At 39.6% G+C, this 137,028-nt stretch overlaps 3 protein-coding genes across 3 annotated transcripts; 2 read left to right on the top strand and 1 right to left on the bottom strand.

The window, feature by feature from the left end:
- The first annotated feature begins 17,014 nt into the window (after nt 1–17,014).
- LOC129770730 (protein lethal(2)k10201) lies at nt 17,015–17,981 on the top strand. Its single transcript, XM_055773751.1, has 3 exons — nt 17,015–17,238; nt 17,293–17,494; nt 17,550–17,981. The coding sequence occupies exons 1-3, from the start codon at nt 17,063–17,065 to the stop codon at nt 17,901–17,903; spliced, it is 732 nt and encodes a 243-aa protein (XP_055629726.1). The 5' UTR covers nt 17,015–17,062; the 3' UTR covers nt 17,904–17,981.
- On the bottom strand, nt 17,923–32,926 carry LOC129770729 (delta-like protein 1). Its single transcript, XM_055773750.1, has 4 exons — nt 32,685–32,926; nt 18,869–19,166; nt 18,609–18,800; nt 17,923–18,547 (listed from the first exon to the last, which is right to left on the bottom strand). Exons 1-4 carry the CDS (start codon nt 32,787–32,789, stop codon nt 18,009–18,011), a joined length of 1,134 nt encoding a protein of 377 aa, XP_055629725.1. The 5' UTR covers nt 32,790–32,926; the 3' UTR covers nt 17,923–18,008.
- Nucleotides 32,927–35,398: 2,472 nt separating this feature from the next.
- Nucleotides 35,399–120,080, top strand: LOC129768594 (autophagy protein 5). The gene is made up of 7 exons (XM_055770340.1): nt 35,399–35,772; nt 35,833–35,932; nt 36,011–36,116; nt 36,172–36,296; nt 36,358–36,455; nt 53,626–53,731; nt 119,376–120,080. Exons 1-7 carry the CDS (start codon nt 35,623–35,625, stop codon nt 119,486–119,488), a joined length of 798 nt encoding a protein of 265 aa, XP_055626315.1. The 5' UTR covers nt 35,399–35,622; the 3' UTR covers nt 119,489–120,080.
- The last annotated feature ends 16,948 nt before the right edge of the window (nt 120,081–137,028 follow it).

The following is a 137,028-nucleotide window of genomic DNA, read 5'->3' on the forward strand; positions in this document are numbered from 1 at the left end:
CACCTATCGGTAACGAATTATTATCGAAACCACGATTTTCGCTAAATGCTCCTTTCAGTTCGGCCTGTAAAAAACTTCTCTGTACTCTAATCCATCAAATTTGGAGCCCTGAAAAGGGCTGTTGATTATATGCTAAGCTAATATAGCACGCTCTCCTCGGATACGACGGGCCAGCTGGATGTCCTTGGGCATGATGTGACGCGTTTTGCATGGATAACACACAAATTGGTATCTTCGAATAAGCCTCCTGCAGCGTCATAACTGCGGAACTTTGGAAGCGCAAGTCGGTTTTGAAGACCTGAGCAATTCCACGATCCAAATGCTGCAAAGGTAGCTGCGGATCAGCAATTCGGTCGACTTCTGATAGCGATGAATTTCACGCAAAGTTCCCGGTCGATAGCGATGTGGCTTCTCCACCTATCCTGCTACTGGTGCGCTTATACGAGCTGACTTCGTGTGCCTTACCACCGAATGACTAACGAGCTGTCTGCGAAAGACTAACGAGCTCGAGTCCTCACGGTGCGAGAGTAGAGTAAGAAATGAACGAAAGCAAAGGAAGCGTCTTTTTATAAACCATAAAAGTATAGAATCTAAATCCCACCCTTATTATATTCGTGAGTATACAGTAAGCTTATATAATAAAGAGAGTGGGGTTCACATTCGATTCTTTTATGTTTTATAAAATGACACTTCCCTTGCTTTCGTTCATTTCTTACTCTACTCTCGCACCGTGAGGACTCGTTTCATCGGGACTAAGCAGACAGCTCGTTAGTCCTTCGCTGGTAAGGCACCACGAAAGCAGCTCGGATAAGCGCACCAGTAGCAGGATAGGTGGAGAAGCCACATCGCTATCGACCGGGAACTTTGCGTGAAATTCATCGCTATCAGAAGTCGACCGAATTGCTGATCCGCAGCTACCTTTGCAGCATTTGGATCGTGGAATTGCTCAGGTCTTCAAAACCGACTTGCGCTTCCAAAGTTCCGCGGTTATGACGCTGCAGGAGGCTTATTCGATGATACCAATTTGTGTGCTATCCATGCAAAACGCGTCACATCATGCCCAAGGACATCGAGCTGGCCCATCGTATCCGAGGAGAGCTTGCTATATTAGCTTAGCATATAATCAACAGCCCTTTTCAGGGCTCCAAATTTGATGGATTAGAGTTCAGAAAAGTTTTTTACAGGCCGAACTGAAAGGAGCATTTAGCGAAAATCGTGGTGTCGATGATAATTCGATACCGATAGGTGCCATGGATATGGATTTCATAATGAAGAATATGAAATACATGACATGATGTAGTGAATATATCCCCATATCGAAGAAATCACTTTGATGAAACTGTTTACCGTTTGTCGTTTTTAAGTGTTGGGAAAGGGCATTATTTTTGCTGAGTAAATTCCAAGAAAAAATCCATTCCTTCTTTAAGCGTGATTCATTCTGCTTCGGATCAACGGAACAGTGATAATCATTTCATACAAAAGATAAAATGTCCAAGAGTTATATGATTGCTATTTATTGAGTCGGAAAATTGTATCAATAGCTTAATGATAGCTTCGAAAACAGGTTATAAAATGACGCTTCCTTTGCTTTCGTTCATTTCTTACTCTACTCTCGCACCGTGACGACTCGTTTGTTTGGGACCAAGCAGATAGCAGGTTAGTCTTTCAGTGGTAAGGCACACGAAAGCAGTTCGGATAAGCGCACCAGCCGCAGGATAGGTAGAGAAGCCACATCGCTATCGACCGGGAACTTTGCGTGAAATTCATCGCTATCAGAAGTCGGCCGAATTGCTGATCCGCAAGCTACCTTTGCAGCTTTCGGTTCGTGGAATTGCTCAGGACTTCAAAACCGACTTGCGCTTCCAAAGTTCCGCGGTTATGACGCTGCAGGAGGCTTATTCGAAGATACAAATTTGTGTGCTATCCACGTAAAACGCGTCACATCATGCCCAAGGATATTCAGCTGGCCCGTCGAATCCAAGGAGAGGGTGCTATATTAGCTTAGCATATAATCAACGGCCCTTTTCAGGGCTCCAAATTTGATGGATTAGAGTTCAGAAAAGTTTTTTACAGGCCAAACTGAAACGAGAATTTTCGTTTGGATGCCATACAGCATCGAGAAAATTCCGGAAAGATCTAATCGTTGCTGAAAAATAATCTGCCAGTTCCCTGGGAATTGAAGAATACATCCATGCGAAAGAGTTTATTTTAATGTTTTCTAATTATATGGCGAACACAGCGACCAAATACATTTGATTTCGTAATTTTTCAATCAAGTGTAATTAGCTGGAAAGCTTCTGAAGATTATTCTTTCCCATCAGTAGGATATTTTCGTATCCAATAATGGATGTATAACATGAAAAACGGAAAATGTTTCGTATCGCCAAAATTATATAATTTTCAATCGATTATTGCTCAGTCGCCGAAATTTTCATACTCAGAGAGTTCATTCTCCTCTAGTTTGCCTTCGAAATTGCCATCGTAAACCACACCTTCTCTCGATTCAATCACGCACGAAAAGCATACTGAAATGATATTCTGGTGGTGAAACCCATTCATTTTTCGTGAGGCGTCGTGCACAAATTACGTAACGCGATAAGGGGGGAGGGGTTAGATGTTGCGTTACTTTCTGTTTATTAGAGATAGGAAATTGCGTTACGAAAGGGGGGGGGGAGGTTCAAAATCCGGATTTTTGCGTTACGTAATTTGTGCACGACGCCTGAGGACATCGACAAGACAACATCGTTACTGAACGAGCTGAACGGCGAGGGATCGTGGTATTCATTACCTGGCTTGACCTGACCTGAAATGCAATCAGTTTGTTTTAACTGTGAGGGAGCGCAGAAAAGCCGATCGATCAGAAGGAGAAGAGAAGGTGACCAAGAGAGTATCAGCATCGAAATCCTCGGGAAGACATAGAAGCAGCCGCCACACACACACACATACACGCAACTCTTTTCGTTTGCTGGTTATCGAGAGGAAACCTGGAAAGAAATGATCGTTGCTGAAAAATAATCTGCCAGTTCCCCTTGGAATTGAAAATTACATTCAAGCGAGTTTATTTTAATGTTTTCTATCCATATAATACTGCGACCACATACATTTGGTTTTGTGATTTGTCAATCAAGTGCAGTTAACAGGAAAGCTTCTGAAGATTATTCTTCAGAACAAGGTTTTTTGTATCCAATATTGGATGCATAAAACCTTGAGTCTTCAAAGTAACACTCTCGTTTTTGAAGTCACCCAAATATTTATTTATTCATTCATTCAGGATGGATTTAGATTCAACTTCAAACAAATGATCTCTAAATCAACGATAGTCCTACGTCACCCTTGCGGTTATACCATAGATATAACCCACTTCCTGTTTTTAAAGTAAAGCATTCAAATTGATAGTCAAAATTTAATTAGATCTGTTTTGTATTTACACGATTTTTTTAACTTCACGCCCGCCCTGAGTACTCAGTATTCATCAATAAAAAGACTGGACTGCCTGAGAGTGCTGGTCGGTCAAACATCCATATTTTTTCATATGACTGAACATCTTTCCTGAAATGTATATTTTGAAGGTAACGTACATGAACTAGAATCCATCAATTTATTCCAATCGGTAATAGAGGGCCATTAAATCTGTCAGGATAAAGACAACCAAAAACACAAAGAATGTTGGATTTTTTGTAGTATTAAAAATCGCGACTTAGATGCAGGTTGAATTCGACTTTTGCTCTTGATAACAAAACTGTTTGGTTTTTTTTTTCGAGAACTCTCAAGGATTTCTGAACATTGATACGAACAACAAATTCTTCCATGAGTGTAAGGGCCGTATCTCTGCAGATCTATTTCCTGCAATGATGTTGTTTTTCATTGATGTCTGGTAATTTTTGTAATACGCTTCTTTTGAGTTGTCTGGAAAGTTCATGCTTCTACTGCTGGCAATCAAATCGAGACAATTATTAAGATTAATCCTTGATGCACATGAATTGGCAGATTCGCTACAGATGTCGAAAATCACCGTTCATGAGAATCGAAACATCACGAAAGCTACATATTAATCCATATTACGGAACCCGATCGGATTTGACGTATCGCAATCCGAACGAGATAAAGTTTTGCACTCTGCATTTCAAGGTTGCAACATTTGATAGGATTTGACTCGATCAGATTAAGTGGGATAGAGACACGAATTTCGGACGTTTCTTCGAGCTCCGAAAAAGTAAAACAAAGAATATTTTTACCCTCCATTATATCACTATTTGTTTATCTATCTTTCAACAATAAATCAAGAATTAAACGGAAAAAATATATATGTTCATAATTAGAATCTGATCAAGTGAGGGGGCTCGAAAAAAAAGTTATGCCATGGCGTACACGATTCCAGCCCTTCTGCTTATCTGAAACAAACAAATCGAACAGATTCTGAATCAGTAAAGATGCCACTACCGCATGAACCTCGGACAAGTTAAAAACGTGTTTTTTGACAAAATGGCGGAAATTTAAAGAAAAAAATGCTGTTCAAAACATTTTTTTCGAGTTTCTTGGTTTTTTTTAAATAGTAAAGTTACGAAATTATGATTTTTATAGGTTCATGGGATAGAGAGATGCATACAGATTGTATTCATATAAACGGATAAGTAGAACTTGAGATATCGTGTAAGCCAGTTTGCAAAAACATGTTTCGAGAAAAACGCGTTTGAAGTTAATTGTTATGGCCGTACTAGATAAGATATCGCATCGCTAAAATGGCTATAACTTCGTAAATAATGAGATTTTCGAAAAGTCTCTTCTATGGTATATTTTTAAATGTCTGAATTAAAGAAATATGAAGAAAAAAATTGATTTTTTTCAAAATTCTAGACTAGAATAAAAAAAGATCGCAACATTGCTAATTTCAAATCCGACTGGATTCTGGAATAAGGGTTTATTTTACCGAAAAACACTTGAAGGGACTTATCTCAATCTGCGATTCGTTTCATAAAAGCAACGATAAACATATTTGTAGCGAATTGTGAAGGGCAAATCATTCACAAGAATGTTGAGTGTAAAAAAAAAGTAAAAAACAGGAAGTGGGTTATATCTATGGTATAACCGCAAGGGTGACGTAGGACTATCGTTGATTTAGAGATCATTTGTTTGAAGTTGAATCTAAATCCATCCTGAATGAATGAATAAATAAATATTTGGGTGACTTCAAAAACGAGAGTGTTACTTTGAAGACTCAAGGTTTTATGCATCCAATATTGGATACAAAAAACCTTGTTCTGAAGAATAATCTTCAGAAGCTTTCCTGTTAACTGCACTTGATTGACAAATCACAAAACCAAATGTATGTGGTCGCAGTATTATATGGATAGAAAACATTAAAATAAACTCGCTTGAATGTAATTTTCAATTCCAAGGGGAACTGGCAGATTATTTTTCAGCAACGATCATTTCTTTCCAGGTTTCCTCTCGATAACCAGCAAACGAAAAGAGTTGCGTGTATGTGTGTGTGTGTGGCGGCTGCTTCTATGTCTTCCCGAGGATTTCGATGCTGATACTCTCTTGGTCACCTTCTCTTCTCCTTCTGATCGATCGGCTTTTCTGCGCTCCCTCACAGTTAAAACAAACTGATTGCATTTCAGGTCAGGTCAAGCCAGGTAATGAATACCACGATCCCTCGCCGTTCAGCTCGTTCAGTAACGATGTTGTCTTGTCGATGTCCTCAGGCGTCGTGCACAAATTACGTAACGCAAAAATCCGGATTTTGAACCTCCCCCCCCCTTTCGTAACGCAATTTCCTATCTCTAATAAACAGAAAGTAACGCAACATCTAACCCCTCCCCCCTTATCGCGTTACGTAATTTGTGCACGACGCCTCACGAAAAATGAATGGGTTTCACCACCAGAATATCATTTCAGTATGCTTTTCGTGCGTGATTGAATCGAGAGAAGGTGTGGTTTACGATGGCAATTTCGAAGGCAAACTAGAGGAGAATGAACTCTCTGAGTATGAAAATTTCGGCGACTGAGCAATAATCGATTGAAAATTATATAATTTTGGCGATACGAAACATTTTCCGTTTTTCATGTTATACATCCATTATTGGATACGAAAATATCCTACTGATGGGAAAGAATAATCTTCAGAAGCTTTCCAGCTAATTACACTTGATTGAAAAATTACGAAATCAAATGTATTTGGTCGCTGTGTTCGCCATATAATTAGAAAACATTAAAATAAACTCTTTCGCATGGATGTATTCTTCAATTCCCAGGGAACTGGCAGATTATTTTTCAGCAACGATTAGATCTTTCCGGAATTTTCTCGATGCTGTATGGCATCCAAACGAAAATTCTCGTTTCAGTTTGGCCTGTAAAAAACTTTTCTGAACTCTAATCCATCAAATTTGGAGCCCTGAAAAGGGCCGTTGATTATATGCTAAGCTAATATAGCACCCTCTCCTTGGATTCGACGGGCCAGCTGAATATCCTTGGGCATGATGTGACGCGTTTTACGTGGATAGCACACAAATTTGTATCTTCGAATAAGCCTCCTGCAGCGTCATAACCGCGGAACTTTGGAAGCGCAAGTCGGTTTTGAAGTCCTGAGCAATTCCACGAACCGAAAGCTGCAAAGGTAGCTTGCGGATCAGCAATTCGGCCGACTTCCGATAGCGATGAATTTCACGCAAAGTTCCCGGTCGATAGCGATGTGGCTTCTCTACCTATCCTGCGGCTGGTGCGCTTATCCGAACTGCTTTCGTGTGCCTTACCACTGAAAGACTAACCTGCTATCTGCTTGGTCCCAAACAAACGAGTCGTCACGGTGCGAGAGTAGAGTAAGAAATGAACGAAAGCAAAGGAAGCGTCATTTTATAACCTGTTTTCGAAGCTATCATTAAGCTATTGATACAATTTTCCGACTCAATAAATAGCAATCATATAACTCTTGGACATTTTATCTTTTGTATGAAATGATTATCACTGTTCCGTTGATCCGAAGCAGAATGAATCACGCTTAAAGAAGGAATGGATTTTTTCTTGGAATTTACTCAGCAAAAATAATGCCCTTTCCCAACACTTAAAAACGACAAACGGTAAACAGTTTCATCAAAGTGATTTCTTCGATATGGGGATATATTCACTACATCATGTCATGTATTTCATATTCTTCATTATGAAATCCATATCCATGGCACCTATCGGTATCGAATTATCATCGACACCACGATTTTCGCTAAATGCTCCTTTCAGTTCGGCCTGTAAAAAACTTTTCTGAACTCTAATCCATCAAATTTGGAGCCCTGAAAAGGGCTGTTGATTATATGCTAAGCTAATATAGCAAGCTCTCCTCGGATACGATGGGCCAGCTCGATGTCCTTGGGCATGATGTGACGCGTTTTGCATGGATAGCACACAAATTGGTATCATCGAATAAGCCTCCTGCAGCGTCATAACCGCGGAACTTTGGAAGCGCAAGTCGGTTTTGAAGACCTGAGCAATTCCACGATCCAAATGCTGCAAAGGTAGCTGCGGATCAGCAATTCGGTCGACTTCTGATAGCGATGAATTTCACGCAAAGTTCCCGGTCGATAGCGATGTGGCTTCTCCACCTATCCTGCTACTGGTGCGCTTATCCGAGCTGCTTTCGTGGTGCCTTACCAGCGAAGGACTAACGAGCTGTCTGCTTAGTCCCGATGAAACGAGTCCTCACGGTGCGAGAGTAGAGTAAGAAATGAACGAAAGCAAGGGAAGTGTCATTTTATAAAACATAAAAGAATCGAATGTGAACCCCACTCTCTTTATTATATAAGCTTACTGTATACTCACGAATATAATAAGGGTGGGATTTAGATTCTATACTTTTATGGTTTATAAAAAGACGCTTCCTTTGCTTTCGTTCATTTCTTACTCTACTCTCGCACCGTGAGGACTCGAGCTCGTTAGTCTTTCGCAGACAGCTCGTTAGTCATTCGGTGGTAAGGCACACGAAGTCAGCTCGTATAAGCGCACCAGTAGCAGGATAGGTGGAGAAGCCACATCGCTATCGACCGGGAACTTTGCGTGAAATTCATCGCTATCAGAAGTCGACCGAATTGCTGATCCGCAGCTACCTTTGCAGCATTTGGATCGTGGAATTGCTCAGGTCTTCAAAACCGACTTGCGCTTCCAAAGTTCCGCAGTTATGACGCTGCAGGAGGCTTATTCGAAGATACCAATTTGTGTGTTATCCATGCAAAACGCGTCACATCATGCCCAAGGACATCCAGCTGGCCCGTCGTATCCGAGGAGAGCGTGCTATATTAGCTTAGCATATAATCAACAGCCCTTTTCAGGGCTCCAAATTTGATGGATTAGAGTACAGAGAAGTTTTTTACAGGCCGAACTGAAAGGAGCATTTAGCGAAAATCGTGGTTTCGATAATAATTCGTTACCGATAGGTGCCATGGATATGGATTTCTTAATGAAGAATATGAAATACATGACATGATGTAGTGAATATATCCGAAAAAATCACTTTGGTGAAACTGCATTATGAAATTATTTGTGTACGAATGCCGCAATCGATAGTCGACTCTAATTTGCGCTGGGTTATTTCCTCGGAGGACTCGATTCCTCCTTTGAACATTAATAATCTTTTTCTGGCAAAACGATGTGGTATGAATCACATTATTTGAATGATAGAATGAAGAAGTTTTCTGCTAATTTCCTTCAACCTCCAAACGTATCTTTCTCCCGTTTGTCGTTTTCGCGTTCGCTTATCCTTTCTCACAACACCCATTTCTCGTTTGAGAAATTGTTGAGTAAACATTGTTTGCCAGTGCGCGTAGAGCGGGAATTCCTAAAGATTCATTGCACCTCTAATAAATTGCCGAAAGACGTGGTCTTACGTTGATCGCACTTGATTGAAAAAATCCAAAACGAAATGTATTTGGTCGCAACATTATATGAGTAGAAAGCAAATAATCGCTCGAAAATGACTTGATTTTCGCGATGTGAAACATTTTCCGTTTTTCATGTTATGCATCCAATATTGGATACGAAAATTTCCACTGATGGGGAAAAAAATATTCAGAAGCTTTCCTGTTAATTGCGATTGATTGAAAAATAACAAAACCAAATGTATTTGGTTGCAGTGTTATATGGATAGAAAACATTAAAATAAACTCTTTCGCATGAATGTATTTTTCAATTCCCAGGGAAACTGGCAGATTATTTTTCAGCAACGATGATAGCAACGAGAATTCCGCGCACGTGTGTGTGTGTGTGTGTGTGTGTGTGTGTGGCGGCTGCTCCGATGTTTCAAACGGAACCGTGGCATCACTCTCCTCCTGATGGATTCCCTTTTGACCTTAGGTACACAAACAGGCTCTTGGTGACACCGTTCATCAGCGTTTTCATGATAAACGAAATTAGCTTCACAACAACAGCGACAACATGCTCCAATCGCTGTTCAATCATAACTGAGTGGGTTTACGAGCGGCGCTCGCTTATATACCGATTGGTGATTTCAATAGCCTGTTTTGAAAGCAATTTTAAGACTATTGAAACAAGTTTTTGGATCAAAAAGTAACAAGTATATGACGCGTAGACATTTTATCTTTCAAATGAAGTGTTTATCATACCATTTCGTTCAGTTGTTTAAGAGCTATTAACGCTCAAAATCTCGGTCTCCAGCGTAACGCTTTCGTTCTCGAAACTTTGGTTTTACACCCCGGTATAGAAATGAAAGACGTAGTCCTACGTCAAAAAAGTGAATGGAACCCCGAAGCAGGTTTACGCTTGAAAAAAGTCATGACTGAGTCTGGCAGGGCTGGAAGGAAATCTGTATCATGTGCCTTTACCAAGCAACTAGTTTCGATGAATTGCAACAAGTACTGCTAGCAGCTGAACGTATTAAAATCAACAATCCAGAACGCTTCTTGGGCACTTCTAAAACTCCACCTGTTCTACTAACTCTACTCTTCAGGTTATTAACTGTTAAGATTCTTGTAAGAACTTCAACTTACTGCATAGCATAAGTTCTGAGAGGATGGAATTCTCATGTTACATGAAGGATGCTGAAATATTCAGGAAAAAACGGTGCATCTATGATCGAAAAGATGTATGTTTACAAAAATATGATTCTGGTTTTTTCCTTAGAATCGGCACGAATTTTTCAGGACAATTTTTAACATGATTTATCAATTAAGGGTTGTAGGTCAACGGAATCATCGATCACGATGATACTGCAGATGTTTTGTTTTTACTAGGTTCATTGTTGCCATCAGGCACTACCGAACCTGTAAAAGTGAAAGTCATTGATGTTTAGACGAGAAAATTATGTTTTCAAACAAAGTGCTTAATTTCATTGTGTGATTTTTTGAAAACTCAAAACGCCAGTCAGCTTTAATAAAAATACTCGAGAGTAAGTTCACAATCGATATTTTGATATGGATATGGAGCTAAAGTAAATGGAATTCGGAAAAAAATAATGAGCTCCCGGACAATGTTGAAAAAAATTGAAGATTTCATGACAAATCGTTACCATTGGTAAGGCTATAATTTTTATCAATCAAAATATGGAATAGAAAATAGAAACAAACTTGAAATGAAATTTAAGCGAAAAAAATTGAATTTCTTAATTTTTTCCTCAAAGCCGGAGGAATGTCCACGTGGACAACAGGGGAGGGGTATAAGGAATGTCCACGCTTGTCCACGGAGGGGGAGGGGGGTGTCGAAAATCATGCTTTTTCTTTCCACGTGGTATGTGGACAGCCCCTTACTGGGTTCATGCTGATAGAATCAAATTGGTTGCCAAAAAGAATCCAATAGAAATGTCAAAAGAGATCCAATAATCAGGAGAAGAAGTGGAAGGAAGTGTTACTTTTCTTATAATAATCCACTACATAGAAATAATTGGCAGGAACTGAAAGTTCAATGTTATTAAGATGTTCTAAACTTAATTAAAATTAAATTTTACTTCTCGCCGAATGTTAGGTTTTTTATTGTTCTGAGCGCTAAAATTATATTATTCGAACTTTTTTCTTTCATTGAAACAACTAAAAATACGAACTATTGACGAATTTATGCAAAGCTAAATCAGCTCATGCGACATCTACATTAGAGCTCCGAACCACAAAAGTGATGGTGTTTGTTTATTTGACGCACTGAAAAGCAAGATTCGGTCGTGATTATTCATTTTATTTCTATTTAGATTCATTTCAACCATTCAATGTCATCGGTATATGGTAAGAAAGTTAGGGCTTTGTATATTCACGATGGTTCCAACACGCGATTGTCATTGTGTGATTGATAATCTTCGAAAAATTTGAGTTTGATAACGCATACAGGTTATGCATACTGTGAGTAATGGTTGTGCTCCCGTGGCCGAGTGGTTAGCGTCAAACCTAACATGCCGGGGGTTCGGGTTCGATTCCCGTTCTGGTCGGGGAAATTTTTCTTCAAAAGAAATTTCCTCTGACTTGCACTGTATTCTAGAGCTTGCCACTCAGAATGCATTCAAGGCGTGTTATTTGGCATAGAAATCTCAAATAAGTACTAATAAAAATGACGCAAGTAATAGTACGTTGAGACGGCGGAGTTCCTCTAGGAACGTTAGTGCCATATAAGAAGAAGAAGAAGAAGAAGAGTAATGGTGATGAAATCGATATCATATTAAGTTAGATGATATCATTGATAATGTAAGGGTCGATACGCGAAGGATTTGCAGTATTGTTAGCGCAACACATGCTACTCATGGTTTATCCAGTTGAGAAAAAATAAAAGTTACATCACTTATACCAAGCAATTCTTCGAAATACGCATACCACATTGTGAAATGGCGATTTTCTAACCTTTTCAGTGTAGAAAGAATACGTGCAACCGGAAAATTAGAAGATAAATTCTGATTTTTCTCGAAAATTTGAACGAATTTCATACCAGAAAAACAAAACACCATCATTTTACTCGCTGCGCCATCTGGTAGTAAATGCAACGTAAAATTCGTCAATTAACGACCTAACGTACAAATTTACACCAAGGCGGCGCTGCGGTGAAAGTGATGATGTTTTTGAAATTTGCAATGTGAGCTTATGGAAGGTTTGTAGTTCTTTTTATAAATTACAATATTATAATCATAAACGATTATTTGATTGCGATGAGTTTGTACGAAATTTAATTCTGCGCAATTTCATATATAACATGTTATTTGCTTACCTTTTTCATTTTTCATTTTCTATATAAATATTGACACTGGTTGAATCAAAAAAGCAAATTCGAGAGCACAATCAAAAAGAAGTTGAAAAATGCATGATTCCTGCATGTGAGAACTACCTTGGAAAGCCCGGAAGTAAAATATACGTGATTTGTTTTTGTGTTTTGGGTTACATTATCATCATTTTCTTAGTTCAAAAACAAAATCCAGATGTCTCACCGATCGTTTACGTTTTGCGTTAGATCGCCAATACAAACTACAACGATGACTGATGAATTCTTCTAGTTAATGATTATTCTAACTGACGTGACTAATGAATACAAATATGCCTCTTCATTCAACTGACTTCAATCCACACATCTTCTTACCTTAATTGGCGATCTAACGTACAAATCTACACCTAGGCGGCGCTGCGGTGAAAGTGATGATGGTTTTAAATTTTGCTATGTGAGATTATGAAAGGTTTGTAGTTCTTTCCATAAATTACAATGTTATAATAATAAAAGATTATTTGATTGCGATGAATTTTTAAGAAATTTAACTCTGCGCAATTTTATATATAACATGTTATTTCATTACCTCTTTCAGTAGTGAACATTGTATAAATGTTGACAATGATTGAATCAAAAAAGGAAATTCGAGAGCACAATCAAAACAAGTTGAAAAATGCATGGTTCCTGCATGTGAGAACTACCTTGGAAATACCGGAAGTAAAATATACGTGATTTGTTTTTGAGTTTTAGGTTACCTTATAATCATTTTCTTAGTTCAAAAACTAAATCCAGATGTCTCACCGATCGTTTACGTTTTGCGTTAGATCGCCAATTGACGAATTTACGTTGGATTTACAACCAGATGGCGCAGCGAGTAGAATGAGGATGTTTTGTTTTTTTGGTATGAAATTCGTTCAAATTTTCTAGAAAAATCAGAATTTATCTTCAAATTTCCCGGTTTCATGTATTCTTGCCACGCTGAAAAGGTTAGAGAATCATCATTTTACAATGTGCTAACTTTATTTTTTTTCAACTAAGTAATCGATGAATAGGATGTTTTGCGCTAAAAACAGGAAGTGGGTTATATCTATGGTATAACCGCAAGGGTGACGTAGGACTATCGTTGATTTAGAGATCATTTGTTTGAAGTTGAATCTAAATCCATTCTGAATGAATGAATAAATGAATATTTGGGGGACTTCGTAAACGAGAGCGTTACGTTGGAGGCACAAGGTTTTATGCATCCAATATAGGATACGAAAAACCTTGTTCTGAAGAATAATCTTCAGAAGCTTTCCTGCTAACTGTACTTGATTGACAAATCACAAACCCAAATGTATTATATGGATATTTTATGGATAGAAAACATTAAAATAAACTCTTTCGCTTGAATGTAATTTTCAATTCCAAGGGGAACTGGCAGATTATTTTCAGTAACGATTAGATATTTCCACATTTTCCTCGATACTGGAAGCCCACCAGTGGTTAATGCTAATTCGATAACCATCTGTTAATAGCACTTGATTGAAACATATTTGGTCACAGTGTTACATGGATAGAAAGCATTCAAATAAACTCTTTCACATGAATGTATTTTTAAATTCCCAGAGGAACTGGCAGATTATTTTCCAGCAATGATTAGATCTTTCCGGAACTTTCTCGATGCTGAATGGCATCCAAACGGAAAGAATTCTGCGCGTGTATGTGTCGATCCTTCGCCGTCCACCTCCTCCAGCACGTTAGGCAACGATGTTGTCTTGTCGATGTCCTCACGAAAAATAAATGTGTCTCACCACCAGAATATCGCTTAAGTATGCTTTTTGTGTGTGATTGAATCGAGAGAAGGTGTGGTTTACGATGGCAATTTGGAAGGCATACTAGAGGGGAATGAACTCTCTGAGCTCGAAACTTTCGGCGACTAAGCAATAATCGATTGCTTACGCATACAATATTGGATACGGAATTATCCTACTGATGGAAAGAATAATCTTCGGAAGCATTCCTGCTAATTACACTTGGTTGAAAAATTACAAAATCAAACGTATTTGATCGCTGTGTTATATGGTTAGAAAACATAAAAATAAACTCTTTCACATGAATGTATTTTTAAATTCCCAGAGGAACTGGCAGATTATTTTCCAGAAATGATTAGATCTTTCCGGAACTTTCTCGATGCTGAATGGAAAGCCAAACGGAAAGAATTCCGCGCGTGTATGTGTGTGTAGCGATGTCTTCCCGGGGAACCGTTTGTGGCATCACTCTCCTCCTGATGGATTCCCTTCTGGCCTAGGGTGCACAAACAGGTGACACCATTCATCCGCGCTTTCATGATAAACGAAGAGCTTCACCACAACAGCGACAACATGCTCCCATCGCAGTTCAATTAGAACTGAGTAGATTTCCGAGCGGCGCTCGCTTATATACCGATTGGTGATTTCAATAGCTTGTTTTGAAAGCAATTTTAAGACTATTGAAACAAGTTTTTGGATCAAAAAGTAACAAGTATAGAACGCGTAGACATTTTATCTTTCGAATGAAATGTTTATCATACCATTTCGTTCAGTTGTTTAAGAGCTATTAACGCTCAAAATCTCGGTCTCCGGCGTAACGCTTTCGTTTTCGAAACTTTGATTTTACACCCCGGTATAGAAATGAAAGACGTAGTCCTACGTCAAAATACTGCAAATCCTTCTAGTATCGGTCCCTACAAAACCAATGATATCAGCCAATTTGATATGATATCGATTTCATCGCAGTTATCCATAGTATCAATAACCGGTATGCATTATTAAAATTTTCGAAGATTATCTATGACTTTGGTCAAATCGCGTGTTGAAACCATCGTAAAAATACAAAGCCCTAACTTTCTTACCATATACTGACGACATTCAATGGCTAAAATGATTTTAAATTGAAATAAAATGAATAATCACCACCGAATCTTGCTTTTCAGTGCGTAAAATAAACAAAAACCCTCACTTTTGTGGTTCTGTGTTCTAATGTAGATGTCGCATGAGCTGATTCAGCTTTGCGTAAATTCGTCAATTGACGAATTTACGTTGGATTTACAACCAGATGGCGCAGCGAGTAAAATGAGGATGTTTTGTTTTTTTTTTGTGTGAAATTCGTTCAAATTTTCTAGACAAATCAGAATTTATCTTCAAATTTCCCGGTTTCATGTATTCTTTCCATGCTGAAAAGGTTATAAAATCATCATTTTACAATGTGCTATGTGTATTACGAGGGATGGCTTGTTATAAGTATTGTAACTTTATTTTTTTTCAACTAAGTAATCGATGAATAGGATGTTTTGCGCGAAAAATACTGCAAATCCTTCTCGTATCGGTCCCTACATAACCAATGATATCAGCTAATTTGATATGATATCGATTTCATCGCAGTTATCCATAGTATCAATAACCGGTATGCATTATCAAACTTAACATTTTCGAAGATTATCTATGACTTTGGTCAAATCGCGTTTTGAAACCATCGTAAAAATACAAAGCCCTAACTTTCTTACCATATACTGACGACATTCAATCGCTAAAATGATTTTAAATTGAAATAAAATGAATAATCACCACCGAATCTTGCTTTTCAGTGCGTAAAATAAACAAACACCCTCACTTTTGTGGTTCTGAGTTCTAATGTATATGTCGCATGAGCTGATTCAGCTTTGCGTAAATTCGTCAATAGCGAATTCGTTTTTAAAACTGAGTCAGTGCCGAACTGACTCTGTAATAAAAAAAACGTTTTCAGTTTCACGAATGCGGTGGTTTGTTGGTGTGCGTTATATAGTCTGATTTGTTTATATTTGCGACGACAAATGTACAGTGTCGACGTCTGGTGGCGATATTAGTACTTGGGAGGTAAATTATTCTCTATCAGATCAGAAGTGCCAAGTGCAGTGTAAAAATATAAAAGTTTGAATGAAAATTTTTACTTCATATTGTTTGATTACCTAACACATGTAGTTCTGACACTCACTTAACCATTTGTCGATGCATTTCCTGTTTGTTCCACAAATAATTACTATTATAATATGAAATCATCATTAAACACAGTTTTCGTTCAATATGTTTCTGCGATATCGGAAAAAAACCTTTTATTTCATCACATAGAATAAATATGTCGCGTAGTAAAATGTACCAATCATTGGTAGGGATGTGTATTGCATCTGACATTCATTTAACATACGGTTAGTAATTCGTAATGGCTGACCTGGATGCAGGTAAAAGTGATTTGATTCGAGAAAAATAATTTTCGTTCATAATTTTTATTTTAAAAGTGTGTTCATTCCTTCTACAAACTGCCGACTCCCCCAACTTGTAATACGTAGCTCAATGTCGTCAACACACGCGATGAACTCCAATTAATCACTTCCAATTGCATTGCATCGCACCGCATCGCATTTACTATGTCCTCGGCCTAAGAAATGTCCACGCTTGTCCACGGAGGAGAAAAAGTACGTTTGAATCGTGCTTTTTCTGTCCGCGTGGTATGTGGATGGCCCGATGATTTTTTAACTCATTCGTTTTTATTCGGCTCAGGACTCTAACCTAGAGATGGGCGAGCGCTCACGAGCCGCTCATTTGAGCCGGTTCATCATAACGAGCGTACGATCCACGGTTCTTTATAAATGATCCACGGTTCAAAAAAGAGCCGCGGTTCAAAAGAGTCTTGGCTCAAAAAAGATTCGCGGTTTAAATAAGAGCCGCTCAAATGAGCCGGCTCGGCTCACTGAAATGAACCGTTTTGCCCATATCTACTCTATCCATTATATCGACGATACATTACATTTTCAGTGGCGGGATATTCGATTCAATCAAAACATTCGATGCATCCAAAACAAAAGCACCACTGAAAGGCTACACCATACAATTAGTTTAACATGTCCAATTTCACATCTCCCGAGATTGTTCTTAAGTTGTTAGACAAATATGGTACCGGTTTCCGCGAACAAAACGATGAATTTTTCACCGATGGTAATTTCTACATCAAAAAGTTCGTCAAATTAGGAGTTCTAAGCGACATCGAAAAATGCGCTCCCAAACAGCCAGAAGAAACGTGAGTTAACGTTTTATTTGTTCGAATTTATTCTCATCTAAACTTGGATTCCAGCGTAATTACCTGTAACGTTCCGGAATGCCGGTACAGCAGCAGCTCAGTGCAAGACTACGAGTGTCACTACAATTCGTTGCACAGATACTCATGCGGTGAGTGCAAAAAGACACTTCCAAATGCCCATCTGCTCGATCTTCACCTGTTGGAAACGCATGATTCCTATTTTGCCGCACAGGTTCAAACCGGGAAGCGACCAATGGTGAGTATGCGATTAGAGCTCATTGATTTTAAAATGAATATGTTTATATCAACAGTACTCGTGTTATCTCGATGGGTGTGATCACAAAAGCCGAGATCCCGCTGAGCGACGAGACCACTGCATCAAGGAACACAAGTTTCCTCACAATTTCCGGTTTGATAAACAAGTCACGCCAGCACAGAAACAGCCCAAAGTTGGCTCCTCTCCAAACTCGAAATCGGCTTCAGCCGAGATGGAGGTGGAACCCGTTGAACCCAATCAAGCTGCTGCGGCTCCGAAATGCTTCAATTTCAACTTTGGTCACTCAAAAACAAAATCGTTCAAATCCAGCAAAGCTTCGAAAAAGACAGATGTGTTCGAGAGCAATAAAATGGTTGTGGATTTACTGGAAAGCCTTCCCGAAGTGTGATAATACGAAATGTTAGATATTTGTTGAATAATTTATTGTATAATAAATACGTAAAATAAATATTATAAAATATATAAATGCTCTTGGGAAGTCGCGTAAATTATATTAGGCTTCATTGTCTAAATCCTCAGCGCTGAACTCTTCGCTGAGATAGTCTTCCCCTGGGTATTGTGTAGTGACATTCTCAATCTGTAGCCTTAAATTCGACATCTGATCCTGTTCTTGCTCTTGCGTTTGCTCTTCACTATCCACTGAAGTCGATTCCGTCGTGGTGCTCGTCGTTGTTGCAGCTGTTGTCGTAGTAGTTGTCATCGATGGTGGAAGAATCTCACAATTCCTTCCCTTGTAACCGGAAGGACACTCGCATTTGTAGAAGCCATCGTCCTTGATTAGTGAAGTGCACTTTCCTCCATTTTTACACGTGTCCGGATTCTTCTCGCAGTGGTTCAACTCTTCGTCACACAGCAAACCTCCCCAACCTGGTTTGCAGTTACATTCCCAAGGTTTACGGCAGTCTCCATTTTTGCATCCCGGATATGGATGACACTTATTGCACTCCGCGCCCATCCATCCGACCCGACAGCGACACTCTCCGGGTCTCTTGCAATAACCATGCTGACGACTGCAGTTCGTGGCACAAATCGCTACAAGACAAGATATTGCATGCAAAAGGTGTTTCAACGTTTAAAACTTACGAATACTTACGATTTTGGCACAGAATTCCGGTCCAGCCGGGAAGACATTTGCACTCCAAGGGTTTGGTGCACGTACCGTGGACGCATCCGGGCAACACCTGACAATCTCTGCAGGATGGGCCTGCCCAACCAAGACGACAGCGGCATTCACCAGGCGCTTCGCAATAACCACGCGATGGATGACAGTCTGCCCGACAGATTGCTGGAACAACAAAATATTACGTTGAGCATCACTCTCCCATAATCTTCGAATCCGCATGTGAATCTTACGTTCCGAGCAGAAGATCCCATCCCAGCCCTTGTGGCAGACGCACTCGAACGACACCTGGCAGCCTCCATGCTGGCAACCGGGCAGCGGAATACAACGGTTGCAGTTTTCCCCATAGAAACCCAGCTTACAGCGGCACTCGTTCGGTCGCTTGCAGTACCCATTCAGAGGGTCGCATCCTTTCTTGCAGATCGGGACGTCGCACAGATCACCGGTCCACCCGGGGAGGCATTTCACGTCACCGTTATCGTTGCAAACGTAGTGCGAGTATTCGTTCTGCGAGGATGGGATTTCACAGGCCTTGAAGATTGAGGAAGGAAATTTGGATCATTAGTAGCTCCAATCGATAGTATAGTATAGTATAGTAGACAGCAGGGCTCGGCAAAGTCATTTTCAACTGAAGATAGTCAGTGGACTATGAAGACATTGGCCTTCACATTCAAATGGAAATTATTTTTTTTGCTTCTTCCAGCAGTTTTTTTGTCGCAAATTGTGGATGAGCTCACGGTGGGTGAACAATGGAGTCATCCTTTAAGAGGACAGTACACTATTAACATCATATAAAATATGTGATTTCGTGATTTTGTTCAATGAAAAAATGAATTACTATGATCAATCTGATAACACAGTTTTATTAAGTATATATTATTTAACAAACAAAAAATATATTAGGCTGTCAAAAAAGTCCTGCGGTATTTTTTTTGAATTTTCATTTGTTCATAAAATTAGTTACAATCATCTGTTTTAAGTCAAATATGCGCCGTTTTGTTCGATGACTTGTTCCCAACGAGATGCCAACTTCATAATACCCATGTTATAGAAGCTCGCTTCCTTATTGGCAAAAAACTCGGATAGCCAATTTTCACAAGCCTCTTTTGTGGCTAACTTCTGACTACCTAGCTCGTTCGCCATGGACAAACACAGGTGGTAGTCACTTGGTGCAAGGTCCGGACTATACGGCGGATGCAAAAGAACCTCCCATCCGAGCTCCCGGAGCTTCTGGCGCGTCACCAAAGTGTGGCCTGGCGTTGTCCTGATGGAAGACAATGCGGCCTCTGTTTATCAAAGATGACCTCTTCTTCATGAGTGCTACCTTCAAGCGGTCCAGTTGTTGGCAGTACAGGTCCGAATTGAGCGTTTGGCCATAAGGAAGCAGCTCATAATAGATTATTCCTTGACAATCCCAACAAACACACAGCAGAACCTTCCTGGCCGTTAATGAGGGCTTGGCCACCGTCTGAGCCGCTTCAACGAGCTTCGACCACGACCGTTTGCGCTTCACGTTGTCGTAAGTGACCCACTTTTCATCGCCAGTCACCATCCGCTTCAGAAACGGGTCGATTTTGTTGCGATTCAGCAGCGATTCACATGCGTCGATACGGTCAAAGATGTTTTTTGCGTCAACGTGTGTGGCACCCATACATCGAGCTTCTTTGTGAATCCAAGCTTCTTCAAATGGTTAATAACGGTTTGATGACTTATCCCCAGCTCTTGGCCGATGCTACTATGCCGGTCTTTCTCGGCTAATTCAGCGATTTTGTCGCAATTTGCGACGACAGGCCTTCCGGAGCGTGGCGCATCTTCGACGACCTCTACACCAGAACGAAAACGTTGAAACCATCGTTGTGCGGTGGAAATGGAAACTGTATCGGGTCCATAAACTGCACAAATTTGATTGGCAGCTTGAGATGCATTTTTGCCTTTGTCATAGTAGTACTGTAAAATATGTCGGATTTTCTCTTTATTTTGCTCCATATTTGCGACACTATAACTCACGAACGACTTAACCAAATAAAACACTGTCAAGGACTACATTATAGCGCGCAAAAATACCTTTCCAACAAGCTATAGTATGACTCGATACACTGAATACAACTAGAACTACGCGCTTACAACGACACCTCGCGGAAATACCGCAGGACTTTTTTAACAGCCTAATATTAGTGTCAATTGGAATGTTCCCTGAATAGCCGCAATCGGTTTGTTGAACCCTTGCAGCCAAAACCTTGTAAGCTGGTGGGAGTTCTACGAGTTTTTCTAGTGGATAACCAATGATTTTTTTCACGTAATCTTGGATATATTTCCTGTCATCGTTTTTTATTTATTTACTATGACTTTACATCCCATTGAGATTACATCTGATTCACTACTTTTCTCCAATAAACCTGATCCATGGCTGCAGTTCTCCAACTCCAGGCTGCACCGATTCTTGCCAAATCTTGCTTCACCTAGTCCAACTACCTTGCTCGCTGGGTTCCTCTCCTTCTTGTTCCTACCGGATTCGATGCGAACACCATATTCGCAGGGCTGCTGTCCGGCATTCTTGCAACATGCCCTGCCCATCGCACTCGTCCAGTCTTGCCAACTATCTGGATTCTGGGTTCACCGTAGAGTTGCGCCAGTTCGTGGTTCATTCTCCTTCTCCATACTCCGTTTTCCTGCACACCACCGTATATTGTTCTGAACACTCGGCGTTCGAAAACACCAAGCGCTTGTGAGTCTTCATCAAGCATCGTCCATGCTTCGTGCCCATAGAGAACAACCGGTCGAATTAGGGATTTGTACATGGTACACTTCGTACGGGGTCGGAGTTTGTTGGACCTCAAAGATTTGCGGAGCCCGTAGTAGGCACGACTACCATTGACTATGCGTCTTCGAATTTCACGGCTATTGTTGTCAGTTGTTATCAACGAGCCAAGGTAGACAAATTCCTCTACCACCTCGAGCTCGTCGCCGTCGATGTTAGCATGTATTTAGTCTTAGACGCATTGATCCCAAGCCCAATCAGCCTTGCTTCGTGTTTCAGTCGGGTATACAAGTCGGCTACCGTCGCATGTGTTCTTTCGATTGTGTCCACGCCGTCAGCGAAGCAGATAAACTGACTAGACTTGTTGAAAATCGTGCCCCGTATGTTGGAGTCCACTCTCCACATAACACCTTCCAGCGCCACGTTAAAGAGCGTACAGGAGAGTCCATCGCCTTGTCGGAGACCCTTGTGAGTCTCAAGTGATTCCGACAGCACACCTGAGATCCGCACACCGTTCATCATTGCATGAATCAGTCTTGTCAGCTTTCGGGGAAAGCCGTGTTCGTCCATGATTCTCCATAGCTGTCGTCGGTCGATTGTATCATATGCGGCCTTGAAGTCAACGAAGATGTAGTGTGTAGACCATGTCGCTCGCCTCACTTTTGGAGGATCTGCCGCAGTGTAAAAATCTGGTCCGTCGTCGAGCAACCGGCATGAATCCGGCCTGATAACTTCCCGCAAATCTACTTACTATTGGTAATATACGACGGAAGAGGATCTGAGACAGAATTTTGTAGGCACCATTCAGGATTGTAATGGCACGATAGTTCCCACAATCCAGCTTGTCAACTTTTTTTATAGATGGGGCAGATTATCCCGTCCTTCCACTCCTCCAATGCAGTTCTGCAGCTCAGATCCTGACTATCAACCGACGCGTATACTCTACAAGTTTTCTCGGACCTCCCTTGAAGAGCTCCGCTCCGAGGCCATCCTTACCAGCTGCTTTGTGGTTCTTGAGCTGATTAATGGTCTCCTTAACTTCACCCATCGTCGGGGGTGGTACGTCGTCGTTGTTCACTGCACCGGTGTAGTCCTCCTCAACGCAGTCTTGGTCTCTTGTCTGTTCAGGTGTTCATCGTAGTGCTGCCTCCACCTTTCGCGATCACCTCGCGTTCGTTCGTCAAGATGTGTTCTTCTTTGTTTCAGCACATTTCGGCCCGCGGCACAAAGCCTTTGTGCGAGGTGTTTAGTTCCTTGAAGAACTTTCGCGATTCTCGAGAACGATAAAGCAGCTCCATCTCCTCACACTCTTTCTCTTCCAGGCGGCGCTTTTTTTCCCGAAAGAGATGTGTTTGGTGCCTTCGCTTCAGTCTGTATCGTTTCACGTTTTGTCGAGTCGCTCGTTGAAGCATGGCTGCGTGTGCTACATCCTTCTAGTTCAGGAGCGCTCGGCACTCGTCGTTAAACCATCCGTTCCGTTGTTCTCGTTGTTCATACCCGATGACGGTCTCTGCAGTGCTGCTAATTGCTGCTTTCAATGTGTTCCAGCATTCATCGAGGAGAGTAGCATCCAATTCGTCTACCCCCGGTAATGCAGCCTCAAGACGCTGCGAGTATATTGCAGCAACATTCGGCTCTTGCAGTCGTCGTAGGTGGTACCGTGGTGAGCGCTGGTGTCTTATGTTATTGACGACTGACAGTTTAGAACGCAGTTTGACCATTACCAGGTAGTGGTCTGAATCGATGTTAGCGCCACGATAGGTTCTGACGTCGATGATATCCGAGAAGTGCCGACCATCGATTAAAACGTGGTCAATTTGTGTTTATGTTTGCTGTGGTGATCTCCAGGTATAACGGTATAGGAGGCTGTACTCGAAGAAAGTGCTACGTATGGCCATGTTCTTGGAGGCACCGAAGTCGATAAGTCTTAGGCCGTTTTTGTAAGTTCGTTGATGGGCGCTGAACCTACATGTTACCGGTCTGAACTCCTCCTCTTGGCCGACCTGAGCGTTCAAATCACCGATGACGATCTTGATGTCGTGTTTCGGACAGCGATCATATTCACGCTCTAGCTGCGCGTAGAATTCTTCTTTATCGTCATCGGTGCTAGCTAGATGGGAGCTGTGGACGTTGATAACGCTGATATTGAAGAAGTGGCCTCGCATCCCCAATCTGTACATTCTTTCATTGATCGGCCACCAGCCAATCACCCGTTTTTGCATCTCCCCCATCACGATGAAAGCTTTACCCAGCCCGTGTATGTTGCCGCAGCTCTGGTAGATGGTATACCCACCTTGGAACGATCGCACCATCGAACCTTTCCAGCACATCTCCTGCAGCGCTACGATGTTCAAATTGCGGGCTCTCAATATTTCCCTGACATGGGGATCAGACGCTGTTTTGAGCCGCACCTCCATGGTGAACAGATGCTCGGATAGGCCCTCTTCCCTGTCAGCATACGACCAAGATCCCACCGGGGTTGGTTACCCGATCTTTTCTATGGTTACTCGTACCACAGCCGGCACCACGGGGAGGTAGGGATAGGAGATACTAGACAAGAAGCTAAGGACGACGAATGGGGTCTATTTTATGCCTGCAGATACGCGAAGTACCGATGGTACGCTTAGTCCAATCATTTACCATCCATCGTATCCTGTCATCGTACGTAGGATTTTTTCAAAATATTGATTTACGAAATGGTGAAATTTTTTGTAAAAAAATTGTGTTTGTGCCTCAAAAATCGAGACAAAAGCGTTTACCAAAATTTTATTTTTCAAAATATCAAACAAAACCTACATACGATGACAGGAAATTTAGTGGAGAGTCTGGAGCAAACTATTTCATCAAAATCGGAGGGACCGTTCCGGAGGTAGAACTCCCACCAGTTTGCAAAACTTAGTTTATAGAAAAAAGCGTTTTAAATTTTGAATCTAAAGGGTGTGTCACATCAAATTGTATCACGGAAAAAACGCTGTAGAAATTTAATTTTTAGGAATTATATCTTCAGCTTTCGCTTATAATCAGACAAGAGTGTATAGATCACGTTGGCCATGCTTCACTGTCAATTTTTCGTAAATTTGGAAAAATGTCGTCGAACGAAAAAGAGCGTCGTGAATTAATCCTGTGCACTCATTTCGAGAATCCGGAGTTGTCACATCGGGACATCGGTAAGATGCTGGGAATCGTCCAATCCTCGGTCAGCAGAGTACTAAAACGATACTTCGAGAACCTAACCTTCCGGTCGATGGTTGAAGAACGGCAAAAATGGTGAAGAACGGCAAAAATGGATGCTCCGTCAGTGAAAAAGATCACAAGCGCGTAGTTAAGCAGTTTAGACGTGATCCGAGAAGTTCGGTCCAGGATGTCGCCAATAAGCTGAATTTGTCAAGTTCATTCGTCCAGCGGACCAAGCAGCGGGAGAGCCTGCGTACATACAAGGTTCAGAAGGCTCCTAACCGCAACGAAAGGCAAAACATGGTGGGGAAGACGCGAGCCTGGAAGCTGTACACCGAAATGCTGACGAAGCCGCATTGCCTGGTAATGGACGACGAAACCTACGTCAAAGCGGACTTTCGTCAGCTGCCGGGCCTGTTGTTCTTCTCCGCAGAGGACAAATTCAGCGTTCCGGAGGAGATTCGCAAGCAGAAACTATCCAAGTTTGCCAAAAAGTACATGGTGTGGCAAGCGATCTGCTCTTGCGGAAAGCGGAGCGCCCCCTTCGTGATGACCGGCACGGTAAACGGGCAGGTTTACCTTAAGGAGTGCCTACAGAAGCGCTTACTACCACTATTGAAGCAGCTCGAGGGCCCGACCATCTTCTGGCCTGATCTCGCTTCGTGCCACTTTTCAAAGGACGTGTTGGTACGAAGCCAACGGGGTCACCTTCGTGCCAAAGGAAATGAACCCGCCCAACGCGCCGGAGCTTCGCCCAATAGAGAAATATTGGGCGATTATGAAGCAGGCCCTCCGGAAGAACCCAAAAGTTGTCAAATCGGAGGCGGACTTCAAGAGAAAATGGATTTCTGTTCAAAAAAAACTACAACCTGACGTTGTACAGAACCTTATGGACGGGGTAAAGAGGAAGGTGCGAGCATACGGGCTTGGGCTCGAAGTATGAACAAAAAGAAAATGCCAAAAGTTGTTTAATAGTTTCTATTTTACTGTCTAAAATTTTCAAAAGGATCGGTCTACTGGGCGAATTTCTACAGCGTTTTTTCCGTGATGCAATTTGATGTGACACACCCTTTACACTTCTTACGCGAAGACTTAGGTCCAATAATTGGCTTGTAACTTTGAAACGGAGCAGCGGACAAACCTGGAACAAAAACTGCAGTAAAGTATACATCATCAGTAAAGTATAAAGAGAACATTCTAGGCCAGAAATTTGTTGACGTAGGACTACGTCTTTGATTTCTATATAGGGGGTCACTCTACGAAAAATGTAACGTTTATTAAGAGTTTTCAAATACATATGACGCAGAATCGTTCTTACGATATATGTTATAATATATAGACGGCAAATTTATCCAGATTTTTTTTCGCCTGAGACATCAACAGTGGAAATAATAAAACAAGTGAGCAATTTAACAAATAAAAGAGGTATGTTTTGCGAGCGGATACGAAGGTAAATAATTTATTATGCATTCTTTCTGCCAACTTCGTTCCCATGAATGTTTCATGTAACACAAAATTGCGTGCAATAATTCTTTCTATCTAACAAATGAATAAGATGTTAAAGTAATCAAATGCAAGATTTCATGCATCACTCAAACTTTATGCAAGATTTCATCAAAGCAACGAGGAAAGTGTCACCTATACAGTGATCGTTCATTAATTAGAAGGAGGCAGCGATTATCATGCAAACACTTATTGAGATCGGCATTACATCGCATCACAAAAATGAAATATTAATATTCTTCATGACTCATATTCATAATTCTCAATTACTCAATTCCTTCTATGATAGATTGAGCAGTAGAACCAATACGACTTGAATGTGATAGTCTGCAAACGAACATTATTTCACCGAAAAAGCTACAGCTTCCGATGCTTAATAATAAGAATAAGACAAAAGACAATTGTGAGTATTTTCAACTTGTTTTTTTCGTTTCTTCCCCATAAATTTCATATTCAATGTAATCAGAAGCCAGAAGCTTATTGTCTTTCTTTGTTCGTTACAAACCGTTTGAAGGTGATGTGTACATACTACAAACGGCCCCATACAACAAACGGCCTTTTTAGAGTTGAAAAGAGTTAAACTAACAGATTTCTGAACAATGAAAAGAATTACATTTTAAATAACCAAGTGTTCTGAACAATCACAGTCCTACATCAAACTTCCGTCCGTGCCCCTAGGCTCAGACCCTTGTACTTTTTTTAATTTTTTTCTAATTTCCATAGTGTACTACGCCCTTAATGGTGTAACTGCTTTTTGCATCAGAAATCAAGTGTTCGTTAAGTTGGATTAACACTTTATGTGGACGTTAAAGTTGGATTGCCCATATACGCAAATTTTCCATACAGTGAATGAACGCATCTCCAATTAACGTCTTTACAACATGGCCTGATTCACAATGGTTCTCCAATTAACTCGGTCCTTGGCTATCTCTCACCAATTCATCCGCACCCCGTGCTTTTCAAATCCTGTTCCACTTGGTCTAATAACTCGCTGCGCTCCTCGTCGTCTCGTATCAGCCGAATTCCCAATGAACACCATTTTTGCAGGATGGTTTTCCGGCATTTTTGTAACATGCCCTGGCCAACGTATCCTACCAACTGTTAAAGTTAATGGTGTAACTGCTCTTAATGGTTAAAGTTAATGGTCAACACTCTATGGATATTAGGTTCATGCCGTCCTTCTTCATACCGTCGAAGATGGTTCTTACGACACGTCGTTCAAAGACATTTCATGCCCATAGAGGACAATCGGTATTCTGAGTGTTTCGTACAGGAAACATTTCGCGCAATAGCTATATCTTTTTGATGTCAAGTGTTCGTGGAGACCATGACAGGCACGACTCTTATGGATAATGCGTCTCTGAATCTCGCGTCTGGTATCATTGTCAGCCGTTATCATTGAGCCCATGTAGTTAAATTGGTCCACCAACGTAATCGTTTCCATCGTTCTCTTGGTTCTCTGCCTATACGCTCTTCATCGGATCAACGAATTCATAGAAGCGCTGCCTTCACTTTTCGGTCACTTTACGATCGTTTGTCAGGATACTCCCATCCTTCCTCCGACACTTTTCTGCAGACTTCCTGTGCGTGTCTTTTATTTTCGAGAGACGAGTATCGATTTTGTCTTCCTCACAACCCTTCCATGTGCAAGCGATGAGACCGGGATTTAGCACACGAACCTGGGTTCAGCTCCTTCTCTTCTCTTTCGTAAAATATTGAGATGCGCTCAAGAATATCTCGTTGCACCTAGTGATCCTCGATTTTTGAAATTGATCGTTCATCAGCTAATCGAATACTTTTCATCAGTATGTTATTCGATACGATTAATCGACCCAAATAATCGATTAGTCGTCACACTGAGAGAAATAATTAGTTAGACAAATATTTCTCATTTGCTAGAAAGCATTTTGGAATCAAAAAAAAAGGTTACCTAAACTTATAAACAAAGTTCAATTCGCGTTGACGGCATTGGGCTTCATTTACCAGTTTAGAGGAGCGTCAAAGATAATCACCTCTATTCCGGTTCACGATCTACGATTGGATAAAATGGTAAATTTTTTCGATGGGATTGTAAACTGTGCCACCATTGCTAACGGAATTGGTAATGCTTCCAAAACGATCGGACTCAAAGTACTGGAGGTACTAACGTGGAGGCAGCTCTGAAAATATTGAAGGAATCAGGGCTCAATTGACTCCGCTCAGGACTTTGACGAGGCAAAAGGATGTCAAAGCGCTATGCTAAATTAGTACTTTTAAAGAAATTGCTTTCGATTAATATGTAAAAAACGAATTTTCAAATAAAACTTCAGTTTTTCGTACCAACCCGATTGATTTGAATATAAAGAAAGAAATTTTGAGCCTCTCCATTTTGGTTATTACCTATAAAAGAAGGACAACACGCAGCTTCGATCAGATTCAGCTTTAATGGTATTCATCTTGAAAGTAAATAAAGAACATTTGTATCTCTCGACAACTTTTTGTTGGTGCTGAGTGTGTGTATTTTTCTTATAGTTTATTGGTGTTTGCTCAGTACATTTGTGGTTTGACTATGCGCTGCTGTGCAATGAATTTCTGTATTTCATCGATACATTCGTCACTGTTTGCACTCCTCTTAGAATGGTTCCAGAGTACGCAAGTCCGGCCAATGCTAGGAAAATTATAAGAAATAGTTAAGTTAGGGTGAGAAATACATGTTCAAAGTATTTGAATAACACCAAGCGATAATTTTCATTTATATTTCAGCAATTTCAACCAGCATTCTGGCATCTTATATGGAGTGAATCGCTTCACGAATGCGAATTATTTTGACGTTTGTTCCGCGTCAAGACAATGTTGCCACTTTTGCATATGTCGATTGGGTTTGAATCTTGGATGGATTTTAAAATGCACAAGTCGATCTCGTTCGGGTTACAGAATGCAACATTGTGCTAATTTCAAACCGGATCGTGAACCGAAATAAGGGTAAATGATTGATTTTCGGGATAAAACTGTAGCGGCCTTACGTTTTTTTTCTCTGGGTTTGTATCGATTAATCGACGTAAATTATTCGTTCGCTTCGATTATTCGTTGCGCAGTATTCGTTCGATTAATAATCGATTTCTGTAGGAAGTATTCGATTAATCGATTAATCGAACGATTATCGGGGATTACTAGTTGAACCTCAACATGGGCGATGCACATGTGTTGTATGCATGTATGAGAAACTCGCGCATTAATGCTCACGAGACTTTCTCGTGTACCTGCCTCAAAGTGACATTTGGTGATGTCGGAAAAAGTTATGCTTCTGGTGGTAAATTTTAATTTTCGTAATATGGCACGTAGAACAATTAGAACTGTTTCACATAAATATCGCTGCTATGGATAACTTTAGCAGCGATATTTATGTGAAAAATCAATTCATTGATTTATTGCACACAGCTCGCAATGATTGTGTGAGATACGAGGCTGAATAGGGCAAAGCACATTGTCTCTTCTACGTTCTATGCGAGATCTCAAAACGCCTAACCAAATGTCACTTTGAGGCAGTTACACGAGAAAGTCTCGCGAGCACTAATGCACGAGCATCTCTTCGTGTACACAACACATGTGCACATGTGAATCTGGACCGTTCATAATGCCAGAAACCCTCATCGACTATCTGGAAAAGGATAAAACTATTGTAGGTGTATATGATTCATCGTTATTGGATCGTTTGAAAACCGAGCAGCAAGAGAAATGCCCACGATTGGCCCACGAAATGTCCTTTTCCATCACGACAGCCCACCAGCTCACGCCTCAAAGCAAAAAGTGTTTCAACACGTTTCAAATTTCTCCTATTCTTTAGACTTGGCTCCCTCGGATTACTTTTTGTTCTCTAGTTTGAAGAGATGACTGGTAGCTCACCAAAATAATTCTTTTTAGGACTTCTAAACGTGCACCCGTGGCGGAGTGGTTAGCGTCTCAGATTATCATGCCGTGTGTTCAGGTTCGATTCCCATTCTGGCCGGGAGATTTTTCGTCAAAGAAATTTCCTCCGACTTGCACTGTGGTCACGCGTATTCTAGAGCTTGCCCCTCGGAATGCATTCAAGGCGTGTTATTTCGCTTAATAAATCTCAACTAGGTATTGTTAATGCACACGTTGAGATGGCAAAAGTTCCACAGGGAACGTTCAAGTCAATCAAGAAGAAGAAGAAAAGTGCATTCACCTAAGGATATTAATTATAATTAGAAAATCCTTCAGCTCCGAAGCTTTTTTTTCATTTGAATCAAACTTTAGTTTATGATCTAGTTTATGAATAGTTAAATTGTTGATCTACAGTGTTGAAAAACAGAGAAAAAAAAATGAGTGGGTTATATCTATGATATAACCGCAAGGTTCACGTGGAACTACCTTAGCTTAGCAATCATTCGTTTGTATTGATTAAATTCTTGATTGAATGAAACAGTTTCCAAATTCAATTGAGTTCAATATATTTGCTCTGTGAGTGAAAAAAATGAACAAATGCCGTGTAAAGTCAATTCATTTATTGTGATTGATTGTTCTTCGTTACAAGTAAATTTAATGACGGACCTTTTACGTTTGGTATGATGACTAGAACAAAATATATGTACGGAAGAATTATCAAACGTTTGATGAACCAGCCTAAGGCTGAAAATCTTTCCAATAAAGACAAAAAAAATTATCAAACGATTATTTTATTTTACATTTCCCTCTGAAGTTTACATCCCAAAAGTGTACATACTTCTTGAATCTCGAATTTGCTTGAAACTGGGAAGTTCATTCGCTTCTAGTGGCTGCACGATTTTCCCAGGTTCCTAAGTTTAGAAGATCATGTTGGGACAGACATATTCCACTCTGCACAAAGGCAAGCGAGGACAAAAGTACTCGCAGTTTGCATTTATTTGCAGAGCCGATTTCCCCAGAAACCTTGGTTTTGAAGTCTGTGTTAGGGAAACACATTTCAATCGGAACAAAAATACCCCCGATTTGTATGAATTCGCAATGCCGATTTCCCCACGCTTCATGGATTTGAAGTCTGTGTTAGGGAAACACATTCCAGTCGGAACAAAAATACCCCCGACTTGCATGAATTTGAAATACCGATTTCTCCAGGCACCTTGGTTTAGAAATCTCTATTAGAGAACACATTTCGGTAGGAACAAAAGCTCGCCCTACTTTCGTGTGTTCTTTTTCTTCTTTTTGGCTTCAAGAGGGTTTAAACTTTTCAGTTCACTCGCCTCTAGGCTCTTTCGTGTGTTTGCAATGCCGATTTCACTGCTTGGTTTTAAAGTCTGTGTTAGGGAACATTTTTCGATGAGAACAAAAGTCCCCCTACTTTCAAGTATTTGCAATGCCGATTTCCCCAAGGCTGCTTGGTTTTGATGGCTGTGTTAGGGAAACCGTAAATCGGGCCAATCAAAACGATGCAGTTAGGGCGTTTAGATAACGCCTAATATTTTACAGTTATTCAATTGTTTATCTAATGAAAAACAACATTTTGTTAGTTGCGATAGATGCGTAGAAATATTCCCTATCAAGTGATGCAAACATCTCTCCTATCCAGTACGAAATGTTCGAGCTATAAGCATTCGAAATCTTTCATTTTTTCCTGCATGTTCTGTGTTTAGGTTTTCATTTTACCCTCCATATATTCCGGTTAGACGTAGTCCCACGTCAAAACATAAACAAACATTGAATAACCTCATATGGCTTCGTGGAAAGCAATGATGGTTTACATCAAAAGAAAGCGAAAATCAACAACAATACCTGTTATGTATGATCATAAACATACACCTGTAGCACTAATCGTTATCGATACAAGGAAAAGAAAATCGTAAAAGCGAAAGAGAAATGAATGTTGGTGACAGCGTCGAACAATTAAAATTCATAGTGTCGCGCCGTTGCTTCGAATAACAATCGGATACGAAAATACTCACAATTGTTAAAATAAAGAATCCAGAAGCGCTAAACTTTCTGTTGAGTCATATGGTGTAAAAAAAATAGACCTTTTCAACCGTTGATTGTGAAATAAATAAAAAGAACAAATATAAAGTATTGAAAATTAGCAGCCTTCCGAGACAGTTCAACAAACGAAGGAGACCCAGATAGATATGGACAGGGAAGCTAACAGTACTTTCGGTAGTTAGTCTCCGTCAGCATCACTCTCGCATACACGCTTCTCGTTCCGAGATTCACTCTGGCCTGGCATTTATCCGGCATTCAAGACGAGTTATCGATCCTAAACGCGTCCACCAGTGTTCTGCTTTTTTTTTATTGCCCTTAAAGTCTGAACCTTCCTCCTCATGGTCCTACTTATTTATTCCAGAGTAGTGGATGATGGGAAGGAACATAACGGTTTCCGTATTTTCTCGTATCATTAGCTCTAGTTTCTTGCGTCTATATTTAAGTCACTTTAGTTCATGGGTGGGAGAATAATCATTTGCTTTCAGCGCATCTCTTTCCGGGTCACAGGTAAAATTACTATCCCCGGCAGGTTTCTCTCGAATCACAGCGGTAGTCAAACTAGGCCGGCAATTATTGCCGGCGCGCACTTGGGAAGCTTAACCTTGCGCAAGTGATAATTTCAATAACCGCACAATGAAGATAGAGAAAATGCAAGACTTTCTTCCAACCTGTTTCTTCCATTTTGGTACGTATCGCACAGCCTCCGCTGTAGGCCACAGGAATTCGCTAAACGCCACAACAAGAATGATTTGATAGAAGCAGTTATTGCTCATTATCACACCACATCGAACAAGGAAACGCGCCGACGAAAATTTAAAATCTCCAACTTTTGTAACTGTAAATCACAAGCGATCGCGCCTTAACCAAAAAAATACCGCGTATGATACCGACGAAACCTGAAGCAAGACTGATCGGCCAAGGCCAGGTCGGGCTGGTGATGAGTCCCCCGAGCAATTTTATGCTCTTCAAATTTCACTTATGACAAATAATGTTGATCGATATTAGCTTTTCTCCTGCTGTGTTTCTTTCTCTTGCTACGCGAGCGTGCGAGCACATCATGTTTTGGATGCGTTGCGCTTCGATCTGCAGCAGCGGATCTGGAGAAAGAGCATGAGCATCTTACCGTTACATGGGGAGTCGCTAAAATGAGTGGCTTACACAACATTTTAGACCAATTCAGACCATAAGCCTCGACAGCTAATATATCAATTTAATACTAATATTTACCTTAATCAATATTTTGAATCTCACACGATCAACATTCCTATCAATATTTTTGAGCAGTACTTGTGTCAATACAGAGTAGGTTTCAGCACCTACCATTGAAAAACAAAAACAGGAAGTGGGTTATATCTATGGTATAACCGCAAGGGTGACGTAGGACTATCGTTGATTTAGAGATCATTTGTTTGAAGTTGAATCTGAATTCATTCTGAATGAATGAATATTTGGAGAACTTCGAAAACGAGAGCGTTACGTTGGAGGCACAAGGTTTTATGCATCCAATATTGGATACGGAAATATCCTACTGATGGGGAAGAATAATCTTCAGAAGCTATCCTGTTAATTGCGATTGATTGAAAAATCACAAAACCAAATGTATTTGGTCACAGTGTTACATGGATAGAAAACATTAAAATAAACTCTTTCACATGAATTAAATTTTAAATTCCCAGAGGAACTGGCAGATTATTTTCAGTAACGATTAGATATTTCCACATTTTCCTCGATACTGGAAGCCCACCAGTGGTTAATGCTAACTCGATAACCATCTGTTAATAGCACTTGATTGAAACATATTTGGTCACAGTGTTACATGGATAGAAAACATTCAAATAAACTCTTTCACATGAATGTATTTTTAAATTCCTAGAGGAACTGGCAGATTATTTTCCGGATCTTTCTCGATGCTGAACGGCATCCAAACGGAAAGAATTCCGTTCGTGTATGTATGTGTGCAGCGGCTGCTTCGATGGTCACCTTCTCTTCTCCTGAAGGTTCGGCTTCTCTGTGCTCTCTCACAGTTTCAAACAAACTGCTTGCGTTTCAGGGCAGATCTCGATCCTTCGCCGTCCAGCGCCCTCAGCAACGATGTTGTCTTATCGATATCCTCACGAAAAATGAATGCGTCTCACCACCAGAATATCGCTTAAGTATGCTTTTTGTGCGTGATTGAATCGAGAGAAGGCGTGGTTTACGATGGCAATTTGGAAGGCAAACTAGAGGGGAATGAACTCTCTGAGCTCGGAACTTTCGGCGACTGAGCAATAATCGATTGCGGGCGCATACAATATTGGATACGGAAATATCCTACTGATGGAAAAGAATTATTTTCAGAAGTTATCCTGTTAATTGCGATTATTGAAAATTGAAATGATTGAAAAATCACAAAACCAAATGTATTTGATCACAGTGTTACATGGATAGAAAACATTCAAATAAACTCTTTCACATGAATGTATTTTTAAATTCCCAGAGGAACTGGCAGATTATTTTCCGGATCTTTCTCGATGCTGAATGGCATCCAAACGGAAAGAATTCCGCGCGTGTATGTGTGTGTGTGTAGCGGCTGCTTCGAGATCTTCCCGGGGAACCGTTTGTGGCATCACTCTCCTCCTGATGGATTCCCTTCTGGCCTAAGGTGCACAAACAGACTCTTGGTGACACCGTTCATCCGCGCTTTCATGATAAATGAAGAGTTTCACCACAACAGCGACAACATGCTCCAATCGCTTTTCAATTAGAACTGAGTGGATTTCCAAGCGGCGCTCGCTTATATACCGATTGGTGATTTCAATAGCCTGTTTTGAAAGCAATTAAAGACTATTGAAACAAGTTTTTGGATCAAAAAGTAACAAGTATATAACGCGTAGACATTTTATCTTTCGAATGAAGTGTTTATCATACCATTTCGTTCAGTTGTTTAGGAGCTATTAACGCTCAAAATCTCGGTCTCCGGCGTAACGCTTTCGTTTTCGAAACTTTGATTTTACACCCCGGTATAGAAATGAAAGACGTAGTCCTACGTCAAAAGTAACAAGCATATAACGCGTAGACATTTTATCTTTCGAATGAAGTGTTTATCATATCATTTCGTTCAGTTGTTTGGGAGCTATTAACGTTCAAAATCTCGTTCTCTGGCGTAACGCTTTTGTTTTCGAAACTTTGAACTTACACCCCGGTATAGAAATGAAAGACGTAGTTCTACGTCAAAATATTAAAACTTTCAAAACTTGAAGCTTTGAAACCTTTGAAACGTTTGAAACACGCTCATTGTCCCATTGCACTGATTGCGCTAGACCCCAAGCAGGGGCAGCACTGCGCCCTTTAGCCGCTCATTTCGATACATTTGACAGTTTGCGCATTTGCGTTCTCGCCGCTGGATAAAGGGCGAAGACAAAACAACAACAAATCGCCTTCTGAGATTTACAGCAGAAAATTAACAAGTGTTTCACGGCGAGTTCCACGGTCCCGTGTACGGGAGAATTTTGATTCTACTGAATGACAATTCGCACCCCGCTTTGAGCATCGCCATAGAGTTGGTTCCATCCGTGTTAGGGTAGCAGAGAGCAGCTAGTACCGCGCCTGTCGGCAAGCCTGGTTGAAATGGCTAACGATCGTGAAATTCTGCGTGAGATCTGGGAGGGCAAAATTCCGGTCCACTTCCAGCTCTCGTCAGACGAGACGGACGTCGAGCCGGAGGAGTTCTTTCTCTTGATACCAAGACTCAGCTACTTTCCACTAGTCACTGATAAGGTGAGATTGGTCAGATAGCGAGCAAACGTTTATTGGTGATTCTTTTGTTCATTTTATTAGGTTCGAAAGCATTTTCTCCGATTCCTATCGAACGAGCTGCAGGATGGGGAGATGTGGTTGGATAGCAACGGGACTCCGCTCAAGTGGCACTATCCTATCGGTATGAGTCATCCATCGTGTTTTGGAACTTTTTTTTCCTCTTTGTTATATTGTGGGTGTGCATCTTCATTCATTTCAGGGGTGCTGTTCGATCTTCTAGTCAGCAGCGATGCCATTCTTCCCTGGCACATCACAGTCCATTTCTCTAAATTCCCAGAGGAGATTTTATTTAGATGCCCAAACAAGTATATTTCTCGCCCTTTAATTGGATGTAATAATATAAATATGTTTTCTCGTCAGGGATATTGTTGAAGCACATTTCATGTCTAGTCTGAAGGAAGCCGATGTGCTGAAGCACCGTGGTCAGGTGGTATCCGCAATGCAGAAGAAGGATCACAATCAGTTATGGCTAGGCTTAGTTAATGGTACTGGTCATAAGTGCACTTTCACTGAACTTTCGATAATTCTTTCATTGAATTATTGCAGATAAGTTTGATCAATTTTGGGCTGTCAATCGCAGACTAATGGAACCTATTCCAGACCAGGATGGTTTCAAGCACATTCCAATAAGATGTTACGCAGAGGTAAGTAGCTACTATCATCCTATAACAGTACAATAATAAATAATGCATGAAAGAACTGTCGGTCGATTAAAATGAAGGATTATGCAATTGATCGAGTTCGTCTAGAAGAGATTTATTATTGAACATTTTGTTATAAATGTCTATGTCAACGGATAAATCCGCATGTTGAGAAAATTAATAAACTAGCCTGTGAAGACATTTGATTTTCTGAAGACATTTTTTAAAGACATTATGAAATATGTGAAGACATTTCAGTATGAACGAACGTGGGTTTTTGAGAGATATTATTTCCATGAAATTATAACTATTGGCCGAAAGTATCATCAAAAGAAGTAGGGCTCTCAGTGTCATTCGGTTTCTTTTTTTATCAGTGTCACTTGTTTACTTTTGTTCTTAGCAATCAACGGAAACTTTTGTCTCGGGGTCATTCACTTGCTTTTTTTCGAACACAAGCAGATAGAATGAATTCAACAACAAAGCGACTTTCACTTCAAATTCTGGAGAACTCCAAGCGGTCTGAATACGTATTGTCTCTAGAAGACATTCGTTCATTTGCGTTCGAGAATTCGAATGATTGTGACATTGTATTTCTGTTATTTTAGGCCTATACTATATAATAGATCAACCTAGACCTTTCGAACGACCACTTCACAAATCACAGTTCCGTTTTTTCTGGAAGAACTGGGGATATATTCCCTCAATCAACGGTTTATCAAACCAATTATCATTTATAAACGCTTAAATTTACAGTTGCGCAATATATTATTTGTTCACATTTATTGGAGTGAACTTAAAAACCTTCAAACCTCAAGCGCTATATAACAATACGAATTAAAATAAACTTTGAATAAGCTATCAAACTTTGTTCAAAAGTAACTTATGAATTTTAGTTTCCTCCGATATGGTGGTGAAGATATTTGAAGACATTTTTTCGAACCATTTGAAGACATTTGAAAAATCACCTGGCATCCCTGCTCAGGAATCCTCATTCCAAGGATTGCAGTATCGTTTTATATCGTTTGTCACTCATTGGAGAAACGGTACAAAAATCTAATTTGATTGCATACCATTAGGCGAATTCATAACTTGGAACTGAAACAACTGAAGCATGATGTTCTTATTGCAGCTGTCGTTAACACCAAGGCGCCTAGAAGTATATACTAAGGTGGGCCAACTTGCTAAAACCACTCTTCAGCCATCTTGGAAGTCTACTGTGTTTTGTTTGTAAACAAAACACAATACGCTATTGCCGAAGCTCGCTCGTGATCAGTCTGTCTCTTTCACGCTACAAGCAAATAATTCCCCTTCTACTTTCTTCCGTGCTGTTTTCATATACCGCTCCCCTAACCAACTTAGTGACGAAACGGCCTCACCTAGTACCATAGACCCGTCTTGGTTAACACAATACTAAAACTCTTCCGCCATCATTGGGAGAATTTTCAGAGGACGCGCTCCATTCCATATTTCGGCCAACACTTTTCCAGCGTATTGGAGACATGGTTTAGTTCCAAATCCCTATCGAACGTTCTGCATTGAACTTTCCACCCGTTCCAGCAACCAGGATGTATCTGCGATGACAAGTATACAGTGTCGACGTCTGGTGGCGGTATTTGAGTTTGGGCTTCAAACTTTTCTCTATCAGATTAGAAGACCCGAAGGCAGATTAAAATTGCTAAAATTCGAAAAAAAATATTTCTCTGTTGTTATGTAACTACTTGGAGCACGTAGCGCAGACTCTAACTTCATCTATTTTTTATATAAATTTTTCACTCAAACTCATCGTTATGGGCCCTATTCCAGAAAACGTGACGAGCAAATCGTCTCGTCTCGTCTCGGCCTCAGTCACTGTCCTATTCCTATCCTATTCCAGTACACGAGATTCATTGAAATGTTTTATTCACTCTTAGGGCATCCATATACTAATACACAGCGGGCCTGATCACGAACGTCGCTTCACGGTGAAAACGGAGTGAATTGTATACAACGTTATTACGGCTGCCACCGTGTGTGTAGAATCCGGAAGAGTTCATCCGTCGTGACAACTTTGATGAACTCGGTGTTATTATGAATACCACTATACTGTCACGTCACGGGGAAAAACAAGTATACAGTGATAGACATTCGTTTAGCCGCACTTGAAAAAAAACTTGAAACACTTACGAAACAACCAGGAGTGTTATTTTTATCGGGATACTTATTTGCTGTAGTGGAAGTATATTTAAGTCAATTTTATTGAAAGGACGTGCGTCACAATCACACACACACACACACACACACAAGGCGGCATTGGTGGATATAAACATTCAAACGTCGTTTTTTCCCGAGACATACGTTTAGCCGCAGGGCATAAAAATCGAGTTTTCGCATAATCACCAAGCCTGTATCTGTGTTTTTTGAAAAAATACTTGGGAATGTTCAATTTACAAGATAAATAAGATGTGCAACGTAAGAAGTTGGTCAGATTAGTGATTTACGTAGAATTTGAAGGAATGGCGAAAGGTATTTTATTGACGGAAGAGGGGCGAAAAATAATTAAGATATTCAGTGAACAAAATTTTTCTAATCGCTCGATCGTAACAAAAATTGGTCAATCTGAGAAAGTGGTACGGAATTTCTTTAAATAGTGCCAGAAATATCGGATATATCGACCAACAAATGGGAACACCAAAGTTACTTTGCGTCTTAAAGGTCGAATAAGACACGAAGCAACCAGGAAACGATGTCCTGCTCATACATTATGAGAGAATCGGTTGTTCCAGTAACGAAGAGGCATATTGCGCACATCTTGAATGAATCATCAAACATCATGTGGAAGAAACCTCAAGGGAAGCCGAAAGTGATCGCCACCCATAAGCAGAACCATCTTATTTTCGCCCGGCAATACATGGAATGGAAACTAGAATGGATAAATGTTGTATTTTCCGGCGAAAAAAGTTCAATTTGGATGGTCCGGACTGTTACAGTTGTTATTGGTACAATTTAAGTCAACGGCATGTCGTGAGATCGAAGCGAAATTTTGGGGGCGGAAATTTGACAGTGTGGGGAGCCGTTTCCTATCACAGCAAGCTTCTCATTTGTTTCATTTGCACCCGAATGAACTCCGAAAAGTATCTTCAATTACTGGAGGGCGTTTTGATTGGCCATATTGAGAATAACGCTACTGAAGATGTCGTTTTTTCAGCAGGATAATGCATAGATCCACGTTTCCAAGCAATAGAAGGCATGGTTTGCCGAGAAGGACATTCCGCTTCTTGAATGACCTGCTTGCAGTCGATTGCAATCCCATAGAGAACCTATGGAGAATCTTGGCCGAGATGGTCTATGCAAAAGGGTGACAATTTGACAACATTTCCAGTCTCAAGGCAGTAATTCAGAAGTGTTGAGCTATAATCAATATGGCAACACTTTAAAAGCTGTCTGACTCGATGCCAAACCGAGTTTTCAAAGTGATCCGAAATGGAGGTGAACATACTAAATATTAGTTACCGATTGGACTCGAAATTTGCCGCACAAAATTTCTTTTATTGAAATTTTAGGTTGCGGCTGAACGAATGTCCACCCTGATTCCACATATTTGAATTACTTAGAAAACAAAAAGTGAATTTATACTTTTTTTAGAATGAATTCGATGAAAATAAACAATAATAGTCTTCTATGAACAAAACTGTACTAAGAATTGACTTATTTTAAAAAATACTGAGGAAAAATAGGGTGCGGCTAAATGAATGTACCACTGTATTTGTCACTTGTGTTTTAGATGGTGAAAGCTAGTCACGCGGAATGGAGTAAGTTGATTTTCGGATTTATTTAACTTTTTTCGCTAACATTTTGAATCTTGTTTTGCTTTTTAAGAAAGAAAAGATAAACAAACAGCAAATTAACCCGCTTGGTGGCATTTTGAGAACGACATCCTGACGTATCTAGAGGACGTAAATTTGTTTATTGGGATTCGATAAATGCGCTATGGGATGTAAAAATGAATTTCTGTCTGTCTGTCTGGTTCTTATGGACTCGGAAATTACTGAACCGATCGACGTGAAAATTGGTATGTACAGGTTTTTGGGGCCGGGGAAGGTTTTCATGATAGATTAAGACCACTCCCCCCTCTCTAAGGGGGGCTGCCATACAAATGAAAAACAAATTTCTGCATAACTCGAAAGCTAATCAAGCAAATGGAACCAAATTTGACATGTGAAGATTTTAGAGGGCACGAAACGTTTCTATGGTGAATAGACACTCCTCCGTCCTCTCTAAGGGGAGAAGAGAGGAGGGGTCTGTCTTAATTCTATCATATTTTCTGTTTCAAACATTTATTCCATGTAACGGAGAAACATGTTATTTGCAAGTGGTTGAAAAATCTTGAACGAGAATTGTGTCTGAAAATAATCTGATATTATAATGATGAGTTTTGGTAGAAGGACTAGGAATTTTATAGTTAAAGGTAATTTTAAAGGTGGATGAGAAGATCAATCAATGAATAATTCTGCGATTGGACCCATGAACAGCACTTAGTAAGAAAACGTGAATGTTTGAAGGTATTAATAACAAAAAACAAATTTTGGGCGGGACGAAATGTGCCGGGTCAGCTAGTTGAGGATTAAAAATGTAGCTCTCGTAGACCGATTGAAACATGGAGAAAGGTCTAATTTCGATTGTCCTGAAGGGTACATGGTAGCAACCAAGTATTCCTCCTCATCTTTGAACCAGCGTTTGATTCAGCAAATTAACGCACCAAGTAAATGAGTCATGGGATGAGTCCGAATAGTTGGCATTGAAATACCTAATCATCGAGGTATAATCGCAAACTTGTCATTCTAAAATATACGTTCATTTAAATGGAATACTATCTCATTCTTCTTCTTCTTGGATGGCACTAACGTTCCCAGTGGAACTTTTGCCTTCTCAACATAGGTATTACTTGCGTCATTTTTGGTTATTAGTACCTAATTGAGATTTCTATGCTGGATAACACGCCTTGAATGTATTCTGGAGTGGCAAGCTCTAGAATACGCGTGATCACAGTGCAAGTCGGAAGAAATTTTTTTGACGAAAAATCCCCCGGCCGGAACGGGAATCGAACCCTAACCCCCGGCATGATAGTGTGGGACGCTAACCACTCGACCACGGGAGCACCTATAACTCGGCCACGGGAGCACTATCTCATACACGTATTAATTTTGCCTACCTACCTTGCTTTTGCCTTGCCTACGTTCAGACGCCCGAAATTATGTAACTGACATGTCTCTTATAAACTGGAATGAACTCTTTCACTTCACGGAGTGTTTTTTACACGCAACTGTATTTTACATTTCCCTTTGAAATCATTGCATTATCTCATGTTTACGTAGTTCCGCGAAAGTTCATTCACCTCTAGTATCTGAAATGATGATTTTCCAGGCTTCTCAGTACAAAGCGAGTACAAAAGTACTCAACACCAAAAATTACCCGACTTGCATGTAGAGACGTCGGTTAATCGTTCGATTAATTCCAATAATCGAATATCTGAAATTATAATCGATTAATTTTGTATCGAATAATTTTAAATCAAAATATAAATACATCGAATAATTGTCACTGTAATCGCGATTAATTAAAGAAGGAATCTTTCTCAAGGTACATGCATTTTTAGGTGAAGAATTAAGCTATATATTTTTTATATCCAACATTTTTTTATCCAACCATTCAACATCGACAACCCGATAGCCCACGCGACCAAAATGTCAACGTGATACGTGATTACTTCAAGAAATAAATATTCGTTCGATTAATCGAATATTGAAAGACAATTATTCGAATGAAACGAATATTGAAAAATGTCCCAAAGAATAATCGATAATCGAATAAATGAAAAAAATAGACATCACTACTTGCATGTATATTTGCAAAGCGGATTCCGAAGTCCGTGTTAGGGAAACACAGCTCATTGGGGAAAAATACCTCCGACTTGCATGTTTTGACGAAGCGGATTCCCCCGGGTACATTGATTTTGAATTCCGTGTTAGGGAAACACAGCTCGGTGGGAACAAAAATACCTCCAACTTGCATATTTATTTGCAAAACGGATTTCCACCGGTAAATCGATTTAGAAGTCTGTGTTGGGGAAACCATAAATAGGGCCAATCAAAACTTGGCAGTTAGGGTGTTTAGATAACGCTTGACATTTTACAGTTGTTCAATTGTTCATCTCATGAAAAATTACATTTTATTCATTGTGATAGACGCGCAGAAATATTTCCTATCACTTTACAAACATCTTTTCAATCTGTTAAGAAATCGGCAGAACATATGTATGGGAAAAAGGAAGTTCTTCCAGTTTCAAGTTTTCAGTTTCCGTTTCATTCTTCCAGTTTCAACGGTTTTTTAAACCGTTTAGAGATTAGCGAATTGTAATGTATAGCATATCAAACAAATCTTAGAGAATTTCCGATTCGATTGGTATGCAAATCATGAGAATTCGTTCACAGGGAAGATAGGCATTAACGTTAACTTTATTTCATAAAAACGTGACCTGTTTTCTGATTTGGCACCCTTCCTGAAAGACGTAGTTCTACGTCAAAAATAATGAATGGAAATTTACTTTTCTGTATCGAATATGTATTCTATGCTTACTGCGAGGATATTTGATTTTGAGAAGACATTTTGAAGATATTGGGCCTGGTCACGAACGTTACTTCACGGTGAAAACGAATTGAATTGTATACAACGTTATTACGGCTGCCACCGTGTGTGTAGAATCCGGAAGAGTTCATCCGTCGTGACAACTTTGATGAACTCGGTGTTATTATGAATACCACGATACTGTCATGTCACGGAGAAAATCAAACATATTTGTCACTTATGTTTAGGTGGTGAAAGCTAGTCACGCGGAATGGAGTAAGTTTAATTTCGTATTTATTTAGCTTTTTTGCTAACATTTTGTATCTTGTCTTGCTTTTGAGGAAAGAAAAGATAAACAAACAGCAATTTATCTGTCTGGTTGCATTTTTGGATCGAAATTCTGACGTTTCCAAAGGACATAAATTTGTTTATTTGTATTCGGTAAATGCGCTATGGCATGTAATTAAGGACTAAAAACAGGAAGTGGGTTATATCTATGGTATATCCGCAAGGGTGACGTAGGACTATCGTTGATTTAGAGATCATTTGTTTGAAGTTGAATCTAAATCCATTCTGAATGAATGAATAAATGAATATTTGGGAGACTTCGAAAATGAGAGCGTTACGTTGGAGGCACAAGGTTTTATGCATTCAATATAGGATACGAAAAACCTTGTTCTGAAGAATAATCTTCAGAAGCTAACCTGCTAACTGTACTTGATTGACAAATCACAAACCCAAATGTATTATATGGATATTTTATGGATAGAAAACATTAAAATAAACTCTTTCGCTTGAATGTAATTTTCAATTCCAAGGGGAACTGGTAGATTATTTTCCAGCAACGATTAGATATTTCCACATTTTTCTCGATACTGGGAGCCCACCAGTGGTTAATGCTAATTCGATAACCACCTGTTAATAGCACTTGATTGAAACATATTTGGTCACAGTGTTACATGGATAGAAAACATTCAAATAAACTCTTTCACATGAATTTATTTTTAAATTCCCAGAGGAACTGGCAGATTGTTTTCCAGCAATGATTCGATCTTTCCGGAACTTTCTCGATGCTGAATGGTACCAAACGGAAAGAATTCTGCGCGTATATGTGTCGATCCTTCGCCGTCCACCTCCTCCAGCACGTTAGGCAACGATGTTGTCTTGTCGATGTCCTCACGAAAAATGAATGTGTCTCACCACCAGAATATCGCTTAAGTATGCTTTTTGTGTGTGATTGAATCGAGAGAAGGTGTGGTTTACGATGGCAATTTGGAAGGCAAACTAGAGGGGAATGAACTCTCTGAGCTCGGAACTTTCGGCGACAGAGCAAGAATCGATTGCTGGCGCATACAATATTGGATACGGAAATATCCTACTGATGGGGAAGAATAATCTTCAGAAGCTATCCTGTTAATTGCGATTGATTGAAAAATCACAAAACCAAATGTATTTATAAACTCTTTCACATGAATGTATTTTTAAATTCCCAGAGGTACTGGCAGATTATTTTCAGTAACGATTAGATATTTCCACATTTTCCTCGTTACTGGAAGCCCACCAGTGGTTAATACTAATTCGATAACCACCTGTTAATAGCACTTGATTGAAACATATTTGGTCACAGTGTTACATGAATAGAAAACATTCAAATAAACTCTTTAACATGAATGTATTTTTAAATTCCCAGAGGAACTGGCAGATTATTTTCCAGAAATGATTAGATCTTTCTGGAACTTTCTCGATGCTGAATGGCATCCAAACGGAAAGAATTCCGCGTGTGTATGTGTGTGTAGCGATGTCTTCCCAGGGAACCGTTTGTGGCATCACTCTCCTCCTGATAGATTCCCTTCTGGCCTAGGGTGCACAAACAGGCTCTTGGTGACACCGTTCATCCGCGCTTTCATGATAAATAAAGAGCTTCACCGCAACAGCGACAACATGCTCTAATCGCTGTTCAATTTGAACTGAGTGGATTTCCGAGCGCCGCTCGCTTATATACCGATTGGTGATTTCAATAGCCTGTTTTGAAAGCAATTTTAAGACTATTGAAACAAGTTTTTGGATCAAAAAGTAACAAGTATATAACGCGTAGACATTTTATCTTTCGAATGAAGTGTTTATCATACCATTTTGTTCAGTTGTTTAGGAGCTATTAACGCTCAAAATCTCGGTCTCCGGCGTAACGCTTTCGTTTTCGAAACTTTGATTTTACACCCCGGTATAGAAATGAAAGACGTAGTCCTACGTCAAAATTATGCTCCCGTAGGTCCATTGAAGCATGGCGAGAGGTCTACTTCCGATTGTCTTGAATGAATAGATTTTTTTTTGTTTCGATTCTTAGGATTAGCCTAACAGTAGGTTGCAACACCATAAAATGGCAATGGAGGCCACTTAATAATCTCTTATTAGAAAGAATGATCATTACTCAATCAATCGATTCATTATTATGATTATGTATAATATTAATTTGTTGATATTTTAAGTATACAATCATAACTGTAAAGTTTTTACAACATTGCAGAACAGGTTTTTGTAATTCAAACAATCGCAATTGGTGGACAAGACCCGAATCAGTAGTTGTAACGAATAAGGCCATAGTTTTTTATTTCTTTTTACGTAATAGATATTTTCAACGATATTGTTTTGAAGACATTCTTTGAATGAAAGAGGATCAAAAAAGTGATGATAAGTTTCAAGGAAAAAATGGAAAAAAGGAAAAAATGAGTCTTGTTTGAACCAGCGTTTGATTCAGCATACTAACGCACCAAACAAATGAATCATGGGATGAGCACGAATAGAGATGGCATTGAAATACCGAATCATCGAGGTATAATTACAAACTTGTCAATCTAAAACATACGCTTAATTAAATGGAATATTAAATCATACACTGTATTAATTTGACCTACATAACGTTCAAACGTCCGAAATTATGCAACCGACATGTCTCTTATAAAGGCGAATGAACTCTTTCACTTCACGGAGTTTATTTTTACACGCAACTGTCCGTGACAATGATGATAGACACAAAAAGATTAAGTGAAGTGTAAGTGACGTGAAAGCGTGTGTGGGAGTGATGTTCGTGATCAGGCCCATTATAAAATATAGGGTTGGGGAAAAAGAAATGTCGTATTTCTGATCGAAATTTGACGCTTTATTTAACATACTTGAAATTATCCAATTTAAGTCACCGTTTTGTTCGCAAACTTGTTGCCATTTAGAGGGCAACTTCATTATTGGTAAGTGTTTCGCAGTTGACTATAAAATATAATCAAGTGTAATGTAATTTTCGTCCAAAAATTACAAAATAAAGTGTTTGAATTCAATCTGTCCGAAATTTGATTTAGTGTCCGAAGTTTGATTCTTATTCGCTTCATTTGAAAAGCATTTTATTCGATGTTTTTTTTATGTTTTTAATAAAATAGGTACCAAAATAGAAAGCTTAAAAGCATATTGAACTAATTTATTGAAAATATCAACCAAATAATAGCTGTGCATAAAATTTAGATCTGTTTTCTGCATCATATGCCTTAAGCGTCCGAAATATGATTCAGAACGGTATATACAGGATTCGATTATATACAATAAAAAAAATCCTGGACTGTATATAATCGAGTCCGCGCTATATCTTATGAAATCTTTCGTCATCCTTCTCGCAACTTGAAAATTCCATAATCGCTTTTCATGATATCCAATGAATCTAAATTCTTGTCCTTTAATTTTCTTTTCCACCGATCCGAACAAATGATAATTTGAAGATGCAATATCTGAAACAAAGAAAGGCTTTCTCCTGGTGGAGACAGGCTTCGAGGATAGCTAACGGAGGTCATTTGGTTAGCTCAAAGATTTGTTTTTCACTCAATATCGTTATGAATGCTTAGATTTTGCATTACCAGTCACGATTTCAAAACTGTGAGTTTGGAAATACGAGATGACGGAAATACGATACATTAAATGTTTTCTGCTGAAATATTTTTATGTCGTGTTTGCACCTTATCCGCGATTTTGCGTTATTCGCGGTGACCTTGCCAGACTATTTCACGGATAATCGAGGATCTACTGTATTTGTAATAAAGCTGCTAATTCATGTGTCGTGTACTGAGGATTATTCTTGATCAGCGTCTCGATTTGATTATCATTAGCAGGGCCTTACAATTCCACAATAGTGTTATTCTCTCTTCACGAGAATATCACTTCAGCTTCGTACAGTCTCGTTTCATCATACTGAAGCGACATTACCAAATCGTCAGATGAAAATGAAAGGTACCGTATGAAAATGTCTTATTTCGAATGAAAATATAATTGGAGCTCGAATCGTATTTACTAAAAGTAATGAAAATGACTATATGATAGAATATGCAGTATGCCAGCAGGCGTAATCATTCATCCGATCTGGTTGTAAGACTAATGTAACCTCATATGCCCCTGAAGCTGAAAGAGACACATAGCCCATTCAAATGATAATAAATAGGGCAGTTTCAATAGTCGTGTAAAAGCGTCTACTACAAAGGAAAAGACAGCAAAACTAAACCGAAACAAAAGCATCGATGTTTCAGTGTGCGTAGTGAATATACACAATCGAAATTGAAATTGGCTGAAGAGAAAGGAAGAAGTAAAAAATCGTTTTCATCTTTTAGTTTCGATATTGTCGAGCCCTGATCATTAGCGACGGCATGAACTTTCTGGGCAGAGCAATAGAAGCGTATTCCAGAACGAAGTAGAGCATCACTGCTAACAACACTTCTCGAGAGATACATTACGTGTATCCATGAAAGAATTTCTTGTTTGTATTCCATTTTCGCGAAGCCTTGGCAGTTTTCCAAAAATGAAAGCGAAACGGTTTTTTCATCAAGAGCGGAAGTTGAACCGAAAGCCCCATTTAGGAAAGCAATGTTTTGTATTTTCAATATTACAACATTCTAACATGCTTTTACGGTGTCTTCATCCTGTCGTTTCGTCGTTATCCTTTTAAACAAATGAAAATAAATCGGTCGCTCTCGGTTGATGTACGTTACTATCAGAATACACATATTAACAAAGAAGTTCAACGATATGAAAAAAATATGGATTTTCGAACCGGAAGCACTATCAGACAGCTCAACCTTGATAAATACCGTTAAGTTTCTCGGAAATTCAGAATAAATTTTATTTATTGTTAAATACAGATGTGATATTTTTTACAAATTATGTATTTAACGTGTCCACGAGGACATTATCCCTACCCCCTCCCCCCTCACCATGGACAAATGTGGATATTTTCGTAATCCCTACTTCGTTTCGATAGATGCGCTTCGTTTACCTGTTCGATTGTTTGTACCCCGGGTAATGAGTTGCAACAACTGCAAGCAACTTGGTCACACGGCCGTCTACTGTTGCAACAAAAAGCGTTGCGCAGATTGTGGAGAGAGTCATGATGGGACTTCTTGCGCAAAAGAGCGCAAGTGTCTTCATTGCGACGGGGCCCCCCATGATCTTTCTCAATGCCCGGTGTACATAAAAAGAGAGGAAAAAATCAAGCGTTCCTTAAAGGAATTTTCAAAACGGACTTATGCAGAAATGCTTAAGAATTCCGTGCCAACGACGCAGGACAATCCTTACTCCCTCCTGCAGAACGACGAGCCTGTCGCTGACGCTCCCAACGCGGGAAGTTCTGGTACATCGCAGGGTGCCATCAGGAAAAGGAAAATTACTACATTTCCATCACTCCCCAGTAAGAAGTCCGAAATTTCCCAAGTTGGATTGAAACTTCGAACCGAACGTGCTGAAAATAGACCGAAGCAAGTACCTCCTTCCTGGTTTACACGGTTCTTCTACTAACCAGGGGCCCTCAGCACGTTCCGGAACAACACCCAATACGTCTGTTCCTTTTTCGCGGTCAAAGCAACAGTCACAACCTGGCTTGTTTGCGCTTTCTGACCTGGTGGACAACATTTTGAATGCTTTGAATATTAATGACTCTCTTAAAAGCATAGTATTATGTTTGCTTCCGGTAGTGGGAACATTCTTGAAAGAAAAATGTGCCTTTTTAGCAGCGTTCATTTCCCTCGATGCCTGATTCAGTGCAAGAGGTCAAGGAATTGACCACTGTAATACAATGGAATTGCAGAAGCATCATCCCTAAACTAGATCAATTTAAATTTTTAGTTCATAACTCTAACTGTGATGTATTTTCCCTCTGTGAAACATGGCTTTCTTCAGCCGATGAGCTGAATTTCCACGATTTCAACATTATTCGCCTCGATCGAAATGACTCGTTTGGTGGCGTACTATTGGGGATTAAAAAATGTCACTCCTTCTATAGAGTCACTCTCCCATCGATGACAGGCATTGGAGTTGTTGCTTGCCAGACACAAATCATTGGCAAAGACCTCTGCATTGCTTCGATATATATCCCTCCCAGAACTACGGTAGGCCGCCATCAGTTCTTTGATACTATCGAGGCAATGCCGGTGCCGCGGTTAATCTTAGGTGATTTCAACTCCCATGGAACAGCATGGGGATCACTCTACGATGACAACCGTGCCACTTTGATTTATGATCTGTGCGACAACTTCAAATTGACAGTTTTGAATACTGGAGAAACAACCAGAATAGCCAATCCTCCTGCACGGGCAAGCATGCTAGACATATCTCTATGCTCTTCTTCGTTATCCCTGGATTGCATGTGGAAGGTAATCCAAGATCCCCACGGTAGTGATCACCTACCAATAATTTTATCGATCGCTAATGAATCAAGCTCTCGTGAGTCAGTCAATATTTCGTATGACCTCACGAAGAATATTGACTGGAGAACATTTGCGGAAATAATATCTGAAGCAATTGTTTCAATGCATGAACTTCCTCCACTCGAAGAGTATAACTTCATATCGAGTTTGATTTACGAAAGCGCACTTCAAGCTCAAAAGAAACGTGTACCGGCTACCACTTTCCGACGTCGTCCTCCATCACTTTGGTGGGACAAGGAATGTTCAAAGGTCTACCTTGAAAAATCATCCGCTTTCAAAAAATTCAGGAAAACTGGATTAGTGGAATGGTTTCTAAAGTACCAAGCTCTAGAAGCCAAACTAAAAGGTTTGATTAAAGCAAAAAAGCGTGGATATTGGCGGAAGTTCGTCAATGGTTTGTCAAGGGAGACCGCTATGAGCACTCTTTCGAATACGGCTAGGAAAATGCGTGGCTGGAACCATACAAACGAAAGTGAGGAATACTCTGACCGTTGGATTTCCTGCACAAAACGTCGTACGCGACATTCCACTTCAAAGCGATTATGAGAATTTTTCGATGGTGGAATTCTCAATTGCCCTTCTCTCATGTAACAATTCAGCTCCGGGGTCGGACAAGATTAAATTCAACTTGTTGAAGAATCTTCCCGACTTGGCAAAACAGCGTTTGCTGAACTTGCTGAATATTGTCCCGCATGGCTGGAGACAAGTGAGAGTGATAGCCATACGGAAACCCAACAAGCCGGCTTGCGATCACAACTCGTATAGGCCGATTGCAATGTTATCCTGTATTCGTAAATTGTTAGAGAAAATGATTCTACTTCGTTTGGACAAGTGGGTCGAAACGAACAATTTGCTGTCAAATACGCAGTTTGGCTTCCGCCGAGGTAAAGGGACAAATGATTGTCTCGCGCTGCTATCTTCTGAAATCCAAATCGCATTTGCTCGCAAAGAACAAATGGCTTCCGTTTTTCTCAATATCAAAGAGGCATTTGATTCAGTTTCCATGGAAATTCTCTCAGAGAAGCTTCATAATCGTGGACTTTCACCAATTCTCAACAATTTCCTGTACAATTTACTGTCAGAAAAGCACATGATTTTCTCTCATGGCAGCTCGAAATCTTCTCGTTACAGTTTTATGGGCCTACCACAAGGCTCCTGCCTAAGCCCCCTCTTGTACAGTTTTTACGTCAATGATATGGATGATTGTCTAACTAGAGACTGCACGCTGAGACAACTTGCAGACGATGGAGTTATTTCCATCACGGGTACTAATTCCGTCGTTCTGCAAAAGTCGTTGCAAGATACCCTGAACAATCTGTTCACGTGGGCCCTCAAGCTGGGTATTGAATTCTCTACGGAGAAAAATGAAATGGTCGTTTTTTCTAGGAAGCACGAACCCGCCCAATTCCAGCTTCACCTATCCGGCAAAACGATCCAACACTCTATGTTTTTCAAATACCTGGGTGTATATTTTGATTCTAAGTGTACCTGGGGGAGACACATTGCGTATTTGAAACAGAAATGCCAGCAAAGAATCAATTTTCTCCAAACAATTACCGGAACATGGTGGGGTGCCCATCCAGGAGACCTCATTCAGTTATACAAAACAACGATATTATCAGAGTTAGAATATGGCAGTTTTTGCTTCCGATCAGCTGCCAGGATTCATATTCTCACGCGAATACAATATCGTTGCCTGCGTATACCCATGGGGTGTTTGCATTCGAAACATACGATGAGTCTCGAAGTTTCGGCAGGAGTACCCCCGCTTACTCTTCGGTTCACAGAATTATCCTACAGATTTCTCATCCGTTGCAAGATCATGAATCCATTGGTGATTGATAACTTCGAAAATCTACTCCAACTGACTCCTCAGTCAAGTTTTATGTCTTTATACCATGAGTACCTTACCCACGACGTGCACCCTTCACCAGGCATCTCCAACCAAGTTTGCTTCCCATACTTTTGCAATTCCTCTGTCATTTTTGATCTGTCCATGCGACAAAAAATCCATGGAATCCCAGATCATCTACGCTCAGATTCTATTCCGCCGATATTTTCGGCAGAATATGGGGGCATAGTTAGATCTGATAAAATGTTCTTTACTGACGGTTCATTCATAAACGGGTCCACTGGCTTTGGCATCTTCAATGAAAATTCCAGTGCCTCTTTCAAACTCAAAGATCCTTGTTCCGTGTATGTCGCAGAAATGGGTGCGATATACTATGCTCTAGGGATCATTGAAACACTGCCCATCGACCATTATTGTATTTTTTCAGACAGTCTTAGCTCGATAGAGGCAATCCGCTCAATGAAAGTTGATAAACGCTCATCTTATTTCCTAACAAGAATAAGACAACTATTAAGTGTTTTGGTCAAAACATTATTCAAGATTACCTTAGCATGGGTTCCCTCTCATTGCTCGATTCCGGGGAATGAGAAAGCGGACTAGCTAAGGTGGGCGCTTCAGAAGGCACACTTTTTGAAAGGCAAATTGCCTATAATGAATTTTTTCACATTCCTCGTCAGGACACACTCGTTAGTTGGCAGCGTATGTGGAGTGAAGATGAGTTCGGTCGTTGGTTACACACGATTATCCCTAAGGTCTCGACGAGTGCATGGTTCAAGGGATTGAATGTAGGTCGTGATTTCATTCGCGTCATATCTCGGCTTATGTCCAATCACTACAACCTAAACGCGCATCTCTATCGCATTGGGCTCGCAGCAAACAATCTTTGTGATTGTGGCGATGGCTACCACGACATCGAGCAGATTGTCTGGTCGTGTATCCGGTTCCATGCTGCTCGCTCTCAGCTCTCTAGAGCACTGAGAGCACAAGGCAGACAATCGGATATCCCCGTCCGGGATATCTTAGGTAGCCGGGATCCTGATCTTCTGCTTCATCTATACCTGTTCCTCAGAAACGCCGATGTCAACGTTTAATGATGTTTCCTTCGTTGTGTCCCCGTTTCATATCCCTCCTATCCGATCGATAAACTTTTACTTAGTCGCGGTAATACATACACACACTCTTTATAGATGCACGGGCCGAAGGTTGTGCAGTCCACTGATCATTCAACAAGAGCCAAAGGTTTTACCGCTCATAACAACTCTACACGAGCTGATGATTGCGCCGGCTAGTGACCATTCTATCCTGGATTCCTCGAGTCGAGAAAGACGCACCACGCTAGATATGGGGTACAGACTAGGGGGGCGTTGCTGATTAATGGTCAGCTGCATCCCAATAGGAAGTATCCCGTGTCGGGCACACGTACAGAGCATTGGAGACAGCAACATCCCAATTACGAGAACACTTGTATTACTAACCTCGAGCCGACCGCGAGTAATCGGTTACATATTACTAACATAGTTGTAAGACAAAAATTGTCAAAATATTGGACTCCCGGCCCCGTCAGGCTAACGCCACATGTGCCCTTATAAAATATATATTTTGGGGGAAAAAAAAAGAAGTTGTTCAATTGCGAATTACAGAATATTTGAAAGATAACCATGAACATATGGAACACAATTGAAATTTGATCGGCTCCGAGTTTGCGATGTTTCGATAAGGATTGTGGAGAGTCATTTGGATTTGATGTGACTGCGTCTTGTTTATTCTCAACTCGCTGACCCGGCGAACCACAATTGATATTTTGATTTAAATCATTTCGAACACTGAAGTTCCCACAGAAATTATTTTTATGTAAGTGATCTATACTCGTGGTATATAATTTCTTTTTAACATATAAACCTGATGCCGATAATATATAGATTTTCTATGATGTTCTGTAATTTTGGAATTACACAATGCGATTGATATAAGTTTGAATTCACTTTTCTTCCAGGACGGTTCCTATCAGCAAAAACTAGTCGCACCGAGCACCGAAACAGGCCAGAAACGCACCCTCCAGGATCTGCTAGAAGACTTCTCGACACCTGTCCGAAAAGCAGGTAAGCTTTTCGCTTTTATTACTCTTGACACCTTCCTATTTGTTGATCGCAAGTATGCGCACAAGTTTTACTTTATTCCATTCCGAAAAATCATTGACAAAATAATAGGCGATAGGGAACTGGAAACCCCTGAGAGAGGGGAAGGAAATAAACGTTCAGTTTCATTTTTGTTATTTTTTCATCCCTCGTTTTTGTTTTAAACAGCAAAAGCGAAAACTCGAAAATTTGCTCTTCGGTGAAATTTTGTTTCTCAAGCAAAAACAAAAGCGGCGGCTTCGAGACCTTTTCGGTGGTGGTGGTGGTGGTGGGAACGAACAAATTTGTTTGCAATGGTCCTTGTCTTCGTCCTGAGCGGGGGTATCCCGCCGCCGTGTGAACGACGATTTGTCCTTGTTTACTTTCTTTTAGTGTTCCCTGCCGCTTTTGACGCTTCTTGTTGTATCCCGATCGCACCGATCTTTCACACCTCAACAACACCATCTGGAATTTTAGAGGATGGTTCATTGCATTGCATTAATGTGCATTCGCTGAAGAACGGATCATAAATGCAAGGTGAGATTCCTGGAAGGTGCCTGGTATACATCAGGTGGCCAAGTCGAGGATGCGGAGTATGCAAATCAATATGGACTTGTTTGTTTGGTTGTTCTCGAGAAACACATTGGTCGGTGTTTTTACAGAGTTCCTGCTGCAATGGAGGATTTTGAAATTAACTATATTGGACGTTATATTGAAACGTGCGTTCCCTCGAACTTTCTTTGAATACAAATGAAAATTTGAAATATTTTTCGGTTTAAGAAAATGAGTTGCTGTTTGACATTGTTTCAACATGATGGATATAGCTCCGCGACTGTTTGACTTTCTTGTTTCTGGCATTCGATAAAATGATTTGAAGAACAGAAGTGAACTACTAGATAAACTATGTTACTATGTCGCTAAGTGAGCAAAATTTGTCATATATAGTATCTACTTTCATTTCACGGCCCGATATTAAATTCCGTTATTCTGATAACTTGCACTTTTTTCTATCTAATAAATCTAAGAGAATTTCGGTTAATATAACATCAGTATGTTGAGGAAAAAGATTGTACAGTCCCCTTTATTCCGCGCGACGAGTGAGGTGAGATGGCAAAGTTTCTCGCTTTATTCTGGAAGTCGCCTTAATTTTCAGCTCCTATTCAATACCAGAGTCGATAGCATATGAGGATACGACTTCAAATCTCACCTAGTGACAAACTATAGTCAATGGGGCGCCTTCGGGAGCACCGTGATCTGAGCCATCTCACGTCATTCGCCGCGTAGTATAGGGTGGAGTGTCTATACAGGGGAACTTCGATATAACGTCACTCGGTATAACGTACACATTTTATAAGTGTATAGGAATAATTTTTTTGAAAATTATCTGTCTTTTGATACTAAAGCATGTTTTGTACCTTTAACCAATCCCGAAAAACAACTGGTTTCGTGATTCCGGATTCTAAATGAATCAAGCTTTGATTAACAGTACGAAGGGATACATCATGGGTCTTCTAGTTGAATTTATTCGTTAACCTTACCCAAACAACAACATAATAAAGTAATATAAGCTAGGTTTTTGATATAACTAGGTTTTTAAGCTAGGTTTTTGATATAATTTCGATATAACGTACAATTTTGAAAGTGAAATGTACGTTATACCAAAGTTACCCTGTACTAAGATTCGCGAAATAATCATGCACACATGTAGTTATCAATTCTTAAACAGAAAAAAAAATATTGGTGGCCATCGTGATTACATTGAAAAGTAATGCATGAATTACTTTTCGATGTAATAACCATGACTAACATATTTTATATTTTTTCATTGTTTGAGTCGACAGCTGTCTTAACCTAATCGCCTGAGGTGTAGGGATTACCTTACTTAAAATAAAATTGAAGAGAGCAAAATGAGGAAATTATCGAACTCTTTCTAGAAAACAGGGTAATCTATGTACTTATACATTTTTGATAAGGATTTAAAATTCGAAAGGGCATGATTCTAAAGTAATTTGATCAAATATTCGGCCAAATCCCGTTTGTTCTATGAAGATGTCGACGGACACTCTTGTGACGTTCTTGGTTACATATTTTTAGTTCTTTTTTGTTAATGTGCAATTTCTATATTTGGTATTCCTACCAACATAATTAATGACAATTTCAAACATTTGTTCAAATTTTACAAATTGACTTCTTAAGTACATCTTCTTCGGTGTCCATTTGGTCATTTGGTCACGGTTTAAGGTGAAAGAAATTTAATATATAATTAGTAGTACAGGTAGGACTCGATTATCCGGAATATAGATTTTTTTTTCACTCAGGATAATCGAATCCTCCGAATAATCGAATCATAACAAATAAAATGAAAAAAAAATTAAAAAAAGGAAAATAACTACGATTTGCGCTGATTGTTTGTGTATATTGCAGGGTCGTAGCCAGAAATTGTCCGGCGCGTCCTGGGGGAAAAAGTTATGTTTTGAAAATCGAAAAAAAAAATTCATCGCCTTGTTACAAACCATGGATCAAAATATAATTGAAATGGTCAAGTCCAGCTACAAGCAAAAGTTCTTGCGTGAGCTTTTTGGATGCCAAGGAGAGTTACATGACATGGTTGAGTGAATCTTGGAAATATTTCCTGTCATCGTACGTAGGATCTTTTCGAAATATTTATTTTTGACGAAATGGCGACATTTTTTGTAAAAAAAATTGCGGTTTTGCGGTCGAGACAAAAACATTCACCAAAAAATTTTTATCCCATTTATTTATTTCTTAGGCTCATTAGCATTTTATCTGTAACAGAGCCGGGTTTTTATCGTATACATGTACATATGATTATGTTTCTATAAATTGTAAATTACACAGTAGTAGTAGTAGCCATTTAGGCGTTAGGTTTTTCTGTTCCATTACATTATGGTAAACTACACTGTAGTAGCCATTTAGGCGTAAGGGTATTCTATCTGTTCTTCCATTGTTCAGCAGACCGGACACAGCGGAGACAGTTGATATTGATCATTGTTGAGTTATTTATAGAACAGCAGCCCGATGTTTCTTGCAGAGCAGAGCAGTTGTATGGATGAATCGATCTTATTTCGACCGTGGATCGTTCTCCATCGCTGATGATGGTTGCGTGGACGTAGTTATTCTATAACAACACAAAGATGGTCAATTGTGGGCCCTGAGTTTGAACTCACGATCGATCGCTTAGTAAGCGAACGCGTAACCAAATGGCTACGAAGACCCCCGAAAATTTTATTTTTCAAAATATAAAAAAAAACCTACGTACGATGACAGGAAATTTAGTGGAGAGTCTGGGAAAAACTATTTAATCAAAATCGGATGGACCGTTCCGGAGGTAGAACTCGTACCAATTTGCAAAACTTAGTTTCGAGAAAAACGCGTTTTAAATTTTGGATCCGCGCTTCTTACACAAAGACATAGGTCCACTGATAGGTTTGTAACTTTGAAACGGAGCATCGGACTAACCTGGGACAAAAACTACAGTAAAGTAGATATCCCAGAGAACATTTTAGGCCAGATTTTCTTTTCTAAATTTTTTCAAGTTTCCATAGTGTACTTCCCTCTTAAAAGCTTCTACACAGAAACTGTGTTTACCTTTAACTATCTTAAACCCGAAAATAATTTCTCGAAAGAAGACTTTTTCGTCAATGCCACGTCAATGGACGCAAGTGAAGATATGATACCTAGTTAAGGAGGGATAGAATGGTTAGAGAGCAGGATTATGCGCTGGCAAAAGTTCGTTCGTGAGAACGGTAGCAGTAAGAAAAAAAAATAGAGAGAGAGAAAGGAAACGAAAGGAAGAGAGAGGAAGAGAAAGAGAGAGAGAGAGAAAGGGAGAGAAAGAGAGAGGAAGGAAGAGAAAGAGAGAAAGGAAGAGAGGGAGAAAGAAAGTGAAAGAGAGAGAAAGAAAGAAAGAAAGAGAGAGAGAAAAAGAGAGTTTGAGAAAGAAAGAAAGAAAGAGAGAGAGAAAGAGAGAGAAAAAAAGAGAGAAAGAAAGAGAGAGAGAAAGAGAGAGAAAAAAGAGAGAAAAAGAGGGAGAGGGAAAGAGAAAGAAAGAGAGAAGGAAGAAAAATCAGAGAGTAAGTGAGAGAGAGAGAAAGAGAGAGAGAACGAGAGGAAGAGAGAAAGAGAGAGAGGAAAAAAGAGAAAAAAAGAGAGAAAAAGAGAGAAAGAGAGCGAGAAAGAGAGAGAGAGAGAGAAAGAGAGAAAGTGAGAGAGAGAGAAAGAGAGAAAGTGAGAGAGAGAGAAAGAGAGAAAGAGAGAGAGAGAAAAAGAGAGAGAGAAAGAGAGAAAGTGAGAGAGAGATATAGAGAGAAAAAGAGAGAAAGAGAGAGAGAAAGAGAGAAGGAGAGAGAGAGAGAGCGAGAGAGAGAGAGAAAAAAAGAGAGAAAGAGAGAGAGAGAAAGAGAGAAAGAGGGTAAACAGAGAGAGGGAAAGAGAGAGAGAGAGTGAGGGAAAGAGAGAAAGATAGGGAGAGAGAGAGAAAGAGACAGAGAGAGAGAGAAAAAGAGAGAAAGAAAAAAGAGAGAGACTCCATATTTACGATTCTGCTCCAATTCTTACTTCCTCCAATTTCACTGATTCAGCTATTTTGGCAATTTTGTGAACGATCATTACGCGCATTTCTTCCGACTTGTACTATGCTACGCGTATTCTAGAGCTTGCCTCTCAGTATATATTTAAGGCGTGTGCCAAAAGAAACCGTTTTTCCTTCAGTGCACGGCTCAAACGCATCAATTGTCGTCGGTAGAGGTTCCCTGTAATGGTTTCATTCGCTTTTAGCAGCTCATAGTACACCACACCCTGCAGGTCCCACAGCGTAACAGCATAACCTTCTGGCCGTGAATATTCCGCGCGGCCGTCGATGTTGATGCATGGCCGGGGTATCTATACGTTGCCCGACGTTTAGGATTGTTGTAATGGACCCACTTTTCATCGCCAGTAACGATTCGATGCAAAAAACTCTTTCTTTTATGCCGTTGGAGCAGTTGTTCGCACGTAAAAAAACGGCGTTCGACGTCTCGTGGCATCAATTCATACGGCACCCAATGTCCTCATTCTCATTGCTTTTAAACGATCGGATATGGTTTGCTGAGCTACTGCATGTGTATCTGCAAGTTCTTGTTGTGTTTGTGACGTATCTTGATCGAGTAAAGCCCTTTAATACTTCATCTTCAAACTTTGTTGGTGGTCCGAACGTTCTTCGTTTTCCAAGTCAAAATTACCACTTTTTAACTGTGCAAACCTTGTCTGACACGTTCGCTCAGTTGGAGCATGGTTACCATAAAATTCCACCAAAATGCGATGACTTTCCGCAGCTTTTTTCTTCATATTGAAGTAATGAAGTAACACCCCCGCAAAAACACTCTAGGTGGTACGAAATTCGACATATTCGAAGTGGTAAAAAACGAAGTTGTTTACGCTTCAACTTTTTGACATATACTGAAAGGACGCGTAATGACAGTAGCTTTCCAACGAATGTCTGGAAATTTGATTCACTGGAATAATAATCAAGTTACGCCATCTGTTGTGAAACCGAAAAAAAAACTTACCGGTACAACAAATAGAACAAATAAGATCATTACATGCAGAGCCCTTGGTGATAGCGACATTACGTGTATCACTCCTGAATCACAGATCAGAGTCGATATGGTACCATTATTAAAGATAACAAATTATCTGGTCAGCACAGATGAGTCACTCTTGGAATAATTGATGGCATAGCGTGCTGAAGTTTCATGTGTGAAGAAGAAGTGTAGAAGTGTAGTGTGAAGGTATTGACGAACAATCGATCACTTCTAAAATTCATATTAACATACATATGAAGTACATATCTCATTTTAAGGAGACAAACCGTAGTCTTTTGCGTTCTGCCACCAATTCAAAACAAATCCAACGTCGCGAAATTAAGACGAAGATCGACTCCACATCCTGTTTTCAGGAGACATTTCGTCAAATTTATGTGAGGAATCTATATGCCATGTGTGGATCATGATGGACATCGAATCCATGCACTGCATCTCAAATGAGGGTATTAACCATCAGCAGCTACAAGGCGCGCTAATTGGCGAAACGTGAGTTAACTTGCAAAATGAGGAACACCCCAAAAAACCATTAACACAATTTCCATCCGGATCATCATTACCACCACTTTCGGGATAACTCAAGCCAGCCCCCCTTCGCATCGACCCGAAGACGATAAAAAAAATCGTAATTTTCATTCGCTTCCAATCCGCGATGCGCTCCGCCCAAAATATATCAGCGTGCGAAGAGTTTTTTGCACGCTCTTCTATTTACATATTTCGTCGGTTTGGCCAGCCAATCGCGCGAATTTGTTTATCCTCCCCACACTTTTTGGCCCATCGATGTGCGCTCTGCTGTCTGTGGTTTTCATCCATCTTCTTTAATCCGATTTTTTTCGGCGGTAAATCACCTCACGTAAAGCTACTCATTAATTAATGACCCCTCCGCGGCCCCTCTCCATCCCTCTCCCTCCATCCGTCATCTTCCGGGGGGAGTCGCGATCGTCATTGACGAATTTATAATGCCGTCATGAGTTTACCTCGACTCGTAACAATGTTCATCGATGGCCTGTTAAACAACCAAATTAATTAGTCTGTTGAATTGTTTTTTTTTTCGTTTGTTTGTTTTTGGGTTTCATCGAGCAACAAATCGCGCCACATTTGGTGTGTTTGGTGTGCTCGTGTTTGGAATGCAGCGCAGGTTGCGGCGCGGTGTGCGACGCTATCGACGGTATCGCTAAAAATAAGCGCGTTTCTTCGAGAGGAGGAATTAACGACACCTCACCCAAGTCACATTGTCTGGTTGGTTCTCGGCGGTTCGGACGGCTCAAGTCGTTGAACGTTGCGCTCAGCTGGTGGTGCGGCGGTGTCGATGGCGGCAACTGCAGCAGAAAACCCAAAAGGGACAGTTTTGTATTGCAATCTGATCTCCTGAGATATGTCCCCCGCCAAGGGCTTTCGTGTTTGGAGGACCGTGTCTGGGGGCACGTCTTTCCGAATGGGCCCGGTCGGAAATAGCAACTAGGCAGGTGGCTTATGACGGTCGTTGTTATATATTTAGAAACATATCTGTTGTCATGGGTTTAAAAGATAGTTAATGAACGTCCACAGGGATTCTGATGCAAATCGTAACGAGAACGAATCTTGAATTTGAACTAATTTACGAGATCCTTGGAGGCGAATGAACTGCAAAGTTTAAAGCCTCTTAAAAACAAAGAAACAAACAAACGAGATCCTGAAGGTAGAACTTCAAGTTTTTGTAGCGTTTTAGAAAATTATGGATTTACCGTCGTCAACAATGAGCCAACACACTTTTATTCGAGTGGAAGTTCATTAATTGATTTATTGATAACAAATGACACTGATTTTGTACTAAATTTCAATCAAGTTGCTGCTCCTGGTTTCTCTCAACACGATATTATTTTCTCATCCCTCAACATAATTCGTAGTGATGAAGGACATCAGAAGTTTTTTAGAGATTATAATCGCATTGATTATTCTTTGTTACAAACCACGCTGGTAAATTTTGATTGGTCCCGACTATATAGTATTACTGATTCCGACTTAGCTCTTGACTTTTTTAATACGAATATGGTAAGTTTCTTTGATTTTTTTGTCCCTCTACGACCAGTGAGGATCAACTCAAGAGCAAAGTGGTTTAATAATGACATATTGAATGCAATGATTGAGAGAGATGTTGCGTACAGACTTTGGGTCACTTCAAAAAATGAACAATCGTGTAACTCATTTGATAAACAAGGCTAAACGTAACTACTTAAGTACTTTCATGGAATCTGCTAACTCTAGCGAAGAGATGTGGAAAAAAGTAAAGCATTTGAATGTTGTTAGTAGCTCTAATTACAGCATAAAGTTTAACAATTCTCCCGATGAAGTAAATACTTTTTTTGGGGAAAACTTCACTATAGACTGCAAATTACCAGCGATACCATATGAGAACGCTGATGGTTTCAATTTTTCTCCTTTTAGTAACTCGGAAATTGTGGCGGCTATCTCATCTATAACTTCCAATGCAATTGGCTTAGATGGAATTCCCTTAAAATTTATTAAGCTAATCCTGCCCTTCGTTATAGCTCCAATTTCCTAATTTGATTATATCAAGTGGTAAATTTCCTCGGGCGTGGAAGATCGCGAAAGTAATTCCAATTAGGAAAAAAGCAACAGGCACAAATTTGAATAATCTTCGTCCCATTAGCATCCTTTGCTCTTTGTCTAAGGCTTTCGAAAAGATCCTTAAAAACCAGGTTCAAGAGTATATAAATCGATTTGACCTGCTCAGTCCCTACCAATCAGGTTTCCGATCAGGGCACAGTACAACTTCTTCATTGCTCAAAGTTCACGATGATATACACAAATTTATTGATAGAAGGGGAGTTGCCTTCTTAATAATTATTGACTTTGCCAAAGCATTTGACAGGGTTTCTCACGTCAAACTACTGGAAAAATTATCCCACCAGTTCGGATTCTCTCGTAAGGCTGTATATTTGGTTAAATCTTATTTAAGTGCTCGTTCTCAGGTGGTTGATATAGATGGTAAACTCTCTGCACCCATCAGTATACTATCAGGTGTTCCTCAAGGATCAGTGTTGGGTCCAATTTTATTTTCTCTATTCATCAATGACCTTCCCTCAGTGCTACAAACCTGCAGGATTCACATGTTTGCAGATGATGTTCAATTATATCATTGCTCAATTGATGCATCTGTCGACGAAATGATCTGTTCAATCAACAATGATTTGAGAAATGTTTCGCTATGGTCATTAAGGAATCTTCTTCCAATAAATTTTTTTTTTTTTAACCCATTTATTTATTCAAGGCTCATTAGCATTTTAGCTGTAACAGAGCCGAATTTTAATCGTGTACATGTCACATGGTTATCATATATCTATAATTAGCACATTACACAGTTGCCATTCGCCAGTATTCCTTCTATACCATTACATTTGGTACACATTTACACAGTAGCCATTTAGGCGTAAGAGAATTCTTTCTGTTCTTCCATTATCCAGTTAGACCACCGGACAGCGGAGACAGTTGATTGATCATTGTTGAGTTATTTATAGAACAGCAGCCCGATGTGTCTTGCAGAGCAGAGCAGTTGTATGGATGAATCGATCTTAATTTCGACCGTGGATCGATCTCCATCGCTGATAATCGTTGCGTGGACGTAGTTATCCTGTAATAACACAAAGATGGTCAATGAGGGCCCTGAGTTTTGAACTCACGATCGATCGCTTACTAAGCGAACGCGCAACCAATGTGGCTACGGAGACCCCCTCCAATAAATTCATCCAAAACGAAAGCCATGTTCATTCCCAGACGGCATCTACGTATTGAATTACCAAGCCTAGTAATTAATAATGATATTATTGAATTTGTTAATAAAGTTTCTAATCTCGGTATAATTTTTCAGCGTGATTTAGAATGGGATTCCCAAGTTAACTCCCAATGCGCGAAAATCTATGCCGGATTGAGACATTTAAGGCTTACGGCTCGTATGTTATCCATTTCAACAAACGTGAAGTTTTTCAGTTCCCTTTTTGAGGCCACACTTTTTTTACGGATTAGAGTTGATTTTGAATGCCTCTGCTAGTGCTCTAAATCGTTTAAGAGTTGCCTTGAATCATTGCGTGCGTTGGGTTTTTAACTTATCAATATATGACAGTGTAAGCCACCTACAACAGCAGCTTCTGGACTGTTCATTTTTTGATTTCATTAAAGTTAGAAGTTGTGTTACCTTACTCAAAATTATCCATCAAGGTCCAAACTACCTCTCTGAATAGTTGCAACCATTCAGAAGCTCTCGAGTAAGACACTACATCGTACCGCAACATAACTCCTCTCACTACAGTAGTACCTTCTTCGTTCGTGCAATTACTTTGTGGAATCAGCTTCCAACCCACATTAAAACTATACAATCAGCTGCAAAATTCTATCGTGAATGTATGGAATGGATAGGCAGAAGGAATTAGGCAGAATGGAACGGGCATATATGATATATTTAGTTGTTTAATTGTTTATATGTATATTTAATTGTAATCAGTTAAGAGTTTTTTTTTTTTATTTGAAATAATGTGGTTAGAACACCATAGACACCGATTGTAGAAATTTACAAGATAAAAAATCTTACTCTACAAGTATAGCAATGACATTCCTCGCTAACAACTTGATGGAGCTGGATGTGCTATTCATCACTCCTCAATCATTGTTCTCGAAGTTTTTTTTTCTCTTCTCCCCAACGAGTTGGTTTTTTTTTTTCTCGTGTGTTCTGTGGTGAATTAGTGCCCAAAGTGCCCAAAGCAGCCAGAACCGAGGAAGCAGCGCCTCTGCAGTGGTCTGGATCGGCGTCTGTAGTGGATCAATAACCATAACGGCATCGTCAACACGTGGTTGACGCTCAGTTGAGTACAACAATAACTTCTGCTATTGTGTTGTCTCCGTAGCGCGTGACTTTTGTGTCTCCCTTAATAGGGTAACAGAGCGCATATCGGAACAACAAATTTATGTGATTAATTTTATTTTATTTAAGTTTTTTTTTTTTACAAGTGAGATAAAAAAATTGTAAAGATAATAATCGTTCGTTCTAAGAATGGAGGAGGGTGGGGGTCTAGACATGGACATTTCAGACTCCCCCTCGCTTGCTCAAGCAGGGTGTAGTAAGTCCCTTAAACGGACTCCTATGCCCGAAGATTCTTCTTCTGGGGACGAGTCAACTCACACTACCAAGCCCCCCTCCAAAAAAAAGATTGCAAACCTTTCCCCTGATTCCTCCAATACTTCCACCCAATCATCGACATCCCTTCCCCCCTCTGATGTTACTGTCCCCACTCAAACCTTGTCCTCGAATTCCTCTCCTATTGTTTCCGCTCCCCGTGTCAGGGTTTATCCGGACGATGCGCCTGACGCTGGTCCTTGGGTTGTTTTTTTCCGGCCCAAACCTAATGGTAAAGCCTTGAGGGTCGTACAGATTATGACAGATCTGAAAAGATACACCTCTGTTTCGGAAATTTGCAAAGTAAGACCGAACAAACTGCGAGTTGTCGTGACTAACCGAAAGGACGCGAACGATATTGTTGCTGATAAGCATTTCATCCTCGAATATCGAGTTTTTATTCCCTCCCATAACGTAGAAATTGGGGGCGTTATATCTGAAACGGGTCTGACGTGCAAAACTATAGAAAGTATGGGAGTTGGCAGGTTCAAGAGGCTTCCTTCGATGGAAGTCAAAATCTTGGAATGTCGCCAACTTGGAAAAGTTACCCAGGAAGGAGTAGAAAAGAAATTTACGCCGTACGACTCGTTTCGAGTCACTTTTGCTGGTGCCGCCCTCCCTGACTACGTTATGGTGGACAAATTGAGGCTGCCGGTGCGACTCTTCGTGCCAAAGCCCATGACTTGCAACAAATGCAAGTCAGTTGGTCATACAGCAGCTTATTGCGCCAACAAGGAGCGCTGTGCCACATGCGGAGAGCAACATGAGGGGAAATCCTGCAGTGCGACTGAGCATAAGTGTCCATATTGCGGGGGATCCCCACACGTGCTCTCAGCTTGTGAAACTTACAAGAGTCGCTGGGATAAACAAAAGCGCTCTTTGAAGGAACGCTCGAAACGCACTTTCGAGGATATCTTAAAGGGCGCTTCCCCACTGGCTCAACAACAACCATTACCAACAAACAATGTCTTTGCTTCACTGCCAGTTGACGAATTGGAAGCGGATACAGCTAACGAGGGCACACCGTTTATTTTCAAAGGGAATTCCCGGCGTAAAAATGTGTCCACTCCCAAAGTTCAACGACAAGTCCCATCGGTGGTACCCCATGTTAGCTTGCCTAAAATATCGAGTGCAGCGGACAAGCAAAATCAGGTTCCTCCTGGCTTCCGTGGGAATAGTTCACCTTCGAACGACCCAGCACTCGAGGGGACATCAAAAACCCCAACTGTCCCTTTTTTTGCGTCCAGCTCAACTTCCCAATCGGGATTTATAAAGTTGACTGACCTTGTGGATCAAATCTTCACGTGTTTTAATGTTTCCGATTCCATCAGAACCATTGTCATCTCAATGCTTCCAGTACTAAAGACAATTTTGCAACAATTGATGCAAACATGGCCCCTCCTTGCAATGATTATCTCTCTTGATGTCTAATTTGAATAGAGAGGTCGGAGATATCACTGTTTTACAGTGGAATTGTCGTAGTCTTATCCCTAAATTGGATGCATTCAAATTTTTAATTCATAAGTTCAATTGTGATGTTTTTGCTCTGTCCGAAACTTGGCTTTCTTCGCGAGATGATCTCTCTTTCCACGATTTTAATATTATACGCTTGGACCGTGATGACAGATACGGAGGGGTGCTATTGGGGATCAATAAGTGCCACTCATTTTTCCGAATTGACCTTCCACCTATTGGAGGGATCGAAGCTGTTGCTTGTCATGCAAACATTAAAGGCAAAGACCTCTGTATTGTCAGCTTGTATTGGCCTCCGAGAGCTGCGGTTAGCCGCAAACAACTTGTTGACATGTGCTCACTCCTTCCTGAGCCACGATTGATCTTGGGAGACTTCAACTCTCACGGAACTGCCTGGGGGGAACAGTACGACGACAATCGTTCATTGTTGATATATGACCTTTGTAACAGCTTCAATATGACCGTTTTGAACACTGGGGAAACAACACGTGTGCCTAAACCTCCTGCTAACCCAAGTGCTCTTGACCTCTCGCTTTGCTCGAATTCACTATCGTTAGATTGCAAGTGGAATGTAATCCAGGATCCCAACGGTAGTGATCACTTGCCAATCAAAATTTCCATCACCATTGGGTCGAATTCTTCTGAATCTATAAACATGGCATATGACCTCACAAGACACATTGACTGGAAAAAATATGCGGACGCGATTACTCTAGCCATCAATTCCAGAGATGGTTTACCTCCATTGGAGGAGTATAACTTCCTTTCTCGTTTGATCCATGACAGCGCGGTTCGCGCTCAAACGAAACCCATCCCAGGTTCCACCATTCACCGAAGGCCTCCCAATCCATGGTGGGATAGTCAATGTTCAAAGCTTTATGTAGAAAAATCGAATGCATTTAAAGCTTTTCGGAAACGAGGAACCATTGACAATTTTCAAACGTATTTAGACCTTGAAAATCAATTTAAAAACTTGATCAAAGGTAAAAAACGTGCTTATTGGCGAAATTTCGTGGGAGGTTTGTCACGAGAAACGTCAATGAAAAAATTATGGAAAGTGGCTCGAAACATGAGAAATCGCTCTTCATCGAATGAAAGCGAAGAATATTCACATCGATGGATTTTTAATTTTGCACGCAAGGTTTGTCCCGATTCCGTTCCTGTGCAAAAAATTGTTCGAGATATACCACAAGATAGGTGCGATCTTGATTCCGAGTTTTCGATGGTAGAATTCTCTCTTGCTCTCCTTTCAAGTAACAATTCGGCTCCAGGATCGGATAGAATTAAGTTCAACTTGTTAAAAAACCTCCCCGATGTGGCCAAACATCGCTTGTTGAATTTATTCAATAAGTTTCTGGAGCATAATGTTGTTCCGGATGATTGGAGACAAGTACGAGTTATAGCTATTCAAAAACCCGGAAAACCCGCGTCCGACTTCAATTCGTACCGCCCAATAGCAATGCTGTCTTGTATACGGAAATTGTTGGAGAAAATGATCTTGTTTCGCCTTGATCGTTGGGTTGAAACGAATGCCTTACTCTCAGATACACAATATGGGTTCCGCAGGGGCAAGGGGACGAATGATTGTCTTGCGTTGCTTTCTTCAGAAATTCAAATGGCTTACGCCGAAAAAAAACAAATGGCTTCAGTATTCTTGGACATAAAGGGGGCCTTTGATTCTGTTTCAATAGAGGTTTTGTCAGACAAATTACACTATCGGGGTCTACCGCCTCTATTGAATAATATGTTATATAACTTGCTTTGTGAGAAACATTTGAATTTTTCTCACGGAGATTCGGCAGTGAGTCGGGTCTCTTACATGGGCCTCCCTCAGGGCTCTTGTTTAAGCCCCCTTTTGTACAACTTCTATGTAAGCGACATCGACAATTGCCTTACACAAAATTGCAGCCTAAGACAACTTGCAGATGATGGAGTGGTGTCTGTCGTAGGATCAAACGAATCCGACCTGCAAGGACCCTTACAAGATACTTTGAACAATTTTTCAACCTGGGCCATTGGGCTAGGGATCGAATTCTCCACGGAGAAAACAGAGATGGTGGTTTTTTCTAAGAAGCATAGACCAGCAAAACCAAAGCTTCAACTTTTGGGTAAACCGATCACTCATGCTATGTCATTCAAGTATCTTGGGGTCTGGTTCGACTCCAAATGTACTTGGGGGGTCCATATTAGGTATCTGAGTAAAAAATGTCAACAAAGAATAAACTTTCTCCGTACAATTACCGGCACCTGGTGGGGAGCCCATCCCGAAGATCTTATAATGTTGTATCGAACAACTATTCTCTCAGTGATGGAGTATGGCAGTTTCTGTTTTCAATCAGCTGCCAAAACACACCTCATTAAACTCGAGCGAATTCAGTATCTTTGTCTCCGTATTGCGTTGGGATGTATGCCCTCAACGCATACCATGAGTCTCGAGGTTTTGGCAGGCCTACTCCCACTAAAAGATCGCTTCAATTTATTATCTCTTCGGTTCCTCATCCGGTGTAAGGTTATGAACCCATTGGTGATCGGGAATTTTGAGCAGCTGATCGAGCTAAATTTTCACTCCGGATTCATGAGTTCATATCATGAATTCATCTCCATGCAGGTTGATCCTTCTTCGTATATTCCCAACCGTGTTTGTTTTCCTGACTACATCAATTCCTCTGTGCATTTTGATCTGTCCATGAAACAGGATATCCATGGATATTCAGATTATCAACGATCGAGGATCGCTCCAACGATCTTCGATTCAAAGTATGGGGGTATCAATTGTGATAATATGTACTTTACTGATGGGTCCTCTATGAATGAGTCCACAGGATTTGGAGTGTTCAACGAAATTTTTAGCACCTCCCACAGTCTTCAGAATCCTTGCTCAGTGTATATTGCTGAATTGGCAGCGATATACTGGGCGCTGGACAGCGTCGCCTCACGACCTGTTGAACACTATTACATTGTAACGGATAGTCTTAGCTCTGTCGAAGCTATCCGTTCAGTGAGGCCGGAAAAGCACTCGCCGTACTTCCTTGAGAGAATACGAGAAATTTTGAGTGCTTTATCCAGACGCTGTTATGTCATTACCTTTGTCTGGGTCCCTTCACATTGCTCAATTCCGGGTAATGAGAGGGCTGACTCATTAGCAAAGGTAGGTGCGATTGAAGGCGACATTTACCAGCGTCAAATCGCCTTCAATGAATTTTTTTCTTTAGTCCGTAAAAATACCATCGCTAACTGGCAACGCAAATGGAACGAAGATGAATTGGGCCGGTGGTTTCACTCGATTATCCCTAAGGTTAGCCTCAAACCGTGGTTCAAAAGTCTGGACTTGAGTCGGGACTTTATTCGCACCTTCTCCCGACTCATGTCCAATCACTGTTCGTTAGATGCGCTTCTCTTTCGTTTCAATCTTTCCAGCAACAATCTCTGCGTCTGTGGTCAAGGTTATCACGACATCGAGCATGTTGTTTGGTCGTGCGAGATGTATCTTGTCGCCAGATCGAATTTAGAAAACTCCCTTCGGGCCCGAGGAAGACAGCCCAATGTGCCGGTGAGAGATGTGTTGGCTCGGTTAGACCTTGATTACATGACCCAAATATATGTTTTCCTTAAAGCTATCGATCTTCGTGTGTGATTGTACCTATGTCCTTATACCCTCCTTTTCATCCATTGCGAGCGATTGGCCCCCATGGTATAAACAGTAAAATAAGTTGAAATGTAAATATACAATAGATTTAAGAATCGAGTGTGATCATCAACATTGTAACAATTCCCTTATATCCCATCCCTTTCCTGAAAGATGTCACCCTCTAAACTCGAGTAAACCGCGAGTAATCGGTTTTCCACCTTACTAACCATAGTGTTAGGAAAATTATTTATGTATAGTTTTAAAACATATACTTAAGAATTCGGCTCCTTTAAACTAATGTAACTGAGCCTGTAAAAATAAACGATTTATATTAAAAAATTAAATTACAAGTATAGCAATGAATAAATGAATAAATGAGTTTCAAGCATAGCGCGGTGACACATGCAAACAAAAATACATTGTGTCAGCTGACGACAGCGCCTGAAAAAATCGCACCTAATTTAAGTGACGTTGGTAATTGTTAACATCACCAATTGGAGCAGCCCGCAAATTCGCCCGGTCGCCCTCCCGCTTGAGCGATTGACAGCTGTCAATGCACGAGAGATGATACGCGCGCTGCTGAATGATGCGGAACATGTTTGCTCCACATAAATGTCACAGCGTATGATTTCTATTTCGCAATGCTCTTCGCACGGCCCAGATATGTGATTCGACCACTTCATATTTATGAGCAATTAGCCAGAAAAGTGCGGTTCGTCGGTTCGGTTCGCCATTAGGGCAGTGAACAAAGCCGCAGCGCAGCGCGCGAACATGCGAGGAAGTAATGACCTTCGCAAAAAGGCGACCCCAAAATATCCACGAAATGCTCACGTAACAGTTTTCCTCCCCCACGTGCCAGGCGGCGAATGTCAATCATGTTAATGGTTGTCATTTATTCACGCACAAAACCTGACTTCAAACAAATGAAGATGCGAAAGATTTAAGAAGCCAACAAACAAATCGCAAAACGAATGATGTTTCCGCTTGTCCCGCTCGCATTTACTGTTTGCAGCTTTAATCGAAAGAGATGTTAGCTGTCATCATAAAAGTAACGGCTATTTTTTTCGCCAAAATTGGTTTGATGAGTGTGTAACGTTGTAAAATAAGATGAAATTTTTTTTTGAGAAAAGAGCCATACTGTTCACGACACCATGCTGTGATATAAACTACTCAATGTTTCAATGAGAGTCAAATTGCTTCCTTTCTGCGCTTCAACGGATGGCTTTTGGATTGCAGGCAGCACGCATCATTATCAAACATAATGTTGTACTCAAAGGGTTGAGTCATTCGTGACCTTCTCTAGGTTGCTCTATCGAGATTTTGGTCATCAGTCATTTACGGTGAATAAAGCGTGAATACATTTTTCAGAGATCCAAATATTGAATATATTCGGCAATACTCAACTTTAGTCAAATTCAACTGGTTGATCTTTGATGCCCTCGAGTACTCATATCATTGGTGGTCACCACGATTATCACCGGTTTCGAATCAAGTCAATCAGGTAATCCCTGAAAGTCTATGTAATAATCAATATACATTTTATTCAAGGTAAAATTGTCCCATTTAATGAAGCGATTCGTTGATATTTTTTTTCAAGCTTAGAAATACAGGGGAACTTCGATATAATGTACACATTTCCAATGTGTAGAAAATATTTTCGGAATAGGTACTGAGAGATTCATGTCAATCTCACAGGTTCAACAAAGATCATTTGGAAAGTTCCCGAATTTTGATCAGACCATTGGAAATTCCATAAGAACAAATGAACTGTGTATTGTGCATTCTGAATAAGCCATAGCTCATAACCAGAACTTCCACAAGAAATTTGCATTTCTGCATGCTCTTACATGCTCATACATGCTCTGCAGTATGGCTGGAATACTTGTGCTGAAGAATAAAGGTGCAAGTTAGAATCCGTTCATTTTATACCAGCGGTAGTAGTAGGCGTATCCCAATTTTTTTTTTCTTTCGTCGGTGAATATTTCATGTTGATCCGTTTCGTTTTGAAAAAGATATGCAGGATGAATGCCGAGAAGAAATTTGATTTTGGACACCCGCATTGGCTAAATCGACAATGTATAATGTACTGAAACGTTTTCGTGGACATGCAAGTATTGATCAGAGGACTCGTCTTAGCGGAACATACGATTGAAAGCCAAGATGTGACCAAAGTTTTCGTCACAAACAAGACAATGAACTCGAAAATGTATGAGGGAGAGTGCCTGCAGAAACGTCCAGTGAAGTTTTGGCCAGATTTGGTAAGGGGCCACTTCAGTCGAGGGGTGCTTCAGTGGTTCCCCGTGACAATGGGATTGATTTCATTGAAAAAGACCTCAATCCCCCAATTCAGTCCAATCGAAAAATGTTGGGCAATTGTGAAGCGGAATTGCGGAATTTGTGGCAAATTGACTCGGGATACTGCAGACATGAAAAGATCGTGGAATAAAATGGACGCTGGGATGGACTAAGAGTAAGTCCAAACTTTGATGGACTGTATTCGAAGAAAAATAAGAAAATTCATCTAAACTGTAAAGGAATAATTTTCACATTACATCCATACCTCGCTATACGGCCGCTCTTGATACGGTATTTCGCTATAACGGCCCTCTTTATTGAAGGCACATTTTTGATTTACGGCCTAAAATGATCCGCTATAACGGCAAAATAAACACTTTTTTCAACGTTGATATACAGCCATCCCATGCCTAACCGATGTAGAGGTTCTCAGATTTTCGTGAAAAGAGTGAGTTTTGTTCCTTGTCACAAAATATTAGACTCGTATGTTTAGTTTTTTTTTATTTTTTTTAAAAGTCATTTTTTGAAAAAAGGAGAAAATGTTGATTTTTTGGACCATCCAAAAATGGAAATACACCCTAATGAAAAAATAAAAAAAATTTGACTCTAATATCAAACAAAACTACCAACGAAAATTTGAGAACCACTTTATCGGTTTGGCATTTAATGGCTGTATACTAGGGTGCCAATGAAAATGGTCATCTCTAATTTAAAAAAGTTACCGCATAAAAAATGTTCACCACCTCGGAAAAACACCCTATGCCAAATATTAGCTCAATCGGACTTAAGGGCGCAAGGTGCAAAGCGGTCAAAGTTTGGGTTTCTTGAAAATCGAAAAATCACCCAAGGGGTTTTCGAATTTTTTTAAAGCTATACAGAGCAAGTCAGGAAAATATAAATTACCGAAAAGGCAACAGAAAGGAAACATCAAGAGAAAGAACAAACAAATGAAATATAAATGCATCCGAGAAGTGAAAAGCCAAAGTCTGTAGAGAATTGTTTAAAAAGAAAAGCAACGCAAAGGAGCAAAGTGCGACATCGAAACTTTTAAGTGATTTTTGAAACGCTGAAACTTCGTGATGTGTTAACGCATGTAGATGCTTTGTAACTTACATCGTATACGGGTATTAAATTAAAGGGCTTGACTAGTAGAATGCAGTTTTTTATGAAAAATGTAAATCCAAGATGCCGGCCACTACGAATGAAAGGGCTTGACTAGTAGAACACAGTTATTTATGAAAAACGCAAATCCAAAATGGCCGCCACCACAAGATGGCGCCATATATATTTGTTCACAACGCCATCAATATGGGTATCAAATCAAAGGGCTTGACTAGTATAATACAGTTATTCATGAAAAATGCAAATCCAAGATGCCGGCCACTACAAAATGGCGGATTACATATTTTCTCTGAACCCCATCAATATGGATATCAAATGAAAAGGATTGACTACTAGAACATAGTTATTTATGAAAAATGTAAATCCAAAATGGCCGCCACCACAAGAAGGTGCCATCTTGGATTTGGAAATTTCATGACCTGCTATGTTCTACTAGTCGAGCACTTTCATTTGATACCCATATTGATGTGGTTTTGAAAAAAAAATATATATATGGCGCCATTACATAATCCGCCATTTTGTACCGGCCACCATCTTGGATTTTCAAGATCATGGAATACTCAGTTTTATTATTACATCAGAGATATAGATGTGTTCCAAATTTCAGATCAAACGGTCAACAGGAAGGGGATTAAATTTCTATTGATGTGGTACAGCGCTACAGACAAAGTTACAAAGTCACAAACATACAAAAACGAGTCCAAGCTGGATAGAACCGTTCAATAAACAAATGCAAATCATAATTATATTAGGTTTACCGAGAGAAAATTCGTATTTTTATGATTCGATTATGCGGAAGATTCGATTATCCGGAGTGAAATAAAAAATCAATACTCCGGATAATCGAGTCCGACCTGTATTTGGCACTTCCGCTTTTGATTTTTTTTAAAGCAGATTATTTCTTAATGTATCCCTTCGTGCACTTTTTGTCATACCAAAATGGTTGGTCGGAAATTACTGGTAGGTGATCATTACTGGTAGGAGGTGCATCCCCAATATTTAAAGCTGTCATGTTAAAGTGGTCGCACAGATCATATATTAGGTTGGGGAGAAAGTTATCCATTATTTTCTCGGTAGCTGGCTTCGATATATCGATCATAATTTCAAGTTTAGGCTCGTTGTAAAGGTGACATTTCAAACTAAAAAAAAAATCTTTTGCTGTTTTTTGTTTGTTCCATTCAGTTGTGAGTTACAGGGTGTTAACAATGAAGGTTAACAGAGAGAAAATTCGGTACTTTTACACTTTTTTCTGTTATAAATGCGAAAATGGCCACACAACTCCGAGAGCTTTATTGGGATGTTTTAATCCATCCACCATATAGTCCGGACCTGGCACCAAGCGATTACCATCTTTTTGTCGCATTGCGAAATTTCCAGAGTGATAAGAAGAGAAGATTGTAAAAATCTATTGCTAAAGTTTTTCGTCTATAAGGAACAAGATCTCTATGATAGAGACATTATGAAGCTACCTTTAGAATGGCAACAAATTTTACAACAAAACGGTGCATATTTGAACCAAATCGGACAATCCGAAGCATATTAAAAAATATTTTGAATTTCACCCAAAAATAATGGATTACTTTTTCCACAACCTAATATTAACATGGCGCGATTGTCATCGTAAAGCTAACCCCAATCCGTTCCGTGTGAATTGAAGTCACTCAAGATTAACCAAGGCTCTGGTTAGGCCTCGATTATATCAATTAACTATTGGCGGTCTATCATAGTTCAGGAAGGCACATAAATCGAGGACCCACAGCGGTTTTTGCCGTTCATTTGTATCCGACAATCCGTGCTCCCTTGGCCGAGTGGTTAGCGTCATAACTAACATGCCGGGTGTTCGGGTTCGATTCCCGTTCTGGTCGGGGGAATTTTTCGTCAAATAAATTTCCTCCGACTTGCACTGTGATCACGCGTATTCTAGAGCTTGCCACTCAGAATGCATTCAAGGCGTGTTATTTGGCATAGAAATCTCAACTAAGTACTAATAAAAATGACGCAAGTAATACTACGTTGAGACGGCGAAGTTCCTCTAGGAACGTTAGTGCCATTGAAAAAAAAAAAAAAAAATTGTATCCGACAAAGCGACTACTTCCATACCTATTATCGAAGGAAGTGTGACTCTATAGAAGGAGTGACACTTTCCGATTCCAAAAAAGAGAAAATTAGAAATTTGAATTGTTCTAGTTAGGGAACGATTCTTCTGCAATTCCAACAGCGGTCAAATCCTTGGCCTCCTGTTGGCATCGAGGGAAATGGTCAAAACTAGGTCAAAAAGCACAAAAGCGATGCCCCGAAGCGTCAGTAACAGGCTCATCGTTCTGCTTGATAAAGTAGAGATTGTCTTGTGTAGTTTACGTAGAATTTTTAAGAATTTCTCCACAAGTCCGTTTAGAACGTTCTTTCAAGAAATGCTTGATCATCATGATTTCATATAATAAGTAAATTATTGTTTTTTTAAAGTTTTTTTTATTTTATCTCAAGACTTTGATGATGATGGCATTGGTTCATTTTGTTTTTATTTCATTTTAGTTCTTCAATTAATTAAAACAGTAAAATAATTGTGAAGTCTGCAATAGTTTGAGCACACGCGCGCTTTGACAGACATAAAAAGACTTTAGATCGAACATAAGAAAAAGCAGTTTTTGGCGAAAAATATAAAAGCATAGGGGTTTAATGTGGAAACCAGAGTAAAGCTAGGGATAGCTCAACCGGAATACTCGTAAATTTATCTTCTCAACAGATAATTATAACGAGATTTGTCTATGTCGTGGCAGATCTCATTGCGAATTCAGATTGATACGTTTATACTCCAGGTTGAATGTAGGGCCTGAAGTATTGGCTGGATTTGGGTTTAGGTTTGCTCAGCTGTCTGGTCTCGACCGCATTTGCAGTTGTTGGGTATCTACAGGGTGGGCCATTTAAAGTGGAAGCATCCCCATAACTTTTGACAGAGATGTCAGATTAACAAATGTCATACCGCGTTGGAAGCGTCATTTCAGTACAATTTTTCAATTTTTAACCATGGAACAATACACACCTAAACAGCGCGCTGAAATTGTTCAGCTGTACATTCAAAATAACTTCTCAATTGTGTTAACTAAACGTGCGTGGAAAAATAAAAATAAAGTTAAAACATCGCCTGGAGACAACACTATACGTCGATTATATGCCAAATTTATATCGTCTGGTAGTGTTGGTAATGCCAGTCATCTGTCCAGACAACGACCAAGACGTTTCGACGAGAATATTGATGCCGTTCGAGCCAGTGTTGCAGAGACTCCATCGACATCAGGTCGCCATCGTTCGCAAGAGTTAGGCATCGCTCGAACCACTCTCCGACGCATAATTCGTGTTGATTTGAAAATGTTTCCGTATAAAATTCAAATGGCTCAACAACTTAACCCATCTGACTTACCACGTCGACTTGATTTTGCGAAATGGACCATCGAAATGGCCAAAAATGAACGATTATGACTGGCCACCGAGATCACCTGATTTGACGCCTCCTGACTTTTTTTTATGGGGATATTTAAAGTCCAAGGTATACACTGGTAAACCAAGGACCCTGGATGCGCTGAAAGACAATATCCGACAAGAAATTGCTGCCATATCGGCCGAAAAAAGGGCACATTTTGCGGTCAAGGCCAGAGGCGGTCATTTACGAGATATCATAATCAAAAAGTAGTTAGAACAAATCTCCTTGGACCAAAATAAATGAATTTGAAAAAAAAAATTTTTAAATTCCACTTCTTTACTTTGCTATTGCAAAAACAAATCCTTCCACTTTAAATGGCCCACCCTGTAGTAAAACGGGAATTCCTTCGTAAATTCGAGGCTAATGCTGACATAGGTATTGGGTTATATTCCTGATCGGTCAAGGGTTTTTTCGGGTTGGAAACTTTCTTGACATGCCTTGGAATAAGTAACGGATCTGAAGTATCGACTAGAATTAGCCTCTTGAACTCGGAAACACCCACATATGTGTTTATTTGTTTAATTCGTAAAATTCAACTGACAATTGGTATCGCAATGAATAAATATTTAAACTATTCTTTGTTGGCCAGCAGTGCGGAATAGATCATGGAGCCGTTGTCGGAAATTGCTGACAGAAACATTGAAGTCGAAGAGACCGAAATTGTCGCTGAAGAGCTGGCAGATTGAACGAAAGGCTCATGTAATCCATAAGTTCTGCTTCGTGGTCCCAACAGCAAAAAATCACGTTGGCGAAGTGGTCTTTCAGGTACATACAAATTCAGTTGAGCCAGCAATGGAGGGCAGCCAATTTCACCTGCAATTCTGAATATGAAGCCCAATTGGCGATTGGCTCTAGCAACAATATCGTGGTAATGAATTGGATAGGGTAGTCCAGGATAACTCCGAGATCCTTGAAGTATTGTGTTCGGGTTAGACGGCAACCAGACATGGTGTAGTCATAGATGATCGGCTGATTTTCGCGGTGATAAGAGATTACGTTACATTTCTCAACGCTAAGACTCAGCATGTTTCTGGAACACCAAGCTGCAAAGGTACAAATCGAAGTTTGCAGTTCGTAGCAGTCCGAAGGGCATTTTATCACTTTAAAATTTTTTGCGTCGTCAGCAAAAAAGAGACGGCATTCCGAAGGTAACAGCAACGAAACATCATTTATAAATAATGAGAATAATAGTGGGCCGAGGTTACTGCCTTGCGAGACTCCAGAACTGTTAGAAAATGTCTCCGATTCTGAGATGCCAATTTTGACCTGAACAGTGCGATCTAATAAGTAGGATCTGAACCAATAAACACTCTTTGACGATACACCAAGTTTATCCAATTTAGAGAGGAGAATTTTGTGGTTAACTGAATCAAAAGCAGCTTTCAAGTCCATGTATGCAACATCAACTTGCCATATAATATTTGCATCAAGTAAACAGGGATTCATTAACAACAATCTCGAACAGTTCAGAACATGCGCACAATGACGTGATGCCACGGTAATTAACAACATCGCGTTTGTCGCCGTTTTTGTGCACCGGAAACATGTAAGAAAATTTCCAACGGGTGAGAAACTCGCTTTGCTGAATCGAGAGATTCATTAACGTTGTTAGCGGAGAGCGAAAAGCATCGGCACAAAGCTTCAGGACTGCTGAGGGTATTCCCTCGGGACCAGCGTCGTTCGAAAGCGTTAATTTACGCATAGCTGTCTTCATCATCCCTTCTGTAATATGAGGAATGTCGAAATTGAATTCATCACAAGGCAGCCCGCTTGTAGCTTCTGCGACATGCATAGCGGAAGTTGAGAAATTGTTGAAAACTCGTTTAAAATGACGCGCAAACAAACTGCATTTCTCACGATCATTATTAGCCATGCTATTTTCCAAAAACATAGAACAAGGCAGTCCAGCATTTTTTCGTTTGGTACTCACAAATGCCCAAAATCCACGAGGGTTTGTGCGCAGATTCGCCCCCGTGAATTATCGTTTGAGGTCAGGTGACCGGCAGTTACTGTAATTTCGTTTTCGCTCTAGCTCGCGTGAGCGATGATTGGACCAAGGAGGATTTTGTGGTGGTTATCGAGCAGAAACAACACGATAAATTGCATCCACTACTGCTGTACAGAAGTACTCCACTGCAACATTGACACTACCGGTGGATTCTATGAAATTCCAGTCAATATTGGCGAGTTGATCACTTAATAAAGCGTAGTTGGCCCGGCGGAAATGTAGAGAGATGTGTGTTGAGTTGCGAAAAACCGTGTAGGTTGAATCCGTCCAGGAGAGCGCTGCAGGTCACGGGTATATGCGATGTCAAGGGATCGATCAATGGCGTACCACTTTCAGAGAAACTCCACTGCAAACCATCTTGATTATAGTCACCGAACAGGAGAGTGGACTTTCAGACGAGTTGAAACAGAACCAATGGATTCCACATGCTCGTCAATTACCGTGTCATCGTTTTTCCTGTTAGGTGAAAGATAAATAACGCCAATACTGATAGTGTTGTGATGAACTTCCACCAAAACCCACAGTTGCTCAAGTAGAAGAGAAATAGGGGCAGGATCTAGATATCTGGTTAGTCGCCTTGTGACCTCCCTCTCGAGATTTTTGACTGTTTAGAAGACTTCTATCGATACGGTAAACGGCATACGAAAATCCTAAAAGCTGCGTTGAAAAAATACGATCGTCCAGCCATGTTTCCGTCAGGACAATCAAGTCAAACTCTTCTTCTGAAACCGACAAGAAGTAAGTATCTATTTTGGTCCTTAGTCCACGCACATTTTGGTAATAAATCCGGAGGTTCGAGAAATAGCGATCACTGGAGCTGGAAATCGAATGAATTATAAGTATATTCGCCTGAACTACGATCGCATTGTGGCCGGGGATCTGACAGAGCGAGATTTCCTTCGTAAATTCTTGGTTGATACTGACATAGGTAGTGGGTTCGATCTAGAGTCTTCCTGGGTTGTAAATTCTCTCGACTTGTCATGGAATAAATACGTTCAGATTATGGCTTAAATTGTTCTTTCGATTAATAACCTATGTCTGCGAGATTAACCAGTTCGTTTTATTTTCAATTTAATTATCTTACTGGTTAGTTGATGAAGAAAATATAGGGTTGGGACCATCATCATTCATTAATTTATTCTGATATCAAATGATAAATTGGCACTACTTATTTTCGCCAGAAGAATCTCTGTTCAATAAGTATCGTGACTTTTGATTTCCGTAAGTTTCGTATGTTCGATTTTTTATTTTTTGTAGCGTTATGTCGGTTGAGTACCATCGAAAATTGTCCGATGAATTTATACCACAATTACCCAATTTCGATCAAAAACAGCATTGCATTAACATTACTAAGGAGCCGTAGAACTCTGTTCGTGACGACCCAATTTTGCTCCAGAGGTTTATTACTCAACGAATCATGGGTTAAGGGTTATGACGTGGAAACCAAAACTCAATCATACCATTGGAAGCTGCTGAATTGGAATAGGTCAAAATCGAAGGCAAGCCAAAACACGTGTACGCAAAGAAGCTGTCAAAAATTAACAGAACATTCAAAATTATTGAGCTTGTCAGCATAAGTGAGAGACATGAGTACCAAAGTTACCCGCGGAAACTCAATACTTTTTGAACAGATCCCATTATGATCAGCAAAGAACAGGCTCGTGAGTCAACGTTCACTACGTAATATGTAGAGATTAAAAACCACCACCGGACTTTCTCATATGATTGCGATTCTGGAAGCGATCTTTCGGAACTCAACCAGAACCACTTCAATCGGAGTGACATTCAAACACAAACATTGTTCGTTCGTTCATTCGAATGCCCCATCCGTTGCGGCGGTAAAACCCGTGCTAAAACTGAAGCCGCCCGTCACTTGTTGCAGCAACCGCCTTCATCCGGTTCTGTCAGATGATGAAGATTAATCGATACGATCGAAAACGGGCATTTCGTGTCTATTTTGAGAGAACTGCCGAACCGAAGGTGGCGGCAAAACATCCAAACATCGCCGAGATCGAGAAACACCCTTCGATCGTCATTGGGCGCTTGGCGAGCCTCTCTATTTTTTTTTGTTTTTAGCCTTTTGACTTCCCCGTGGGGTTGAGGTTCGGACAAATGTGCAAGGTCGCACACGGTAGCGCAGTTTTAATGGGGATCGTGAAGTAAAGGGTGGCTCCTTGCTCCTTCACTCCACCTTGGGGCAGAAGGTGTCACGTCAAACGAGCTGTCGTTAATAATCCGTTCCGCTTGTCCATCAGAGACAAGGCGTGAGAAAATGATATTGGGTTAGGCGTTACCTTCCGTGGAATGATAAAACGCGTTGAAGTGTTTAGGGCGGACACAAAAACACACAGCAGTCAAAGAGGGTTCACTCGAAAAATCTCGAAAATCGCTACACTTAGCAGGGATCCATCATCCGCGAGCATTTAGTCAAAATCAATCATTCTAGAAGCGCGTTCCCGAAAGCGACGGTGCAAGTCATAATCTTGCCACAAAACGCACCCGAGAGGTCGTTAACTTGTCCGATTTTCTCTTTTTTTTTCCTCCGGCCAACATGTCTCGGATCGCCCGAAGCAGACTGCGTGGCAACAGAGGCGAACATCACAACGCTTTCGCGCGAGGATCGGACGTCTGTCAGTTCTTTGCCTGCTCCCATTTCCATCTCCTCTTCGGACACCTTCACCTGTTTCCTCCCCCAGTGCACCATCATCGTGAGCGCAAGTGAAAAATAATTTTTCATAATTTCACGTTCGAAAAGCACCGGTGGTACCGTTTAGTCTCAAACTCCGAACACTTCATTTTTAAATGTTAATTTACTGAACTTTCATGTTTTTAACATTTTTTTTTATTAATTCGTTTCTTTTTACAGGCTCAGTTACATAGGTTTAAAGGAGCCAAACTCTTAACTATATTTTTACTATTAACATGTTTTCTTAATTCTACGGTTAATAAAATAGGAAACCGATTACTCGCGTTTAGAAGGGTGACACATTTTCCTCAGAAAATTGGAGATTGGAGATTGTAACAACTTTTTTAAAATTTCCGCAACTGTGCGCTTCGACCTTTCCTTTAAAGAGCGCTTCTGTTTCTCCCAGCGACTCTTGCAAGTTTCACAAGCTGAGAGCACATGTGGAGTTCCCCCGCAATATGGACCCTTATGTTCAGTCGCACTGCAGGATTCCCCCACATGTTGCTCTCCGCAAGTTGCACAGCGCTCGTTGTTGGCACAATAATCTGAAGTGTGACCAACTGACTTGCATTTTTTGGCAAGTCATGGTCTTTAGCACAAAGAGTCGCACCGGCAGTCTCAATTTGTCCACCATAACGTAGTCATGGAGAGCGGAACCAGCGACTTCCCACCTTCCGTAGATGTGGAGGGGTAGACAGTGGATTCAATCTCCATGTCAACGGGTTTTCATTCTGCCATATAAACTGGCAGATGTACAATTTTTAGTAATTTATATTTTTTTTTTTCTAATTACCTCTTTAACTAATAACCTTAATCTAATAAAAAATATACTTATACCGCACACCCGTGCGGTTGAATTGGAACGGTTCCCAGCGAACCGCGTGTCGATCGTACAGCACAGCTGCAACGGTGTATGGCTCCACAGTGCGATGATGAGTTCGATGACGATGATATTGCGATAAACACACCAGCACACAGCGCCTGCGGTGAAGGCCTTCTTCCTTCCGCTTTGTTTGTTCCACTCTCTTGCAGGTGATTGATATGAAATTTCACAAAGCAACCAGCATTAAAGTTCCAAATTTAAATTTTATTTCCTAGAATTAATCGTATCACTCACCTCACTAGTAATATTGTATATGACTTGCATATGTTTTCAATGCCGATTTCCCCCGAGCACCTTGGTTTTGATGCCTCTGTAAGGGAGCACATTTCGGTGGGAACAGAAACTCCCCCTACTTTAATGTATTTGCAATGTCGATTTTCCGCTGGCAGCTTGGTTTTGATGTCTCTGTTAGGGAACCGCCGCATGTGTCATCAATTTCAACCAATCAGAAGTGGGTATTTCCTTTAGGATAGGGGTTGAGATTTTTTCAATTGTTCGATGGTTAGTTTCATGACATATATTATTTTATTCAATATAAAAAATTGTTATGGAGTGCCGAAATCGATTGACGCAAAAATTTCATCAATCCATCATGGAATAACTGAGCAATAAGCGTTTGAAATTAGACAATTTTCACGATGTTCTCGATTTTCGGTTTTTAATTTGTACCCCAATATGTTCCCGAAAGAAGTAATCCTACGTCAAAAATATCTTTGATGCAGAATTCTTCATTCAAATTAGCATTCAGGTAGTGTTCGGAATTTGGATCAAGTTTCGACGCATGATTCAAATTCCGAACAGCAGATGTTTAAACATACTATTTTCAGGCTAATACAGCAATAGTTCACAAATTGGGGTACAAGGACAATCTTATTCTGGACAAACAATATGAAAAAACCATTTGTTAACAAATGTTTGTGAGTTCTTTTCTAGCAAAACATAGGTCGCAAGCGCAAACCAACGAGAATAAAATTGATTTTCTAAGTCAGGTTTTGTGTGGAATGACGTATGAAGTCGTCAGCGGTTCCCAAATACGGCGGACATGGACGTCGCCTTATAAAGAGCGCTTGGGTCGAGTGACCAAGGCCTTAACCCGCACCCTCTTAAACTGTCCCCTGGTATATGTAGACAGTCCTTTTCTGGACCTTAACTTCCAAAGATACTAAGAACATAGCTTTTTTGCTGTTCGGAAATTGAGACAAAAGTGTTCGGAATTCGAGTCAGTGACATATTTTTGGTATTTTTGTGGTAAAATGAAAAAATAGGCTCTATTGTATTAAAAAATATATTGTAAAAAAAAATAATTTCGCGAAAGAGTACCATTTTGGGTAACGAGACACTGTTTAACCCTTTGCGGTCGGAGATAATTTTCCTTGGAAGCAATCCTCTTATCTTTCCACGCCAATAATATTTTCTTTACACCCAGTACAGTTATCTATTATCCATAGAAACTGCGTAGTAATTCGTGAACAAGTTTACTAGACATTAAAATTTGCTTTAAAAAAGTTTTAACCATTACATATGATTGGATGAAGCATTTAGTAGGATTCCTCGCTGTGGTGGCTGAGGGCAAACATACGACCGCAAAGAGTTAATGACCAACGAAGCTTGAGTGTTCGGAATTTGTGACAAAACGGTACATGGTTTTCTTGTAAGCTGAGGCTTTGTAACATCAAATCTGCAAAAACCAGAGATGCGATTTTCATCATTTTATGAATTATGATTTTTAAAATTTAACCGTTGATCTGAAGAAAATATTTTCCCCATTTTTTCCAAAAATGCCTTTTTTTTAATTCATATCTTTTGAACTACTGGACCTATTCAATTCTTCGAAAAAAATATTAAACGCGCAGAAAAAAATTGGATTTCCCATGTTCGTATCTCTGTCCAATAAGCTACCGCAACCAAAACATCTCAACTTTGGAAAATCATAACTCAAAAATGAAAAAAAAAACATTTTTTAAATAATCTCTGATTTTAGCATATGTTTTGTGAAAGAAAATCAGCTTTAAAGTCAAAATATAAAAAAATAGCGCCCGCGGTCCCTAAACCATGTAAACTATGAAATACAAATACAATAAAAAATTACGAAAACAAAATCCTTTTTTTGCAAGTACAGCGCAGACTCGATTATATACAGTTTTTGATTTCTTTTCACTGTATATAATCGAGTCAAAAATTTTTTTTTTATTTGTTTTTTTTTGCATGTATTTTTTGTTTTTTGAGAATAAAAGAAGAACTTGATTTTTGAGGAGGAGCGAGCAGTCATGGAGTGTGGACGCTTTGTTCGATCGCTCCGTGTTTCTATTCATTTCGTTTGAAGTGGCCATGATGTGATGGAAAGTGATTTTATTTAGCAAAATTTCGTGAAGTGAAGTTGTTGTGACTGTTGTAATCATAATTTATTTTCTTTCAAGTAGAAAGCGTGCGTATCTAATGAAAATGCTTTCGCTACTTTTGGACGCGTTTCAATTTCGTTGAATTCATTGTACGTGAAACAGTTGGTCTGTGATTTGCGAGCGCCCCCGCTTCTTTGGCTTAGTATCCACGATGTTTCATTTAATTTTTTTTTTAAAACGCGATAAATGTGTTTTGATACGTTTGCCTGCAATTTGTTTGCGCATAAGTAAAATGTCAGTCGCCATTAATTTAGATTTTCTCATAAGAGAGATAGAAACAGGAGAAAAAAGAAAATTAAGTAATATTAGTGCAGTGCTAGAAGAGTGTTTAAAGATGGTAGCGAGAGGAATTGCCGTAGTGAGAATGGTGTATCTTGGGTTGTGAAGGTTTTTTTTCCGATAGCTATTTTAGTGAGAGCGAGTCGGGGTTGTAAGGTTGTGCGGAAGGAGAGAATTAGGATGTGAAATATATCTCTCCGCTCAAATATTTGCGCTCTGGTCTGGCCACAACATCGCTCTCTGAGAGGCCATATAAATCTTATGAGCCAATAAAAAGTTTCTAGGGTTGCTCATGTTTATCCGCCACATATTGCAAATCATTTTGAATTTGTCTTTCTGTAACAACAGAAGTTTAGCAAGTTTAGAAGAAGAAGAAACACTATTAATAACGCAACAAAGGAAGCCTCATATCAACAGTCCCGCTGTGAACAGCCCAACTGTGAACATTCGAACAATAGCAATATTCTTACGCCGAAAAAGGCGACATGTGTTGTGCATCGACAGAATAGGAATTTTCGTTTCGCCTAAACGGGTACTGTGTTATAGATAAAACAAATGTTTATCGATAGATAGCGATACTCTTACGCCTCAAAATGGTAACAGTGTAATATACAACAAAAGTTATCTTAAGATAAAAAATGTACACAAATGAATTCGGCTCTGTTACAGCTGAATTGCCAAATTAGCCTAATAAAATAAAACTGTTGGGATAAAAAAAACAGAAGTTTAGATGTAAGACCGCTTCACAAGCCCCTGTGAGATTGTATTGAGATTTGATATACATATGAAGGTAGTGATACTTTTAAAGGCTTGAGATTCTGTTCCTGTGGTATATTATGTTATTATAATTCGCGTACAACTGTTTAGTTTAATTTTTAATGAATTTGAGATCTATCATAGATTTGTTGATTTCAGCTGGAGTGTATACATGTGACGTTATTACAATTACGTTGTGATTTTTGACGTCATCATGCAATTGTCATACATCAACATTATTTTTCCTATATGTTTTGCTCGTAAACTTAAATGTTTGAGTTTTCAAACTAAAATTTCTCTTGGTTACTCAGGTTCTCAGGTTTTATAAATGTAACACTCCACCGTCGCGATTTGAATTCAATAAATGGTATATCTTTAGAGTATAACGAATAGCTTTAGAGAAGTTCTCGTGGTTACCTTTTCAGGTTTCCGAAAGATATCTCTCCACCGTCGCGAATGTATTACGATACGAAGTACACACGATAAATTATATATGAAAACGAAGCCAATTCAATCAACTTTGTAGGGTTTCCTTCTCAGGACACCTGAAGATAATCTCTGCCACGTGTTGTAACACATGCGATTTTCGGATTTTTGTTTTGTCGAGAGGTCAATTGTTCGCATTTACATAATCACATCCATCACTTATCGCAGTGAATCCTGATGTTTCTTAACCATTCCCACTAACAACTATCCCTTCCATGATAAACGCTAGGGAACCACGCTACAGAGGCGACCCTTCTGGCCTTCGGGCGGCGAATATCATACTAATATTCTTTCCCTTCCCCTGGTGACTGTAAGGACGTGGCCGGCGTCGTTATTAACCATTTAAAGCTCGAATCACCGAAAATTGCACAACGAGAATGATTTGCTAGTCCCAAGCGTCATTCTGTGTGTTCTTTGTGCAATTTGGTTGATTCAGGTCAATCACGGAGAGCAACTAAAAATTGTACAGTCTACCCAAGCTCAAGCTCAATAAAAGAGGAATTTGATTTTTGATTCATCCTCTTAAAGAATCAACTTTCTCACATGAAAAACAGGAAGTGGGTTATATCTATGGTATAACCGCAAGGGTGACGTAGGACCACGGTTGATTTAGAGATCATTTGTTTGAAGTTGAATCTGAATTCATTCTGAATGAATGAATATTTGGAGAACTTCGAAAACGAGAGCGTTACGTTTGGAGGCACAAGGTTTTATGCATCCAATATTGGATACGGAAATATCCTACTGATGGGGAAGAATAATCTTCAGAAGCTATCCTGTTAATTGCGATTGATTGAAAAATCACAAAACCAAATGTATTTGGTCACAGTGTTACATGGATAGAAAACATTAAAATAAACTCTTTCACATGAATTGAATTTTAAATTCCCAGAGGAACTGGCAGATTATTTTCAGTAACGATTAGATATTTCCACATTTTCCTCGATACTGGAAGCCCACCAGTGGTTAATACTAACTCGATAACCATCTGTTAATAGCACTTGATTGAAACATATTTGGTCACAGTGTTACATGGATAGAAAACATTCAAATAAACTTTTTCACATGAATGTATTTTTAAATTCCTAGAGGAACTGGCAGATTATTTTCCGGATCTTTCTCGATGAACGGCATCCAAACGGAAAGAATTCCGTTCGTGTATGTATGTGTGCAGCGGCTGCTTCGATGGTCACCTTCTCTTCTCCTGAAGGATCGGCTTCTCTGTGCTCCCTCACAGTTTCAAACAAACTGCTTGCGTTTCAGGGCAGATCTCAATCCTTCGCCGTCCAGCGCCCTCAGCAACAATGTTGTCTTATCGATATCCTCACGAAAAATGAATGCGTCTCACCACCAGAATATCGCTTAAGTATGCTTTTTGTGCGTGATTGAATCGAGAGGAGGCGTGGTTTACGATGGCAATTTGGAAGGCAAACTAGAGGGGAATGAACTCTCTGAGCTCGGAACTTTCGGCGACTGAGCAATAATCGATTGCGGGCGCATACAGTATTGGATACGGAAATATCTTACTGATGGAAAAGAATTATCTTCAGAAGTTATCCTGTTAATTGCGATTATTGAAAATTGAACTGATTGAAAAATCACAAAACCAAATGTATTTGATCACAGTGTTACATGGATAGAAAACATTCAAATAAACTCTTTCACATGAATGTATTTTTAAATTCCCAGAGGAACTGGCAGATTATTTTCCGGATCTTTCTCGATGCTGAATGGCATCCAAACGGAAAGAATTCCGCGCGTGTATGTGTGTGTGTGTAGCGGCTGCTTCGAGATCTTCCCGGGGAACCGTTTGTGGCATCACTCTCCTCCTGATGGATTCCCTTCTGGCCTAAGGTGCACAAACAGACTCTTGGTGACACCGTTCATCCGCGCTTTCATGATAAATGAAGAGCTTCACCACAACAGCGACAACATGCTCCAATCGCTTTTCAATTAGAACTGAGTGGATTTCCGAGCGGCGCTCGCTTATATACCGATTGGTGATTTCAATAGCCTGTTTTGCAAGCAAATTTAATACTATTGAAACAAGCTTTGGGATCAGAAAGTAACAAGTATAGAACGCGTAGACATTTTATGTTTCGAATGAAGTGTTTTTCATACCATTTCGGTCAGTTGTTTAGGAGCTATTAACGCTCAAAATCTCGGTCTCCGGCGTAACGCTTTCGTTTTCGAAACTTTGATTTTACACCCCGGTATAGAAATGAAAGACGTAGTCCTACGTCAAAAAATAAATTTATCCAGATTCTCTCAGGAAGTGATAGACGATCATATTTGATGAAAAAATCCTCCTACGCATATGTTCGAATTTCAACAATGACAGAGTTATAGAACTTTTTTTTTTGTTCCGGACTCTGTTGCCTCAAACTGGTTCTACATCAAAAAGTACGCTACGGAAGTCGATTCTGATGCTTTCATTTGAAAGATTACATAATATATATAGGATATAGTAGAGGAACAACTAAATTAGTGGATTTTAATAACATTTTGGAAGTGAAAAACTTAAAAATTAATAATTTTTAATGTGTTATTATTAATTTCATCCTAAAAAGTTATATTAAACTAGACTGTTTTTATCAATTAAATCGAAGCTCTTCAACCGCTCTACAATTTGTTCTTTGACGCCCAACTTCTATCTTTCTTGATTTGGCAGCAATATCGATATAAACAATTCCTGGTGAAAATTCAAGCAAAATCTTCAAAAATTACGATTTTTACTCCGCCACTTGACTTCACCATAACGTTGAAAGGTAACATTTCTTCTTGAAATAAGTCATATTTGAAATATAAAAAAAAAATTTACAAACTGAATATAATCGAGTCCAAAATTGTATATAATCGAATCACATATAATCGATCCGTATATCACCGAGTCCGACCTGTATAAAATTTTTCAAAAAAAAAATTGGCTTAATTTGATATATCGATCATCGGTCCAGTAGTATTAAAAAATTGCATTTGAGCTGCTCGGAATTTGAGACAGAAGTGTTAGGAATTTGAGTCAGTGACAAAAATGGTGTTCGGAATATGAGACAAATGTGATTAAACATATTTTGAGTTGTAAGTGACGAACCAGCCAAAAGTGTTGAAAGTCACTATAATACAGATATAAAAAATATATATATATATATATTTTGAGTTTTTCACCATGAATATGTATTTGTAAATCAATTTTCTTGTAGTCAAATGAAAAAGAAGGCTCTATTGTATCCAAAAATCAAATTAATTTTGCGGAAAAGTACCATTTTGAGTAATGAGACACTGTTTAATGACCATCAAAGCTTAAGTGTTCGGAATATGAGACAAAACGGTAATTGAATAATGAAAGCTCTGACATTTTTTGTTGTATAGGCTTTATTTTAACATCATTCACAGGTATCGATACTGGCTATAACTTATAATACTAAGCATTTGCAAAAAAGTGACTCCAAAACCAACGATAAAATGTTTGCGTTAGCAAATTTGGAAATTGAATCAAGTTTCGAAGCACAAAATCCAAATTTTCGGGAGTATAGTATTTTTCCAAACAATAATAGCTAGGATAAACTATCATGATTTGTCCGATTTCGGGTGTTCTCACGCAACTAGTAAATGCAAATCGATTTTTCTTCATGGAAATCACATATAATCAATACGAGTTTGGGTTTGTTGAAAAGCCCCCAGTTTCTAGTTGCTAATACTACCATAAGGCTTTGAATTTACTCAAATGTTTATGTTTTTTAACGATTTTCCTCAAAGGGAAATTATGATCATTGTTTGACCACCTTTGATCATGGTTTGTCCGGTTTTAGAAATCACCATTTTTGAACGCAAAAGTTCGAATTTTCAAGTAGATTTTTCATTGCTAGAGTTTACTGTCATCATATTGATCCATTCATAATTTAGGCTGTATCAGAATATTGCCTTTTCTTGGACATTTAAAAAGTGTTCACCTCAACACACTCAACACAGAGCAACTTTATTTCTGCTATGCGCTAAGAACACAATAAACAAATCGCAGCGCGCCAAGCGGTTGCCATAGAAATCATGTGGACAAAACAACATAATCAGAATCGAGTGTTCAAGCATGATGTTTACAATATTTGTAAGTGTAATAATCCAGAAAAGTTCTCAATACGTGCCAAATAATCATCTAGGGATTGATTAAAAGTTGGCTCAAATGAGAGGCGCTTTGACACCAATAGAAGGTTGATTTTATAATCTTTTGAAACATGTGAATCCATAAAAATATACTATAAAACTAATGTAAATCATGAAAAAGACTATTTTATTTATATGTTTTGAAACATTCGAATAACTGATTTGACACAGGTGCGCTGAATTAGAGTATTCAAAAAAGTGGACAAACCATGATCATATTTTCTGTTTCTCCTTTCGACTGGACAAACCAAAATCATTTACCTTAATTGGCTACAATTTGATATAACGATCATCTGAATCGGTCTAGTAGCTCAAAAATTATGATTTTTTTAAAATTGCATTCTTGGTGGAATTTGAGACAAATGTAATCAATCATATTTTTAGTTTTTCACCATGAATATGTATTTGTATATCTATTTGATGGTGGACAAATGAAAGAAAAGGCTCTATTGTATCCAAAAACCACATTAATTTCGCGTAAAAGTACCATTTTGAGTAATGAGACACTGTTCAATGACCAACAAAGCTTAAGTGTTCGGAATTTGAGACGAAACGGTAAGTCGACAGCAGCGGACAGATCTTCTTTTTCCGACGATGATGGCAGTGGTGACGCTCGCACAGAACTGGCTTCTCAGAATCGCCGCCTTTCGCCTCTGCTACTACTACCCCGGATGATTGAATTTTGTCGACTTGACGGTTGTGTGCTTCGTCGGATATTTTCAGACATTGAGTCACCAAGCTCTTCACACGAAAACACGTTCACGGATCGGCGCAGGATGAACGATGGGTTTTCATCTGTCAACTGGGCGCGCAAACAACGCGGGTGCGGCGGCTTGCGGTGTCAATTGCCAAAAAAATACGACCACAATTCTCTTGGGTGGGTTGGTTGTCTAGGATCGGTATTTTTCTGTTGCTTGTTTGTGCATTTTATATTATTATCTGTGGCGGTTATTAACCGCATATTTTTGCTGTAACTCTCCGAACACGCCTTGGCGCGGTGCAGTCCTGAAAGTGATACCGCTGTGTTTGGATTGGCAGCTCGAATGCAATGAACCGGTGAAAATCGGTCCCTTCCGCTCTTCTTGCCCAAGAATTCACCCGCAGCTTTCATTTGTAACGAATTCCTAGGCCTTCAATCGAAGCAGTCGTCGTCCAATTTCTATTTGCAGCCGAAATCGAAATGCTTCATTGTGGCCTACTTTAGCGCCTCTTGTTCAAAGCCAACGCGGATGCTTCTCGCGCCGGAAAGTGCAAACCGATGCGTAACCAACCGCGATGCAAGCGATTCGAACTAATTTAACGCTTAGCTTGAGTGTCAAGTGCGAGTGATGATTGATATGGGGAGGCGCCAATTGACGTGTGCAGCAGCCTGCGCTGCCCCGGTCACAAAAATGCGTCAATTTGTTACGTTTGGATGGATGCGTCTGATAACTGGTTTTCTTCTGTTTCGCAAAAATTGCGCATCGCTCGATAAGCGCCGCTTGAAGACGATTGTGACCTAACACACTAAAGTTGTTGTGTAAAAAATACAACACAGTGATAAGCGCATGGAGCCATTCTATTTTCGGCCCTCGGTTACGGCTCAAATCAAGGTTGATGCAATAGTCGCGAAATTTTTAAAGATGATCTAACACGCCTGTTTACTTCACATCACAGTACTCACTGGCACTGGTCGGGTTTGAGCCAATTTCTCTGTCTCTCACCCTGGCTTCGTTTCATTGCACATTGTAAACGGCTACGGTATGGGCGGGTGCGGGTGCGGCGGCAGGACAAAGTGGCGGAGACACAGTGGCGACAAAAAGTCACCTTGCGGTGTGATTGGGTATACTTTTTTTTCGTTCGCACAACCTCAACTGCACCCAAAATCGCTTGGATATCGAAGAGTATGTTGGCAAACGGTAGGTTGAAACTAATTGATTAGGTGGCCTTGCAACGGCTGCATTCACGATCCAAATGTTAAAAAGAACTTTCCACTTGTTGTTGAACTAATCCACTATTATACTGCAGAAATTATCGGGTTGAATGAACAATTCTATCTGATTAGCTCAGCCCTGTTCTCATTTGAATTTAGACAAGAGAACTATTTTGCAATACTAGTAACATCGAAATCTAGTGGAAAGTAGACATTCTAACTAAGAAAGGTTCAAAATTTCTGGACTGTAGCAGGTACTGTACCTGAACTATCGAGAAATGAAGATGAAAAATGTCCAAAAAATGCATTTGAGGGGCTTAGAATGCAAGGGGTGTAAGTGACTTGATCGATTTCTTCAGTTAATAATTCAACTGCAAAAACGTTCCAATTTGAGTTTGCTATAGAATCCGATAGATGAGGCTCTGACCTGTCTTCCGCATTGTCAAATACAGCTGGGAATGTATTTGCAGCTAAGTTATGACCAAAAGAGAGAGTCGATGTAGAGAAATTGATGAAATCACTTACACCCCTTTCATTCTAAGCCCCTCATTTATTTTCGAAAAAAAAATTTTTTTTTGATCGTAATAACTCAAAATAAGTGTGGTCCCCATGGCCTAGTGGTAAGCGTTGCGCTTGCCAAGATGGGGGCTTCGGGTTTGATTCCCGTTCGGGTCAGAAATTCTATCGTCATAGATCGTTTTTCCTGCTTGCACTGGTAAAGGGGAACTGTCTAGGGTGTGGTGAGATGAGCATTGGGCATTGCCAGTCTCCAAGAAAAGCCACAAAAATCCGGAAACAGCTCCTCTAGGCGAATTGACGCTGCTATAAGCGCCTTTGCCCAGTCCTGGTGGTACTCGGGACGTGAAGCAGCAGTATCACGATGGTCCTCCTGCAAGATAGTGGGGTTGGCCGCAGGCCTTGCAAGCCTCACCACTAAAACACCAAGCAACGAACGATACACAAGAAGATTTGAACCGGACTAATCAACACAGACCCAGGCGACGAAAACGGTACAGCTTTCATCATGATGGGCAATATGCAGAAGCGAGTGATTGGTTGGTGGCCAATCAACCCTAGAATGTGCAGATTGAGGATTAAGGGCCGATTCACTTAACCATCACTAGGACTCGGACCACTACCTGGTGATGGTTAAGATACGCCCAAAACTCTCCGTTGTGAACAACATTCGGTACCGATGCCCGCGACGGTACAATCTTACGCGATTGAAACAAGCAGATGTCGCCGAAAACTATGCACATTCGCTGGAAGCTGCGCAGCCGGAAGAGGAACAATTTAACGAAGCTCCTCTTGAGGACTGTTGGAGCATGATTAAAACCGCCATAAACAGCGTAGCGGAAAACATCCTAGGACAAGTGGAACGAAGACGACGGTACGAGTGGTTCGATGATGAGTGTCAGCAAGTGTTACAGGAGAAAAACGTTGCGCGGGAGCTCATGCTGCGTCAAGCTACCCGTCAAAACGTGGAACGATATAGACAAAAGCGGAGACAGCAAACCCAACTCTTCCGGGAAAAGAAGCGCCGCCAGGAAGAGGTGAAGTGTGAAGAACTCGAACAGCTGCACCGATCTCATGAGACGCGAAAGTTCTACCAGAAACTCAATGCATCCCGAAAAGGCTTCGTGTCGCAAGCAAAAATGTGTCGGAATAAGGATGGGAGTATACTGACGAACGAACATGATGTGACCGAAAAGTGGAGGAACCACTTCGATGAACACCTAAATGGCGTACAGGCAGAGGACCAAAATGACGATGGAAGCGATTACGTTGGTGCAGTAAATAATGGAGATGTACCATCCCCAACGATATGTGAAGTAAGGAATACTATTAAACAGTTGAAGAACAACAAATCAACTGGCAAAGATGGCATCGGAGCGGAACTTATCAAGATGGGCCCGGAAAATTGGTTAGTTATCTGCATCGCCTGATTGTCAGAATTTGGGAAACAGAACAACTACCGCAGGAGTGGAAAGATGGAAAGGGGACAAACTAGACTGTGAAAACTTTCGTGCAATCACCGTCCTGAATGCCGCCTACAAAGTGCGGCAGAGAGAATTGGACTGAAAATCAATGCGTCTAAAACCAAATACATGCTGGCTTTCGGATCCGAGCACGACAGGACCCGATTAGGTAGTAGTGTAATGATCGACGGCGATGAGTTCGAGGTAGTGGACCAATTTGTCTACCTTGGCTCAATGGTAATGTCTGACAATGATACCAGCCGCGAGATCCGGAGACGCATCATCAATGGGAGTCGTACGTACTATAGGCTCCACAAACACCTAAGGTCAAACAGACTTAGCAGTCGTGCGAAATGTTCCCTGTACAAAACGCTCATAAGACCGGTTGTCTTCTACGGACACGAGACGTGGACAATACTCGAAGAGGACCTGCGAGCACTCGGAGTCTTTGAATGGCGGGTGTTAAGAACCATCTTCGGTGGTGTATAGGAGGACGGCGAATGGAGGCGAAGGATGAACCACGAGCTCACGCGACTCACCGGCTAACCCAGTATCTAGAAAGTGATCAAAGCTGGAAGGATACGCTGGGCAGGACATGTTGCAAGAATGTCGGACAACTATCATGCAAAAATGGTGTTCATCGGGAATCCGGCTGGTACGAGACGACGAGGAGCATAACGAGCAAGGTGGTTAGACCAAGTGAAGCATGACATGGTGAGCACGGGGTGTCCGCGGAATTGGAGGGAGATAGCCACGAACCGAGTTAATTGGAGAAAAATTGTGAAGGACATGTTGTTGTAAAGACGTTAAGCCAAAATAAATAAATAAATAAATAAAACTCAAAATAAGCAAGGCTGTGGAGTTGGAGAAAAAATTCCCGACTCCGACTCCTGCTTATAAAAAATGAAGTAATTCGAAATGAGGATTCCATTAGATCGTTGAATTTCCGATTCTCTCTGGTCAGACAATAAAAATAAACATCAGACTTCTGAATTCCTTTCCCTAAAGAACATATGTCACCCTTCTAAACTCGAGTCGAATGCGAGTAATCGACAAGGTTACCGTATCTACAGAGTAATCTGTATTTATACAGACTTTCCAGACATTTTAAAACCAAGAATCTGTAGTTACAGATTACGGATTTTTTGGACATCATACAGAATATACAGATTGTTTTTAAATAACGTTCCAATATTATTAACGGCTTGATGTTAATAATTTTTACGCCACCTCACCTATTTCATGAAATGAATCTCTTTTTAACATTAATATGTAGCGTGATGTCTTGTTTTCTCGTGTTCAACATAAGATGTAAAAATGTAAAAGGCTATGACGAACATAAATCATTAGCGTGTAATAAAATAAAAATAAAATGAGAACATACTTAGTTGATAGTGAATGCGAAAACTAACCATGCGGTAATACTGTCGTTAAATTCTATTTTGCTAAACACTTGTTGTATTGATTGAGAATATCTGAAAGAACCATAGATACGTTTTGGAATACGTTTTGGAGTACAAATTGAAAAACTGAACATTTATCGCTTGATGAAAATTGTCCATTTTGAGCGCTTATTTCACTAATAAACTTGTTGGCAACACTTGCCTGAACGCGCCTTCCTATCCCATGCTACTTTGGCCAACACATATACACAGTGACAGGACCGACATGTCATTGGATGGGTAAAAATAAACAAACAATAACAAAGAAATCAATGGTATTCAACGTTTCGGCAATATCCATGGTAAAATTACAAATTTATTGAATTACAAACTACTTCAAATCTATTGAAATTTAGTTTAATTAATAGCTTTAAATTAATTAAACTAAATTAAATTAACTGAAGCGCCCAGTACCGGTAAGAGAAATACACATAAAAAAACTAGAACTTAAACTACCTAAACTACGACTAGGACTTATAGATAATTAAAACTACTACTACGGACTACGATTGGGGTAAATTTTTGTCTGCAGCAAATAAGGTTCTCATTGTTATCGAGTATTTTTTGGAAAAATTCGCTACGTGAGTGTTTTACCATCACTTTTCTTCCAATTTATCGAATGAGCGGTGAGTTTTCTCATTTTTACTTCAGAAATATTGATGAAAAAAATACTAATCAAGTCGGGTAAGACGGACACCTCATCGAATTGGGTTTCGAACTGATGGAAAAAAACGGACTGAAGTTGAAGTGATTAGTTCAATAAACCAACTCAGATGGTTAGCTTAGTTACTCCGGTTAATCCGAATTTGTCATTCCAGAAGTCGGAAGCTGTTCTGGACTTTGAAAAATGAGAAAAATTACAAGGTCCTTCTAGGTGATTTTAGTCAAGCCTTTTTGTTCAATCATTATCAAGGTCTATTTGAAGTCCTTTACTTATTGAGTACATCAACTTGAATTTCAAAATATAACTTTTCAGTTAGTGTCCATCTTTTTTTCCAAGGCGACTCTTTCAGCCCGCTTTGGTTTTGTCTGGCACTGAACCCCCTCAGTAGGACGCTCAATAGGAACGGTCATGGCTATAAGATAAGGTATGGGGACGGCGCCAACGAAGAAGTGACCCATACCTTCTACATGGACGATCTCAAGGTCTACGCCATCTGCTGAAAGGACAACTCACCGAATCCGGAGGCTACGAGGTCTATGACGGAGAGTTGATAAGAGACATGGTTTGTGGCGAATCCTATAAATATCTTGGATTCCGACAGCTCACCGGGATTCGCCACTCCGATATCAAGACGGAGCTGCGAGACAAGTTCTTGAGTCGAGTGAACTGTGTCCTGAGGACTTTCCTCAACGCGGGGAACAAGGTACGCGCGATCAACACATTCGCGGTTCCCCTGCTGACCTTCAGTTTTGGTGTAGTCAAATGGACAAAACTGACCTAGAGGACCTTGAGAGGAGGATGAGGAAAGCATTCAAAGAGGCCGGAATGTACCATCCTCAATCGGCACTGGAGAGAGTTTCACTACCACGCAAAGAAGGGGGACTTGGAATCGTCGACATTTCTGCACTGTGTGTTGCCCAGGTACGACAACTGCGCGAGTACTTCGCTGAACGCGCCAACCAAAACGCGCTATACCGGACTGTCTGCGCCGCCGACAGAGGATACAGCGCTCTGCACTTGGCGCAAACGGAGTACCAACTCAACTGCAATCTGCAGACAGTGGAGGAGAAGATTGCAGCAGAAGGCAGTGCATGGGGCCCACCCCCATCAACTGGACCGGCCACACGGTCGACAAGGCCGCATCAAATTTGTGGCTAACGCGTGGTGAACTCTCTTCAGTAGTAGAAGCCGACATAATAGCCATCCAGGACAGGATAATGCCGACGAGGAACTGCAGGCGGTACGTCTGACATCAATACGTTGATGACATTTGCCGGATGTGTCATCAACCAGGTGAAAACATAGAGCACATCATGGGAGGCTGTCCCGTTTTGGCCAACGCAGCCTACACCGAGCGCCACAACAACGTGGCCCGTATTGTTTATCGACAACCGGCGCTCCAATGTGCTCTACTGGAAGACAACGTACCAAACTACCGGTACCTGTCTGCACCTATCCTGGAAAATGACCGTTTCAAGCTGTACTGGGATCGCACTGTTCTGACCGACCTCTCGATCCACCACAACCGCCCAGATATAATGGTTTACGACAAGAGCGACCGCAAAGTCACCATCATCGATGTCGCTATTCCACTGAACCAGAATCTGGAGGAGACCCACGGTCGCAAAATCTGCAAGTACCGACCATTGGCCATGGAGCTCAAGGAACTGTAGGGGCTAAGGGAGGTCCCAAGAATTGTTCCAGTTGTTCTCTCTGGAACTGGAATTATCCCGAAGACACTTCTGGAAGCGTTAAAGGTGTTGAACATCGAGAAGGAATTGGCCGGCATCCAAAAGTCGGTCATCCTTAGCACCTGCGCGATTGTCCGACAATTCCTCGGTTAGGACTAAAACAGCACGAGCATGCAGATACGTGCATTCCGCAGAGCCTAGTCCCCCTTTGGCATTCAGAAGCCCGGGGGTAGGTGAAAATTCTGGCTAGGTTCGCCTAGTTAAGAAGTGAGATAAGTCTGCCAAAAAAAATTTGAGCAATAAATTAAGTTGCACCTATTTTACTCTTGCAGTATCGATACCGTACACACCAATCGCAATTTCAACGGCCTTCCTTGCATTTTCGCATTTATAAAAGCAAAAGTGTAAAATGTACCGAATTTTCTCTTTGTTGACCTCCATTGTTATCACCCTGTAACTCACAACTGAATAGAACAAACAAAAAACAGTAAAAGATTTTTTTTTAGTTTGAAATGTACCCTTTACAACGAGCCTATGCCTGAAATTTTGTGATCAATATTACGCGAGATATTAATCACTAAAGCCAGCTATCGAGAAAATAATGGATAACTTTTTCCCCAACCTAATATAATGACGGTATTTACGTTGTGCAATGTTAACAAGCATACACTGGTAACTGAATAAACTTTCATTACACATTCATAGCACTGTATTTTTACTACAGTGTATATGCTTTATGGCATTACGTGGATACCATCAACATCGTGTAACTAATAATAACTGTGCCAATCAATGATAATAAAGTTGAACTTATGCTTCAAAATTGGCCTTATAAAGTCAATACAGATTTTGTTACAAAGTTTTTGAGGAAAAACTAAGATAAAAAGATTTTTTCAGACTAAAACCACAGATTTAATTATGGCTACCCTGTTCACAGTATCAAAATAAAACATCAGTGATGGTTTGAGGAGCAATATTTGAAAAAGGGAAAGTTTTCCTCGTGCTTTAATCGATAAAGGTGTGAAAATCAAGTTTATTACAAGTTTTCCTAGTGCTTTAATCGATAAAGGTGTGAAAATGCAGTTTATTACCTCTACATAGTCTCGGAGCAAAACGTATTTCCTCGCTCAAGAAAGTTATTCGGGAATAAACATTATTGTTGTCAACATATATTGTTATTCATAGGAAACATGAAAAAGTTGATGTTAGGAAAACTCTTTTCCTGAAAATGTGCTATTTTTTCGATGTATGAGTTACTTGCTGGCAATTGTATGGGCTTTTCATAGTTTTTTTGTTCAGAATTTTTGTAAAACATGTTTTTGAGAAAAAAGAATTTTTATTTTTTTTTCATTCATTTTTTTAATTCGTTCGATATGTTTCGATTAAAACATTAGCAATTTCCTACATTTCATTCTCTGACTAAAACTTTATAGGTCCTATAGTTTTTCGGTTAGAATTTTTCTGAAATTTACATTTTTTTTGCAAAGAATTGACAGTTTTGTAGTCTATTTTTTTTAGATTTCAAGTATGCAAAGGTCTAATTTCTTTATACCTATAACGTTTCATTACAATCTGAGATGATGCTGCCAATTCCTATGACGAGTTGACATCAAATTAGTCTATTGCAGCCGTGCAAAGCATGCATCTTGCAGTTTCTAGCTTGGAGACCATAGTCCATGATTTTGAATCCTGTCGTTTACTAAGTAGCTCGCAAGGGGCACACCATCTATCTGTCTTTCGTATTGCCAATCTCCAGCAGCTTGTTGGCTGTCGTCTTTGGTAATCCTATGGCTGTTGTGTTTGTGTCGTCGAATGCTTTCTTCATCCGAACTATCAGGAATTCTCCCAACTATGTAGTGATCTCGTCCAGATTTCTGTATTCGACCACTATCTCTCACTTTAGTCGTTTCTTTAACGATTTATCGACAAGTTATTTATAGGCAGTGCACTTAATCGTTGGGTCTTTTCCACTATCGCTATCACCTTTTTAATTTTTTTTCAGAGTTCCTCACATGCTCTCTTGGCTTCGCAGAATTTAAACTTACAATAAAAAAAATTGGGCTGCTCATCGATACAATGATCGCCTTTTCTGGTCCACCTCTTCGATTAGGGTCTCCGCACGGAATGTGTAGTCGCATTAGTGATTTCATGATTATCTGTACAAGCAGGGAGGCCAAATGGAGATTGTGACGGTCCTCTATGGGGTACGGTGCTCAGAGCCAGATCAGCGTTAGTCAAGAATCTTCTGAGACTACACTATCAACGAGCTTTGAACCTAAGGATTGCCAGAGTTTAACTGGAACGGTGACAGTCGCACTATTAACACTCTACCAAGGCAGCGCAATAGCATGCCTACCATTCATATAACCTCTGCCACACTGACTTCTTGTTGATATAACTTTGGAAATAAATGTAATTTTGAAATGGCTCCATGCTCCATGTATGTTCCTAACAGCATAATCAAATAATAACTTTTTGGAAATCTAAAGGTGGTATAACCCCTTAAGTTAATGATTATCATTGATGAGAATCTTTTAGATTTATTACCGAAGAATTAATTGCAACCACTCGCTTGGCCCAGAATAAGTTACTAAAATGTATGATCATTAACAAAAATATTGGGTAATTAGAACTATAAAAAAACAGCATTTCTCCAAGACGAATGCATGTTCCGATCACATGCTGGAAAGATTACGTTTCATGGCAATAAAACCAAATTACCCTTAACAGCACCATCAATGAAAGCGCACGGAATCCTCAACCAGTTATTTACATCACAGAAAAATTCCATCCATCATACCTGCAGCTAGCTGCCGAACCTGGTCCCGTACACCATTCCCACACTTTGAATAAAATCGAAACACATGTTCCGGGTATCATAATTTATGCAAATATGGTATGATCTCCAGAAAGGAGGCGGAGGAGAAACAAAAGCGCACCTCAAGGTGCGCTTTGCACCCCCCGAAGACTTTACTCATCCGAAGCTTGCAGGTACGCGCAGATCTAAGATAATCGCCGGATTTGCATTTTTTACACATCAATCCACCTTCCCAAAACCCGCACCTGCATGTGTGTCCAACAGGCGACGATTGCCTATGGCAATAGTTAAGCACCAGCGGTGCGTACCTTTTCCCAAATAACCTGCACAAACAGTTGTTCTTCTTCTTCGTCAGGTTCAGCAATGACCCCAAATAGCAATTACAGATTAACACCTCCTGCCGGCCGGCCCCTCTGGTGCCGGAGAAAGTAACAAAAAAAAATCTGGAAATTGCTCTATTCAAGTCGTACAAATCCTCTCTTCACCACTAATTTCTCGGCCCGGTAATTTATTCCTTTATGAGGGTAATAAAATATTCACACCTTTTTGAATAGACTAGCGAGTGAGGAAGAGAACCGTATGCAAAAAAAAAATCAAAGGGACAACAAGATACGAGACCGATTGGTCGGCTTTCCGCTTTTGTTTTTATTTGTCTACTGCACCGTCATCAGGATATCAGCGCGAGCAGGCATGGATCAAAAGGATGTCTCAAGACGCGTCCACATTACGCCAATCGGCTTTGGCCGCCCGGTAAAGCCGGCTAAATGTGGACGTACCGCCCGGGCTTGCCGACGTGCCGAAAACCGACTCGAATCAAACCGAACCCAACCCGAAACAAGTGGGTCCGAGAAAGTCGAGAAAGTCGAACCATAACAAAACGAAGTAAATTAGCGTTGACGACATAGTGCTTCGTGTGTTCGTGACGGCTTCGTGCATCCGATGGGACTTCGGCTTCGTGCACCCGATGGGTCGTCCAAATTACATAACGAACCGAATATGCCGCCTGGTACAGGCCGATCGGCATCATTCGGCATAATGTGGACGCGCCTTCAGATTTAATGTTTGGCATTGTATAGCAGAGAGATTTGCTTAGCGCACCTTCTGTTGACACAACGCAAAGAGGTGAATATACGTGTCAAAACAGTATTTGATAGAGCATCCAATCTATATATATAAAAATGGAGTGATGTCTGTCTGTCTGTCTGATTCTTATAGACTCGGAAAATACTGAACCGATCGACATGAAAATTGGTATGTAGGGGTTTTTGGGGCCGGGGAAGGTTTTCGTGATATTTTGAGACCCCTCCCCCCTCTCTAAGGAGGGGCTGCCATACAAATGAAAGACAAATTTCTGCATTACTCGAGAATTAATCAAGCAAATGAAACCAAATTAGGCACCTGAAGGTTTAAGGGTGCAATAAATGTTTCTATGGTGGTTAGACTCTCCACCCCCCCTTTATAAAGGGGGGGCTGCCATACAAATGAAACACAAATTTCTGCATTACTCGAGAATTAATCAAGCAAATGAAACCAAATTAGGCACCTGAAGGTTTAAGGGTGCAATAAATGTTTCTATGGTGTTTAGACTCTCCGCCCCCCTCTCTAAGGGGGAGCTGCCATACAAATGAAACACAAATTTCTGCATTACTCGAGAATTAATCAAGCAAATGAAACCAAATTAGGCATCTGAAGGTTTTAGGGTGTAATAAATGTTTCTATGGTGGTTAGACTCTCCACCCCCCTTTATAAATGGGGGCTGCCATACAAATGAAACTCAAATTTCTGCATTACTCGAGAAAAATTCAAGCAAATGAAACCAAATTAGGCATCTGAAGGTTTAAGGGTGCAATAAATGTTTCTATGGTGGTTAGACTCTCCACCCCCCTTTCTAAAGGAGGGCTGCCATACAAATGAAACACAAATTTCTGCATTACTCGAGAAATATTCAAGCGAATGAAACCAAATGCATACATACATACAACTGCCATACAAATGAAGCATACATTTCTGAATAATTCAAGAACTAATCAAGCAAACTGAACCACATTTGGCATGTGGAGGTTTTAGAGAGCAAGAAATATTTCTAAGGTGGTTCAACACTCCTCCTACCTTTCTGAAAAGGGGAGGGGGGAGGTCTGCCATAGAAATGGAACAGTTTTGTCAGAAATACTAGGAATTTTATAGTAAAAGGTAAATTCAACGGGGTCAATTAGAAGATCAATCATTGAACAGTTCTGCGATTGGACCCATGAACTTACTCATAGTAAGAAAACGTGAATGTTTGAAGGTATTGATAACAAAATACAAGTTGTGGGCGGGACGAAGTTTGCCGGGTCAGCTAGTATTACATATATTCGGAGGACTTCTCTTATTCCGCATTTATTTAAAGGTGTTAAATGTTACTGATATTGTCGTTTTGATGGTGAAGCCACCCTTAACACAACTCCATAATCGTTCATAAAACGAATTTGTCCAGACGCTTTCCGATGGGTAGTTTTTTATTACTTTGAGTATTGTAGTCATTTACAGTTTTTATTTGTCAATTTTAACTCGGTTTAGGAAATCGTGATGCACATCAAATTTGTTTTAAAGAAATTTTGATTCGGTTGGTATACAAAGCATCAAAATCTGTTCATAACAAAAAAATATCATTGTTAAAACTATTGCATAAACCGTGACTTGTTCTTTTGTTTGATATTAATAATCCTGTTAAAGTCAGAAAACACCTTTCTCACATAAAAACTATCTTTTGCTTCTTCAATACAAACTGTACATAATCGAATCATATACAATCGAGTCTATATATAACCGAATTCGATAGTATTAAATTATGGAGGTTTTGTACTTTTGTAGTTCATTCCAAAAAGGGATTGAAACTAAGGTCGGCTGGGTTGTAAGGCTGTTTTAAACGACCACGCTATCCATATAACCACTAGCGTTATTAGACAAATGTGTGATAATGTTTCACCACATTATAACATAAAGTTGGATATTTAAAGAATACCTGAAAAGAATCTATGTATATATATATATATATATATATATATATATATATATATATATATATATATATATATATATAAATGCATTTCTGTCTGTCTGTCTGATTCTTATGGACTCGGAAACTACTGAACCGATCATCATGAAAATTGGTATGTTGGGGTTTTAGGAGCCGGGGAAGGTTTTCGTGATAGTTTGAGACCCCTCCCCCCTCTCTAAGGGGGGGGGGGGGCTGCCATACAAATGAAAGACAAATTTCTGCATTACTCGAATATTAATCAAGCAAATAAAACCAAATTAGACATAATGAGGTTTTAGGATGCAATAAATGTTTCTATGGTGTGCTATCCGGAGTACGAAATACAGGCGCGACGATTGACGTCCCAACGAACGATTTTTGAGGCGATTCGATGGGAGATGCGACGTGGTTTAAGAATTCAATATAACTGCTTTATTGTTTGCGTATAGAAAGTTCAGCGATAATTTTAATAATAAAGACACTTTTATAGCACTTGATCGATTGGTGATGGATCGTCCATGAATTTTGCACCACCATGGTGGTTAGATCGTCCATGAATTTTGCACCACCATGGTGGAAACACAAATTTCTGCATTACTCGAGAATTATTCAAGCAAATCAAACCAAATTTGGCATGTGAAGGTCTTAGAGTACAATAAATGTTTCTATGGTGGTTAGACACTCCACCCCCCTCTCTAAGTGGGGGCTGCCATACAAATGAAACACAAATTTCTGCATTACTCGAGAATTAATCAAGCAAATGAAACCAAATTAGGCATGTGGAGGTTTTAGGGTGCAATAAATATTTTTACGGTGATTAGAAACTCCACCCCCCTCTCTAAGAGGGAGCTGCCATACAAATGAAAGACAAATTTCTGCATAATTCGAAAACTAATCAAGCAAATGGAACCAAATTTGGCACGTGATGGTTTTAGGGTCTAATAAATGATTCTTCGGTGGGTAGCTACTCCTACCCCCCTCTTATAGATGGGGTTGCCATACAAATAAAACACAAATTTCTGCATAACTCGAGAATCAATCAAGAAAATGAAACCAAATTTGGCATGTGGAAGTTTTAGGGTGCAATAAATGTTTTTATGGTGGTTAGAGACTCCACCTCCCTCTCTAAGCACCCCTTACAAAATTGAACGGGGTCGATTAGAAGATCAATCAATGAACAGTTCTGCGATTGGACCCATGAACTTGCTCATAGTAAGAAAACGTTAATGTTTGAAGGTATTGTTAACAAAAAACAAATTTTGGGCGGGACGAAGTTTGCCGGGTCAGCTAGTACAAGAATACAAGAGTAAGAAGGAAAGCAGAAACAGCGTGAACCTGATTTTTTTTCACGACGGGGGCCGCGTATGTGCCGAGGCATGCGGAAAGGGTTAATGCGTGCTTATTCGCAATGCGTCTCTTGTTTTGCTCTCTTATTATACACAAACTCGCCTCTCGCTTGAGTAAATACTTGATCAGTATGGGAGGGTAGTACATTTTTTGTTATTTTTAAGCTCATTAAATGTTATAAATGTGGGTGTCAAAAGATGTACTAGAAACTAAAATTGGGTGTAGCTTTGAGAAAGGCAAATTCGGAAAACTAAAATTTTCACTCTCGCGTTGGGAAAGGCCAACGCCGGTAACCCTCCGGATATAAAAACGCCCGCCGCTGGATTATCCGGATTGTCAGCCGATTTTGTCTGGCTGCCCGATTTTTCTGCGCTTTTTTTAACGCTGTTTAAATAAATTAACTATTATAATAAAAAAAAATGTTTTCTGTTTTGCAAAAGATTGATAGAAGGTGTCCAAATCGATTGTTGCAAGCAATTTCGTAAATCCTTCAAGAAATGACTACGAAGTGAAATTGGACAATTTTAGTGACGCGAAAGCCTCTTAGTTTCTCAATTTGTTTCCTCATTATGACATAAAATTATATCTCAATACAGGAATTCATTCCATGCTGATTTTTCTATTTGTTATGTGAAAAAGTTTCATCTTCTCAAAAAACTTATAAAAAGCCTCTTTACTAACAAACCTCAAATACTTGTTACTTGTATACTTGTTAGCAAACCTTTTAAAGCTTAACGATATTTTAAAAGTTTTCGCCCAAAAATGGAATTCGATATTAAGTTTTCCTAGAAAGTTCATTTTAGTATCTTTCATTTGTTGTGGAAAAAAAAAATCAAAAATCGGTCAAGTGGTTCAAAACTTTTTTGTTTCTATATTCATCCAAATCATTTAAAAAATGAAAAAAAACGATATATTTCGAAAACGTTCCTTGATGTCTCGGATTACCAAATTTACCTCGAAAACCTTAAAAAAAACTGGAAATTCAAGAGATTTCGCCTATAAATAGACATTTGAGGAAAAATATACAAAAGCCACGTCAAAAAATCTTTACGAATCATTACGAGCACGAATATGATTTATAACCACTCAGTTGTGAAGCCTTTGTCATCCGTCATCTTTCTTATGTATGTATTTATTCATTTTTTGACGATTTGCTCCACTCAATACTGTCAATATATCAGAAAAAGATAGAAGGAAACAGTGAAAGGAAATGTGTATCAAAAAGAAACAATAGGAAATGAGAGTAAGGAATAAGAATTCAAAACATGAGAAAACTGAAACTGTTAACTGTGTTAAAACCCCCCAAATTTGTCTATTTATTCAGAGAACGTATATAAGAAGGAAGAAATGAAAACGAGAAAAACAAAAAAAAAGTAAAAAGCTATCAAGAAAATGAATGGAAAAATTCATTTGTTATCTATTTAATTAGAGAACATGAAATAACAAAAATGATCAGATAGAGATTGAGAGAAAGAGAGAGAGAGAGAGAGAGATAGAGAGAGAGAGAGATAGAAAGAGAGAGTAGAAAATGAGAGTAAGAGAGAAAAACTCAAAAGCTGACATAGGCCAAAAATGGTGAAAGAGAAAAAGAGAGAGATAGAGAGATAGAGAGAGAGATAGAAAGAGATAGAAAGAGATAGAGAGAGATAGAGAGAGATAGAAAGAGATAGAAAGAGATAGAAAGAGATAGAGAGAGATAGAGAGAGATAGAAAGATATAGAAAGAGATATAGAGATATAGAGAGAGATAGAGAGAGAAAGAGAGTGAGTGGAAAATTTGACTATGAAGGAAAAACTAAAAACTGGTGAAATCCGAAAAGTGAGAGCTAACAAAATTGTTTATTGAGAAAACCTTTCTATCTATTTATCTATTTATTTTTTTTATTTTGATACATAAGAAACTGTGTCAAACAGATTGAGAGTACAAAATAAGAGTAAAACGTAACAATTCAAAACAAAAGAGCCATAAAATAGGTTACCAAGAATAAATTGGAAAATTATATTATTAATTTTTTTATTTACATATGCTATATAAATATAATGAAAAGATAGAGTCAAAGAAAGAGACAAAGGAAAACAAGAAGTGGGAACTCAAAAAAAAAAGAGGTAATACGAAATTTGAATGGAAAAAATGAGATAACTCAATGAATTAGATACAAATAGATACAAAAAAGTACAGGGTCTTTCAGATTAAACGCTCACGCAACAAATGTTAATACCTTATTTTAGGACATTTTCGATTCGACCCCTTTTTTCGATAACTACTGAACCGATTGTCGTGAAAATTTATTTGTTGGGTTTTTTGGGGGTCAATGAATGTTTTTATGATAGTTTGAGACTCCTCCCCATCTCTAAGGGGAGGGAAGGGGGTCCTCTCATACAAATGAAACACAAATTTCTGCATAATTCAAGAACTAATTAAGCAAATGGAACCAAATTTGGCATGTGAAGGTTTCAGGGGGCAAGAAATGTTTTTATGGTGGTTCTACACTCCTCCTCCCTCTCCGTCGAGTTTGATAAAGTATACGCTCGTTGATTAACGGAAATATTTCCGGTCTCAATGATTTTAAATGAGTGCTCTCGGTTACCTTTTCAGGTTTCCAAAAAAAACTTCGCCGCCGCTATAGGAGTCCCATAAAAAGTATGCCATCGCGAAGGGATTCGAGAAAGAGTACGCTCGAAGCTTGTGAAATTGTGATCAATTTATCCGGATTGTCGCCCATGTTTTCTTTCTCAGGATACCTAAAATTAATCTCTTCTCTTCTTCTTAATCTAGCTCGCGTTTACATAATCACATCACTTACCCCAGTAAATCATGATTCTTCCCACTAACAACTATTCCTTCCATGATAATCACTAGGGAACCTCGCTATAGAGGCGACCTTTCTGCCCTTCGGGCGACGAATATCATACTAACATGGTCGGTGTCGTTATTGACTATGAATCACCGAAACTTGCACAATAAGATTGGTTTGCTACTCCTAAGTCCTAAGCGCAGCCATTGATCCTTTTACTGAAAAAATCGCTTTCGTTCGTGCAAATATGATCTTATAGAAATCATTTCCCCCAGTGGCATTCTTTTGTTGTTACGTGTTGCATTCACGACACAAAAGAGAACGAGACAACTCTACTTTGGTTCGCACTTCATGATACACCAGCGCGCAAGCAAAACAGTCATGTACGCTTTCGATGTAGAAAGTTTATTCCTCGCATAACTTTTGAAAAGGTCCTAAGTAACAAATGTAAACAAATCGAGTTAATGGATGCACACAATTAGTCCTCAATCATTGAATGCATTGCGAAAACAATCGTTCAAGTATCTATCCTTTTCAGCTTTTTATCACCGACACAAAAAATGTCCAATGTACAGATTCGGAATTTAAGCACTCGATTGTTACTTCGGACGCCACTTTCCTCTGACGCTCGATACGTCCGAAGTGACAAAGTAATCAAAATCCATTTGGAACAATTCGCGGACCAATGTTCCGGTCTTCAACATCATTTTTCTCGAGTTGATGTGAATGTTACATAGGACCTTTTCAAAAATTACGCGAGATTTTATTCTCTAACATATACATGTCAAACCTCTCCATGCATCATGAAACAGCAGGATTATACAGACTACGCAAAGCGAATGATTCATATTCAACTAATGTATCAGATCCTGATTCATAAGTCCCAGAGAGTACAAACTATATGATTATTTAGCGAGATAGAGGCACAGGGAAAATATATGAAATATATATATATTCATATGACCGCAAATCCTTACTAGCAACACCGCTCAAGTGAGAAACAAAAACTCTCTCGTTTTAGCTCTTTCCTCATTCGCTGCTCTCCGCGAATGGTGACCGTATGATTACGTAATTTGTCTTGTATCACTTCTCGCTCTGCACTTATTTGTGCGGTGGTGTTCGCTATAGTTGAACGAGACGATAAATGCGATCCAAACTTGTATGCAGGCTTCGAAAATGGTGTGCGATGTTTGGTACAGTTCGGATATGCAATCAACAGTCTTCGTTCCTCTCTTGGTTTAATCATTTAGTGTAACACAAGTGATTACTGTCATTCATACAAGTATCCTAATGATCCACTCATGTTTGGTTATATGTTCGTGAGAGGTTACGTGCATGACACATTGTGTATCATTCGATATTAATCGATATCCGAACACTGCCTATGCGTCATTCAGTGTGTTTTTTGGGCAATTTCGCTGGTTCAGGTCAATCCCGGAGTGCAACTACGAAGTGAACAGTCTACCCAAGCCCAAGCTCAAACTCAAACTCGTTCTTCTCGCCATCTCTTCTATCTCTCTCTGAAATATTTGCTCTATGTTTTGCCCAATTTTCTTATTTTTTTTAAGTTGTCGCATGTATCATGGACATTTTCAGCTGTAAAATTAACGTCGGCTAGAGTACTAAATTTTCCGTAAGAAATGGCTCCAATTACGTAAACAGTTTCGATTGCGTATTTCGGGAACATATGGATGGTACAAATTGTCAAACTAAATATCGATCGCGTCACGAAAATTGTGCAGTATAGAGTGTTCAGTCTTTCCCTGATGCATTTACATTGGGAATCTCGGCACTAATAGATTCGGACACTTTCAAACAATCTAATGCAATATAGATGATACTTATTTTTTTCAATAGTTGAAATGAGAGCTATTAACGCGCTTCTAATTTCCCACACATTTGTGTAGACCGCAAGACGTTTCCTAACATGTGGTCGACTGCGATATTTCTTGTTCAAAGATCCTGAAGATCAGCATGTATCGAACATCGCTATGTGATCCTATATAACCTATTCGGTCAGGTCGCGGATATAACCTTTCAATTATTTTTTATCAGTGGGAAGAACGCTTAGCCGGGTATGACAAACATAGTGGAGAACCGTCTATATCGAAAACCCGCGAAAATACCGACTTATTTACATAACCGTAAATAACCGTAAATTAACGATTAAGACAGGGTCTCATGGATCTGATGAAGCCATGTAGATAATGTAGTTAAGGAGAAAAGGAGAAAAGAAAAAGAGGAGAAAAGGAGAAAAGAAGAAAAGGAGAAAAGGAGAAAAGAAGAAAAGGATAAAAGAAGGAAAGGAGAAAAGGAGAAAATAAGTAAAGGAGAAAAAGAGAAAAGGAGAAGAGGAAAAAATAGAAAAAGAGAAAAGGAGATTTTATGAAATATATCGAAAATTACAAATCAAATAATCATCTTCATCTTCATCATCTTCCCCCCATTCAGTTTTAAAGCCCTTCGATACAAATATCACTCTGAACAGAATAAACTCAAGACGTTTGTGTCCGGACCTAACTTCGCAATTGACGGTTGCTGGAATTCAGGAATAAAAACAAAATGTTGATAGCAAAAATCATTTCAGAAGCATAATTCAAAGTTGAAATAATATAATTTGTAATTTGTAGCAAGAAATATAAGAAGAAAAAATCAGAAACAAAAGTTTAGAACAAAATCTCAAAAAATTAATTTGGGAATACAATTCGAAATTTCATTTCAAAATGAGAATAAGAGAAAAACATCAAAATCACAAAGCTGAAAAAATTTCAGAACTCAGGATAAATTTATGGATCAGAATGGAACAAAAATTAAGATGAAAAATTAAATAAGAATCCTATTAAGAAAAAACAATGTATTAAAAAAAGACGTTTAGCAAAAAAAAAAAATATCAAAAAAGTAATTCAAAACAGGACTTAAGCGAATAAATTCAGAATATAAATATCAAAAGAAACAGAACAAAGGTAATTCAAGAAAAAGATCTTTAAATCACAATATGGTGTTGTTTAGAATTCAGAGTTTGAAATTCAGAATTCGATTCCAGAATAAGTCGATAAGACAGAAAAAAATCAAAATAATAATTAATTAATAAGAGAGAATAATTGAAAAAGTTGAATTCATGCATTAAACAAGAAGATGATCAGATATATTCTTTTTTGAATCAGAATTGTAACCATATGGTAATCAAACACAAATATTTAAGCATCACAGGATAACAACATAATTCAAGAATTCAGGATAAGCTAAAAAAATGAACGAAATTTGATTTCGTAAAAAGAGGTGATATAAGGTATTTAAAATGTCCATAAAGACAAATCAGTATAACGATTCAAAAAGGTAAATTCAGTATATAAAATTAGAAATATATTTATGAGTGAGAACGTGGATTTACAATCGTGGAAAATGATCGCAAAATCACATTGTAGAATAAATATTTTGTATTCAGGATCATAATAGATTTAAATCATAAAACAGATAAAAATCTACATTAGAGGGTCGAAATAATAAAAAAAATATTAGAATTAAAAATCTAAAAATCTACAAATCTAAAAATCTGAAAATCTAAAGATCTAAAAATCTAAAAATCTAAAAACCTAAAAAAATCTAAGATTTTTAGATTTTTAGATTTAAAAACCTAAAAATCTAAAAATCTAAAAATCTGAAAATCTAAAAATCTAAGAATCTAAAAATTTAAAAATCTAAAAATCTAAACATTTAAAAATCTAAAAATCTAAAAATCTAAAAATCATAGATTTTTGTTAGATTTTTAGATTTTTAGATTTTTAGATTTTTAGATTTTTAGATTTTTAGATTTTTAGATTTTTAGATTTTCAGATTTTTAGATTTTTAGATTTTCAGATTTTTAGATTTTTAAATTTCTAGATTTTTAGATTTTTAGATTTTTAGATTTTTAGATTTTTAGATTTTTAGATTTTTAAATTTTTAGATCTTTAGATTTTCAGATTTTCTGACTTTCTGGTTTTCTGATTTTCTAATTTTTCAATATCTGATTTTCTGATCCCATGATTTTCTTTTTTGATTTTTTGAAGTTCTAATTTTCTGATTTTCCTATTTCTGATTCTCTGATTAACTCATTCTTTAATTTTCAGAATTTCAGATTTTTAATTTCTTTTCACTTTCTTTTTTTAAATTTCTGAATATTCCGACTTTTTAATTTTTTATTATTCCTAGTTTCTTCATTTTTTTCTTCAAATTTTTCTTAGTTTTATGTTTTTATATATATTTACAAACATTCAATATTTCTTAGTGCTAGTTTTTTTTACACATTGAACCACGAATTTTTTAGCTTCGCTATCCATTCAATCCGCATCAATAGCGTTTGCACAATATCAGTGTCGGTCTCAGGTTCCAAAGAGACTTATTGTATAACTACAAAATAGTTAGAAGTTCGACAAGAAAGTAGACACATTTTGTAAAACATCCGGAAACAAACCGTATATATTAATTTTGTAGCTGTCAGTCCCAGTCAGTAGCGTTCCTACCAAAAAGCTCAACATCGGACCCTTGAGACCGACGCGAGGCTCAACGTGTTAAATAGAATACTATAGGTATATATCAAGAAACATTTACGAACAAAAACACATCAATTGTTTTTAATTTTCGATATTTTCTTTAATTTTTTTTCATTCATTATGTTGAATTTTTCGAGTTTTTCGTTTTTTATATCCCATGTTTTTCTTTCACTTTTTAAAATATTTTTTTTTTAGTTTTGTATAATTATTCTATTTTTCGATTTTTTTTTTATTTTTTGGTATTTGCAGTTTTGTTGTTTCTACTTTTATTTGTTTATACACGAGTGCTCACATATTATTCAGTATACAACTTCTGTTTTCTTTTTAGTACATTAATTGCGTTCGTTTCCAGACAATCGGGATGCTTGGTATCTGTTGCAATTGTTTAGTTTCTTTGTTCATGACATAAAAAAAAACAGTTTTTGAACCAGTCTAATCTTAACACTAGATTGCCCAAGCAAGTCATTTTGACTGCTTTTCAATTTCAATTGAAAAAAATAATGACGACGCATATGACACAATTTCTTAAAAAGTTGTGACTTTTTGTACAACTTATTAATAAACGTATTAATGACTACGTTTGAAAGTCGAAAACAAGCTTTCGAAACATTCTATTTAGATCATTTGAATATACACTTCATTTTAAAGCATAAACCTTCAGCTTTTGGAATATTTAACGAACATATTGTTGTCTTGGTTTTTGTAGATGTAGTGGACAAAGATATCGAAAAGAAATAAAAAAATCGATTTCTTTTGCTAATCAGCTTAATAGCAAATTTGATTAACCTTACCAACCAGTAGGGGAGAGTTTGGGTTGAGTAGCGTACTGGAGTGGACGTGTGTTTTTTTGCGCCCCGTGCGTTGACCTTGATATGCTTCCGATTCCTGCCGTTTGAAAATGTCATGACCAGTGAAACTGATGAGCATTGTTCTAGTGGAATGAAAACCAGTGAAATTCGGTTGAATTCCATTTTTTTATAGTGAAACAAAAATAACAAGTGACTCAACAAATCGAAAGATTTTTTTCGGCTCGTATTTGTTTGTTTGTTAGAATTTTCTCTAACGTTGTGCTTCTAATTGTCGGCACTCTCGCAATGTGCTCTTGTTCGTCGCACTCTCGGTTTCGTGGCTCTCTCAGTTCTCGCGCTCTCAATTGCGTGTTGTGTTTTTATCGTCGCGTAATCGGTTTCGTGAAGACTGTTTACAAATATATGTTATGGGAAAATTTATGCTTAGCTTGATGTGATTGATATGGAGTAGTGAACGTATCACATCGAAAGGAAGCACTGACATCGCTGGACTGAGGATAAGTTTTATTTTTCATTCCTATCTCATACATATTATAAACATTACATTTAATTTATGTGGGTTCCTGTGGGTGTGTTTTTTTAATTCGGATTCCGGTGACTGTTAACGGTTTCAGGTTTAAATACAATCGTAAGCAAAACAGGAGTTCCCGCTGCAGTCAATAACTCGAAGAAGTAGAAATGACGGGCGGATATGTGTGTATGTAGCATGTTTCTGAGAGAGTGGCGGATTGATTCGAAGAGTGAGATTCACTTACAGGCTTATAGGTCTCTGATGTTCGGTTTCACTGTTGATAGGTTTAAGTTGTTTCGTTTGTATTGCAGTACAGCAGAGTAATCGTTCACTAACTGGGTGTTCTTCAACTGGGTTGGTCTCAGATTGGGTGAGCGTTAACTGGGCTGCAGCAGTTTCTACAATGTAAGCTGCCATGCGAATTCATCTTGAAATGACTGACTCCGAACTCCAGGATGTGCCTCACATTATGAAGTTGTCAGAATTCACTATATGTTGCGTATCTAAAGTAGTTTGTGTAGATTGTGATTAGCTTGTATTGTTGCCCAAAAATTATTATTCTCTGCATACAGAATGACTTGGAAAATGGAGGAGACTATTTTTGCCGCGAACGGATTTTGACGATTTACATACTAAACGAATCGGAAATTCCGTAAGATTTGTTTAATATGCTATACATTAGAATCCCTTGGTTACAAGGTTAAAATTTATGAAAACTTAAAGCGTTTCCATTTTTCCATACATTTGTTCTGTCCATTTGTGTGCTTTCCCGAACAGAGTTGTCAATAACGAGCAACTTATCGACGACCAACGGAGGGAAAACGTATTTAAAGTCTCCATGAACAAAGGAAAAGTAGAAGAATGAAGGGGAATACTTGCCTAGAGTATAAACAGTGGATCTCGCTGAGGCAAACTTTCATTCGGCATCGGACTGTGGAGCAATCCAGTTCACTCTGCTTTCGCTGCGCTTCGATCTAAAATTGGACCCCACCAGTGGTAATCCAACTTGGAAATCGTCGTTTGGTTTTTCTGTTCGTTTTTCGCGTTATTCGTATCGTATGTTTTTCTTTTCGCGTCATAAATTGGACGCTTCGTGTAGTGTGTGATGAGCAAGAAGAAGAGGAAGGCAGGCTCGAGCCGTGCAAAAAACGAACGCATTGCCAAGGATAATAAAATTTCGAAGCAAGCGTCATCTAATGATGCACGCGATGTTGGTGCAGTGAAAAGCGCTCGCACTGAACCGAGCCTCCGCGAGTGTGACATCGCATCGAACAACAGCAAAGTGGGCAATTTCGGCGCGTCGATTGAAAATGTAAACGCCGTTACCCAGGCAGCAACCTAAATCAAGCTCCCCCCGCTGGTGGTGAAGGCGGTCGCTCTTGACAAACTCATCAGCGAATTCGCATCGATGGGTGTTACAGCAGAGTACAAGCTGTGTGGCATAATTCAGTCTGTTTCCAAGCAGTTAACATTGTTTGTTTTCCGTCATCATAACGGCTTCGTTGGTGCCTTCGAGAATGCATCAATGCATTAAACTGACGTTATGGCGAAGCAGGCGTCAAAAAATTATTTGAGGAATACCAAGTATCTTGAATGTCTTACTGGAATGTTATATGTTATTTGTGTTCGCGTGCCAGTCGCAAAACAGCCTTCAACTAGTATTGCATTTGCGCTAATATTGATCATAATGAAGCATTGCTACTGTTTTCGAGGTTGTTATTAACAAAAAGAGTTTATTTCACCAAGAAACCAAGAAAGTAAATGTGCTGGAATTTTGTATATGATTAGGTTTCGCTTGCCAGTAGCAAAACTTCCTCCACTAAGGATGACAGCTGCGCTTATCTCGAGCATGAGAAAGTAATGCAACTTTATCCGTGACCAGTAATATTAACAGAAGCGTTTCGTTTGAGAATAGCGCAAAATGATGAGAAGTGTTTGTACTCCTAGTAGTTTCAAACCACCAATGTATGGTTCTGTATGCATGCTCTGGCGAACGCTTGTTTGGCGCTTGATTTACGTTGTACGAACGATGCCTAAAGGTGCGATTCCTTTGAGGCAATACTAAATTACATGTAGTATGACATTTGATACTTGCAAGTTTTGTCATTGTTGTTGTTTCCATGGGGTACCAAAGATATATTGATGTAGTCATGAGATGTGGAATAATGGTGCTGGTGCAACATGTATATAATCGACTATAACCGAGTCTATGTCAATTGCGAAAAAGGCCACCGGAATAGCGTTCGAGGTACATTTTTAATGCATTGACATGAAATAAATTGCGACATACGATCAGCTAGTGTATTGTTTTGCGAGAGCAAGAATGAATCATCAATCAATTATCGTCAACTGATTCTACAATGAAAAACCCATTTCAGAGATTATTCTACTAAGCAGTTTCGAAAATTTCACAGCATTATAGAATAATATCCGAAGGTATAAACAAGCGACTTATATAAAATAACAGCGTAGTTTTACGTCAACAATGCGGTCGTATCTTGGACACAACCTCCTATAATTTTTTTCGAGTTTCAGCTGTACTATAAACTTTGTTGTTTTTTTTTTAAATTCTGGATTCCAGATATGGTGTTCGCAGAATTATAATTTCGAATGTCTTTCCCCATCGATTCTATGTTGAGCCTTTTTTTCAAAGGGTCGAGGAACTCGGATTTTAAAATCAGATTCAGTGTTCACACACACCCTCACGTGTACTGTGATGGTGAATGCGACTGTGTGCGAGAGTGTGGCCGTACGAGACGTGCATTGAATGATATTGGTGTGGGTGCATTGCTTTCCCTCGCTTTGTTCCTACTCGCTGCTTCGAGCGGGCAGAGTGTTGTTGGGTTTCCGTAGGGCTATCACTCTCACTTGTCTCCAGTCATGCGGGACAATATTCAGCTCCAGAAACTCGTTGAACAAGTTCAGTAAACGCTGTTTTGCCAAGTCGGGAAGATTCTTCAACAAGTTGAATTTAATCTTGTCCGACCCCGGAGCTGAATTGTTACATGAGAGAAGGGCAATTGAGAATTCCACCATCGAAAAATTCTCATAATCGCTTTGAAGTGGAATGTCGCGTACGACGTATTGTGCAGGAGCGGTGTCGGGGCAAACCTTCCTTGCAAAGTTAAAAATCCAACGGTCAGAGTATTCCTCACTTTCGTTTGTATGGTTCCAGCCTCGCATTTTCCTAGCCGTATTCCATAGAGTGCTCATAGCGGTCTCCCTTGACAAACCATTGAAGAACTTCCGCCAATATTCACGCTTTTTTTGCTTTAATCAAACCTTTTAGTTTGGCTTCTAGAGCTTGGTACTTTAGAAACCATTCCACTAATCCAGTTTTCCTGAATTTTTTGAAAGCGGATGATTTTTCAAGGTAGACCTTTGAACATTCCTTGTCCCACCAAAGTGATGGAGGACGACGTCGGAAAGTGGTAGCCGGTACACGTTTCTTTTGAGCTTGAAGTGCGCTTTCGTAAATCAAACTCGATATGAAGTTATACTCTTCGAGTGGAGGAAGTTCATGCATTGAAACAATTGCTTCAGATATTATTTCCGCAAATGTTCTCCAGTCAATATTCTTCGTGAGGTCATACGAAATATTGACTGACTCACGAGAGCTTGATTCATTAGCGATCGATAAAATTATTGGTAGGTGATCACTACCGTGGGGATCTTGGATTACCTTCCACATGCAATCCAGGGATAACGAAGAAGAGCAAAGTGATATGTCTAGCATCATTGCCCGTGCAGGAGGGTTGGCTATTCTGGTTGCTTCCCCAGTATTCAAAACTGTCAATTTGAAGTTGTCGCACAGATCATAAATCAAAGTGGCACGGTTGTCATCGTAGAGTGATCCCCATGCTGTTCCATGGGAGTTGAAATCACCTAAGATTAACCGCGGCTCCGGCATTGCCTCGATAGTATCAAAGAACTGATGGCGGCCTACCGTAGTTCTGGGAGGGATATATATCGAAGCAATGCAGAGGTCTTTGCCATTGATTTGTGTCTGGCAAGCAACAACTTCAATGCCTGTCATCGATGGGAGAGTGACTCTATAGAAGGAGTGACATTTTTTAATCCCCAATAGTACGCCATCAAACGAGTCATTTCGATCGAGGCGAATAATGTTGAAATCGTGGAAATTCAGCTCATCGGCTGAAGAAAGCCATGTTTCACAGAGAGAAAATACATCACAGCTAGAGCTGTGAACAGCGGGCAGAGTGGTTTGTTTTTTTTTTTTCGTCTGTTGTGCAATCAATTTTTTATGTGAACTCAGATCCACTGTCAACGTAGCCTTGAGTGCATGTTGAATCCGAGTACATATGAAGGTTTGATTGTACGATAGCTGAGGTAGGGAGACGGGCTATTTTGTTCACTTGGTGAGGCCGATTTCGGGTGGCGCGAGGGGACACTGACAGCCGCACCGGTGCAATTCTGTGTAGCTGTTTACTTCTCGCGATTGCATACGATTCGAGTGACCCCATTTTCGCACAGAAGCTCATCAAATCTAACCAAAATATGGAACTAGTATAAACATAGTAGTTTTAGTCTGTTAATTTATATTATAATGGAGGGCGATTGTTTCTAGATGAGTTCTCTCGGTTATCTTCTCAGGTTTCCCCACAGATAAAACTTCGCGGTTGCGATTGGATTTCGATAACAAATATGCGGGAAATTGAAAATCTAATTAATGTTACAAGTTTTCCTTCTCAGGATACCTGAAGTTCTCTGCCGCGTGTTGAGATATGAGATTTTCAAAATTTAGTTTTGTTGAATGGTCGTTTTACATAATCACATCACTTACCACAGTGAATCCTGATTCTTGCCACTTCCCACTAACAATTATCCCTTCCTTGAAAAACGCTAGGGAACCACGCTATAGAGGCGACCCTCCTGGCCTTCGGGCGGAGAATATCATACTAACATTCCTTCCCTTCCCCTGGTGACTGTAAGGACGTGGCCGGCGTCGTTATTGACCATTTAAAGCTCGAATCACCGAAAATTGAACAACGAGAATGATTTGCTAGTCCCAAGCGTCGTTCTGTGTGTTCTTTGTGCAATTTGGTTGATTCATGTCAATCACGGAGAGCAACTACAAATTGTACAGTCTACCCAAGCTCATTAATAAACGTATTAATAACTGGTCATAACACGTGCAATTGCATGAAATGGAAAATAAATATAAAAATAAGTCTGCCCTAATCTTTAGCCGTACAACATCCCATCCCACCCTACTCAAGAACGAAAAGAGTGAAAGAATTCACACACACTGACAAACAATCCCCAATGAACCCAAAAAACTAATTAAAATATTCTCAGAACTCATCTCCCTTTATTCCTGATTACGATCCACACAAAAATCTTCAAATCTATTCCTTCGCGCACGTTGGCGCAGCTTACGGCGGCAGCGAGATAACGCCGCGCATAATTAAAAGAAAAACAACATCAAAACGCACGACGGGCAAATTCCGGACCCATCCCCGAAGGTCTGAACTTGTGAAGGTTAGGCGCTCGTGTGATGACGGGGATGACGATGATGATCGTTTCCTTGGAAATTCCACTCCCATCGCATTCCTTCTTCGAAGAAGGGAATTTCAGTTAAATTAGAAATGAAAAAAAAAAACGAACTAGTTTATCTCATCTCCGATGATGATGCATCCATTGTTGATCTGTTTTTTCGGTTTTACTTTCAGTGGAAGCCCGAACCCATGGCGTCAGTGTACCGGAAAGCACTCCACTGCAGTGGCTCTCGGAGCATCTGAGCTATCCGGACAATTTTCTCCACCTCTGTCTGGTGTACGCTTAGGACCGTCAAGCCAGACCGACGATCCGGGCTGTGAACTGAGTGAATGAGAAGCCAAGACACGCCGGAAAGAATCTGCAATGAACCATGTTATATTCCATACTAGGACGAGCCATCGATCTATATATACAAACACACTCAAAAAAAAAAAAAAAAAGAAAAACAACAAATGAAGAGGGCGTAAGTGTACCGTATGAATAAGTTTTTTTCCTCTCTCAGTTATATTTTTTTAAAACGAAACACAAATGACACATACAAACAGACACAAAAACACACGACACAACACAACACATATATTTAATATTTAAGCTTAATTAATATTATAATGCGTAGCGTATTGTCATATAAATTGCCGCTTTTACCTCGTTGTCACTATAATATTGTATTATCTTCTGGTTTTCACCGACGCGATCAAAACTTGGTTCTGAACCGTGGTAAGTCAAGCGGGGTGAAGGGGCGAAGCGAATCGTAGGAGCAGTGAAGATAGAAAAGTAGAAGGAAAACAACACAAAACAACAAAAAATCAGTGAAGAATGAAACACGGTGATGATGATAATAAAGATCAACTGAAACTGATTTGAGCTGCGAGAGCGCGCGCGAGTGTGGGATGGATTGAGATTTGAACGAAAAGAAAAGTCCTCGCGTCGTGACACGCATAGATGTTCGGTGGTGATTAAGGGTATCTCATCGCCTCGGGACCACCCATGACGGTTGGATTTATTTGTTGGGTGGAGATCGGGCATATCACCGGAATGCGGTTGCCTAGATTGATATATTGTATCATACACTCGACATATTGTGGGGTAATCATGACAGCATGACAGCTTTTATAGCCAAAACCACACATGAGTTGCATATTGATGTTGTACGATGTTCCCGTGATTCATCTAAACCAGCAGAACTGTAAGAAGAACACACTGGCGCTTGGGAGTAGAAACTTTCAATTGCCATTCAGTATTTGGCTACGAATATCACCTATTTTTTTCTTATGAACGGAACTTCTGAAAGCATAGGGTATCAAAGCCACACGTGGAGTGTAATAAATTTTTATTAGAACTTCACCACGTAAAGATTCAATCTTCAACCGTCACAGTGCTAAAAACATGCATAGACATCATTCCCATCGATCGTCAACAGAAATCGCTGGGAATGAACGGCGATTGTGTGATTTATGAAGTAGCGTTACTATTTTGTGTTTCGAACAACTCTATTCACAGAGTTATTCACATAATGTGATCATGATGGATCTGTCGCAGAGATGCCAACCATATTTTTGAAAAAGGTGGAAGAATTTTTTTTTTATTTTTGCTCAATTTTGTTTGTACAGGTTGGACTCGATTATCCGGAGTATTTTATTTTTGATTTTCGGAAATTTTGAATAATTTGTATAATAATTCCATATTGAATCAATATAATTGTATCAAATTAAAGGGCTTGACTAGTAGATCAGTTGAGTGCTCCCGTGGCCGAGTGGTTAGCGTCAAAACCTAACATGCCGGGGGTTCGGGTTCGATTCCCGTTCTGGTCGGGGGAATTTTTCGTCAAAGAAATTTCCTCCGACTTGCACTGTGATCACGCGTATTCTAGAGCTTGCCACTCAGAATGCATTGCAAGGCGTGTCATTTGGCATAGAAATCTCTACTAAGTACTAATAAAAATGACGCAAGTAATACTACGTTGAGACGGCGAAGTTCCTCTAGGAACGTTAGTGCCATTGAAGAAGAAGAAGACTAGTAGATCACAGTTTTTTTATGAACCATGTAAATCCAAGATGGTGGCCACTACAAAATGGCGGATTTCATATTTTCTCAGAACCCCATCAATATGGGTATCAAATGAAAGGGCTTGACTAGAGGAACACAGTTATTTATGAAAAATGTAAACCCAAAATGGGCGCCACCACAAGATGGCGCCATATATATATTTTCACAACCCCATCAATATGGGTATCAAATGAAAGGGCTTGACTAGTAGAACAATTATTTATGAAAAATTTAAACCCAAAATGGCCGCCACCACAAGATGGCGCCATATATATTCATTTTCACAACCCCATCAATATGGGTATTAAATGGAAGGGCTTGACTGGTAGAACACATTAGATCATGAAAAATTCAAATCCAAGATGACCGCAGTTCCCAAATAAACAATAACTTTTCAATGATTCCATTCAGTTTGTTCTGTTTGTATGTATGTTTGAGTGCTTTTTAGGGTTGTCCTACATTAATAGAAAATTGACCTCGTTCCTGTTAAATGATTGATCTGAAATTTGGAACTTACTTTTAATTCCACTGTCTTTATAAAACTGCGTATTCCATGATATTGAAAAATTCAATTTGGCTGCCGTTAAAAAATGGCTGAATAGCTTGATTTGGACACTACACTATGAACAACATAAATTCGAAAAGGTCGCCGCCACAAAATGGTCGACTATGTATTTTTGCAATCCCCTCAACATTGATATCAAATGAAATGATTTGACTAATAGAATACAGTATATCATCAAAACATTCCGAAAAAAGTTAGGTAAGAAATAATTTTTTTAATGGTTTTAATATAGAGTAGTATACTAATGATACATATTATTTACTAAAAACTAGGAAATAGAATAAGTAAAATAAGTTTTTAAGTTAAACGGTTTAGTGTACTAAAAGCTAAAAAATAATTAGACAAGTAGCAGTTAGTAGGTATCACATTCGTTCCTTCATTAATCTAGGGCAATGATGAGAATAAAATAAAATCGTGGGGTAACGGGTGTTAAATAAAAAATGAGAATTTTTTCAATCACATGTATTTTTTTTTTCATCGATTTCAGTATTTTTTATTAATAACATAATGTATTCTCTTCAAAAAAATGTCAGTGAATGTTTGAGTAAGGGCCGTGGTCTGCTGTTCGACGCAACTTTGTCGCGATGCTCTCACAAAAACGTTGTACGGCACTTACGTCCATTTTCCGGATACAATTCCGGATTCTTGTAGTCAGTTGCTTCGTGTCCTTGGCCCTCCAATTGTTTTTATACACTAGGGCACTGAGTGAGCCAAAGAAATTCTCTATTGGGCGGCACTGGGGCAAGTTTGTTGGGTTACGATCTTTCGGCACGAACGGTATCTTTTTCTCCTCAAGGTACGCCAGCGTCTTCTTGGCGTAATGGGAAGACGCGTTGTCCGGCCAGAAGACGTACTTCCCATCCGCGTGATGCTCGTTCAGGAACGGCAGCAGGATTTTATCGAGGCACTCTTCTCGATAGATTTGTTGGTTGATTGCCAGACCGCTCGGCTTAAACCAAGGCTTTGTAATGCCTCGGTCGGAAATGGTACAACACGATGTACAACATAACCTTTTTTTCCAAACTTGTGCTTGAACTTGTATTTCACTTCAGGCGGTGTAGATGACTTGTCGCTGGAGTAGTAATTATCATTTCCTGGAACAGCGGAAAGCGTTTTGGACAGCGGAAAATAGCTTCCGTCGTCCAGAACCAAAGACGTCCCGCGGTATGTTTTGGTCATCCACCGACACTGTGATTTTACCGTCTCAATCTGCACCTCCGTGTACTCCGGCGACCTCGTCTTCTTCCTGCAGACGATTCCTTCCATCTTGAGGGTCCGATGAATCAATACGTGGGAGCAGCCATATTTTCGACCGGCGTCACGCAGGCTGGTTGCGTCCTTGTTGTCAAACAGCTTCTTTAACGATGTCTTCCTCTGCTTCGTCATTATCGTCACCGGACGACCACTTCCGACCTTCCGCTCTACGTTCAGGGAACTCAGGATACGATATACCGTACTGACAGGTACATTTTCTTCCTTAAAATGTGCCACCGTGAATTTTTTTCCTTGCTGGAAATGCGTTTCGTAGAACCGTACAACGTTCTTGTGAGAGCATCGCGACAAAGTTGCGTCGAACAGCAGACCGACGGCCCTTACTCAAACATTCACTGACTTTTTTTTGGAAGAAAATACATTATTTTTTTTTTTTTTTATTAAATCGTTTATTTTTACAGGCTCAGTTACATAAGTTTAAAGGAGCCAAATTCCTATTTGTATAGTTACAAGTATATATAAACATTTTTTATTAATTCTAACATTCATCATACTCAATTCTGAAGCCTATCTTATATCTAACATGTATTTACATTTCACCTTATTCTATTGTTAGTAAGAAGGGATTTGATTTCTCGCGAAGGGAAAGGAAAAGGAGAATATAAGGATATAAGGACAATCACACACGAAGATTGATAGCTTTTAGGAAGACATATATTTGGGACATGTAATCAAGGTCTAAACCAGCTAACACATCTCTCACCGGCACATTGGGCTGCCTTCCTCTAGCCCGAAGAGAGTTTTCTAAATTCGATCTGGCAACAAGATACTCCTCGCACGACCAAACAACGTGTTCGATGTCGTGGTAACCTTGGCCACAAGCACAGATATTGCCATCGGCAAGATTAAAACGAAAGAGTAGCGCGTCTAACGAACAGTGATTGGACATGAGTCGAGAGAAGGTGCGAATAAAGTCCCGACTTAAGTCCAGACTTTTGAACCATGGTTTGAGGCTAACCTTAGGGATAATCGAGTGAAATCACCGGCCCAATTCATCTTCGTTCCATTTACGTTGCCAGTTAGCGATGGTATTTTTACGGACTAAAGAATAAAATTCATTGAAAGCGATTTGACGCTGATAAATATCGCCTTCAATTGCACCTACCTTTGCCAATGAGTCAGCCCTCTCATTACCCGGAATTGAGCAATGTGAAGAGACCCAGACAAAGGTAATGACATAACAGCGTCTGGATAAAGCACTCAAAATTTCTCGTATTCTCTCAAGGAAGTACGGCGAGTGCTTTTCCGGCCTCACTGAACGGATAGCTTCGACAGAGCTAAGACTATCCGTTACAATGTAATAGTGTTCAACAGGTCGTGAGGCGACGCTGTCCAGCGCCCAATGTATTGCTGCCAATTCAGCAATATACACAGAGCAAGGATTCTGAAGACTGTGGGAGGTGCTAAAAATTTCGTTGAACACTCCAAATCCTGTGGACTCATTCATAGAGGACCCATCAGTAAAGTACATATTATCACAATTGACACGCCCATACTTTGCATTGAAGATCGTAGGAATGATCCCCGATCGATGATAATCTGGAATTCCATGGATTTTCTCCTTCATGAACAGATCAAAATGTACAGAGGAATTGATGTAGTCAGGAAAACAAACACGGTTGGGAATATACGAAGAAGGATCAACCTGCATGGAGATGAATTCATGATATGAGCTCATGAATCCTGAATGAAAATTTAGCTCGATAAGCTGCTCAAAATTTCCGATCACCAATGGGTTCATAACCTTACACCGGATGAGGAACCGAAGAGATAATAAATTGAAGCGATCTTTTAGTGGGAGTACGCCTGCCAAAACCTCGAGGCTCATGGTATGCGTTGAGGGCATACATCCCAACGCAATACGGAGACAAAGATACTGAATTCGCTCGAGTTTAATGAGATGTGTTTTGGCAGCTGATTGAAAACAGAAACTGCCATACTCCATCACTGAGAGAATAGTTGTTCGATACAACATTATAAGATCTTCGGGATGGGCTCCCCACCATGTGCCGGTAATTGTACGGAGAAAGTTCATTCTTTGTTGGCATTTTTTACTCAGATACCTAATATGGGCCCCCCAAGTACATTTGGAGTCGAACCAGACCCCAAGATACTTGAATGCCATAGCATGAGTGATCGGTTTACCCAAAAGTTGAAGCTTTGGTTTTGCTGGTCTATGCTTCCTAGAAAAAACCACCATCTCTGTTTTCTCCGTGGAGAATTCGATCCCTAGCCCAATGGCCCAGGTTGAAAAATTGTTCAAAGTATCTTGTAAGGGTCCTTGCAGGTCGGATTCGTTTGATCCTACGACAGACACCACTCCGTCATCTGCAAGTTGTCTTAGGCTGCAATTTTGTGTAAGACAATTGTCGATGTCGCTTACATAGAAGTTGTACAAAAGGGGGCTTAAACATGAGCCCTGGGGGAGGCCCATGAAGGAGACCCGATTTACTGTCGAATCCCCGTGAGAAAAATTCAACTGTTTCTCACAAAGCAAGTTATATAACATATTATTCAACAGAGGCGGCAGACCCCGAGAGTGTAATTTGTCTGACAAAACCTCTATTGAAACAGAATCAAAGGCCCCCTTTATGTCCAAGAATACTGAAGCCATTTGTTTTTTTTCGGCGTAAGCCATTTGAATTTCTGAAGAAAGCAACGCAAGACAATCATTCGTCCCCTTGCCCCTGCGGAACCCATATTGTGTATCTGAGAGTAAGCCATTCGTTTCAACCCAATGATCAAGGCGAAACAAGATCATTTTCTCCAACAATTTCCGTATACAAGACAGCATTGCTATTGGGCGGTACGAATTGAAGTCGGACGCGGGTTTTCCGGGTTTTTGAATAGCTATAATTCGCACTTGTCTCCAATCATCTGGAACAATATTATGCTCCAGAAACCGATTGAATAAATTCAACAAGCGATGTTTCGCCACATCAGGGAGGTTTTTTAACAAGTTGAACTTAATTCTATCCGTTCCTGGAGCAGAATTGTTACATGAAAGGAGAGCAAGAGAGAATTCTACCATCGAAAACTCAGAATCAAGATCGCACCTATCTTGTGGTATATCTCGAACAATTTTCTGCACGGGAGCGGAATCGGGACAAACCTTCCGTGCAAAATTAAAAATCCATCGATGTGAATATTCTTCGCTTTCATTCGTTGAAGAGCGATTTCTCATGTTTCGAGCCACTTTCCATAATTTTTTCATTGACGTTTCTCGTGACAAACCTCCCACGAAATTTCGCCAATAAGCACGTTTTTTCCCTTTGATCAAATTTTTGAACTGATTTTCAAGGTGCAAATACGTTTGAAAATTCTCAATGGTTCCACGTTTCCGAAAAGCTTTAAATGCGTTCGATTTATCCTGATAAAGCTTGGAACATTGGCTATCCCACCATGGATTGGGAGGCCTTTGACGAAAAGTGGAGCCTGGGATGGGTTTCGTTTGAGCGCGAACTGCGCTGTCATATATCAAACGAGAAAGGAAGTTATACTCCTCCAATGGAGGCAAACCATCTCTGGCTAGAGCAATTGCGTCCGCATATTTTTTCCAGTCAATGTGTCTTGTGAGGTCATATGCCATGTTTATAGATTCAGAAGAATTCGAACCAATGGTGATGGAAATTTTGATTGGCAAGTGGTCACTGCCGTTGGGGTCCTGGATTACATTCCACTTGCAATCTAACGATAGTGAATTCGAGCAAAGCGAGAGGTCAAGAGCACTTGGGTTAGCAGGAGGTTTAGGTACACGTGTTGTTTCCCCAGTGTTCAAAACGGTCATATTGAAGCTGTTACAAAGGTCATATATCAACAATGAACGATTGTCGTCGTACTGTTCCCCCCAGGCAGTTCCGTGAGAGTTGAAGTCTCCCAAGATCAATCGTGGCTCAGGAAGGAGTGAGCACATGTCAACAAGTTGATTGCGGCTAACCGCAGCTCTCGGAGGCCAATACAAGCTGACAATACAGAGGTCTTTGCCTCTGATGTTTGCATGACAAGCAACAGCTTCGATCCCTCCAATAGGTGGAAGGTCAATTCGAAAAAATGAGTGGCACTTATTGATACCCAATAGCACCCCTCCGTATCTGTCAACACGGTCCAAGCGTATGATATTAAAATTGTGGAAAGAGAGATCATCTCGCGAAGAAAGCCAAGTTTCGGACAGAGCAAAAACATCACAATTGAACTTATGAATTAAAAATTTGAATGTATCCAATTTAGGGATAAATTTGCATCAATTGTTGCAAAATTGTCTTTAATACTAGAAGCATTGAAATGACAATGGTTCTGATGGAGTCGGAAACATTAAAACACTTGAAGATTTGGTCCAAAAGGTCAGACAACTTTATAAATCCCGATTGGGAAGTTGAACTGGACGGAAAAACAGGGACAGTTGGGGTTTTTGATGTCCCCTCGAGTGCTGGGCCATTCGAAGGTGAATTATTCCCACGGAAACCAGGAGGAACCTGATTTTGCTTGTCCGCTGCACTCGATTTTTTAGGCATGCTAACAGGGGGTATCACCGGAGGGGCTTGTCCTTGAACTTTGGGAGTGGTCACATTTTTGCGCCGGGGATTCCCTTGGAAAATGAACGGTGTGCCCCCGTTAGCTGTGTCCGCTTCTATTTCGTCAACGGGCAACGTGGCGAAGACATTTTGTGTGTTGATTGGTTGTTGTTGTTGGGCCAGTGGCGAAGAGCCCTTCAAAATATCCGCAAAAGTGCGTTTCGAGCGTTCCTTCAAAGAGCGCTTCTGTTTCTCCCAGCGACTCTTGTAAGTTTCACAAACTGAGAGCTCGTGTGGGGATCCCCCGCAATATGGACATTTATGCTCAGTCGCACTGCAGGATTTCCCCTCATGTTGCTCTCCGCAAGTGGCACAGCGCTCCTTGTTGGCACAATAATCTGAAGTGTGACCAACTGACTTGCATTTTTGGCAAGTCATGGGCTTTGGCACGAAGAGTCGCACAGGCAATCTCAATTTGCCCACCATGACGTAGTCAGGTAGAGCGGAACCAGCAAAAGTTACTCGAAACGAGTCTGACGGCGTGAATTTAGTTTTTCCCTCTTCTTGGGATACTTTTCCTAGTTGGCTGTCCAAAATTTTAACACCCACCAACGGGAGTCTTTTAAATTTACCAACTCCTTCTTTTATCATTTCGCACGTCAGACCAGTTTCAGTTACCACCCCGAGATTTCTACGTCATGGGAGGGCACGTAGACGCGATACTCTAGGGAGAATCTCTCGTCGATCACAATTGCATTCGCGTGTTTCCGATCACTCACGACAACACGCAGTTTGTTCGGTCTAACCTTAGAGATTTCGACCACGGAGGAATATAATCTTGCCAGATCTTTCGAAACCTGAATGACATTAATTGCCTTTCCTTTTGGTTTAGGCCGGAAAAAAACAACCCATGGACCAGCTCCAAGTGCATCGTCTGGATAGACCTTGACACGAGGAGAGGAAACAACTGAGGGGGAGGACGAGGTCGATTGTTGAACGGGAGCGGTATCAGTAGGGCTGGGAGGCAAGTTCGGTAGTAGAGCGGAAGCGGGAGCGGGAGATTGAGGGGGCGAAGAGGAAAAGTTTGCCAATGTTCTTAAGGGGGGCTTGTTAAGGTAGATTACCTCTTTCTCTGAAGAGACATCTTCTGAGGGGGGAACGCGTTTAAGCGACTTCCCAGCCCCCGTTGTAGCTAGTGAGGAGGAAACAGTAGTTTCAATCTCCATTTCAACATGACCTTCTGCCATTACGGCAGATATAAAATAATACAATTTTGAATTCTTCTATCTTCCTAAACCTTATATATATATATATATATATATATATATATATATATATATATATATATATATATATATATATATATATATATATATATATTATACCTAAATCGCACACCAATGCGAATGAAATGAAACGGTGTCCCAATCGAACCGCGTGGCAATCGCTCGGTACAGCTGCAACGGTAAATCGCACCACAACACGATGATGGAATCGATGACGATGCTAAAGCACACACAGCGATGATACGGCACACGCACCGCGCCCGCTGTGGAGGACTTCTTCCTCACGCTGGTTGTGATTGCTCTTCTCACTCGCGCAATAAAGAGAACCCCGTTAGGGCGAAATAACTTCACCAGCCACGAACTGATAACGGTATAATCTCCACTTTATAATAGACGCGAACAAATTTGCGACCGATGTCTTCGGACTGCGCGAGCTGAATGAAAATACATTATGTTATTAATTAAAAATACTGAAATCGATGAAAAAAAAAATATTTTTTTTTATATGTGATTGAAAAAATTCTCATTTTTTATTTAACACCCGTTATATGATGAAACAACTGACTGTGGATAATGTAAATCCAACGTTTAGTCCTTACCTAATTTATTTCGGAATATTTTCATGATGTACTGTATTCTATTAGTCAAATCATTTCATTTGATACCAATACATATTGAGGGGACTGCAAAAAATACATAGTCGACCATTTTGTGGCGGCGACCTTTCTGAAATCATGTTGTTTATTATGTTTCGTATTCTCCAAGTCAAATAATTCAGCCATTTTTTAACGACGGCCAAATTGAATTTTTCAAGATCATGGAATATGCAGTTTTATAATGACAGTAGAATTAAGTGTACGTTCCAATTTTCAGGTCAATCAGTCAACAGAACGGGGACAATTTTCTATTAATGTGAGAAAACCCTACAAAACACTCAAACATACATACAAACAGCGCAAGCTGAACGGAACCATTAAAAAGTAATTGTTTATTTGGGAACTGCGGTCATCTTGGATTTGGATTTTTCATGATCTAATGTGTTTTACCAGTCAAGTCCTTTCATTTAATACCCATATTGATGAGGTTCTGAAAAAAATTACAAATGGCGCCATCCTTTCATTTGATATACATATTGTTGCGGCCGCCATCTTGGATTTACATTTTTCATAAATAACTGAATTCTACTAGTAAATCCCTTTCATTTGATATACATATTGATGCGGTTCTGAGAAAATTTGTAATACGCCATTTTATAGCAGTCGCCATCTTTGATTCACATTTTCCATAAATAATTGTGTTCACTTGCAAGCCATTTCATTCACCCCATATTGATGAGGTTATGGGAAAATATGTACATAATCCGCCATTTTGAAGCGGCTGCCATCTTGGATTTTCAAGATTATAGAATACGCAGTTTTATAATGACATAAATTTCTATTAATGTGGTACAGCGCTACAGACAAAGTTACAAAGTCACAAACAAAGAAACGGGTCAACCTAGATAAAACCGTTTAATAAATAAGTGCTAATCATAATTATATTACGTTTACCGAGTTTACCGTTTTTTTATGACTCGATTATCCGGATTGAAAAAAAAATCAATACTCCGGATAATCGATTCCGACCTGTATTAGCAATAAAAATTAGGATTAACAGTGACAGTGTCAGTATGTAGCATTGGTACTTACGTATTGACGTCACTGGAGCGTAATTTTCATTATGCATTTCATTATTTTAATTTCATATTTTTCGCAATGAAATTTATTCTGAGGCCAATTTTGGGGCCGCCTTGGTTCTTTATCCTCGTTGTTCATCTAACGAGGCCGCCCATCACATGAGTACATCAGAATAAATTTTATTCAAAAAAAAAAATCAGAAAAAATTGCGCTCCGGTGACGTTAATAGGTGATTTTTAATTTGTTTGACCTTTGATATTTTCTTGATCCTTGATACATTTTAAGTTTATGCTTTTATTTTTCATTTTATGTCATTCTAAATAATCCAGACTGTTTTTTATGCATGTCTACATAATGTTTGGATGCTAGAATTCCTCGAACAGTTTTTGTTCCTGTTCTATTACTTAGTTTTATTTTGTTCAATTTATATTCTGAAAACAGTCATTCAACGGTTGCTGAGGATTACGGCAGAATCAGAAATGTTGGATTTTTTTGACGTAGGACTACGTCTTACATTAAGGGTGCCAAATCAGAAAACAGGTCACGTTTTCATGAAATAAAGTTAACGTTAATAACTATTTTTGCTGCGAACGGATTTTGACGATTTGCATATCAATCGAATAGGAATTTTTCTAAGATTTGTTTGATATGCTATACATTACAATCCCATAGTCTGTACGTGGTTTAAATTGATGAAAATTGGAAGCATTCCCATTTCCCCATACATTTGTTCTGTCCTTTTTTGTGCTTTCTCGAATAGAGCTGTCAATAACGGGCAAGTTATACAGCCGCTAGAATAGAAACAACGAAGGGTAAGAAACTTGCATAGTAAGTGAGATGTCGCTAGCGTATAAGTATTGCATATACTCTGAGGAAAATTCTCAGAATCTTTCTGTGCTCGAAACAACAAATGTCGCTTATTCTGTGTTTTATGTGCTGTGAACGCTAGCGAATATTTCACTTCAAGTACATCTGGCATTGCAATTAATACAACCATCCGAGCCATGGCAAAGCAGGAGAAACAAGAGAAGAGTGCATACTAGCTTTGTTGACGGTTTTGACCGAGAATGGGGAAACGATTTTTCATAAATGGTCATTCTCGCGATCTATCATTTTTATCGCTGCAACTGTGTGCATCTGTTAGACGCGTGTTTTCCTTTTCAGGGTCTCCGGAACTTTTTACTTAAGAGTTTTTTTGTGAAATTCCGACGTGTTATCAAATAATATCCAAAATGATAAACCAACAAATTTAAAAAAAGCGTAGTCCTACGTTCTAAGCGGTCGTGTCTCGGATACAACCCCTCGAATTTTTTTCAATTTGGGAAATGCAAAATTATTATCATTCCTTTTTAGTGACAAAATTTTACCCCAAACGAAAAAAGCATTCTTGCGTTCGTTTACAGTAAAGTTAGTGGAATCAAGATTTCGGATATCCCTAGATTCATTATCGATATCCTGAATATAATTACGATCGCAAATATTCGGATGACTTTGTAGTAATGGAACAATTGCCATATGCTTTCTTTCTATAACATTATTTGAATCAATTATCGTCGAATTGGTAATCAAACGATCATTGAAATTAAAATGTTTTAGAACTTGATTGCAGAGTCTTAAATTCAGATACGGCGTTGTCTGAAATTATGTATACGTATAAATATTCATTGATCCACATTCCAGTCGCAGCACCTGCATAAACATTATCCAAACTGACATAATCTTCTGATCGAACTGTACGTTGTTCAGATTGGTTAAATTTTTATTAAAAAAAATTAGTGGGTTATATCTATGATATCGTTCAAGGCAGACAATCGGATATCCCCGTCCGGGATATCTTAGGTAGCCGGGATCCTGATCTTCTGCTTCATCTATACCTGTTCCTCAGAAACGCCGATGTCAACGTTTAATGATGTTTCCTTCGTTGTGTCCCCGTTTCATATCCCTCCTATCCAATCGATAAATTTTTACTTAGTCGCGGCAATACATACACACACTCTTTACAGATGCACGGGCCGAAGGTTGTGCAGTCCACTGATCATTCAACAAGAGCCAAAGGTTGTACCGCTCATGACAACTCTACACGAGATGATGATTGCGCCGGCTAGTGACCATTCTATCCTGGATTCCTCGAGTCGAGAAAGACGCACCACGCTAGATATGGGGTACAGACTAGGGGGGCGTTGCTGATTAATGGTCAGCTGCATCCCAATAGGAAGTATCCCGTGTCGGGCACACGTACAGAGCATCGAAGACTGCAACATACCAATTATGAGAACACTTGTAATACTAACCTCGAGCCAACCGCGAGTAATCGGTTACATATTACTAACATAGTTGTAAGACAAAAATTGTCAAAATATTGGACTCCCGGCCCCGTCAGGCTAACGCCACATGTGCCTTAATAAAAAATATATTTTGGGAAAAAACAAAAATCTATGATATAACCGCAAGGTTCACGTGGAACTACCTTAGCTTAGCAATCATTCGTTTGTATTGATTAAATTCTTGATTGAATGAAACAGTTTCCAAATTCAATTGAGTTCAATATATTTGCTCTGTGAGTGAAAAAAATGAACAAATGCCGTGTAAAGTCAATTCATTTATTGTGATTGATTGTTCTTCGTTACAAGTAAATTTAATGACGGACCTTTTACGTTTGGTATGATGACTAGAACAAAATATATGTACGGAAGAATTATCAAACGTTTGATGAACCAGCCTAAGGCTGAAAATCTTTCCAATAAAGACAAAAAAAAATTATCAAACGATTATTTTATTTTACATTTCCCTCTGAAGTTTACATCCCAAAAGTGTACATACTTCTCGAATCTCGAATTTGCTTGAAACTGGGAAGTTCATTCGCTTCTAGTGGCTGCACGATTTTCCCAGGTTCCTAAGTTTAGAAGATCATGTTAGGACAGACATATTCCACTCTGCACAAAGGCAAGCGAGGACAAAAGTACTCGCAGTTTGCATTTATTTGCAGAGCCGATTTCCCCAGAAACCTCGGTTTTGAAGTCTGTGTTAGGGAAACACATTTCAATCGGAACAAAAATACCCCCGATTTGTATGAATTCGCAATGCCGATTTCCCCACGCTTCATGGATTTGAAGTCTGTGTTAGGGAAACACATTCCAGTCGGAACAAAAATACCCCCGACTTGCATGAATTTGAAATACCGATTTCTCCAGGCACCTTGGTTTAGAAATCTCTATTAGGGAACACATTTCGGTGGGAACAAAAGCTCCCCCTACTTTCGTGTGTTCTTTTTCTTCTTTTTGGCTTTAAGAGGGTTTAAACTTTTCTGTTCACTCGCCTCTAGGCTCTTTCGTGTGCTTGCAATGCCGATTTCGCTGCTTGGTTTTAAAGTCTGTGTTAGGGAACATTTTTCGATGAGAACAAAAGTCCCCCTACTTTCATGTATTTGCAATGCCGATTTCCCCAAGGCTGCTTGGTTTTGATGGCTGTGTTAGGGAAACCGTAAATCGGGCCAATCAAAACGATGCAGTTAGGGCGTTTTGATAACGCCTAATATTTTACAGTTATTCAATTGTTTATCTAATGAAAAACAACATTTTGTTAGTTGCGATAGATGCGTAGAAATATTCCCTATCAAGTGATGCAAACATCTCTCCTATCCAGTACGAAATGTTCGAGCTATAAGCATCGAAATCTTTCATTTTTTCCTGCATGTTCTGTGTTTAGGTTTTCATTTTACCCTCCATATATTCCGGTTAGACGTAGTCCCACGTCAAAAGTTATCCAAAAGTGTTCTGAACAATCTTGAAATGCTCGAATGCAAGGTAATAATTCCGAACTTTCACTTTGAAATAATCTGTTAATATTGTTCACAGATTATGGTCGAAGTGTCATTTAAAGCGTCATAGATCGATCTTACTCGGATCTTCTCTACTTGATCACCATTCAAAATACAAATACAATTAAATGCTGAGCGGTTCATTACGTTCCAATATACGTTTGACAACACTTTCTTATGGAAGCCAGCCGCGTGGCTGACGGATGCAGCATTTTCAAGTGTTTCAATTCTAAGAGAGTTTAAATTTCAGCAAACTTACTGTTTCGTAAAGGACTACCGCTTAGATAGGAATAGATGACCTTACACAGCTGCTCGATTCTCTCAGGCATGTGCAATGCAAGTCTGGGCAGTCTTTCTTTATACACTGAATTCTTTTTTTACGCGACTGATGCGTGCGCGCAAAGAATGAAATCGCGTGATTTCGAGCAAATTGCGTAAATAAAAATCGTATAATTTCGAGATAATCACGTAAAAAAAATACCCCATCACAGGCACGCGCTCGTCACAACCATACACGCAAACGCTCTCGCCTAAAATAAAAACACGCAAACAAAATCGCACAAAAAAAGAATGCAGACTATACGTTCCTAATGACTTTCTGGGGCCGGTCATGTTATTAGCTTTGTCGGCAGCATATCCACATCTGCTTGTATGATCTGTCTTAATTAAAGTAGATAACCAAAGTCGCACTACGAGACTGTGGTTATCTACTTTAATTAAGACAGTTAGAGTCAGTTTCGATAACCTCAATCAAGTCGTAGAAGCAGTCTTTAACAAGGAGTATATCTTCCTTCCGAAAGAACGTGTTTGCGATCAACGCTAACGGCTTCTTCGCCGAAACGTCGGTAGACTCGTCTGCTATCAGGATTTCGTTTCAATTTCGTTTCAAGTGCTCACATAACCCTTCATGCTGTCCTCAGAGATGCCAACCAAATTTTTGAAAAAGCTGGGAAAAATCGAAAAAAAACAACTGGGTAAGCTGCAAGAATCTATTTTTTTTTTTGTCAATTTTGTTTATATTAGCAATAAAAAATAGTAACTGTGTCATTTAGTAGCATTTTTGATTTTCCTGTCTATGATCATACATATTAATATTACACTTCTGTTTCACATTTAGTGTCATTCTTTATTTGCTGCTTTATTTTGTTTCATTATTTTTCATTTCTACATCGTTTTTGAAAGCTAAAATTCCTCACATAGTTTTTTCTTTCAGTTCTACTTCCTGGATCCATTCCGATCGTAAATATTTAGAAGACTTTGTAGAAGGGGAACAATTTACATATGCTTCTTTTCTATAACAATAGTTGGATCTATTATCGCCTTGTGGATTATTGAAGGATCATTGAAATTGAAATGTTTTAGGACTTGATTGCAGAGTGTAATGTAAAGCTTGATCGAATTGGTATTGCGATCAGCTACGGAGTTGTGTGAAATTTTACGTACTGACATAACTTTCCTGATCGAACTGAATATCAATAAAAGGGAGGCAAATTAATGAGAAAACGTCATACTGTACTGTTGCGACGAAGAACAAACTTAAACCTTTTCTATACTTTCAAGCACATACATTTTATTAGATTAAATTAAATTATACGATAAAAAAAACTTTCTACGGCCCATGTTGTACGCTACCGGAGGCTCAACCGAGACTGAATCCACGACTAATCATGATCGATTGATCAGTGCCGAAACACCTTATAGTTTAGCAGACAATTGGGTTTATTCTCATTGTGTCATTGTGTGGTATTTTCATTACGAGTACAATCACTTTTGATCGATTTTTTTTGGTACACAACTTGTGAGGACGATATACATTTGAGTCATGTTCTGTATGCTTATACTAGTTATGTATTCTCTATCTATAGATAGAGAAAGAAGATAATCGTCATGAAGGCCTTCGATGTGAGTGGAGCCGAGTAGGATTCTCACAACTGGAATAAAAGAATATGATTTTGGGGAGCAGAAATCTTAAAAATGCCGAAAAAAAAAAAAAAAAAAGTTGAATAAAACTGTGAATTTTTTTTTTAAATGCAGATGTTTCGCTGGGATGCCTTAAAAAACTGACAATCTACAGGAAAAACTGGAAGGATGGCAACCCTGGATATAACCCACCCATTTTTTTTTACGTAGAACTACATCTTTCATTAACCCTTTCGCTACGAGCGTCGTCTACAGACGACATCCGCGCGATGAGCTTTGTGTACGAGCGTCTTTAGACGACATGAGAGTGATATTGCACATCGATCACACCAGCGCGATGTGAAGACATTTCGGCGCAGTGCTCCGTACAGCGGTAGCACTCCGGCGGAGCACACTGCCGTATTGAAAGGGTTAAGGGTGCCAAATCAAAAAACATGATTTTATGAAATAAAGTTAACGTTAATGACAATTTTTACCGCGAACGGATTTTGACGATTTACATACCAAACGAATCCGAAATTCCCTAAGACTTGTTTGTTATGCTATATATTTCAATCCCCTGGTGTGTAAACGATTTAAATTGATGAAACTCCATTTTCCCATACGTTGTTCTGATCATTTGTGAGCTTCCCTGCCCATGCCGTCAAGTTCGAGCAACTTATCGGCGAGTAACGAAGGGGAATGATTTAATCCCCCTTATTCCGCGCGGCAAATGAAGTGAGATGGCTCAAGT

The sequence above is a fragment of the Toxorhynchites rutilus genome, chromosome 2 (genome assembly GCF_029784135.1).
Source record: "Toxorhynchites rutilus septentrionalis strain SRP chromosome 2, ASM2978413v1, whole genome shotgun sequence".
NCBI classification, from domain to species: domain Eukaryota; kingdom Metazoa; phylum Arthropoda; class Insecta; order Diptera; family Culicidae; genus Toxorhynchites; species Toxorhynchites rutilus.

What these genes read in the sequence shown, in the direction of transcription:
- LOC129770730 (XM_055773751.1), top strand. Translation starts at nt 17,063, where the DNA reads ATGTCCAATTTCACATCTCCCGAGATTGTTCTTAAGTTGTTAGACAAA. An exon ending in CCCAAACAGCCAGAAGAAAC is followed by an intron (nt 17,239 to 17,292) that starts GTGAGTTAACGT and finishes CTTGGATTCCAG; the next exon opens with CGTAATTACCTGTAACGTTC. An exon ending in AAACCGGGAAGCGACCAATG is followed by an intron (nt 17,495 to 17,549) that starts GTGAGTATGCGA and finishes TTATATCAACAG; the next exon opens with TACTCGTGTTATCTCGATGG.
- LOC129768594 (XM_055770340.1), top strand. Translation starts at nt 35,623, where the DNA reads ATGGCTAACGATCGTGAAATTCTGCGTGAGATCTGGGAGGGCAAAATT. An exon ending in CAATAAGATGTTACGCAGAG is followed by an intron (nt 36,456 to 53,625) that starts GTAAGTAGCTAC and finishes CTTTTCTTCCAG; the next exon opens with GACGGTTCCTATCAGCAAAA. An exon ending in GACACCTGTCCGAAAAGCAG is followed by an intron (nt 53,732 to 119,375) that starts GTAAGCTTTTCG and finishes TTTTACTTTCAG; the next exon opens with TGGAAGCCCGAACCCATGGC.
- LOC129770729 (XM_055773750.1), bottom strand. Translation starts at nt 32,789, where the DNA reads ATGAGCAATAACTGCTTCTATCAAATCATTCTTGTTGTGGCGTTTAGC. An exon ending in TACCAAAATGGAAGAAACAG is followed by an intron (nt 19,167 to 32,684) that starts GTTGGAAGAAAG and finishes TCAATCTTCAAG; the next exon opens with GCCTGTGAAATCCCATCCTC. An exon ending in TGGGATCTTCTGCTCGGAAC is followed by an intron (nt 18,801 to 18,868) that starts GTAAGATTCACA and finishes TTGTTGTTCCAG; the next exon opens with CAATCTGTCGGGCAGACTGT.